The sequence below is a fragment of the Protomyctophum parallelum genome (genome assembly GCF_964188405.1).
Source record: "Protomyctophum parallelum genome assembly, chromosome: 1".
NCBI classification, from domain to species: Eukaryota; Metazoa; Chordata; class Actinopteri; order Myctophiformes; family Myctophidae; genus Protomyctophum; species Protomyctophum parallelum.
This window is the reverse complement of record NC_139697.1, coordinates 45,199,421-45,343,599: the sequence shown is the minus strand read 5'-3', so window position 1 is coordinate 45,343,599 and position 144,179 is coordinate 45,199,421. Positions and strand designations below refer to the sequence as shown.

Sequence of the window (144,179 nt, the reverse complement as noted above, 5' to 3'; positions counted from 1 at the left end):
GTTGGCTTCTAAACATGTGCACAATACACAATGACATTAATAACATTTTTCAAATCAACTTCAAAAGTAACATTTCATGTGGTATTTAACTTACCAGCAATAACGTTTGGTTTCAAATAAGGTTTCGTTGGTGAAGTCGCAGAGAAAAAAAGACGGTGTGTTCTTAGGTGGAGGTGAACAGAATTGCATTACCGCTTACCGGTACAAACTACAATTTGAATTAGTGGACCCAGCTGTGTTTCATACGGACAATCAAAGGAGCCGCGTTCCGTTCGGTTGTCTTCGGCTTTCTTCGGCTCGTGGGTCGCTACCATTTAAAAAAAGTAGGGGGGGTTGTAATACTAATTCATTCATAAATCAATTTAAAACGCATCGTTTACTTTATTTATGATAGCCTTATAACATATATGCATGTACATATTACGTTTTGTTGCCTGAATTCTGTGCAGTGGAACAAAAATTCAACTAAAATGGAACTGTACCCTACCTACACTACATAGTCTGGTCGGGACCGGAAATGCTCATTGTAAAGTGTAAACAACGGAACGCGCATATGGTCAAAATACATTACACGCTGGAAGTGAAGGGAAGCACAGACCGCGGCTTTACATCCACATTTAAGTTATTAGTATTACCCTTTTCTTCTGTACAGCACTTTGGTCAACCTTGGTTGTTTTAAAACGTGCTTTATAAATAAAGTTGGATTTGATCTGACCTTACAATATCGATTAGGTGATGTAATGATGATATAAAACAAACTGTCAAAACAAACTAAAACAAATTAAATTTTGTTAATTGAATTTAATGTTTGTGTTTAATAGGGACAAGATGATGTAAATTTTCCTTCATTGTCAATGGCGTTAAAAAAAACATTGAACAAGTCCTGTATTAAACAAATAAAATATTTATTTTCTCAACCCTTTATATAAAAAAAAGAATACAGCAGCAGATTATGTACAGTACACAAAGCAGTTGATCACATCTTCAGTATACAGTATTGACTGACTGGAGCACCCTTCCCTGGCTGGACAGGCCACTATATATCATTCACAACAAAATAAACAAAACACAAAAAATAAAATAATATTGCACTGTCTGGCATTTCAAAACGTATTTGCTCACAGTGTGTACTGAATTGAAAATTCCCAAACATGTCAAGTGTGTACAGCATTGAGATCATACCTGAACATAATGACCAATTCAATACACGTACAAAGTGCTTACTGTATATATAAACATTCAAGGGGCATTGCTTCAAAAGGGCAAGTTTACAAGGTAGGGTCGTGCGATTGCCTTGCCATGATGCAACTCCAAGGTGGACAAGAAATTGTATCTATTAGTAATTGACAATTCCATATATGCTCCTCGTTGGCTTACATTGTATGGTGCGACAGCTGTCAAAGTCTCTCCCTTAGCTTATGAATGCAATGATTCAGACAATATAGAACATAAAAACACCCAGTACCATTTTTTCCTCCAGTTCTGGTTCTCTGTGTACTACGTGGTCTGGGAAGGATATCTTCAAATCCTTTACTTGCTGTAAGAGTGACTTCAGAGATGTTTCACTGTAATATGTAAGTTAATGAGGCAATGGATTTCTTGCCCACCTTTATAGTTAGGCTACATCATGGCAAGGTCACTACACAACCCAAACCTCTACCAAAGTGATCTTGTCCTTACAACATTAACACAAACAGCTGACCAATATAAACAAATAGCTGACAAGGGGTTTCCTCATTATAAAGTGCAGTATAATAACATTCCAATTAAACAGTTTGGATAAAATGTACTGCTGGGCCAACAAGGCTAAATGAATACAGCTGCCTAGATTTAACCTCAGGTAGTTCTACTTCAGCTAACAACTCAGTACATTACTGAAGTCCACATGTGACAATTGGCTGACCTTTCCAATAAAGATGTATTAAAAAAAGTATATATACTTTTATAATATATATAAATAAAGTATATTTCTTGAAATTAGTTGATATAAAACTTTTACAAATAGTACACAGCTTAAAAATTAGTGATATTCCAAAATATGCTTGTTTTATCTAAAACATGACTCAATACCAGATTGTTTCAAGATTTTATGACATAGCAAGATATTCAAGTTAAACTGTATGAAAACAAGTCCCTATATCTCACAGAAATAGATGATGTATCTTATATTAAGATGATGAGGTATTTTGAATAGAAATAAGCCAAATATACTTAACAAGATTTAGTGTTTTTGCAGTGCAGCTATTTTAACTATTTTGAAATGTTTTAAAATAGTAAAAAAATGGCAAATAAGTTCAGGGATAAGGGGCAAGGGGTGGCGCAAGATATAGCAGCTATAGATGTTCTCCCCATGTCCCCCATGTAGGATAGGTATAACCTCACAGAATACATGCAGTATAGCCTACTATTGTTTTCTCTCTGAAAAACCTCAGTGTACAAAATGACCCCACTTTGAGAACCATTGCACTATTTAACGTGTTTTACTATTTCTTTTTTCTATTGCAGATCATCCATGTTGCGTCAGGTATGACTATGTGTACGCGACTCTCACTCTGTCTAACCCTGTCTGCTGATGGCTCACCAGCTTTGTGTCACCTGTCTGTCTGTCCACTAGCACCTCCTACAGGTTGTTCAGGGCATCTGTTCAGCTTTGAGTGGAGCTGCCTGGGATCTCAAGTCTGCATGCATATGACCACGTGGCATGAAGTGGTACATTCAACGATCTCCTCCTAAATCTTTGATATCCTTATCTTGAACTAGATCCATCCAGTCCCGGGGAACCAATCAGAACTCAGCAGCAGACCAGAGGACCAACCAGCTGAGAGCAGGTACAGACGATGGAGACACCCCGCATCAACCAATCACAATCAATCAATCAATCAATCAGCTACTTTATAACACATTGTTATTCAAATATATATATATATATATATATATATATTTACAGAATTATGATAATTGTGTGAATCAGACATTGACGCTTATGGATGTCTGTGGTAATGTCTTTCAGATGAACCTGCAGCAGAGTCCAGTGACGCCATATATTCAGATATTGACAAGGAAAGGAAGGGTGAGCGAATGCACAATGCTCACGTGTGTGTGTACAGTAATGTTGCTGCTGTGTCAGAGTGTACTTCATAATATTGTAAGTCTAATACCACACTGTTCATCACCTGAAGCCGACAGTAATTGGTGCATTTATATAGCACCTTTATCCAAGGCGTTTTACATAGATTGTGCATTACATTCACCCAGTCATACATTCACCGATGGCGGTGGAAACCATTTCGACACTAACACTGGGGGAGCCCGGGTTCAAACTGGCAACCTTGCGGTTGCCAACCAGCCACTCTACTCCTGAGCCAACGCCCTCAGTAGTCTTAGGGTACAATCATTCATTTCGTATAGCTAAACAAATGCTACATGAACTGAACAGGTCTACCAGAATAGAAGGCTGTGCCACTGCCTATATTATTATATTATATTATATTATATTATATTATTAGGCTATATAAAAGGCAGTTTCAATTACAGGCTTAACATGTGCAAGCATTTCAAAATCACACCCGTGTGAAGTGAAGTGACAAAACAAACATTAAATTATCTTTATTGTTAATGGGATTTAATGTTTGTGTTAGGGACAAGATGACTATATGATTATATAGGAGGCTAGCGCCTCTCAAAAAAAGATGCTTAATCAGTCACATATTTAAACCTGAGCTTTAACATTCCGCTGTAATATTACTGCATAATAACATATGATTATTTAAATGTGATTTTGAAAAGAGGGTGTTGACAGAATTATAGAGATGAATTCAAGTGGAAATTATTTGTGTCTGTAATTTATCTCTCTGAAAAAACTCTGAGAGTGTACAAAAACCCCACTTTGAGAACCACTGCACTATTTAACGTGTTTTACTATTTCTTTTTTTCATTGCAGATAATCCATGTTGCGTCAGGTATGACTATGTGTACACGACTCTCACTCTGTCTAACCCTGTCTGCTGATGGCTCACCAGCTTTGTGTCACCTGTCTGTCTGTCCACTAGCACCTCCTACAGGTTGTTCAGGGCATCTGTTCAGCATTGAGTGGAGCTGGGATCTCAAGTATGCATGCATTATGTGGTGAAACTCTTCACTGTCAGGTTAAACAAATTAAGTCTCTGGTGTTTCAGTGGAGACATGTGGTTGTCTAGTCTCTACACCACTGTCCTCTAGCCTGACTGACTTTGTCAAGTTATTGGAAAAAAAAATAACATCTATAGCAGTGGTTTTGTTACGGTGTCAAAATGTTCTGAACCCAAAATGCAGAGTCACAGGAAACAGTGTTGAATTCAAGGTATTTAATAAATGAAATAGGCAGAAGTCTTACACTGAAGTTGATACTCAGCAGGAATCCAGGCAATAATCTCACAACATGAGAAGAATGCAGGAACACAGGACAAAAACTCACACTTGAGTAGAAACGCAGTAAACAGGAATATATCTCACTCAGGAGTCAGGAACCAAACAGAAAATGACATGGTAGTCAAAACAGGAAACATGCACCGACGACATCAAACTATGAACTGACACCGAAAGTTTGTAAAGAGTCCAGTTATATAAGGGGCAGGCTGATTGTCAAAGTGTTCACAGGTGGGATGATGAGGGGGTTGGAGACAGGTGAGTGAACTGACTGTGTGAGTGGAAGGGAAAGTGGGAGTTGCCAGGTCTGACAAGGTCTATGGAGAGGTTGCCAGGTCTGGCAAAGTCTGTGGAGAGACAGATGGACCGGCCGGGAGCCAGACCATAACAGGTTTTCAACCCTTTTTATAGCAAGGCACATTATTTATTCAGCCTTTGAGTCACGGACCAGCACTTGATGACATTTAGCCTGATCAGACCCAAAACGTTGGATATTGTGTTGTCGTTGGATACGATTTTCCTCCACATTTCCTCCATGCTGTATTGACGTGGTACCATTAGGAGAGATAACAGGCCAACGTCAATAAAAATAGTAATTCTTCTAACTCTTTTTTAAGTGGTGCAACCACTTCTACATCCAGCGATGTCCGTATGTTATCCTGTATCATGTATCCGTCTTGAGCACGAGTGGTGTGCGCATGCGTGAAATTGGAAAGAGAGAAGTATGTGACATGGCTGCCACCTGCTGGACGCAAATCCAACTACTGACTGTCTAGGTTCATTGATATCTATAATAAAGCTAATCTGACGAGCAGAGAGAGAGAGAGAGAGAGAGAGAGAGAGAGGAGGGGGGGGGGAGAGAGGGGAGTTGCACCACTTGGTTCACACAGGTGTGATTTGTTTTTTATATATATAATCTTTATCCCACGATTTTGTAACCCATTTTTCACTCCTGTGTAATGTGATCCTGGGCTCTACACACCCTCCGCCAACCTATAGTCCCCATATATGGTGGACATGGGGAGAGCAATGGACTTGAACTCACTTGTGTGTGTGTGTGTGTGTGTGTGTGTGTGTGTGCGTACACGTCTCCTCCTAAATCTTTCATATCTTTATGTTGGACTATAGATCCATCGAGTCCCGGGGAACCAATCAGAACTCAGCAGCAGACCAGAGGACCAACCAGCTGAGAGAAGGTACAGATGATGGACACACCCCGCATCAGCATGGTCAGCCTTTCAATCAATCAATCAATCAATCAATCAATCAATCAATTAATCGGCTACTTTATAACACGAATGTGTATTTTCTTTTTTTTTAATTTACAGAATTATAGAGATGAATTATGATAATTGTGTGAATCAGACTGCAAAGGGAAGAATAAGTCTGCATACCGTTTTGAAAGCTCCCCAAAAACTTTATTCACCAAGACGGGGTAAAAAACACAACATTTGGGCCTCTGTGGTCTTCGTCAGGTGTGCAGACTTATTCTTTCTTTTGCAGTCTGTTTCTCTTTTGTTCGAGCACCCGTTGAATTAACCCGGGATGTGCGTGCACCTCCTGGCCAATTGTGTGAATCAGACATTGATGCTTATGGATCTCTATGCTGTAACTCATTTATTTCAGATGAACCTGCAGCAGAGTCCAGTGACGCCATATATTCAGAGATTGATCTCAAAGATCTGGACAAGGAAAGGATGGGTGAGCGAATGCACACACAGCTCACACTGGCGTGCGTGCGTGCGTGCGTGTGTGTGTGTGTACAGTAATGTTGTCATCAATACACAATGAGTGTCAGAGTGTACTTCATGATAATGTAAGTCTAATATCACACTGTTCTCACATGAAGCCTACAGTAGTCTTACTGTGTCTTAGGTACAATCATTCATTTCGTATAGCTAAACAGAAATGCGAAATGAACTATTTCTATTAGGCTATATGAAGGCAGTTTCAATTACAGGCTTAACAGGTGCAAAGCATTTAAAAATCACACCCGTGTGAAGTGAGGCGCTAATATATTAGGTCACATTCCCACCTAATTGGGATTCTTGCCTATTTAATTTGCTGCGGTTTGCCTTCACACTGTCATCCGCAGCAATTGGAAACGCAGCAGGGGGGACCTTTATCAATGTGTTCCATTCATAAACTAGCCTACACAGTGAAATCTATGGTGATAAAATTATACTCATAACGTGCATGTGTCGTGTCGACTGGGACTGGGAATGGACCCCCCCCCCCCCAGCTCTCTCGCTCTCTCACTATACGCATGCAGCCACGCACTGTTCTTTTGGGCATGGAGGCACAGCGCTGAGCGCACTGATATAACAGAGAGCAGCGCACATGTGTTTACAAGTTTATCGAGATGAAAGTCCCTACTCCCCAGTCCCCACACTGTGACAGCACACATGTTTACGGCACGCACAGACAGACAGACAGAATATTCTGTAGGCTATAATACACTGCAGTGTATTATGTGTTTTCTTAAGCAATTGATTAATGTACTCGTCCTCATTTCGATCAGGGCTTCAGTCTCCTCATTCGACCACGTCTATCTGTAATCATGAGTAACTATCAGCACTAATTAGTATTCAGTGTCATTTCTCATTTCACTTTGCAGTTGTTCTGTCCCCTGTACCATGTTGATCTGTATTGTATTGTATTGTGTATGGTCATGGTGTTGGGTGCCTGCACATACAGTATGCACACATGGCATCAACGCATGGTGTTGTGTGCAGGCACCCCACACTTTGTCTTTCTTTTATCTGTATTGTACTGTGTTTTTGTATGGACGTGGTGTTGGGTGCCTGCACATATGCACACATGGCATCAACGCATGGTGTTGAGTGCAGGCACCCCACACTTTGTCTTTCTTTTATCTGTATTGTACTGTGTTTTTGTATGGACGTGGTGTTGGGTGCCTGCACATATGCACACATGGCATCAACGCATGGTGTTGAGTGCAGGCACCCCACACTTTGTCTTTCTTTTATCTGTTGTACTGTGTTTTTGTATGGACGTGGTGATGGGTGCCTGCACATATGCACACATGGCATCAACGCATGGTGTTGTGTGCAGGCGCCCTACACTCTGTCTTTCTTTTATCATTTACTTTTTAAGAGCCTGCCCAGGGACTACAGATGAAATTTAGCTTTGGCTAACTCTGGCCCATTTACATTGATGTGAAAACTGACATGTTGATTAATGAGCGTTGTCCCTGTCAAATAAATAAATAAATCCACGGTAACGGGACATCTTCGCGCTGTGTAAAATATGCCTTCTCCGTCTCCAACTGTGTTCAGCTCCTCACCCGCCACATTATGTTTGCTTCATTTCCTTTATTTACTGCGGATTGCATTCACACCTGCACCGAATCGTAATCAAGTGTGATTGGAAGCGAAGCAAAACCCCCGTTTTTGCTCGGAGTAGAATTCTTCTTTGATACGCATTAGGATTCGAATGAGCCTTCACACCTGCCAAACGAAGTGCACTTTATGAAAATGCGCAGCAGGATTCGTTTTAATCGCAGCAAAGCTGCATGTGGATGTGACCTTAAAGTCTAACTCATGTTGATTAGGTGAAAACAAACGGTGTCAACACAAACATTACATTTTCCCTTCATTGTCAATGGCGTTTTAAAAACTAACATTGAACTAAAACCAAACATTAAACCTGTATATAAGATGCTCATTGCTTAATCAGTCACATATTTAAACCTGAGCTTTAACATTCTGCTGTAATATTATTGCATAATAACATATGATTATTTAAATGTGATTTTGAAAAGAGAGTGTTAGATTTGACAGAATTATAGAGATGAATTCAAGTGGAAATTATTTGTGTCTGCAATGTATGGACAATTACCACGTCTATGATCGTTCTTTTATTTTCTTCAGAGTCCAGTGACGCGACATATTCACAGATTGAACTCAAGTACATGGACAAGGAAAAGAATGGTGAACAGAAATGAACATGAGAAGTTTGCAGAATTACAGTACATTTCAAGCACAACTCAAAACAAAAACTGTTAACTGTGGACTTTTTCAGAGTCCAGTGACGCCGCTGACGCGACATATTCACAGATTGAACTCAAGTACATGGACAAGGAAAAGAATGGTGAGCGAACACAATACATGAAATGAACATGAAAAATGTGCAGAATTACAGTACATTTCAAGCACAACGCAATACAAAAACTGTTAACTGTGGACGACACCATAAAGCATTAGACTTGTTTACAATAGGGCCCACCATTTTCAATTCATCATCACATTTAGAGACGTACAAATATACACTTCTAAGACGGGAAATCATCATAAAAAGACGTAAAAAGGGAAACGAATCTCACGAACGTTGGGTGGAGAGGATGTTATGTCACATCTCAAGCTCGAAGAACTTAAATATACGATCAGGGGCTCCACTCAGAAATATACCAGAGTTTGGCAACCGTTTCTAACCTACTTTGCGGTAGTATTCTCTACATAATCATTGGCCACCCCCCCCCCTTTTTTCATTTCTATTTATTGTTTTCTATATATTTTATTTCAGTTATTGCTGATGTCATCAATGTACAATTTGGAGAGTTTTGTTTTACATTATTTCAGACTTTTATATTTTTTACATGAATGTTGAGTACTGGTGTTGTTGGTTTGTCCTGTATCTGTCTTGTACCTGTTGTCCGTCCTGTTCTGAAAAACCTCAATAAAAATACTTGAACTAAAAGGGAAACGAAACATATACAGTAAGGGGGAAAAGGGGTCGGTGGGGGATTCAGATTTTAAGGGGGCCAGTTTCGAATTGCAACCGTCCGTAGGTGCCTTTTGAGAGCGGGTTTGAAGAATGAAACTATTAAAAACAGACTATACCGCCTCACGTGAATTAACTTGATTGATTCACATTTAGATCTTAATGGAAAACAAACTGATCAATGTTGGCAGTGCTGCATCAGGGATATAGACTTATAGAGCACTGAGATTTAGACTCTTGTGGATGTATTGTTGAGGTTGGAGGACGGACAGCAGCTACATATAGAGCTCTGAACATGTGCAAATGCAAAATATAAGGTGCTCACCCTGATGTCCCAAATGTTAGAGGGGTCTGCGGTAGAGGCCTGCAAGCCCGTCGGGTACCGACGGGGCCCGGCCCGGCCCACCAAAACGGGCCGGGCCCGGGCCGACTTTGTCACTGCCCAACGGGCCCAGGGCCGGGCGGGCCGAGCCAGAGATTAATTATAACATTTTGCGCAATGAATTTCAACTGGTCTAAACCGCGCGCGCCTAAATGCTGTCGCCTCTCCTTCCTTCATTTGGCTGCTGCGCGCGCTGCTATCCTGCTGCTGCTACACAACACTGACTGTAGTAGTAGACGTAGTCAGTCACGTGACAACGACACAAACACACACCCGGCAGTCAGCACGCATGCTTTGCAGAAACAAAAACAACAGCGACAGCGAACGAGTGAGTAGTAGTGTACACGACAAAACAAAAGAAAGCCACACAACGATGAAATATGGACAAAAGTTACATCACAAAGGAGAGGTTGGCTCGTGGGGAGCTCCAGGCAGTGAACAATAAAGGAGGAAAATCAGAAGTATGGAGGAACTTTGATCTTGTAACTACATTAACAAATGAGCCAGCTGGTTTTGCTCAGTGCAAAAAATGTAAACATGTCCTTTCTTATGACAGCAAAGGAACGGGCACGTCTCATTTGGGGCGACATACCGACCGTGGCTGCACAGCAGCAGCGAGTCCGAGTAGTAGGCCTAGCAGCAGTGTCACAAGCCGACAATTGCCTTTGCTTGATTTTCTACCAAAGCTAGCGCCAACTAGTGCAAAAAAAAAAGTCACACAGAAGTGTGTCGAGTTCTGTTGCGAAGACATACGATCATTCGAAACGGTGGCTGGAGGAGGGTTTCTAAAATTGGCCCAGGAACTGATCAACACTGGTGCAACTTATGGGCGAGTGTCAGCAGCGGATTTACTACCTGATCCCACCACTGTCTCTCGTAATTGCACAGAGAAGGCAACAGGTAAAAGAGACGTGATTGTTAGTGAAATCAAAGACGTTCTGACCAAAATTCAAATCGGGATGACCACAGACATGTGGACTGACGACTACCGCAAGCTCAGTTATATGACGATCACATGTCACTATGTCACCTCAGATTTCACACTGAAGAATGTTGTACTCACCACACCCATGTTTCCTCGCGACGAGTCCAAGACAGGAGCCAATATCCGCAGGGAGTTACAGAAGCACCTTGTGACAGTTCTCAAATTTGATCCCTCTGTGATGACTAACGTGGTGTGGGTGACTGATCAGGGTTCTAATATTAAGAGTGCGTTGAGTCCCTACCAGCGCTTGGATTGCCAGGATCACGTTTACAACACAGTCCTCCGACATGCCCTCGACATTAACGAGCTGTGTGCAACCGAATCAGTCCGTGAGGTTGGTGCAACACTGCTGGCGGTCAAGAAAGTTGTCAGGTTTGCAAAACAAAGTGGACTGGCAAGCGATTTATCCCATACCGTTGTACAGATGGGAGACACACGCTTTAGCACTGTATATCTCACGTTGAAATCGATCAAGGCCGTCTATGCTGAACTACTGCAAAAGCTGGAGAGCCGTGGTGATGCCGAGAAAATGGCTGATGTGTCCCCAGAAATAGTTGACTTTTTAGTCAAATTTCTCCTTCCTTTCTATGAAGCTCAAAGGGAGATGGAAGGCGAAAAATATCCAACGTTGAACCTGGTTGTGTTGTGGCATGGGGTTCTGACACGTCATTGTCAACCGGTGAGCACAGACATGCCATACCAGACCGCCATCCGCCAGCGACACTTGGAATGGATTGGCAAAAAGATTGAGATCACGCCCCACCATAAACTGGCAATGTTCGTATGGCCAAAATTCAGCCACCTCCGTATGTTCACTGCCACTGAGAGAGATGCCATCATGCAAGATGCAAAGAGTTGGATAGCACTCTTTAAAAATGCTGCGACCGAAGAGGAGGCCGAGGCCGCCGAGCGGCAGGGCCAGCCCGATGATTCAACAGCACCAGCAGCGAAAAGAAGAGCCCTCAGTCACAGTGACTTGGAAGCAGAATGGCAGAATGTCAGTGACAACAACAACAACAACCCCGACAACGATGAGGTCAAAATCTACGTGGAATTTACCCTTACCCCCCGCATGGATGACGACGACCGAGATATTCTGGGTTGGTGGCGTAAACACCAGTGCACCTTTCCTTTCCTTTCACGACTCGCCCGACAGGTAAGAACGCACTCAAAGTTTGTCTGAATGAAATCATAATATAGACTATATTATTTGTATTTTATGCCCACGGTTATGACATATACAAAATTGCTTTGTATTATTGTTATTGTATATAGTTTTGAAATGAATAAATATGATCTTGTCGTGTTTTGTAAATTAATTATGTGCAGCAGCCTTTGTGTAAAATAATTGTCTAATTGTCTAATCTGTTCTGTATAATGTGATGTATTGTATAGTACTAACTTAAGTCTTGACTTCTGACTCTTAAAAACTCTCCAGGTGCTGAGCATACCTGCAAGCAGCAGCAGCAGCGAGCGTGTCTTCAGCTCAGCTGGGAGGACAGTGGAGGAGAGGAGAACTAATCTAAAACCTGAAACGGTGGATGCTATTCTTTTTCTTCACGGAAATCGTGGACTGTCTAAGGAGTAGTTGTTGTTTGTGACATTGTGTGCGGAGTGGACTATGGACTGTGGATTGGAATATTTTTGCAATATTGTTTGTTCTTCACTTTTGACCCAAAGAAAGGTAGGCCTATAATTTTTCTTCTTTTTTTTTGCTTCATGGCTGGCTAGCCGTTGCAGCGGCGATCACCATGCTTGGCACGCTGATTTATTGCCTATACGTAATTGATTTGATTAGGCCATAGGCCTATTAGGCTATATGCTTCTTTCTGTAAATCTGTATTAGAAATTAATATGTGTGAGCAACTGAGCTGCGCATTCATTTGTGTTCTTTTTGGCAGTTCAGCCAATGTATCTGCCATTCTGTCGGCATAATGTGCCTTATAGCAGTTAGCCTACTGCTGCTGGATCACTTGAGTTGATGTTTTATTTATTTCATATAGTTCAAAGCATCTCAGGACATTTTGACTCTTGTTTATCCTGCCTTGTCTCACTCACGCACTTTATTCGTTTCGTGGTCTCACGTAGCCTATGCCATGAACGCTTAATGTTTAATAAAAGTTCTACTAAAACTAAGTACTTTTTAGTGTGACGTGTGTGTTGTTCTGGACTTCTTGTTCTTAATGTGGGTTTATCAGAGTGTGAGATAGCGCAGCCGAGAGTGTGAGTGTGCGCCAATAAAGCGGCCGCGGCGCGCATGCTATAGAAATAGCGTAATTAAAAAAAAAAAAAAAGTCGGGCTTTTGGGCCGGGCCCGGGCCGACTTTGTCACTGCCCAACGGGCTTAGGGCCGGGCAGGCCCTTAACTCCACGGGCCCGGGCCGGGCACGGGCCCATATTTTAGGCCCGTGCAGGGCTCTAGTCTGCGGGGTGCTTGTGCAATGTCCCTAGTTTTCAATCAATAGGCCTATAAATAAGTGTTTTAATCTGGCCGTTTGTGGACGATTCTGTCTGAATCCCATGACTCCGCTCTCAAAGGGTACCTACGGACGGCTGCATGCAATTCGAAACTGGACCTCGTAAAATCTGATTCCCCCTTCCCCCCTCTTTTCCTTTGTACCTCCTTACATGATTTCCTGTTTTTTTTTATATATGTCTTTAAATGTTCTGATGAATTGAAAATGGTGCACCCTGTTGTAAACAAGTGTAATGCTTTATCAATGTGTCGTCCACAGTTAACAGTCTTTGAATTGAGTTGTGCTTTCATGTGAAATGTACCCATTCTGCAAACTGTTAATAAATACTTCAATCGATCAATTTCAATCAAGTTCCCATAATATGGCCAACTAAAATGTAAAATCTGTTATGGCTGTTACTGTATATGTCCACGGAAGAAACACAGAGGTGTTTTCTAATGGTCATGTCACATAATATTTGCTGCACCAAACCCTGTGGAATGCATTCCCCAAACTCTCAGAGACATGCCCCCACCATCCAAGCCTTCAATATTGCTTTCCCCAGCTATCTATTCCACCGTTTTAATTTATTGATTTTGATATTGACTTGATTTCTTAGATTTTTTCCCCTAATAAAGATTTCTCATGTCCCCCCTGTAAAGCAAATTTGGGTACTCAGAAAAGCTCTATATAAATTATTAAATTTGAGATATTATTACTACAAAAACAATGTTTTATTGCTTAAACTTATGTATTCACTATTCATTGATTCACTAGTACACCAAAATCCATTAAAAAAATACTGCAGGTTCAAATATTGATATGCGATTAATTGAGATTAATTAATTACAAAGCCTCTGATTAAATAAGATCTTTGTAATCGAGTCCCAGCCCTATTACAAATACATTCAAAACTCGGGTCAATGAATCATGGATAAATAGGATAGGCTACTGTCAATGGAGTAAGTATGCTGTCAACTGGAAATGATGATAAATGGAGGTGTTTGGATGTTGGAGAAACAAACATCGACTGACATCGGTGAGTACTGATAGTAGCTGATCTTCTTGAAGTTAAGAATGAACTGGCCGCCGCACTGAGCCGATGTTGTGTCATGCATGGTTGCTGTATGTGTGCAGAAGCTGGCTGTGGTGTTTGCATGACACCCTGCTTTTTCTAGTAGCAGTTTTTGTATTGACTTTGTGCTTTCGTTTGAAATGGACCCATTCTACTACATGACTGTGAATACAGTGTTCAGTCAATGTTCAACAAGTGAGCCACACAGCCAGATCGAGCCATTGTAGGCCTACTTGGCTATACTGCAAGCACTGCCTGTGTGTGTGTGTGTGTGTGTGTGTGTGTGTGCGTGTGTGTGTGCACCGTTTAGCTATGAATATGATTTCTGAAATTATTTAAATTAAAATCATCAATGCTGGTAAGACCCGCAACATGTGGGCATGTTAATTATTTTGAAAGTACTCAGTACCCGAATGCAATGCGCACAAACATTATGTAAAGACAAACAAAACGTAATATTTTGAGGGCAAAAATAAGAATAAAATCAAATAAAAGGCAAAAGAAGAAGAAAGTGCATGTGCATGCATGCGGCACACCTGTACTGCAGGGTGTACAGCATGTGTGGATTCATGTGTTTATAATGTACAAGTCATCCACATGAGGAAATAACACAATGCATTGTGTCTGAGACTGAGTAATCTGCACAGTGGAAGTCTAATATCACACTGTCACCATCACATAAAACCCACAGTAGATCATCTGTGTCCTCCTAACAGTGTGAAATCATTTTTTTGGATTGGTAGGCCTATAGCCAAGGTAACTATGGCTAAACATAAATAATACAACATGAACTGAATTGATCACGTGTATATCAGAAGGTGGCGCCAACATCCATGAATAACTCAATGGCTTTCAAGTGGCTGAAAATTACAGTAGCATAACACAACTATTTAAATCAAATGTGGGTTTTCAAAGAGGGAGCTGAATTATATAGAGATGGATTGGGTGGAAACGTTTTGAATCTGCAATTTATGGACGTCTGTGTTTTTCTTTCAGACGAGCCTGCAGCTGCAGGGTCCAGTGATGGGAGCTATTCACGGGTTGGAATAGACCAAAATCCATGAAATTAATATAAAATAGCTGAAGCTTATGGACAGTGTGGTAGAAGTCAAATAAGCCAGACTGCAATAGCATAATTATTATTGAATCACAGTCAATGCAACTGGGTTTGAGTGTTTAAAGTTGTGTTCCAGGATGGTAAATGAAGATATGACAACTTACGACAACATGGAAGAAGCAGAAACAATCTGGATCTTATAGGAACACTCATTTTCATACAACTGGTCCTCACTTATGGCACCATTTCTGTGGACAGTTCTGAGACCTGCCTAGCAGTTACATCATTGATATAGACATGAAAATTCCAAACAAGACAAACTTTTTTTGTTATAAATGCAATGGCTTCTATTTTAGCATACTAACTTTCCAGGAAGATGTCTATCTATTAGCTTGGCATCCCCATCAATGATGTGATTGGTAGCTAGGTTTCTGAACTGTCCACAGCTTCCATAGTTTCATTTATTGTCCACGTGTGGAAATTTGTCTTTGGTCTCAACAACAGTAAAAAACAAACAGCAACAACAACAGTAACAACACTTACACAATTATGTTCATGGCAAAAATGCAGGACAACAGTGGCAAATTCATTTAAAAAGATCCAGCGAGACATGGTATCATTTAGTTTAGTGCCTCATGGCATTTGGGATGAAGGCATTTTTAAAAATGTTACGGTTAGCTTTCGGTACTTTGTACCGTCTACCAGAGGGAAGTAGTTCAAACTCCCCGCATGGATGAGAGGGGTCATTTGCTACCTTGACAGCTTTTTTCCGAAGGAAGCATGTTGTGAGCTTGTAGATCAGCTATGTTTGTTCATTCATTTTTGCCAAAAGGTACATTGCCTATATTAATGTGGTTACTTATTTTTGTATACAGTACAGTAGATAAAGTATTATATTCATAATTTACTTTTGATAAACCCTTGATGATGTCTTGATGACATCATCAAGATGTACTTCACAATTTTTTCCATACCTCCAATTCTAGGAAACACAGAATAAGGGGGCCTTTTTATTATTATATTTCCACACAACAGCTCAATTGTGTATTCATGACATAGTAAAATGTCGATGTATTCCCTTTAATACAGGTAGAAAGAAGGGCATTTTACAGTAGGCTTGATTTCGTTGCTTAATTTCACCTTCACTTTTCCGTTACAATTTGAGTCAAACTGTCTTCTAGTATTTTACGTTAGACATTGAGTGAGCAGCTTAAACAGATAAGGGACAACTTGTTTTTTGTGAGCAGCAGATTTAGCTGTTCATCTATTTCCAACATTCATAAAACATAGTGATTGTTAATTAAAATGTCCAAATGATAACACAAGTCGGCTACTGACTTTCTTTTCTATACATTTTTTTGTTTAATTATATGTTTAAGCAGTGTTATACTGTTATGGTATTGATTAAGTTGTATCTGCTATTATTAATAAAAAAATAACAAATACGTTATTCCAAAATGCATTGTTTGTCGTTTTCTATTTTCTGTCTGCACCCCAATAAATAAATCTAATAAGAAAAAGAAAAACGTTAATGCCCATGCTTAATATACGTTAAGTTTCATATTGTGATTTATGAATGAGCTACTTTAAACCCCTTCTTGACTCAGACTCAAGTACCTAAGCCAAATGTAACATCTACACACCTTTGCATTTGTGGTTGGAAACGTATCTTATCTGTTCTAAACATGTTGACATGATTGTCTTTACTTCCCCTTTTCCACCAAAATAACTTCGGTTCTACAACTGGTCGCGTTCTAGATTCTCAGAACCTGCGGCCATTGTTTTGGTTCCAGTTCCGAAAAACATATTAGGTTTCATAACCCAATTCATTTACAGTGGAACTGGTTCAATATTAAGCAGGGGGAAAAAAAAGAACCGCACCAATTCAACCCAGGTGGAAAAGGTTGTGAACCACACAGTACATTCATCACATGACGTAAGAGGGTATTGCGTTAATTTCCAGTTCACTTGAATGTCTATTTATGTCCTTCTCTGCTTTACAGAGTTTAGTAACAGAAATGGCAATAGTGGGTAAGTAACTTTAGCCTACTGTAGTAATAACAGACACAGAAAACAACACAACAAATTGTGGAGTCAAACCTTTAAATTTGTTCTTATTAACAGTAACAATATATGCAACATGACTCAATGATTTGAAATCGATACAGTAACTATTTAAAATACATTGACATTATTTTACATATTTTTAACAGGTCTTTAACTCTGACAGTGTAATACATGTAACCAAATGGACCCTTACAGGTCTGGAGTTTAACACTTGTAACCAAATGGACCCTTACACTCTTACAGCTCTGTAACGATGAGAGTTTGACACTTGTAACCAAATTGACCCTTACAGCCAGGTCTGTAATGCTGAGTGTGACACTTGTAACCAAATGGACCCTTACAGCTCTGTAACTATCTATATAGTATATCTACATACTAGCTATGTAATATCAATCTATTATTATAACAGAAAAGGGAGTAGTATTAAAAAAGATCACACCTGTGTGAAGTGAGGGGCGCTGATAGTTGAATTTAGACCATCACGAGGAGAATGTTTATAGTTTTATATTTTATAATTAAGTATATTAATGTTTACCCAAGATCGAAGGACCAGGCTTTTCAAGCCAAATGTAGAAAATACCTTGAAAGTAATCAAACAAAAAAAAGTACTCACCATTGTAATTTACCCAAAATAGTTATAGAACCTTTTAGTTAATAAGTTTATTTTCATAATATGTATCAGTGAAACTGAAAGTAATGTCTATAATTCCAAGTAGTAGTGGTCTCCCAAGTTCAGATATGAGTATTTAGGTATAATTTGTTTTGATTTATTTTATGTAATCTGCATTCACAGACTTGCTGGCTGTAAACTCAGAAAGACAGACATTGAAGTTGTGTCTTCAGCTCTCAGCTCTAATCCTTCCCATTTGAGAGAATTGGACCTCAGTGAAAACGACCTGCAGGACTGCTCGGAGTAGAATTCTTCTTTGATACGCATTAGGATTCGAATGAGCCTTCACACCTGCCAAACGAAGTGCACTTTCTGAAAATGCGCAGCAGGATTCGTTTTAATCGCAGCAAAGCTCTCTGGTGTGAATGTGACCTTAAAGTCTAACTCATGTTGATTAGGTGATATAAAACAAACGGTGTCAACACAAACATTACATTTTCCCTTCACTGTCAATGGCGTTTTTAAAACTAACATTGAACTTAAACCAAACATTAAACCTGCATATAAGATGTTCATTGCTTAATCAGTCACATATTTAAACCTGAGCTTTAACATTCTGCTGTAATATTATTGCATAATAACATATGATTATTTAAATGTGATTTTGAAAAGAGAGTGTTAGATTTGACAGAATTATAGAGATGAATTCAAGTGGAAATGATTTGTGTCTGCAATGTATGGACAATTACCACGTCTATGATCGTTCTTTTATTTTCTTCAGAGTCCAGTGACGCGACATATTCACAGATTGAACTCAAGTACATGGACAAGGAAAAGAATGGTGAACAGAAATGAACATGAAAAGTGTGCAGAATTACAGTACATTTCAAGCACAACTCAAAACAAAAACTGTTAACTGTGGACTTTTTCAGAGTCCAGTGACGCCGCTGACGCGACATATTCACAGATTGAACTCAAGTACATGGACAAGGAAAAGAATGGTGAGCGAACACAATACATGAAATGAACATGAAAAATGTGCAGAATTACAGTACATTTCAAGCACAACGCAATACAAAAACTATTAACTGTGGACGACACCATAAAGCATTAGACTTGTTTACAATAGGGCCCACCATTTTCAATTCATCATCACATTTAGAGACGTACAAATATACACTTCTAAGACAGGGAAATCATCATAAAAAGACGTAAAAAGGGAAACGAATCTCACAAACGTTGGGTGGAGGATGTTATGTCACATCTCAAGCTCGAAGAACTTAAATATACGATCAGGGGCTCCACTCAGAAATATACCAGAGTTTGCCAACCGTTTCTAACCTACTTTGCGGTAGTATTCTCTACATAATCATTGGCCATCCCCCCCCCCCCCCCCCCCCCTTTTTTCATTTTTATTTATTGTTTTCTATATATTTTATTTCAGTTATTGCTGATGTCATCAAGCAATAGTCCTATATAAAGAAGTGTTTTAATCTGGCCGTTTGTGGACGATTCTGTCTGAATCCCATGACTCCGCTCTCAAAGGGTACCTACGGACGGCTGCATGCAATTCGAAACTGGACCTCGTAAAATCTGATTCCCCCTTCCCCCCTCTTTTCCTTTGTACCTCCTTACATGATTTCCTGTTTTTTTTTATATATGTCTCTAAATGTTCTGATGAATTGAAAATGGTGCACCCTGTTGTAAACAAGTGTAATGCTTTATCAGTGTGTCGTCCACAGTTTACAGTCTTTGAATTGAGTTGTGCTTTCATGTGAAATGTACCCATTCTGCAAACTGTTAATAAATACTTCAATCGATCAATTTCAATCAAGTTCCCATAATATGGCCAACTAAAATGTAAAATCTGTTATGGCTGTTACTGTATATGTCCACGGAAGAAACACAGAGGTGTTTTCTAATGGTCATGTCACATAATATTTGCTGCACCAAACCCTGTGGAATGCATTCCCCAAACTCTCAGAGACATGCCCCCACCATCCAAGCCTTCAATATTGCTTTCCCCAGCTATCTATTCCACTGTTTTAATGTATTTATTAACTTGATTTTGATATTGACTTGATTTCTTAGATTTTTCCCCCTAATAAAGATTTCTCATGTCCCCCTTGTAAAGCAAATTTGGGTACTCAGAAAAGCTCTATATAAATTATTAAATTTGAGATATTATTACTACAAAAACAATGTTTTATTGCTTAAACTTATGTATTCACTATTCATTGATTCACTAGTACACCAAAATCCATTAAAAAAATACTGCAGGTTCAAATATTGATATGCGATTAATTGAGATTAATTAATTACAAAGCCTCTGATTAAATAAGATCTTTGTAATCGAGTCCCAGCCCTATTACAAATACATTCAAAACTCGGGTCAATGAATCATGGATGAATAGGATAGGCTACTGTCAATGGAGTAAGTATTCTGTCAACTGGAAATGATAATAAATGGAGGTGTTTGGATGTTGGAGAAACAAACATCGACTGACATCGGTGAGTACTGATAGTAGCTAATCTTCTTGAAGTTAAGAATGAACTGGCCGCCGCACTGAGCCGATGTTGTGTCATGCATGGTTGCTGTATGTGTGCAGAACCTGGCTGTGGTGTTTGCATGACACCCTGCTTTTTCTAGTAGCAGTTTTTGTATTGACTTTGTGCTTTCGTTTGAAATGGACCCATTCTACTACATGACTGTGAATACAGTGTTCAGTCAATGTTCAACAAGTGAGCCACACAGCCAGATCGAGCCATTGTAGGCCTACTTGGCTATACTGCAAGCACTGCCTGTGTGTGTGTGTGTGTGTGTGTGTGTGTGCACCATTTAGCTATGAATATGATTTCTGAAATTATTTAAATTAAAATCATCAATGCTGGTAAGACCCGCAACATGTGGGCATGTTAATTATTTTGAAAGTACTCAGTACCCGAATGCAATGCGCACAAACATTATGTAAAGACAAACAAAACGTAATATTTTGAGGGCAAAAATAAGAATAAAATCAAATAAAAGGCAAAAGAAGAAGAAAGTGCATGTGCATGCATGCGGCACACCTGCACACGGCACACCTGTACTGCAGGGTGTACAGCATGTGTGGATTCATGTGTTTATAATGTACAAGTCATCCACATGATACCCGAAGGCGGGCTTGGCGAAAGGGCCTTTCTGTGTGGAGTTTGCATGTTCTCCCCATGTCCCCTAGGGTAGGTACCCTCACAAAAACATGCAGTAATCCTGGTCTCTAAACTGCCTCCCCTGGCCAGCCGGGGCGCCTGATGGAGGGGAAAGGAACTGGTTGGAATAACGTGCTCCTTCCACGCGCTACGTCCAACCAGGGAAACTCCCCCCTGTCAGGTGTAAAGGAGCAACTTGGACACTCAAGCATGAAGGAAGCATGAGTTAAGTCCGTTGCTCTCCCTAGGTTGGCGGAGGGTGTGTAGAGCCCAGGATCACATCACAGGATGATTGACACAGGGGTGAAAAATGGGTTACAAAATCGTGGGACAAAAAAAAACAATGCATTGTGTCTGAGACTGAGTAATCTGCACAGTGGCAGTCTAATGTCTGTCACCATCACATAAAACCCACAGTAGATCATCTGTGTCCTCCTAACAGTGTGAAATCATTTTTTTGGATTGGTAGGCCTATAGCCAAGGTAACTATGGCTAAACATAAATAATACAACATGAACTGAATTGATCACGTGTATATCAGAAGGTGGCGCCAACACCCATGAATAACTCAATGGCTTTCAAGTGGCTGAAAATTACAGTAGCATTGTAATGTATACTTCAATCATGATAACACAACTATTTAAATCAAATGTGGGTTTTCAAAGAGGGAGCTGAATTATATAGAGATGGATTGGGTGGAAACGTTTTGAATCTGCAATTTATGGACGTCTGTGTTTTTCTTTCAGACGAGCCTGCAGCTGCAGGGTCCAGTGATGGGACCTATTCACGGGTTGGAATAGACCAAAATCCATGAAATTAATATAAAATAGCTGAAGCTTATGGACAGTGTGGTAGAAGTCAAATAAGCCAGACTGCAATAGCATAATTATTATTGAATCACAGTCAATGCAACTGGGTTTGAGTTAGTTGTGTTCCAGGATGGTAAATGAAGATATGACAACTTACAACAACATGGAAGAAGCAGAAACAATCTGGATCTTATAGGAACACTCATTTTCATACAACTGGTCCTCACTTATGGCACCATTTCTGTGGACAGTTCTGAGACCTGCCTAGCAGTTACATCATTGATATAGACATGAAAATTCCAAACAAGACAAACTTTTTTTGTTATAAATGCAATGGCTTCTATTTCAGCATACTAACTTTCCAGGAAGATGTCTATCTATTAGCTTGGCATCCCCATCAATGATGTGATTGGTAGCTAGGTTTCTGAACTGTCCACAGCTTCCATAGTTTCATTTATTGTCCACGTGTGGAAATTTGTCTTCGGTCTCAACAACAGTAAAAAACAAACAGCAACAACAACAGTAACAACACTTACACAATTATGTTCATGGCAAAAATGCAGGACAACAGTGGCAAATTCATTTAAAAAGATCCAGCGAGACATGGTATCATTTAGTTTAGTGCCTCATGGCATTTGGGATGAAGGCATTTTTAAAAATGTTACGGTTAGCTTTCGGTACTTTGTACCGTCTACCAGAGGGAAGTAGTTCAAACTCCCCGCAGAGTGGATGAGAGGGGTCATTTGCTACCTTGACAGCTTTTTTCCGAAGGAAGCATGTTGTGAGCTATGTTTGTTCATTCATTTTTGCCAAAAGGTACATTGCCTATATTAATGTGGTTACTTATTTTTGTATACAGTTGTAGATAAAGTATTATATTCATAATTTACTTTTGATAAACCCTTGATGATGTCTTGATGACATCATCAAGATGTACTTCACAATGTCAATGAATTTTTTTCATACCTCCAATTCTAGGAAACACAGAATAGGGGGACTTTTTGTTATTATATTTCCACACAACAGCTCAAACGTATATTCATGACAGAGTAAAATGTCGAAAATGAGTGGTATTCCCTTTAATACAGGTAGAAAGAAGGGCATTTTACAGTAGGCTTGATTTCGTTGCTTAATTTCACCTTCACCTTTCCGTTACAATTTGAGTCAAACTGTCTTCTAGTATTTTACGTTAGACATTGAGTGAGCAGCTTAAACAGATAAGGGACAACTTGTTTTTTGTGAGCAGCAGATTTAGCTGTTCATCTATTTCCAACATTCATAAAACATAGTGATTGTTAATTAAAATGTCCAAATGATAACACAAGTCGGCTACTGACTTTCTTTTCTATACATTTTTTGTTTAATTATATGTTTAAGCAGTGTTATACTGTTATGGTATTGATTAAGTTGTATCTGCTATTTTTTTTTTAAGATATTTTTTTTTTGCGGCATACAGTACGCCTTTTATTGTTTTTTTTTGTTTTTTTTCAAGGGACAGACAGTAGGCTGACAGGAAACGGGAGAGAGATGGGGGAAGACATGCAGTAAAGGCTGTGTCGGGCTCGGGAGTCGAACCCGCGGCACACTGCGACTGGATTACCAGTCGGGTGCCCAGACGGTTACGCCACCGCCTGGGCGTATCTGCTATTATTAATAAAAAAATAACAAATACGTTATTCCAAAATGCATTGTTTGTCGTTTTCTATTTTCTGTCTGCACCCCAATAAATAAATCTAATAAGAAAGAAAAACGTTAATGCCCATGCTTAATATACGTTAAGTTTCATATTGTGATTTATGAATGAGCTACTTTAAACCCCTTCTTGACTCAGACTCAAGTACCTAAGCCAAATGTAACATCTACACACCTTTGCATTTGTGGTTGGAAACGTATCTTATCTGTTCTAAACATGTTGACATGATTGTCTTTACTTCCCCTTTTCCACCAAAATAACTTCGGTTCTACAACTGGTCCTGTTCTAGATTCTCAGAACCTGCGGCCATTGTTTTGGTTCCAGTTCCGAAAAACATATTAGGTTTCCTAACCCAATTCATTTACAGTGGAACTGGTTCAATATTAAGCAGGGGGAAAAAAAAGAACCGCACCAATTCAACCCAGGTGGAAAAGGTTGTGAAACACACAGTACATTCATCACATGACGTAAGAGGGTATTGCGTTAATTTCCAGTTCACTTGAATGTCTATTTATGTCCTTCTCTGCTTTACAGAGTTTAGTAACAGAAATGGCAATAGTGGGTAAGTAACTTTAGCCTACTGTAGTAATAACAGACACAGAAAACAACACAACAAATTGTGGAGTCAAACCTTTAAATTTGTTCTTATTAACAGTAACAATATATGCAACATATCAATTAGGGGTGTATAACTATACATTTTAACAGCGATAACAATACGTATTACGTTGCATGGTTGGCGATACGATACATGGACGATATTGGTTCATTATGGCGATCCGATACGATATGACTCAATGATTTGAAATCGATACAATAACTATTTAAAATACATTGACATTATTTTACATATTTTTAACAGGTCTTGAACTCTGACAGTGTAAAACATGTAACCAAATGGACCCTTACAGGTCTGGAGTTTAACACTTGTAACCAAATGGACCCTTACAGCTCTGTAACGATGAGAGTTTGACACTTTTAACCAAATTGACCCTTACAGCCAGGTCTGTAATGCTGAGTGTGACACTTGTAACCAAATGGACCCTTACAGCTCTGTAACTATCTATATAGTATATCTACATACTAGCTATGTAATATCAATCTATTATTATAACAGAAAAGGGAGTAGTATTAAAAAAGATCACACCTGTGTGAAGTGAGGGGCGCTGATAGTTGAATTTAGACCATCACAAGGAGAATGTTTATAGTTTTATATTTTATAATTAAGTATATTAATGTTTACCCAAGATCGAAGGACCAGGCTTTTCAAGCCAAATGTAGAAAATACCTTGAAAGTAATCAAACTAAAAAAAGTACTCACCATTGTAATTTACCCAAAATAGTTATAGAACCTTTTAGTTAATAAGTTTATTTTCATAATATGTATCAGTGAAACTGAAAGTAATGCCTATAATTCCAAGTAGTAGTGGTCTCCCAAGTTCAGATATGAGTATTTAGGTATAATTTGTTTTGATTTATCTTATGTAATCTGCATTCACAGACTTGCTGGCTGTAAACTCAGAAAGACAGACGTTGAAGTTGTGTCTTCAACTCTCAGCTCTAATCCTTCACATTTGAGAGAATTGGACCTCAGTGAAAACGACCTGCAGGACTCAGGACTAGTGGAGCTGCTCTGTGCTTCACTGAAGAGCCCACACTGTAGACTGGAAGTTCTAAAGTAAGATACATTTACCACATTTATTTTGATCACTTCTGTTTTTTTATTTACTGTATTATGTGAATAATATGAATGCTGTGGTGAGAATGTATTAATAAGCTTGATATTGAACGCGTAATATCCCTTTAAGGCAAATGTATAGGCTACTTCGACATTCTCATTCTCATTTGTGTGTGTTTTTATATCAAGTCCATACAAATAAAAATGTAATTACTTCCTTAAAACTAAAACATGCTGCATGATGACTGATGACGTGTAAAGATACACATCAATAAAAGGCCAATACAAATGAAGCTCACCCGTTTGAGTCCCATACCTGCGCGTCCGTCCAAACACAGCTGCTACTGATTACAGAAATCCTCCGTTTTTAATCTCATTCAAGATGACATCCAGACTCGTTTTAAACTTAATCATCACGCTAACATAATGTATATGGTCATGTGTACAGGTTAGAGATAACCCCCTAGCTTTGCTGCAGGTCTCTCTGTCACTTGTAAACAAACCACTGTGCATGTGCGTGCACGTGGTCATGCATGAGACGGACCTACGTCCCCATCAGAGGCGGAGGGTTCCTATAACGGCAGTGGGTGCTGTGAAGCTCTGGCCTCAGCTGTAAGCTCTAATCCCTCCCTAAGAGAGTTGGACCTGAGCCTCAACGTGGTGAATGATTCAGTCCTGAAGAACTGCAAGTGAGTAGACTTGGGCTGTGTCCATGTTGGACAGTGCAGTGTTTCCCTTTACAGTGTATTCACTCTGACACAACGCCATGCATGCAGAGAGAACAATGCAGTGCCTCAAAGAAACTATAGGATAGCAGGTCAACAATGAACATCTGTCACAATAGGCATTAAAGACTTGTTAATGTCAAGGACCCCCAAATTGACACTCATTAGCCCCACGGACCCCTATTTGAAAAGATATTCCAGGGACCTCCATAAGAGAAGATTTTTACGGCTCTAGCAGTGATTCTCAACCCGTTTAATTTCAAGGACCCCCAGTTTGACATACATTAGTCTAAGGACCCCCATTTAATGGGATTTTTATCTCTGAGACCCCAATTCATATTGCAAAACCAATGTTATTTTAACCATAAGACTGTACAAATCGAACCCATAATGGTCCAAATTTGGTTCCAAACTATCATTTAGCTGGGGACCCCCTGGAACCCCCTCAGGTACCCCTGGGGGTCCCCGGACACCACTTTGGGAACCACTGGACTACACAGTAAGCAAGAACAACACATGGTAATACATCAAATATATGGGAATAATAATCATAAGTAAGCTAAGAATCTAACAGTAGAATATCAACTATAGAGAGCTATGTCTACATAATATGCTATCTAAATTACATCATTTGGCCAATGAACATGTAAGGTCTACGGGCTAAGATAGTGGAGTGGTTTTCTCTGTGTCTGAGGAGGTGATGAGATCCAAACTGGGCAGCAGGGAGTATGTCTGGATGAGCTGCAGGGCCAAGATAATGATAGGAGAAACACTGTAGTGTCAACTAGTGGAGACGTTGTGTTAGACAGTCAGACATTGATGCATTGTTGTTCTACTTCCTACAGAGTGAAACACTGTAGCCTAGTGTCAGCTAGTGGAGACGTTGTGTTAGACAGTCAGACATTGATGCATTGTTGTTCTACTTCCTACAGAGTGAAACACTGTAGTGTCAGCTAGTGGAGATGTTGTGTTAGACAGTCAGACATTGATGCATTGTTGTTCTACTTCCCACAGAGTGAAACACTGTAGTGTCAGCTAGCGGAGACGTTGTGTTAGACAGTCAGACATTGATGCATTGTTGTTCTACTTCCTACAGAGTGAAACATGGAAGAGAAGATGGGTTTAATTCTACGCTCATTTCAAAACGTGAGTATCTGTCTGTCTGTGTCAACATCACACGTTAACATTTTATACACGGTTGTATACTTGGTTGATGTTGTCCTGAAAACTCTTGTGCTCTCTACTCTGTGCTCTTGGCCTGGTCCTTAACACCATCAAGATGAGGTCATGTGGTTTGACAGAATCAATGGGCCTCATTCACTAACCTGGTCGTAAATAACATGTATTTCGTCTATATTTGGCATAAGTTCAATTCTGACGTGCGATGCATGAAAGGTGGTGCAGAGCCGTGATGTGTGCGGATCACAGGTGTGTCTCGTTTTTGTTAGAAAGTCACAAGTGATCTCTGTGTTGATCATTTGCATTGTTCTACGCTCCAATTAACAACATACAAGACAACTGGAAATAAAAATCACACTTGTGTGAACTGAGCAGTGCAACTATACATTTATTGGTATAGTTACTGCTCTGTACTGTATTGTAGTGTACTGTGCTCTATACTGTACTTTGATTATTTTTGGAGAAATGACAGTTACACCGTGTTGGTTGTGGGGGGTCCCCAGATGGTTGTGGAGGTCCCTAGATGATTGTGGGTGGTCCTCAGGTGGTTGTGGGGGTCCCCAGATGATGTGTGTGTGTGTGTGTGTGTGTGTGTGTGTGTGTGTGTGTGTGTGTGTGTGTGTGTGTGTGTGTGTGTGTGTGTGTGTGTGTGTGTGTGTGTGTGTGTGCAACCGTGTAAGTGTGTGTGTGTGTGTGTGTGTGTGTGTGTGTGTGTGTGTGTGTGTGTGTGTGTGTGTGTGTGTGTGTGTGTGTGTGTGTGTGTGTGTGTGCGCAAGGGTGCGACCGTGCATGTGCATTTGTGCGTGTGTGTCAGTCAGTGAATGATGTATTTAATGTTTCCTGTGTTGTTTTCTCATCAGATTTCCAGCGTCTCACACTGGACACAAACACAGCACACAGAAACCTCTCTCTGTCTGAGGACAACAGGAAGGTCACATGGAGGTCAGGGGGTCAGGATCCTCCTGATCACCCCGACAGATTTGATTACTTTGATCAGGTTCTGAGTACACAGAGTGTGACTGGACGCTGTTCCTGGGAGGTAGAGTGCAGTGGATGGGTTCAAATAGGAGTAGCTGACGGATAATCAGCAGGAAAGGACGTGGTGCTGACTGTAGGCTTGGATGGAAAGACAAGTCCTGGAGTCTGATGTGTGATGGTGCTGATGGTACCAGTTACTCTGTCAGACACAACGGACAGCGGACTGTCCTCCCTGTCTTTGCCTCTAGAGGCTCCAACAGAGTGTCAGTGTATGTGGACCGTCCTGCTGGGACATTTTGGGTATTGGAATTTGGCTAAAGAGTCTCTCTGTCTGTCTCTGTCTAGGCTATAGTCTCTCTCTGCCCACTGTCAGTGTGTTACCTCCTTTATGATTATACAATAACAAAGAGTCTCTGTCTAGGCTAGTCTCTCTCTGCCCACTGTCAGTGTGTCACCTCCTTTATGATTATACAATAACAAAGAGTCTCTGTCTAGGCTAGTCTCTCTCTGCCCACTGTCAGCATGTGTCACTTCCTTTTTCTTCAGGCTCTCCTCTTCACCAACCACCTTCACCCATTGCTTTAACCCCCTCTAGCCTGACCTATCACTGCATACCTGAACTAGGCAACTCCTCCCCCCATGAACCCCCTGGGGGTCCCCAGATGGTTGTGGGGGGTCCCCAGATGGTTGTGGAGGTCCCCAGATCGTTGTGGGGGGTCCCCAGATGGTTGTGGGGGGTCCCCAGATGGTTGTGGAGGTCCCCAGATGGTTGTGGGGGGTCCCCAGATGGTTGTGTAGGTCCCGAGATGGTTGTGGGGGGTCCCCAGATGGTTGTGGAGGTCCCCAGATGGTTGTGTAGGTCCCGAGATGGTTGTGGGGGGTCCCCAGATGGTTGTGGAGGTCCCCAGATGATTGTGGGGGGTCCCCAGATGGTTGTGTAGGTCCCGAGATGGTTGTGGGGGGTCCCCAGATGGTTGTGTGGGGTCCCCAGATGGTTGTGTAGGTCCCCAGATGGTTGTGGGGGGTCCCCAGATGGTTGTGGGGGGTCCCCAGATGGTTGTGTAGGTCCCCAGATGGTTGTGGGGGGTCCCCAGATGGTTGTGGGGGTTCCCCAGATGGTTGTGTAGGTCCCCAGATGGTTGTGGGGGGTCCCCAGATGGTTGTGGGGGGTCCCCAGATGGTTGTGTAGGTCCCCAGATGGTTGTGGGGGGTCCCCAGATGGTTGTGTAGGTCCCGAGATGGTTGTGGGGGGTCCCCAGATGGTTGTGGGGGTTCCCCAGATGGTTGTGTAGGTCCCGAGATGGTTGTGGGGGGTCCCCAGATGGTTGTGGGGGTTCCCCAGATGGTTGTGGAGGTCCCCAGATGGTTGTGGGGGGTCCCCAGATGGTTGTGGAGGTCCCTAGATGATTGTGGGTGGTCCTCAGGTGGTTGTGGGGGTCCCCAGATGATGTGTGTGTGTGTGTGTGTGTGTGTGTGTGTGTGTGTGTGTGTGTGTGTGTGTGTGTGTGTGTGTGTGTGTGTGTGTGTGTGTGTGTGTGTGTGTGTGTGTGTGTGTGTGTGTGCAACCGTGTAAGTGTGTGTGTGTGTGTGTGTGTGTGTGTGTGTGTGTGTGTGTGTGTGCGCAAGGGTGCAACCGTGCATGTGCATTTGTGCGTGTGTGTCAGTCAGTGAATGATGTATTTAATGTTTCCTGTGTTGTTTTCTCATCAGATTTCCAGCGTCTCACACTGGACACAAACACAGCACACAGAAACCTCTCTCTGTCTGAGGACAACAGGAAGGTCACATGGAGGTCAGGGGGTCAGGATCCTCCTGATCACCCCGACAGATTTGATTACTTTGATCAGGTTCTGAGTACACAGAGTGTGACTGGACGCTGTTCCTGGGAGGTAGAGTGCAGTGGATGGGTTCAAATAGGAGTAGCTGACGGAACAATCAGCAGGAAAGGACGTGGTGCTGACTGTAGGCTTGGATGGAAAGACAAGTCCTGGAGTCTGAGGTGTGATGGTGCTGATGGTACCAGTTACTCTGTCAGACACAACGGACAGCAGACTGTCCTCCCTGTCTTTGCCTCTAGAGGCTCCAACAGAGTATCAGTGTATGTGGACCGTCCCGCTGGGACTCTGTCCTTCTACACAGTGTGCTCTGACTCACTGAGACACCTGTACACCTTCCAGACCACGCCCACTCAACGTCTCTATGCTGGGTTCTATCTTTACTCCTCCTCCTCAGTGCGTCTGTGTGAGCAGAGATAGAGGCTCTATGTGAGGGTGACATCATCAGGTCGCCATGGTTAATCAACATGTTTGAGTGAGTGCAGGTTGTCATGGTTACCACCGTCACCACGGGGTACTTTGACACTATAGCCGAGTCTGACATCATGGACTCCATATTTGGGCATGAACTCATGACATCACGGTGACATCATCGTGGTGATGTATATAAGCATCACAGTGACATCACACATTACAGCTCCTGGACATTTGTCATGTCAACACCCCCCATGTATTTGACCTTTGACCCAATGCATTGTAAGCTTGTAGATTTTCAAATACTGTAGCAAAGTAATATATGGTTAATATTTGATCATTTAGCTACTAGGATCCCCTGGAACCCCCTCAAGGACCCCCGGGGGACCCTGGACCACACTTTGAGAACCAGTTAGTGTTGATTTTGTCGACTAAAACTATACTAACACTAAAACATTTCAGATGACTAAAATATGACTAAAAATAAATGAAGCTAAACAGTGGTCTCAAAATCAGTAAAAAAATGTTAACCCTATATGTACACACTGGCTATTTGAAAACAGCAGATCTCACAATGTTTCGCGATGCATATTTAAAATAAGAAAGTATTTTTGTAAATATATATAGGCTATTTGAAAATTGTAACACAAATCTTGTGTTAGGGGGTCCCTGGTACAAATATGTTCAAATGGGGGTCCCTGGTACAAATCTTTTCAAATGGGGGTCCCTGGTACAAATATGTTCAAATGGGGGTCCCTGGTACAAATGTGTTCAAATGGGGGTCCGTGGTCAGATCCATATTAATTTCAAACTCTATGGTATAAATGAGTCATCACCACAGGGAGCTTTAGATCTTAGATTAGACTAGATGTCTGCATCTGTTGGTAGATGGGAGAGTCGTTGACCTTTGACCTGGTAGATGGGGAGAGTCATTGACCTTTGACCTGGTAGACAGGGAGAGTTTTTGACCTTTTGAAGCATCCTTTGAGTAACTGCTGGTGCTCAGTGTGGAGGCTGCAGCAGAGCTCAGTGTGGAGGCTGCAGCAGAGCTCAGTGTGGAGGCTGCAGCAGAGCTCAGTGTAGAGGCTGCAGCAGAGCTCAGTGTGGAGGCTGCAGCAGAGCTCAGTGTGGAGGCTGCAGCAGAGCAGGTTGTTTCTGGATTTCACCTTCACTGCCGTTCCCTTTTAGGTGTTCCTTGAAGGACAGGATTCTGTCGAGGGTCACACCGAGGTGGGTTGGATTAGAGGCAGCTTTATCTTGAGTCCACTCAGATGGATGTTCACTTCTCTGACAGCTTTATCTTGAGTCCACTCAGATGGATGTTCAGTTCTCTGACAGCTTTATCTTGAGTCCACTCAGATGGATGTTCAGTTCTCTGGCAGCTTTAGCATTGTGGAGATGGAATACACTGGAAGCTGGGCTTTTTTGCAGAACTGGTCCAGTTTGTAAAGGTCTTCAGTGAGCACCTGTTCCAGTGGGTCAAATTATGGTGGTTTGGAATGCCAAACAGATGTCGTCTGCACAGATGAATTTGCATGATTTGGTGGATGGTAGGTCGTTTAGCGTAGAGGTTGAACAGGGTTGGAGCCTGCGGGACTCAATTTCTCTGTGTTCTCTGTGGGCCTGTGTTCTGTCCGAGGTGAACTCTGAACCTCCGGTTGGTCAGCAGATTTGTGAGTTTCACTGTGAGGTCTTTGTGAGTTTCACTGTGAGGTGTTTGTGCCAGACGGTAACAAAGGCATCTGTGAGGTGGAGGAACACAGTCCCTGTCTTCAGTCATATACCATGCAACATCTACACCCCCCACTGCTCCACTTCCATCTAGACCAACCCTCCACCAGCTGACTTCACCGTCCAATCAGCTTGGACAAAGGAATGGGAGTCCAAGGAGGTCCCAAACAAACAGTAATCGTTTTCCTCTAATGACTGTAACTGATTTATGAACCGCAGTAATGTCCTCAGCCACTTTCATTAGTGTTCAATCTTTGTATAATATTTGTATATTTGATATTTCTATATATTGGGCAAATGTATTGACATTGTTAATAGATACTGATATCTTGTATCTATCCAGTCTGTAATCACACCTTGGGTGTGACTGTGAGGTGATGATTAGTGATGGTGTGCACCTGCACAACGTCACCACTCCTTCAAAAGAGACTTGACTCCCACAACTCCTCACACTGAAGAAGGCTGTTAGCCCAAACGTTTGTCCCGATGAAATAGGGAAATAAACCAGCTTGAATTTGTTTCTTGGTGTGTGCGACCTCTCTACTTTTTATGATGTCGATTTAAGCCGGTAACGCACCATAAGTCAAAGTGCGGTGTGCACAAGAAAGGTTTCTAAAACAAATGCTTGCAATGATTTCAATGTGTTTGTAAATTTGTCTAGTAACAAACTAACGTGTAAAACAAATTATTGCAATGATTTCAGAATCATGAGAAATGGTTGACTAGACTTAACGTCTGCTCTCCTACTGCTGTGAACATGTTGTTGACTAGACTTCATGTCAATCACTCTGGACTACTAAATACATCTACTAAATGTGTTGTTAATTAACTCAAATCAATCATTGTTTATATAGCAATTCATTATTAGATCATCATTTCCTCACTTGTTCCATTGTGTTTTCATTGAATATTAATTTGATATCATTCTCATTCTTCACATGTTATTGTATGTGCAGAAGTGTAGAAGTCATAACTGCAGATTATTTAATCGGTTTTAAATGAAAAATGTAAAAAAAACATCAATGAGTTCAATATAAATTAAAAGTGTCTAGTACCACTAGTCTAGAACAAAAGCCACATCAAATATGATGTAAAATCTTAAGTAAAAATAAACTTTACATTTTTCTACATTTAATTTGTGTACTCATCTCATTCAGTCATTCAGTTGTGAAAACAGACACTTGGAAAAGAGTATAGGCTATTTATTGATTGCTTTAATACTTTATTAACAGGCTTTGGACCAAGCACCTATAGGGCCTAGGCTTGTTTCCATTGTGGTGCTCTGTATGATATCTGAATCGGTCACAATCGGTATCGGCAGATATGACCCTGCAAATAACCAGATATTGGTCATAATTCCATAATCGTGCACCGCTATTTGTTGACAGTCTGTCGTTGTTCCTGTGTATTAATATTCATAGTGTGACAACATGTCCACAATAAGAACTACGTTGGATCCAATCGGAACACACGTTATTATTTCATGTATAAACAAACAATGTCATTTACAGCTAAACATTTCTCTCAAGAATGTTTCTGAAAACATTTGAAGCGAGAAACAGACACTGAACGCACTGACCGGATATTGATTATATTGCTCCAACACTTCCCGTTGATTTCTGAGGCGCGTTGCACTGAACTCACCTGGCATAAACTAATGGAATTCTTTCATTACTGTAAGCAATGAAATCCACCTTTGTTTTGTTTTTACCCTAACATCTAACATCAGTTATTATGGAGGTACTTGGAGAGCCAATTTTCTGAGGTGGTACTTCAGTATAAAAAGGTTGGGAACCAATGGCCTAATGGACTACTTTCAATACCGTAAGCAATGAAATCCTTTGTTTCATTTGTACTTTTGGGTCAATTTGGTAATTTATTGTATACGTAAATAGCCATATATTGGGTCGCCAACTGAATAAGGAATAAGGAACCGTCCCTTGTTTGGAAACAACAATAAGACAGACTTTGTTATCCGTAATCTTAAAGACATGTCCATTATCATACTTATATGGAGGTCTTAACAGAGCCCTTTTTTCGATTTGACACATTAATTATTAATGGGGGGGGGGGGGGGGGGGGGGAAATATCTCACAATGGGTAAGGGCTAGTTGAACAAATTGATGGAATCAATCAATGACACATCCTTCAAAATCAGTTCAAACAGCTTATACTGTATATATATAGAATAGAGGTTGTTAAAATACATTCATGTACATATAAACATATAGTAGAATACAGGTTGTTAAAATACATTCATATACAATAAACATAAATACAGGTTGTTAAAATACATTCATATACATATAAATATATAGTAGATAGAATACAGGTTGTTAAAATTAATTAATATACACACTATAATACAGCTTATTAGTTATTTAAACTCTTAAACCCTCTAGACTTACTAAACTGGACCTGAGTTGTCTCTGTGCTAGTTGTCTCTGTACTTGGACCGCTTCTTTTCTGTCTACACCAAATGTTGCCAAACATAGTCATCCGACCTACAGCTTGTAGATCTGCTATTTTTGTGCATATGACATCATCATCATACCCAGAAGTTATGCGGGAACGCCTGTAGGCTAATTATTTTCTTGCTTTAAAAAAAGAAAAAAAAACTTAATATAATATAACCTTACAGGTCTGTAACTCTGAGTGTAACACAATACACATGGAACCAAATGGACCCTTACACAAAACTGTAACTGAACTATGACCTTCAGGAATTAAACCATTACAAATAATCAATGGATTCTATTGGACCTTAAAGTCCTCAAAGTTATTTCAACAGCTTCACTGAGTGGCTGTAATCTGAATCCATGTGGAACTGTTTGAAGAGCGGATGACATTTAAATACACACAATTAATTAATTGCCAATCACACCGATAACAGTAATCACTGCCTTAAATAAAAATCTAATTATTCACCAGCAAAACACAGACTGTGCCACACAGAATGACCACAGTTAATATAAAATAATAGTACTGGTACCTCAAATTGCCATTGCTGTAATTTAATATAGGGTTTTTAAGGAATGTATTATATTGGGTAAAATTATATAACTAAAATCATATACCTGGGATTAGAGGTAGTGGCAAACTTTGTGTTTATGTTGTGGTGACAAATGTTGTGTCTCTCTCTCTCAACCGTGGATGTTTATTATTTTAATGTTATGTCCGATGTTTGTCCAGCAGAGGGCGACATACTCACACATTTGTTGTGACATTCCTCGATCCCATTCAGACAAGAAGCAATCTGAGAACCCATCGTCAAAAAATAAAGGAAAAACAGCTCCCTCTTTTCCTGTGAATGTGAAGTCAACAGTCTGTCTCGAGAGACTAGAAGTAGCAATTAGTTCATTCAAAGTGAGCAGAAGACTCAATGCAGTCAGAGGACATTCATTTATCTGGTTTTTACACTGACACACTGGCCCCACCTAGATAAATCATTAGAGCAGGGGTTTTCAACTGGTTTTGATCCAGGGACCACCATTCTGACTAGCAGCAGCCTGGGGACCACCACTGTGGTCGGGTGGGTTCATCGTAGATCTACGATGGACCCACCCGACACAATAGTGGTGGGGCATTCATGCACCATGGGTTAAGATTTCACTATCACAGGCTACATTCATGAGCTGGACAAAAAAAACTATGTTTCAAAGTATTTTATTATCAAAAGTTTTACTAAAGTGTCTTTTACTTGTACTAAGCAGGACTCAAAATAAGTCTCAAAATAATAATCCATTTCAGTTAATCACCCAAACACTGAAGACACATTTGACACTTGGTGCATTTGACAGTCACAGTAGGTTTGTGTGTGTGCGTGGGGGGGGGGGGGGGGGCCCACGCGCACACACACACACACACACACACACACACACACACACACACACACACACACACACACACACACACACACACACACACACACACACACACACACACACATCTTATTCTATTTTAATAATCTTCTCTTTATTTTAACCCAACCTACAACCTGCACTACATTTTACTAGGGCCTTATACAGTACCTTTCTAACATACAGAGGGAACTGTTCATTGTGTACCGTCACTTTAAAAGCGTAATGTATACATCATCGTACGACGGTGTCACGCACCAAAAATAGCCAATCTACAAGCTCACACTGGGGCTCCACCGGGCGCGTTGCGCCTCCGTCGTGTGCGTCAAAAAACGAACCGGTGAACCGGGGCAACTTTAATGCAGTCACGCAAGGCAACGTGGGCAGTGGAGCCACACTTCATTGATTAAAACGGGAACATTCCCTGACGGAGACGCGACGCTGATGGGCCCGGTGGAGCCCGCACCTGGTTGCATCGCGTTGTGAGCTTGTAGCTCTGCCTTTTCGGCAACGATAGACTGAGAAGTTGCACATTGAATAGTGAATACGTCACGTATTATGTGAGACTATTCAATCGATCCGCGGCAGATATTATAACTCTATGGCAGGGAGAATTGACTTTCCCAAACGAATTATTATGAATTGAATGAATAATGTATGGCAACGTCTTGCATGCATGCGTTGGGTGGAAGAGCAGGATGGTTGTTCACTTGTTCCGCTGGCAGCTGATGACTCCGTCAGCTTTTCTTTTGGTTTATTTGACACCTTGATCACTTGACTTTTTGAAATGTTAGATTCGACTTAAGTTATTATTATTATTTACAAACAAGTAAAAAGAGTGCATATAAGTTTTATATTATATATTAGAAAGGTAAAAAAAAAGTAAAGAAAAAAAAGGCAAAAATATAACTTTTCTGAATGCCTGGCTGCGGACCACCAGCAGTACCTCCGCGGACCACCAGGGGGCCGCGGACCACCGGTTGAAAACCCCTGCATTAGAGCATGCCCTGGGCTACATCTGTGCCAAATGTGGTGCTTCTAACGCCAGGGCTCCACTGGGCGCGTTGCGTCACGCGTGCGTCACGCGTGCGTCACGCGTGCGTGCGTCAAAAAACGAACCGGTTCAATTTTATGGTGACGGAGACGCGACGCAACGCGGGCAGTGGAGCCACCCTCCATTGATTAAAAGGGCACATTCCCGACACTGACGGAGACGCGACGCAGACGCGCCGCTGACGCGCCGCAGACGCGGCCAGTGGAGCCCTGGCGTAAGACTGATTACCGCAAAAATATGACTAAAGTCTCAGACTATATTATCTGAAATAGTGTCCATGTGATGATAGTCATTAAAGCTAATTATGCCGATTAGGAAAATTGCTCAACACAATATGCAAGTTAACATCCGGCAGTTTCTACATGCTGGGGCACATACTAAACATTTATAACATCAGTTTCTACATGCTGGGGCACATACTAAACATTTATAACATCAGTTTCTGTATACATGCTGGGGACCCATACTAAACATTTATAACATCAGTTTCTACATGCTGGGGCACATACTAAACATTTATAACATCAGTTTCTACATGCTGGGGCACATACTAAACATTTATAACATCAGTTTCTACATGCTGGGGACCCATACTCAACATTTATAACATCAGTTTCTATATGCTGGGGCACATACTAAACATTTATAACATCAGTTTCTACATGCTGGGGACCCATACTAAACATTTATAACATCAGTTTCTACATGCTGGGGACCCATACTCAACATTTATAACATCAGTTTCTATATGCTGGGGCACATACTAAACATTTATAACATCAGTTTCTACATGCTGGGGCACATACTAAACATTTATAACATCAGTTTCTACATGCTGGGGACCCATACTCAACATTTATAACATCAGTTTCTATATGCTGGGGCACATACTAAACATTTGTAACATAAAACGTTGGTGTACTCAACATGTCCGGGTTCACATTCTGGCTACTATAGATATGTATGGCTTTTGAAATGACGTCATAAGACAGTTTGTTTAGGGCACTAATGACGACGTGAAAAAGAAAAAAACATACCTGTGTTAACCCATTTTGGGCAGGAACCACATTTGGTGTTAGCATTATGTTATGCTTTAGCTATTGAAAAATAGCAGACCTACAAGCTCATACGAGCTTGTAGGTCTGCTATTTTAGAAAAATAGTGAAAATGTGGCACAAATCTTTGAATATATATTTCAGAGCGAACATTTTTTATTACAATATTGGCTTCTGGGGGGTCCCTGGAACTACATATTTTGAGATGGAGGTCCGTGGCCCAATAGAGATAATTCTGGGGGTCCTTGACATGAAAAAGGTTGAGCACCACTGACATAGAAACATGGGTTTTTCAGAAAAATGTTAGGATTTTTTTATCGAAAAGTCCAAATCCATATCCAAAATGTGAGGGACGCTCTTCTCATTGTACATCATCATGACGTAACCATTTGCTCAGACACATAATGACGTAAACTCTCCTTTGTCTCTGAGAATTGAATCTTTGTTTAGGACAAAATTTGCCAATTTGCTCAGACACATAATGACGTAAATTCTCCATTCATTGTCAGTTTGTGTAAGACGAAAATCTACACTATAGCTGAATATATAGGAGCTCCTCAAAAATACAAAAATATATATATTATTTATTTTTGAGGCGCGATAGCCCCTCCTATGGCCAGCTCTCCGGGTTTGTGTGAACACAAATATTGGCTTGTTGTGATTGGCTGATCACCCCACAGCGATGAATTGATTGGCTGAGTACATATAATATATTATATTGACATTTGAAGCTAAAAGTGAGGGCAGGAAAGCGGGGAGGGAAAATATGGATAACATGACCCATATATTTTCTTTTAAGTGAAATTATTTATTTAAATGTTTTAAAGGTATATTCAGTGATTTCATTCAAAAAACCTTAGGTTTCGTTTTTGGCTGTGGGACCCAGCCTTTCGTCCAATCAGGATAGAGAGTCAAAAACGAAACCTAAGGTTTTTTGACCCCCAGGGGTTAACTGGGGACAGGGAGGAACTCCTTATATGGCCAGCACACTCTATAGTAGGCAGGATTATCACAACAAAACAAAAAAATAAGTGATATTTGAATTAAGTGAAATCACTGAATATACCTTTAATCATTTTACTGTCTAGAAATTATTAATTTGAACATGCATATTTGTATTTTTTATTTTGTCCATTTATATTGCACCGTTTGCTTTGATTGTTTTCTAATGCCTGCTTATGTTTTCTATACTGTCTGTTTAATATTGCATTGCTGTTTGTTTTCTTTGAACCTGTACAGCACTTGACCAGCTGGCCCTGCAGGTTACACACTATAGAAATAAAATGGAGTTGAGTTGAGTATAGGCTAGGCTATGTGTGTGTCTTCTTGTAGGCTACAACAGTGGTTCTCAAAGTGGGGTCCGGGGACCCCCAGGGGTCCTTAAGGGAGTTCCAGGGGGTCCCCAGCTAAATGATACAAAATGGACCCTTATGGGGTATGTAACTGATTGGGGTCAATTTGGTTCCATTTCAAGTACACTCTCAAGAGTTAAATTAAATTGGATTTTACAATATAAATTGGGGGTCTGTAGATATAAATGCCATTAAATGGGGGTCTGTAGGTAGACTAATGCATGTCAAACTGGAATTAAACAGGTTGAGAATCACTGCTAGAGCCGTACAAATCTTCTCTAATGGGGGTCCACGCATCTTCAAATGGGGGTCCGCTTGACATGACTGACTGACTGACTGTTGTTAAACAGGCGCTAGGATTTTCATTAGGCTACACTTTACTATAACTAGCCTGGCTACAACCCTAAATCGCTAGCCACACTCATTTAAAAAATCACACCGGCCCCTTTTCCACCAAAAGAACTTCGGTTCAGACTTCTGCTTTGTCTCAACCATTACTCAATGGCTCTGGCCTCAGCCACCACGGTGGATATTTTGACATTCCGTTTTTCTTTTTTTTTATGTTGCCACTACTGTTGGAGCAGCCATAAACTACACAGGTTCATCTCGATGTTCTGGGCATCTTTCATCTTTGTAATGTTAGTGTTAGTAAAAAAGCAGGTAAAGGAGTAAAGTTTGAGGCAAACTAACATCAGTCACTCTGCCGTTCACTGTAGTGGAAGAGGTGCGCCTGGTGAGGGTTTTACCCCCGCAGCTACGTCGAGTCCGCCTACAGGAAATACGTAGGCTGCGACCATGAGACCCGCTACGGAATCGGTCTATACGTTTGGATCGTTTCATGTTTGTGTGGCAGGCTGGGCGTGAGCGTTCCCACGCTGTCACGGCCCGTCCTCCGCCCACTGATTAGGGCTTGATGAGTGTCCCAGCTGGCTTTATAAGGTGACGCACGCCGTGCGTCGCACGGCCGTGTTTGTCAGCTCAGCTGTCAGTCTCTCTCTGCCACACTGCTGGTGGGTGCCACTGCTACACGTTCCACGGCCAGGAGTTATTCCTCCCGCATTGAGGTGATCATCCTAAACAAAGCTGTCCCGTCGGGTGACAGCGTGTTTGGTCCACACAGTGCAGGTATGTTTCTATACGTTGCTGTTACGATCGCCTGCACTTAATAGTTGACTGTGAACTTGACTGTGAGCGCTTGTTGTGTTTTAGCCTTGGAGCTAGTCACTCTTTCCTGCGTCCTGTTTGGCGTGTTGTGAAACAACACCACGCCACCTAGGTTGGTGTTCCTCCCTCTCCGCAGTATTTATATTAATTTGGTGTCTGTGATGCCATGGGAGTATAAACATGGGCTCTTGTTGCTACCGCTGCAGTGGGTACAACAACTGTGCACGTTGGCCTCATTAAAGCGGGTGAGTTTGTGTGTCTTGCTGTTCCTGCCTCAGTGACTAGTATAAGAGTAGTATTTTAATACAGCCGTTGTGCTTTCAGGGCCAGCACTACACCTGCTGCTTTGCTGACCTTAACCATTCCACACACACACTCGTACCGCAGTGTTCGAGAGGGCTCATCACACGGCCACGAGTGGTCCTATCGTTGGTCGCCTGAATCGGGGCCCTGGTTGATTGTAGCCCATATCGGGCATCATTATCTATATTCCTCCTGTATTATAACGTATTCCACTTGATCTTGGTTGATATATGTATAGATACTTAGTGCTGTATTTATGTATTGTGTGTGTGTGTGTGTGTGTGTGTGTGTGTGTGTGTGTGTGTGTGTTTTTTTATATATATTATGGTTGCATAAATATGTTTTGTGTGGTGTTTTCCAGGTACTGTCATCGCTGCGTGAAGAATGCATTTGTCCCCGTACCTTCTACAACCACCAGCAGGCTTTCCTACAGCCAGCCATACTCTGGCATTGGAGGGTGGAGCAGCAGCAGGTCATTGCGAGGGCAAAGCAGTCCGGAAAGCCTATCACTTTAGGTGGTGACATGAGAGCTGATTCACCAGGTTTGTACAAGTGATTATGACCAGATTAACAATTGAAATAGTAGTTAAAATATGCCAATATGACAATCCCACATTCGGCTATGATGCAAATTCTGTAATTTTGGAGAAATGTCACACGATATACAGTGTACAGTATACTGTGTGTGTACTGAAGTGATTCAGCAAACATCTTGCATCTTTCAGGTCATAAATGCATTCATCTAACGAATGAATAACGAATATGTCAATGGACACCTATGAAACACTGTCTTTATTTTAACTGTAGGACATTGTGCCAAGTTTGGGTCTTACTCAATGCTCAACTTGGATGACAACAGGATTATAGATCTCCAGCTGGTCCAGGTAAACTGAAAATGGAAGCTTTTTTTTATCATTAACATACTTTTATACGAGTGTAAAAACTCAAAATCCGAATGGTATCTGTCAAGATATGATTTTAGGACCCAGAAGCGGACGGAAACAGGTTGAAGGTTAAACAGAGTTTTAATTGTAATTCAGTTCACAGGTAAGGAAGTCCAAAACAAGTCCATGAAACAGATCCACAAAAAACCCTGGCAAACAAATCCAATATCCGGCAGGCAAAAGGAAGGTCAGAATCCAGGCAGGTGGTCAAAGAACAAAATCTAAATGCAAGCAAAACTGGTGGGACTGGAGCAGAGAGCACAGTGACACAGGAGATATAATCTGGCAGAGAACAAAGAGACAAGCAGGGTTTAAGTAGACTGAGTGTGACAAACGAACAGAGTGCAGGTGTGAAGCTCCACTCTGATTGGCTGATTGAGAGTGAGCAGATGAGTGGGAGTGACGGCACAGGAATGACAAGAAATGACAATTAGTCAGGGCAGAAGCACATATGGCAACAACTAGACGTATAGTCACACCCACAGGCAAGCCTCAGACTGTATTCCTGACAGTATCCCTTTCTTTCTTTCTTTCTTTCTGTGTCTGTCTGTCTGTCTCTTTTTTCAGAGTAATGAGGTAGGTAGCAGTGGACGGATGGAACTACATGGCTTCATGAAGAGCCTGAAGTTCCTGAAGGAAGCTGGTATCGAGGTTGGCGCTATTGTCACAGATCGCCATCCTTCTGTACAGAAGTACATGAGGGAGCAGCAGGAGCACATAGTTCACTACTATGACACTTGGCATGTGGCTAAAGGTACTTTTCCTTTTTAACCACCTTTTTCCATGTGGTAACTAATGTAAAAAGCAATACTTCAAATTTACATAATACTTAATAGTTTTGAATGCATGTATGTACTTTTGCCTGACAAATGTGTGTGCTTACTTATGCTTATTGAATTAGGGCTGGCCAAGAAAATAGATGCTCTTGGGAAGCAGAAGAACTGTGGAGAGGTTCTGCTGTGGAAGAAGAGTTCAGTGAACCATGTTTATTGGTGTGCCTCTTCCTCCAAGTCTGGAGAAGAGGTAGTAGACAAGTGGAAGTCTATCACCAACCACGACCAGAATGTGCACCATCATGACAGTGAGCTCTTTCCGGATTGTGCCCATCTTGATGAACGAGCATGGTTGATGCCGAGTAAGCATCAGTTTCTATATCAGATCTTACAATATGAATGATTAGTACGTGTGTATGTTTTTATAACATTTTCCTTCATATTATTTGTCCTGTCTGTGCTTGTGTGGTTGATTTATTACACCAAAGCTTGTGAGATGTTCTGTGACCTGATGCTGAAGAAGAGACTTCTCAAAGACATTGCGAAGCTCAGTCCTCATCATCAGACCTCCTCAATTGAAGGCTTTCATAGTCTCATTTTGAGGTTTGCGCCGAAAAATGTTTCGTTCCCATTCATGGGAATGTTATGCAGGTCAGAGTTTAGTAAATTATTTGTTTTATTCCTTTGATAATGAAATGGAATGTATTCTGTCAAATGGTTAATTTAAAGTTCTGCTCATATTTATTGCAATAACAAACACCTTAACCCATTTAGACCTGAGGCTGATTCTAAAATAATTCTATGTCAGTGGTTCTCAAACAATTTCATGTGAAGGACTCTCAAAAATATACGTAATTGGCCGCCGACCCTCATCTGAAAACATGTTGTTCCAGGGACCCCCCAGAAGCAAAGATTTGAGTTAAAAACGTATATATTCAAGATTTGTGCCACATTTTCACGATTCTTCTAAAATAGCAGATCTACAAGGTCGTAACACGGCACTCGGTGCCGTGCTATGAGTTTGTAGATCTGCTATTTTTCAATAGCTAAAGTATAACTTGCCCATATGAATTGCATGTCATCATACATACTGGGGCTCTTTTTAAATGTTTGTCCATGTTTGGTTTTAGTTTTTAGCTTGTGTTTTTAAATAGGCTCTATGTTTTATGTTGCACTGCCAATAACTGAGGGGAAACGATATTTCATGTTCTTTTGTATGCAAGTACATAGGAAAATGACAAATAAAATGATTCTGATTCTGATAACATAATGCCTAAAACACCAAAAGGGGTTCCCGCCCAGAATGGGTTAAATAGCATCCTCTCTGCCTGTATTCTTTTATAAAGATTATACTATCGATTCTACCACTGACCTAATTCACTCCTTTATAACTATGCTTAGATTGCTCCTTGCCGCTCTCCACTACAACGAGAACGCAGACCGTGGTGTGCTGTGCAATGCAGAAGATGGAAAACCTGTGGTCAGGGTTAAATGACCAAAGTACAAGAAGGGTGAATACTCTCTGTGCTATGAGAAGACTGCTTCCACATACAGTAAGTTACAAAATAGTACCCGTGTATAAAACATGTCAGCCTCCTTTGGCAAAGAATGGAAAAACAGCTCCTCAAATCATGATAAACAGTTTTAGGTTTTGGTTTCTGCATTGACATTACCATGTCTTTTGCACCGTATAGACTATGTGGACACCCTGCAGAGGCTGGTTCTGGAGGAGGTGGTCTTCAGTCCTGGCCCATACCAGCAGCTGAGAGACCAAGTGGAAGTCCCTGAAAACCTGTGTGCTGCTTTTGAGAGGCCCAACATACAGGCAGCTATGGCCTCCAAATGGTCACACAGGAGCAGTAAGCAGCACCACCCAGGCATCAGAGGGGCTTGGGACACTGGTCTCAGTACCACCCTCTCTCTCTCCACCTGACCATCAGAGGGGCTTGGGACACTGTTCTCAGTACCACCCTCTCTCTCTCCACCTGACCATCAGAGGGGCTTGGGACACTGGCCTCAGTACCACCCTCTCTCACCACCTGACCATCAGAGGGGCTTGGGACACTGGTCTCAGTACCACCCTCTCTCTCTCTCTCTCTCTCTACCTGACCATCAGAGAGGGGTTCAGGAAACTGGCTTCAGTGGTGGTGAAGCATGGCCGTTCTTAGTTGGTGGAGTGATTTGTCTGGTGACTCAGATGAACAAAACTCTGGCTTGTAAGTGGCCTTTAGTCACATGAGAAGGAGCAATAACAGGTCTGTGACATTGTTAGATATCTGTGGCTGCACACCCATCCTGCTTGTATTGTGGATTGCAAATGGTCCCCGTGAATAGAAGAACATCATAATAGAAAGGACCTTGTAGGGAAATAATTTGCTGTAGTTATCAAGAATTAGAAGTATTGAATATTCCATAGACAATTCAAATACAGCAGTATGATAGAAGCCAAATGGATCAATACAAAAAAATACCAAACTAAGGTTTGATCCAATTGTGGATCAAATATTTGTAGGGTAAATTATGAATGCAAATGTCTATTGTAATAACTTGTATGAATGAACATGCATGTAAAATCACTACAAAACCTTTATCATTGTAGATGGTTTAAATGTACCCAGTCCTTTATGGTCTAGCAGTAATATGGAGCATAGCTGCACATCAAACTAGACCACAGTTTTTGCCACTGGGAGATCAGGTATCTCATTAAAATACTCATAGCAGTACATGTCTACATTTAGACCTAGACCTACATTCTCATAATCGGTTCTAGTGAGCAGAAATAATCAATAATAAGCAGACTTGGCAACCTGACTGTAGAAAGTAACAGTACAGTAAAGAACCTGGGGGTTATTATTGATTCTGAATTGAATTTTAATTCACACATTAATCATGTTACCAGGATTGCCTTTTTTCACCTTAGAAATATTGCACGAATCGGAGCCTATTTGTCCTTGGACGATGCAAAAACGCTAATCCACGCCTTTGTTTTTTCTCGGCTTGATTACTGCAATGCACTTTTTTCAGGACTGCCTAAGAAAACAACTGACACATTACAACTTGTCCAAAATGCAGAAGCCAGAGTTTTAACTAGAACTAAAATGAGAGAACATATTACTCCAGTTTTGGCATCACTGCACTGGCTTCCGGTTGTTTTTAGGATTGATTTTAAAATTATTTCTATAAATTCTATAAAGCTCTCAATGGTCTCGCACCTTCCTACCTACATGACTGCCTGCCTAAATGTCCCAAACCGCCCCCTAAGGTCTTCCACTCCTGGCCTGCTCGCTTTGCCTAAAAAAATGGCAACTAAAAAATACGGGGGAAGCAGCTTTTTGCTTCTACGGGCCGTCGGCATGGAACAAGCTCCCACTGTACCTTCGTCAGGCAGCCTCTGTAGACATTTTTAAAGCTCAGCTCAAGACCCACTTCTACAACATTGCTTTTTATTTTTTTGTTATTCATGTCCTCACTGTATTGCATTACTGCTTGTTTTTTTAATCTCGTTGACTTGCTTTTATTCTCCATTGTTCTGTAAAGCACTTTGATTTGCATTTCATGTCATGAAAGGTGCTATACAAATAAAGTTTTATTATTATTACATGTCTGTAAAATACAACCAACCATAACTACTGCACCAGCACTGACACATACCCAATAAGCAATTTCAACTTTGACCTTTTATACACAATTATTTTACAACTATATAGATACTGTAAAATGTGTAGGCCTACTGTATGTTATGGAGTGGAATTTTGTTTTTACAATTTTATCTCAATAGTGCCTACTGCTTATGACCCCACTGTAAGCCCCGTTTGTTTACACTATAATGCTGGAGTGAACATAAGATGATAGATGCAGTGGGATTTTGCTTGGGTATGGTTGACCTGTAAACACCATGGTTGTGCATCGTGTGGTGGCTGCTACAGGAAGTACAGGAATTTCAATGTGTAGCACATCTGTGCAATCATCTGCAGGTCTTAGTGGCAGACTGTGTTCTGTGTTCGACGCCCCACAGTAGGGTACAACAATGTCACTTACTTCCCTTGTAACTGGTATCTGATATGTGTTATATTGTAATCCATGATGCAAACAAACCGCAATGTCTAACTATCATGTACCAATTTGTTGGAGGGGTTGATTGCTGAAAAGGTGTCATAATCCCCTGAGGGATTGGCCACTAGGTGGCATGACCATAAGTAAATAACCCATTGAGACCTGAGGACCAGATTCTACAAATGTCTTCTAAATCCCAAGTTTTCTGAAAAACCAATTTGTCAAGGAGCCCCACATATATACATATATATATTTATTTTTCTCCCAAATGGGTCTGGGCAATAAAACCATCTTTCACCAACTATCTTGTATTGATAGTGACTATTGCACAATAGCTTTTTTCCATGGTGTTTTGTGGAATTAAAACTACATGACCAAACCCAACCAGGAACATGTGTTACATTGTGTTGAATTAAATAACTTAAAAAATTAAGCAAGATGTAATTTCTTTCTGTACAAAACATATAGTAACTGACAACGTGTGTGGGGAGGAATTTGTTGGAATAACAAAGTGGGGAGAAAATGAGTAAAAAAAATGTGTATAATAAATAAATTCATGGCATCTGCAGTGGAGCCAGCCTGAATCCTCTGTAGGTTTCAGATGGAGAAGGGTAGGCAGCTCTTATCCTGATAACAGCACAGGATGGGACCACTTTTCTATTGCCTCTTCCAAGATAACCCCAACACCACCTGACAAAGGAGCGGTAGGCTGTGTGTCGATAACGTCTATAAAGAATCAATGACATGAATGCAAAAATGAAATACTCATGCAGATAGTGAAAAAGAGCAATGCAAGACAACGGAGATCTTGAATTTGGACAAGACATTTCATTTTGATTACATCATAGAAGTTAAATGGTTTTACAAGCACTGATGACAAGAGGAAATTGACAGCAATGGCTACAGAAATATATTTATTTAAAGTATACTCACTCCTCAGTGAAATCCTCTTGGTTCTCTTGTTGACAAAACTGCTGATTATCGGCTGCAAATGTCATTTGTTGTACCCACTGATCGCACGGAGGCTCTGGTTCTGCACATTTTAACATAACCTGCATAACAGAGCAAAATAATATTCAGCATCAATACTGAATGATCAGCACATACATATCCCATTTTACATTGTTCTGGGTTGATTGTTTTGCCCATGCTATAGTATAATTGCCTATCTTCACCTGTATGCATTACTTTTCAAACATACAACATGTAGCAGTGATGTAAATATGTTTTAAATTAAATATAAATCATCTAAGCACATAATTTTATGTGCTTTTTTAATATTTTTGTGAACTGAAATCTAAACCTAAATCTAAATCTAAACAGTGAATTGTACCAACATAATGCATATGTATGTTGTTTACAGACTGACAGTAATCCTGCTGTATGTATTATACTAACCCTGTCATGGTCCTTGCAGCAGACTCTGTCTATGGGAGCATCCATGTTCACACAGTATAGCCACTGCATCTACACCTGAATGATAAGCAGATAAACAATTATGTGAGTTCAGTGATTTGTGTGAACGAAAACGGCTAAACACAATTGGAAGCTGATATTCCCGTATAGCTAAACATTCACTACGTTAAATTAATATAACTTTTGCCTCTTGGTTATAGTAAAAGACTAGAAAATTAGACTAGAGGACAAACCCCATGCATGAGCAGTGTTAGTGACATGTTCCTCTACGATCTACCCACGACAGCACGTTGCACAACCAATGTCCCATAGGGGACACGTGAAGTTTGATCATGTATGTCAGATATGTATTGTATACAATAGTGCCAGCAGTGCGTTCAACCAGGTAGAGCCTAATGCGTTAGCCAAGATAGCTAATCACCGAATGAATACAGTCCAATATGTAGACGAACTAGCGTTATCTAGTACTCAATGCAATACTGATATAATAGCTAATAATATTGATTATAAAAAGAACGTTACCATATAGACACATCTACATGCTGCCGCGGGTTGAGGTTCGGCTGCTGCTGCTGCTGCTCTCCCCTCGTCGTCACTGTCCTGTGCAGGAGGAAGAGGCTCAAACATATATGGCCTGACGCCACGGACGGGATGGTATTCATGTTCCCCGTCGTCTACCTCCACCTCCTGCTCGCTTGACTCTGTGCTAGCCGCGGGTGAAGCTGCACAGAGCGGTGAAGACGGTGGCGAGAAGTCCTCCACCGTGGAAATGAGGCCACTGCAGTCGCGCTCATCCACTTCCATGTTTGTTTATGTTGTCACTTGTCACACGTGTTTTGCTTCAATTGAATGAGCCGCCTTCTTTGCATATTTGTGCTTAGCCCGCCTACGTTTCGACGGTCAAATCACATTCTTCCCAGCGTTATGTCCCGCCTTACTGGCACGTTTCACTCGGAAATGCGTCACCATGCGGAAGTGGGACACACACTTACTTCCGTTTCACTACGCCTTTAAAGGTATATTCAGTGATTTCACTCAAAAAACCTTAGGTTTCGTTTTTGGCTGTGGGACCCAGCCTTTCGTCCAATCAGGATAGAGAGTCAAAAACGAAACCTAAGGTTTTTTGACCCCCAGGGGTTAACTGGGGACAGGGAGGAACTCCTTATATGGTCAGCACACTCTATAGTAGGGAGGATTATCACAACAAAACAAAAAAATAAGTGATATTTGAATTAAGTGAAATCACTGAATATACCTTTAATGATCTCATTCACGCTGCTAAATAAGGTCAAATTCTAAAGTGGATGCATACCTGTCCCAATGTGTTTTTCTTTTTTTTCTTCCGCACCCCGCCTCCCCCGCAGCAGCAGAAACCTGTCTTCCACTGTGCTGCAGGGTGAGGTCTTCTGGTTGGACCTGTCCGCTCTGCCCTCCCCCGGCACCGTCACCCAACCAATCCCCCGGCTGCAGCAGGACTCACCTGAAAGGATTTGCATGCGGGGCCCATGCTGGTCGCTGATTGGCCAGGTGCAGGCTCTGTGCCTCAGGGCTCCCCTACCAATGCCGTGACTCATAGGGAGAGGACAAGTTGTTTCAGTACACTTCTCCCTTTTCTGTTTCAAACAGCACAGCAGCCATTGCGTTCTCTTTTTTTTTCTCCTCATCCCCCCTACCTTGCTAGTTTGGTTTCATTGCTGTGACTGAGAGGTGTGGGGCTGTCCAGTGGTCCACACACACATCTCCCCCCTCTGCTCTCTCTGGAGACACACCTTGGACGCCCAAGTTCTGTGCCTTTGAGGTTAGTGCCAAGAAGATCTTTTCATTATGCTCTATATGGTTTAAGCTGCTGGATACAAGCGACTCCAACTGCTACTGGAAGTTGTCTTTAAATGAAGTTGTATATGATCCATGAGCCATGCAAACCGATAAAGCAGAAGTTACTTAGAGCAGTGTCTCTCAACCTTTTTTTTCATACCCTAAAAATCTCGGGGCACACCTAGATATATGGTGTGTGTATATACCATATATATATATATATATATATATATATATGAACCCAATATACTTTTAAAAACACACATGACAGCACTTGTCAAATAACTTTAAAGAGAAAGAAAAGGACATAGACAGTGCCTCAGTTTCACCAATTTATTTTTGAAAACTCATACAAAATGTAGCACACACATGTTCAATTTGTCAATGCAAAGTAATACTTCTAAATAAAAAAAGGAGTTGTAAAAACAAGAACAAAAATCTTTTGCCACAATACAATGGTCTTAAACTTGAGCACTTTTGTACAAAGAAAATCGTAAAAAACAATTGATAAAAAGAAAAGTAAATATTTTTGACAAATTCTGTCTTAGTGTGAACCTTGAGCTTGTTTTCCTGAACAAAGAGTTTTTATCCTGGCTGGATGCTGGACAAACAGACACGGAGCTCTTCATTTTCAAGTCAGGCTTGAAAAGCTAAGCTCACACAGGTAGGTTGTGGAAAAGGGGAGCAGCACTGCCATTGCGCTGGCTGTGATGGCTGAATATTCTTTCAAGTATCAAGAGACTTGCCTGATTCGTTGTGTCTTTCTCCTTTTTTTCTTTCAAGCTCACGAAAAAGTGTTTGTCCTTTGTAGCGAGTTCATCATGATTGGTATCAAGGTGGCGCTTCAGTTTACTCGGAACCATGCCGCTGTTTGCAAGCTTGAATCCACAAACTTAGCCCTGGAACATGACTCTCGTATTCATACGAGAGTCATGACGTAACTTCACCCTGGTTTTTGCGAACGCTACATTTACAAATAATTAAAATATATAAACATTCGCATTTCAAATATAAAGTACTCACAAAGTGTCCCACGTGTGTTAGTTAGTAGCAGCGCCAGCGATTAGAAATTCTGCATCCCGCGTTGTTTAATAAAAAGCATTTTTATCCGAGGTGTTATTTTGCCATTGGCTTTCAACTACGCGCCCCTATCGGTTGGGAGGAGGGTGGCACTCGGTGTGTTCGATATAGGTAGGCTGACCGCCCTGCCAATACAGACTAATAGGCGAGTGCGCTCCCGGTGTGCAACTGTGGATTTCCCAAACGAACCCCGTTTGAAAAAAGTAGCCGGGGAGCTCGGACAAAAATGCTTTTTATTAAACAACGTGGGACGCAGCAATTCTAATCGCTGGCGCTGCTACTAACTAACACCCGTGGGACACTTTGTGAGTACTTTATATTTGAAATCTGAATGTTTATATATACGGAAATCTTGTAAATGCAGCGAGCGCAAAAAACAGGGCAAAGTTACTGCATGACTGTCATGATAATCATCATGGCAGTCATGTTCCAGGGCTACCACAAACTATACACAGCGTAATCGGGTACGTTTTATCCCCAGTAAACGTGAATCCAAACTTCATGTAATCATCACGGTACAGTCTGGCAGGGGCTTTCTTTGTAGGCGTTGCGTTAGTAGCCGCCGTTGTTGCTGCTGTTGCTGTGCCGTCGTCAGGTGGAGGTGACTCGGCGGCGCTGTGTGTGCTGCTGTCGGGTTCTGGTGGTGTCTTTCTGGAGGGAGCGAAATGTAGCGTCTTCTGGATGCATCTCTTCTTTGCTGCTGGTTCCATCTTGTAGTAGTAGCTGTACAATGTGAATGCCATGTCTGTGCTGTGCCCCATTTATACAGTAAAGTTGCCAGGCGATTAACATTTCTATGGACGATGGTCGTTAAGAGTTCCGTCGTCATGTTGTTTTCGCACGTCTATTTAGACGTGTGACAGCAACAATAGGACGCCTATCTATCGCTTTCGGGGGAGGGCTAGTGTTACTTTCGGTCAAAATCTCGAGGCACACCTGGACAAATCAAAGGCACAGTAAAGTGCCGCGGTACATAGGTTGAGAAACACTGAGTTAGAGGACCTGCAAGTCATGGTATTCCATATCACCACAGTTGACTGCATGTTTTGTTTAGATGTTTTAGTACGATTCACTTAAGTGTGATCTTATGAAATGTTTGCTACATTGTAGTTACTGTGATATTTAGTGTATGCAAATTGAACTTGTAGTGCGTAGGTTTCATCTCCATCAATATCAGTCACCTTTAATGCAATCACCTCAAGGTTTTATCTCTTGACCTATAACTAAATTAACAGAATGCATGCAAGTGAATTTTAAGAGCAAGTATACCAAATTTCCATATCACTGAGCATGTGGTGTGAAATAAAATAACATATTTGATAGGTCTTGAGTGTTGCTTTTCTCTTGTGAGTCATTGCCTTATATGGCGTGTTATAACAAGGGAGGGAACAATGTTTTGCAAGCCCCCTGACCAAGCCACGCCACATGTGCATTTCAAATGGTGTAGTAATACTTAATTATGCCAATTTTGTCTTCACATCACATCAGCTTTAGTAAAGGACAGGAAGCTATTAGTTCCTCTCCTTGCATTGGAATCAGGCAATCATTGCCTGATCCATCAAAACATCTTCAGTCATCAGTGTAGAATGTTGTACATCTACATAGTAATCTAGATCAGCAGGTTTTCATTGTAATTCACTAGCAAGACTAAGCAATTGTGTTCTGCTGCCTCAATGTGCAATATGCTTGTATACTAGTTCACTTTCCCTCCAAGTTTGAATGTTCCATCAAAGAGTTAAAATAGTGTGGGCCCATGTTGTTGCGTTCCTGTTTCTAAAAGTTGCTCAGTGCAGCAGAGATAAAAAGCACGCTTCCTGTTTCACCATAAATCCACTCTGCACTGACAAACTTGTGGTCCACACAAGACATTGTGCACATATCACTGAACAAACATGGTGCGTTTGAGCCTTATTGAATGCATTATAGACAGTGCAAAGAGCGCCAACCAGGCCTACCATTTACATGCCAGGTATTTTTGATTGAACGTGTCTTGATACAGTATACCTTAATGTTTAAACTAATTGACGATGATATCTTATGCCCAGAAAGTCAAGTTGAGCTTGCTTTTTCAGAGAAACGTGAATTTGGCCATGCCTTAGGATACAATACTAGGCCACTTTTAGGTTTGAAACATTTACAAAGCTTAGCAGAAATGTGTTCCTTTTCTATTCATGTGTTTCACATCAGCCCCATGTCCCAGGTAAATCCTTGTTGGTGGTGAATACTAGCTCTGTTGTGTCTGACAGGTATTGCATTTGGCCTAACTTTCTAACCATACTGTGCGCCCACCTTGATTTGGATTGTAAATTAGGCCCTGGAGCCTCAGAGCTTTGAGCTTTGTCCATGACATCTACACCCTGGGAGCATAGGGATGCCCACTTTTAGCCTCATGCCATGCTCACGCCACCACTGTTTTTCTTTCCAGTTCCACCAGTTCCACCCTGGATGAGCTAACGTGGAGCAAAGAAACGTGGGTCAAATTGCCTCACAGCAGTGAAATTAGCTTTGATAAGCTAATTTCAAAGCTAAGTAAGCACACAGGCTAATGTAATGAAAACAGAGAGTAAAAGGCCAATATGGAATAAATTTAAATATGAAGGGAAACAAGAGACTTGAGACTATATGATAATTGTTCTGCACACTGTGGCTGTGCAGGCTGTTTTTTCTAGAGGGAGGATTCTCTCTGGTGACAAGTGGAGCTGCTTCATTGTGAACCTACCTCTGACCCATCAACTACATGGGAAGACATCACCATGTCCATCTACAGTTGAGCCGTTCAAGGGGACGGTAGGACAGTTAAGCCAAGAGACCACAACAAGGAGTACTTTATTTTTGTTTTTTGTTCTGAGATCTCAGTATAACATTTGTTGGGCCCAACACTAAATAAGAGACAATTTCAAAGGTTTGAGGGAACCTAAGGTTGATTGAACACTATTTTTGGCGCCTATAGTGTACATTCCAGTGTGCACTCTTGATTTCATTGTTTTATTTGTTGTTTTAATTGTTTTATTTGTTGATTGTGAAGACTTAATTAGTTGTCTAAAAAATAAATATATAAAAGGGAAGTGAATAAAAGAAAAGGAAACTGAACAAACCCCATAAATATAAATATTTGTTTTATTATACTTCCAACCACGGTGTGTGTGTGTGTGTGTGTGTGTGTGTGTGTGTGTGTGTGTTTTGTGTGCTGGAGGTCTTACTGCTCTATACAGAGTTGCTACTACCAATCTCCTTATTGAACCTAGAGAATTTGATGCGTAGAACCCCAGATATTGATGGTATAGATGACTCACAGGTGAACAAGGGTTACATAAACTTTTAACGGTTATTCATCTTCATATAGCTTCATATTTAGACCCGTTCAACCTATACATTGTTATACCTTTCAATCCAGGACAATTGTGTTATTTAGTTTTTACTCAAATTTGGAAGTTTTTCAGAAAACGTAGGCTAGGATTTGGAAAGTGTTTTTCAGGTCTAAATGGGTTAATGACTATATTGTATCTCTGCTCTAGTTCTTCCCCATTCACACCAACAACAGTCATTTCACTTCCCTTAAATTGACTAAATTAGGCTGCTGTGTCTGAACTCACATTACTGGGGGAACGATAGTAACACGTGCTTCACTATAACGTAATTGTAACGAAAACAAAACCACACATGATTAGAATACGATGTTTTCTAATGAGAAGAATAATGGATGAAAGTCAAGAAATCGCTGCTGATAAGCTGCCGATTTAATATGTGCAAGTCTGACATATCGTAGATTCGTGTAAACAATCGATCTTCAATGTCACAAGGCCCAATTGCGATGGATGTACCGTGTTGTGAGCTTGTAGATTGGCTAATTTGAAGACTCTTACAGAGTATAAACGAAACACATAGGCCTAGTCTGTTTTTGAGCTTATAACAGCAGTATTCAACTGGCAGAGGGCCACAGAGCCACAAGACATGGGACGCCAGGGTTAATGTGGTTTAATGGCCAGCTAGGGACAGTGTGGAAGAGGCATAGTCAGTGGTAGAGGAAGTACTCTGATTTATTATTGAAGTAAATGTAGCTATATACTAGCCAGGTTAACCACTCCCCCTTCAAATCACCGGGCGCCTGATGGAGGGGAAAGTGTGTGTGTGTGTGTGTGTGTCATGAAATGTGGAGGTGGAATGATTAGTGCACTTCCCCTAAGAGATGATATTGGGCTGAAAAGTTTGATGGTCACGGTCAAAATTACATTTTGTATGATTTGGATAATACAGCCATTTGTCGCATGATGAAGTATATCTATGTTAAGTGGTTAATCGTAGAATGATTTGATCAGCAGCGAGACTGGTGTTGTCTGGTGACTGGTCACATCATTATTTTTGTCACATTTGGCCTGAAAGCACCTTTTATAATAGTTAATTGTGCAACGGCTCGTTAAGCATAATGATTGGAAAGGTTGTGACTTCCATGAATGAGGCAGTTTTTCCCCACCTAGTTTGTCATCTCTGATGGCACGGCTTCTTCTCATTGAATTATGAAATAAGGCTATTGTCTATATCAGTGGTTCTCAAAGTGGGGTGCGAGGACCCCCAGGTGTACAAATTGACCTGTAATGTAAGGGTCCGTTTTTATTCCATTGGTACACTCTCTGAGTTAAATTAACATTGATTTTACAATCTAAATGGGGGGTCCCAGAGATAGAAATGCCATTAAATGGGAGTCCGTAGACGAATGCATGTCAAACTGGGGGTCCTTGAAATGAGTTCTGTCAAACAATTCACACATACTTGTCAGTTAAAGTATAAGTATTGTTGGCTGTTTGAGAAGCACTGATGGTCAGTTGGCTCATGTCCAGCACATTAATAAGATAAGAGCTTTAGCTCTTCTCAGCTCACATTGATGTGTGTGTGTGTGTGTGTGTGTGTGTGTGTGTGTGTGTGTGTGTGTGTGTGTGTGTGTGTGTGTGTGTGTGTGTGTGTGTGTGTGTGTGTGAGAGTGCGTTCTGACCGTGGCTCAGCCCTCTTCCTGTAAGACCAGTCCATGCTTAAAGGCTAGCATCTCTTACCTTCTTTCGGCGTGATCTCTCTCTCTCTCTCTGTTCCTGCATTTCTCTGGCTCTCTGACTATAAACTTATTAGACGTATCCAACATCATAGAAGAAAATCAATACCGTCTTCTGGAAATTTCTCCTCTTGGATAATTGAGAGTGTGTAATTGAGAGTGTGTGTGCGTTGTGCTAACCACACACACACACACGTTGTGTGTGTGTTGTGCTAACCATCTGTGCTAACCATCTGTTTGAGACCTTTGCGAGACATTTTCAGTATAGAAACCTTGTGGTATTGATAAATTAGCGTGACACACACACACCACACCGTGTTGATGAGGACACACACACACACACACACACACACACACACACACACACACACACACACACACACACAGTCACACACCCCCCGTTAGGTGGTGTGTGTGTGTGTGTGTGTGTGTGCGTGTGTGTGTGTGTGTGTGTGTCTGTGGATAAGGCAGAGTGAATTCATTCCAGTGTAAACAAAGGCTCATTTCCATCAGCGAGATGAGGCCACTCCGTTCCGTTCTGTGACATAGTTTTGTGAACAGTCTCCTTCTGTGTTTTCATTAGTTTCTCTCTAGGAAAAAGGGAAAAAATCAGAACATTCTTATCTCGCCCGGTATCATTGAGGATGCACTAGGACGTCCTCAGACGTCCTAGCGTCGATTGGGACCCCTATATGACGTGTGGCAACGTCCTATGTACGGAATCGGTTAATGTGAGACGTCCTCGTGATCGATGCCCGTGTGTTGGTTCCCACAGCACCAATTTGCTGGTTGGCAGCAATTTGCTTGTCTTTGTTGGCAGTGTCCTGCTGGTCTCATTCTCCTGCCTGCTACTTTCTGTTGGTATTTCCTTTATACAAGATGTTGTTGGTAACATGTACGCTGATGTTAAATACTGCATGCAGCATTCTGGTGTAACACCCGGGGGAGGTTGGAGTTCCATACACTGGTCATGTCGTTCATGGCCCAGGTCAAGTTCCATCCTAGTTGACACTCAATTGTTTATAAAACTATTATTTTTAAAGTAATGGATGCATGTAGAGTAGAATGAGAACTATACTGTACTTGTTTTTTCCTGTTAAAAACATGAACCCTAGCAACCCTATTGTCAATAATATGTTACATTTAATTTGGCCAAAAATAAGTCAACAGTCAACGAAGAATTCTACAATTTGCTATTTTCGACGAAGGGGAAAAAAAAGAAAGTAGGTACATATTTTTAAGTAAGTATTTTTAAGAAATAAGGTGCGTGCGTGCGTGCGTGCGTGTGCGTGCGTGTCCGTCCAGTCTCAGTACATCAAAGAGCTTCCATAAGCAGCAGTGTGTATTAATGGGATCACGATGATTGTTCTTCATTACTCCATTCAAACACTGTAATTAAAGTCTCACACACTTCCTGCATTCCCTTCCTGCAGCTACACAGGTCTGAATGCATGCGCGCGCACGGCACTGCATTTACTACACTGTGCACTACACACACACACACACACACACACACACACACACACACACACACACTGTACACTTGTTTGGCTATGTGTTTGATGGCGTAAGTGGCACATGATATTGTATTGTCTGTGTCGAGAGAAAGAAGCTGCAGCACTGTGGTTTGTCGCTCATGTAAAGTTTACTTTGGTCTTAATTGGATGTGAAAGGACATCCTTGTCTACAAGGCTTCCACTACAGGTGTGTGTGTGTGTGTGTGTGTGTGTGTGTGTGTGTGTGTGCTGAAACAATATAACGGTTTACTGAAAAGATTTAAATTCAATTTATTGTAACTTTGAGAGTTTCAGCCGAGGTCGTATTGGAGTTCCGTTGGAAATAATGTTGTTCGCATTTTAAAAACTCATCCAACTGGTGTTCCCTGTTGCCAATATGTGCTAGTGTTGTCAAAATTTGGAATGATGGAATTGTCAATATAGTTATCACACAGTAGGGGTGCGTGTGCGCGGACTGCCTGCCTGCCTGCCCTTGGCTTGCCAGCACCTTGGGGAAAATGCTTAGATAACGAGACACTGCAGCGCTTGGATGAGTAAAAAGCAGGATGACAAAGAGAGAGAGTTGTAGAAACGCTGACCAAAGCCAGAGGGCCAGAACGCTATAGAGTTTGACTGCTGCTATTGCATTAAAAGAAGCACTTCAACTCATTCCACCAGTGCGGAATGGGATGCATGTTCCCTTTTTTGGTTATGCTTGTTTAAGAATCTTCGCCCGTCATTAATCCACGCTGTGTGAGTTGAGCGAGCCGATCGTTTGGACCACTTTACCACTTAATCGCTGTATACTTCATTGAATGGGGGGTTCCCCAGGGCTTGGCGCTTGCTTTCTCTCCACTCTGCAACACATCTCGGTAACGCTGTGTATATTAAGGTTGGCTCTAATTCAATATAATCACATTTGTAATGCACTTATAAGGCATTATAAAATTATAACAAACGTTTATAATCCTGTATGACAACTGTCCGATTTAAGCTTTATACTTTGTTGTGCAATGGTGATGTGTAAGAATAGCAACAATAGCTGCTACTTTTACTTTATAGTCATACGTTAATCTTAATCGAACCAAAAGGTAGAAATAATCGTGATATTGCTACCGTAAAGTCATATCTCCTGGCCATAACCCCCAGTCAAACTTGACAAACACTAATTAGACTAAGTGAGAGAGCACAAAGTAAATCAGGGAGAGAGAGAAAACACACACAACTCACAAACATGTTTGTATGAGTTTTTTGTGAGGACATCAACATTTTAGGCAATGGTACACATGCTGTATATTGTCTAATAAAACCTGCGTGTCATTTTTAACCATAAACCTAGCCTGAGCTAACGTGTTAGGTTTCTGGTCTAGAGGGGCGGGTCGCGGCTCAGATTTGCGCACGCCCTGATTGGATCTCATCGATCTGTCCGTCACCCCCGGCCCCTCCTCTCCCCCTAGTGCAGCGCTACGTCACATCATTTGGAGTGACGCCCACCCGGAAGGGTTGACTCCCACTTTTAGACCAGAGCGGCCAATGCGTTCCTCCAGGCTTTCAATTTTTGCACCAAAAAAAATGAAAGCCTGGCACCGAGGCTACCATAAACCTAACGCTGAAAATAGCTCATCTACAAGCTCACAACACACCATGTGTGTAGATTAGCTATTTATTATGCGCAACTAAATATAAATGAGGCATACCCTAACCCATAAACCTAACCTCTAAATGTCTAACCCCAACCTGAATCTTTTACTAATTTGTAAGCCTCTGAAAATACAGTACATGCCATTTTTTCCCCCTATAAAACACTCTTGTTAGAGGCAAGAAATTGGTCCTCATTTCGCAAACTCTGCTACTGTAGGCTACACTTGTGGGGACATTTGGGCCCCACAAAGTATGGTACAGTAACACACACACGCACATGCACACCATGACACGCACAGAGAGAGAGAGAGAGTAGAGCTACATGCTATATGTTATTGTGTGAGTGACGCGGTTGCCAAAGTTGTGTAAGTTGATGATTAGTCTTAATAGAAAGGGATCTCTAATATGTTTAGCAGCCTAGCAGGTGTGCTCTAATGCCATGCCGGTCAACACACTTTGTTCCACAGTCAAGTCAGTAAAGAACCAAGCACATCAACAAAGTTCGTTGTGCCGAGTTCTGCCAATAAAGAACCGTAAGCCATTGGTTTCTTTCACAGCTTTAATCACGGCCCTACACAAAATGGCAGACGGACGTTTTCCATTTAGATGTTAAAATGCATTTCTTGCTGTAGAAAATAAGTAAACCTGTGCCAATGCACTTTGCCACTCATTTGTCTACAAGTTAGGGCTGTCATACTAGGGTTAAATAAAACTTTTTGTGTATGTATTTGAGTATAATACATTTGTCCTCAAATAGGAACTTTAATCAACTAAAACCTTTTTTTGATTGGATACGTTTTGCTATTTTTTGATAAGCTTGTGAGATGTGAGTTCATAATGCACTCTTTCTCTCTAACACTCAGTATTACCTAGTAACACCTCAGTATTCTGTTTTGTTTTTCTATTTTCTCTCGTCTCGTCTCTCTCTCTCTCTCTCTCTGAGTCTCTTTCTCTCGCATTGCGCTGGCTGTTGAGCGTTAATGTTGCCGTCAGCTAAATAAAATGACAACTCCGTTTCAGAGAAGACATTAATGTATTCTCTCTCTCTCTCTCTCTCCACCAGACATGGAGCGGTGGAAGGCGTGGCGATGGACCGTGTGGGTCGCCCTGGCGACCGTCGTTCCCCTAAGCCCCTCCCTCGCCGGCGACGGGGAGTTCACCTCGCCGCGGCTCATCAACAACGTGGTCCGGGACCCCCGCACGGGCCGCCTGTACGTGGGCGCCGTCAACGCCCTCTACCAGTTGGACGCGGCGCTGCGGCTGGAGGCGCGCACGGACACCGGGCCCCAGAAGGACAACCCCTGGTGCTCGCCGCCCATCACCGCCGACTGCGAGGAGGCCGAGTACACGGACAACCACAACAAGCTGCTGTTGGTGCACAGCCACAAGGTAGCCGCAGCCAGCCGCCCGGGTGCTATAGTCTTCTATGCCCATAGAGCCCCATTGTGAACGCAGACATGTCGAGTACACCAAGGTTTTATGTTAGAAATGTTGTGTATGGGTCCCCATGCACTCCCCAGCATGTAGAAACTGCCAGATGCCAACTTGCATATGTTGTACAATTTTCATAACATTATGGTCTAAATCTAACTCTAAATGTGCCACGTCTCTGGCTGTGTTCGGCCACCTTTGGGGCAGCGGTGGCTGAACGGTTTGCGGAGCGGTCTTGATATCGGAAGGTCGCTAGTTCGTATCCCCGGACGGGCACGTTAAAATTACCACCGCTGAAGTGCTCTTGAGCAAGGCATTGAACCCCTACCATGAAATGTTCTATGAGCAGGGCCTGGCTGTAAACAAGTTATTGAGCTTAGTCCAGTTACCCTGGGTAACTTTATTTCTTTCTTTCTGTGTGTGTGTGCGTAATGCATGTAACTCGAGAACCGTTTGCCCCACGAGTCACGACTTCAAATTCGACACACGCGCTCCACACCCCCGCAGGGAGTGCAGTGCCCGGGCCTCGGCCTCGAGTGTGTCAGACCAGCGGTTCTCCAGAAGCACCACAAAAGGCTCTGGTCAGGCTCTGCCAGTGGGCCTAATCAGCCTAAATCCCCTCACCTGTGCAATGTCCAGCCTCTGCCTAAGCCAATTGTTTGCCATGGCAACCCCACACCTGACAATTGATTAGCCTACTTAACCAGTCCACTTTTCACAGTTTGTCAGTTTGCCTTCTTCAGACACAGACAGAGATCGATCTCCATGTGGGACACAGACAGACAGTTAAAACGGGTGCTATGACAAGTTGACAACGGGTATTATTAGGTTCCCCAGTTGCATCGTTCTCAAGTAGGCCGGTAGCCGACGGGCACGTACAGGGCTAGTAAAAAATAAAAAATCTAAATTTCATCATGCTTTATGTAGTATGTGACATGTCAAACTAGGGGGTTCTGATGATGATGATTGATTGATGATCCATTCCAAGCATTAGTTTAGCAAAAAAACAACAACACACTCATTGGGCTAAAAACGGCCATAGCATTTGTGATGACGGTGACGGTTAATGGTATGATCACATATTATGCCATTTAAGAAAATTGCTCAACATAATTATGTAAGTTAGCATCTGGCAGTTTCTACATGCCTGGGGACCCATACTCAACATTTCTAACATACAACTTTGGTGTACTCAACATGCCTGGGTTCACGTTCTGGCAAGTGGACTGTACTTGGGTTGGGAGTAGTAATGGGAGATTAATTGGGTAAATTACAACGCACCTGGGGCTTTGAGGTCGGCCGACCAGCTAAAGCTGGATGTGATAGCGACCGATGGAAGAACAAAGGGTGATCGAGCCTTTCGTGGCGGCTGCCCCCAGGTTCTGGAATCATTTGCCCTTTCACATCAGAGCCGCCCAGTCCATCATTACTTTTAAATGAGCTCTAATCCGTGCGCCTCCGGTGGTGGTGTGCGGAAGCTTGTTATTTCTGTAGCTCTAATAATCCCTTGCTCCATGTTTTAAGGATGAGCTGGTGGTGTGCGGCAGCCTGTTCCGGGGCATCTGCTCTCTGCGGAACCTGAGCAACGTGGAGCAGCGGGTCTACTTCAGCGACACCCGTCGGGAGCGCACGTACGTGGCCAGCGCCGAGGAGGGCGTGACGGTGGTGGGCGTCATGTCCTACTACACCGGCAGGTCCTACTACGCCAAGGGCAGGGACAACGTCACCGTCTTCCTGGTGAGAGAGAGGAAGAAGTGCCGCCACATACTGAATATTTATTTGTTTTTTAGGGGTGCACGATTATGAAATTATTATGACCGATATCCGATCTCCGGTTATTTGCAGGGTCATATCTGCCGATTCCGATTCTGACCGATTCCGATATTATACAGAGGACCACAATGGAAACAAGCCTAGGCCCTCCTAGGGGCTTGGACCAAAGTCTGTTAAAAAAGTATTCAGTCAATAAATAAATAGCATATACTCTTTTCCAAGTGTCTGTTTTCATAACTGAATGACTACTGAATGAGATGACTACACAAATTAAATGTATAATATCTTTAAACATTTTTTTTTTTTTTGGTGAAAACCGATTATATAATCTGTATTATTTTGAGTCCGTTCCGATACCGATATGGCATTTTTATGGCCGATATGGCCGATTCCGATTATGCTGCCAATTAATCGTGCATCTCTATTGTTTTGTCATGAGGTCCTTTCAGCAGGCGCTGTCGCCTGGATCAACGACTGGTCTGCTCTATAGGTCTGCTCTTGAGGGGCGTGGGACGCTAAAATCCACGCCCTCGCCCACAATCCAGGTGTAGTTGCCCGCGGGCGTGTGCATACGCGCGATTTCACGGGACCGCCGCACCCGTGAAAATTCCCTTGCGTTATCGGCCCTCAACTTCTCTGCGCGTCCAAAATAAACGCACGCCTCTCATTGAAAATGTCAGTCGCTCCCCGTCTGAAAGGGCTATAGTCGTTTGAAGTAATAAAATGTAATTTAGTTTCATTCACGTTGGTCATCTGAAATGTTTTAGTGTTAGTCTAGTTTTAGTGGACTAAATATCATAAGATTTTAGTCGACTAAATCTACAGTTGAGTTAGTCGACTAAAATGTATTCTCGCAGGGTTTGATGACGTCTGGATTTTAGACTTGGTTGCATGCTGAAAATAGGCAATTTTCAGCTGAAAATAGGCTATTTTCAGGATGCAACTAAGCATAAAATGACTTTTAGTTCTGCTGGATCTCTTCTTCTCCTAACATTTTAGTGTAGTTTTTATTTGTCACCCCCCCCCCCCCCCTCCCCCCCCCAATGTTTTAATGTTTATTGTTTTAAAAAGCACTTTCTTCTTGGAAAAACAACAACTATGCACAAAAAAATTTATTTCACACACTTTTTTTTAACCGTGATGTGACAATAAAGTTGTCTCTGTCTCCCCCTCCAGGTGGGTAAGGGTTATGGCAGTCATGACAGCACGAAGCTCATCTCGACCCGCATCCTCCAGGACTTTGGCGAGTGGGGTGTATTCGACAGCATCATCGAAGCGTCGGCCGTGCAGGCCAGCCCCTTCGTGCTGAAATACCTGCACGACTTCCGCTTCGCCTTCAAGGACGGCGGCTTCGTCTACTTCCTGTTCTCGCGGACGCTGGGCGTGGACAACAAGAACTTCACCTTTATCTCCAGGTCGTTGTGGTTCAGTGGTTTTCATTTCAACTCTTTTCATATCAAGGTCCATTATGTGTTAATTGGCCCATTTGAGCCACAGGGCCATCATTTGTTGAGATGTAGCCTCTCGGATCAAAGACTTGGAATATTTTGTTGATAAGATTGTGTCTTGTATTGATTTGGTACCATAGGAGAGATAACAGGCAAAATATCAAATTCGTCTCCATTCTGCATTTGTGTAGACTTCTTTGTTAATTATGTAATGCAGATGTTTGTCATGACCGCGCTGCCGCAGTAAATGAAAGATTCAAAGACAATTCACTGTGAATGTTTATGGTCATAGTGGTCCATTCGTCTGCCCGTACTAATAATGGGTCAGCCTAAGATCTTGGTTTTGATATGAAACCTTGATATCTGCGGAAATATTTAGCTACAGTACTGTACGCTTCTTTTCAAATGACCCAAAAGTCAATCAAATAAAATAGCCGATCTACAACCGCACAACGCGTCATGCGACACATTGTAGCTCTGCTATTTCCACAATTTCCCCAAACAATTCAAATATATATAAAAAAAGAAAACTAAACTACCACATTCCGCTTTAACCCATTCTGAACGGGCACCCGTTTTGGTGTTGGCATCATGTCGTGCTTTACCTATTGAAAAATAGCAGATCTACAAGCTCATATCGCGCCACCGAGTGGCGCGATACGAGCTTGTAGGTCTGCTATTTTTTTTTAAATCGAAGAACGACTGACATTTTTAGAATCTGATCTCAGGTCAGAATGGGTTAATCAGACCAGTGTGTATCCAGTGGAAACCTCGTATGAATCTGATCTCAGGTCAGAATGGGTTAAAAACCAATCAAAACTAAATTGTAATTGAAAAACGAATGACTAATATAAAATATCTTGATGTGCAGGATATGTGAAGGGGATGGGTCCTACGACTCCTATACTGAGCTGCAGCTGAACTGTAGTGCTACCAACAAATACAACAAAGTGCAGGTGAGAGAGTTTTATTTGTTATTATCCTTGAAGATAAAATCAAGTTCTTATTATGTTTTGTTATCTCTCATGTTTATTTGAATATGGAATTATCTGCCTCTCTATGTCTATTCAATTTCTCTCCAGGCTGCATATGTAGCAGCACCAGGTGAAGCTCTCTCCAGGACCATGACATCATCAGGTCGCTACGGTGACGTTTCTCCGTCAGATAAAGTTCTGTTCATCGTCTTCAGTTCTGACGAGGACGCGTCCAGTTCCGCCATGTGTGCGTATCTCCTACTACTAATCGTTAAAATAATCCATGGGGCTTACTTAATCAGAATCATTTTAGTCACAAAAAATCACACCCGTGTCATGTCATCATCATGACTATTTGCTCAGACATAATATATAAAAAATATACAAATGGGTAAATAAAAATGTAAAAGCGGGGGGGGGGGGGGGGGGGGGATGGCCAATGACTATGCAGAAAATACTACCGCAAAGTAGGTTAGAAACGGTTGCCAAACTCTGGTATATTTCTGAGTGGGTCGTATATTTAAGTTCTTCGAGCTTGAGATGTGACATGACGTACAATTCTCCATTCATTGTCAATGGGAATTCAATGTTTGATTAAGACGAATGTTGTGGGGCGCTGGCCCCTCCTACATCCATCTTTTAGTTACCGTCCACAACCTTCGTCAGCCACTCAAAATATATTGGAATGTTCTCTGTGGATTTGTTAATTTAATTAAAAAAGCGCACTCGTGTGAAGTGAGGGGCGCTCTTCATCGTCATACATCTTCATACATCATCACATGTGTTTAGAAAAGCCGATTTGAGAGAGTTCCAGGGGGTCCCCAGCTAAATGATAGTTTAGAACCAAATGTACCCTTATGGGTCTGTAACTCTGAGAGTGTACAAATGGAACCAAATGGACCCTAACAGGTCCATTTGTACACTCTCAGAGTTAAATTAACATTAATTTTACAATATAAATCTGGGGTCCCAGAGATAGCCTAGAAATGCCATTAAATGGGGGTCCGTAAACTACTGCATGTCAAACTGGGGGTCCTTGAAATCACTATAGAGCCGTAAAAAAATCTTCTTTTATGGGGGTCCCTGGCATCATCATCGTAAAAATCTTGGGTGTCAATTTGGGGGTCCTTGACATGACAAAGTTTGGGAACCACTGCTTTTACGTAAGTAAAACACGTGAGTATATTGTGTTCCACCTCTGCAGGTATGTACCCCCTGCGTGCCGTCAACCAGAGGCTGGTGCAGATCATAGGAGCCTGCTACATTGACGACGGCAAGATCCATGGCAAGCCTGCCGTCTACTCTCCTTATTCCTCTACTCTATATCATCCCTATACCCGATATGATCTGTGTCGGCGTTGCAGGGACTGGAAGGTGTGTGTGTGTGCGTGTGTGCGTGTGTGCGTGCGTGTGTGTGTCTGAAACGACCTTAAGGCAGTGGTTCTCAACTTATCCTGCATCAGGGCCCACTTGAAAAAGCATTTGCGCGCACGCACGCACGCAAATGCTTTTTAAGTGGGCCCTGATGCAGGATAAGTTGAGAACCACTGCCTTAAGGTCGTTTCAGACACTCCCCCCTGTCAGGTGAAAAGAAGCGACTTGGACTCCTCATGCATTGAAGAAAGCATGAGGTCAGTGCGTTGCTCTCCCCAGGTTGGCAGAGGGAGAGCAGCGCCCAGGACTACAGCTTAGGCATTGGCACTGGGTGAAAAAATGGGTTACAAAGTTGTGGGATGAAAATGTAATAACAAAATTGCATGTTGTGTCCTCTGAGGCAAAAACAAGGACAAAATGTACACACACACACATACATGTGCTTAATGTATGTCGCTCTGGATTAAGAGAGTCTGCTAAATGCCTAAATTGTAAATTGTATGTGCGTGCGTGCGTGCGTGTGTATATATTTCAAAAAGATAAATAAACCTTCCAAGGAAGGGACTGCACACTCCAGGGAATAGAGACGGACAGATTACTGCATCATCAGCTTATTTATTAGCATGACGCCTTGAGCTTCGTCAGGTGCTATAGCACAGGTTTATTCCTCTTTTTGAAGTCTATGACTTGCACCTCCCACGGGGTTTTTTGGATGTGCAGGAGTCCCCTTTTTTGTCTTTTTATATTATTAAAGAAATTACCGAATGGATTGCCAGATTTAACGATACCAGATGCAGCGTGAATCCCATTTGTTGGGTGCTATTGAGAACTTCACAAGGGAAAAGGGCATCTGCAAAGGTGTTATGTAAATGCTATAGTCAGATTCTTTTTTTCTTTTTTTTTTACAATGAAAATAAGTGTCAAGACATGGCTGCGAAGTACAAGTGCGGTGCAGGCTTCCTGCCCTCGCCGCTGGCCAGCGAGGCGGAGTTCGCCCTGGCCACCGAGCCCACGCTGGTCCGAAAGAGTCACATGACTGCCGTGGCTGTCGCCGTGGAGACGGAGCACGCCGTGGCATTCCTGGGAACGACCACCGGAGAGGTGACGTCATCACGCCTGACTCTGGTCTTATGGCGCTCTCTCTCTCTCTGTGTGTGTGTGTGTCTGTCTCTCTCTCTGTGTGTGTCTGTCTTTCTTTGTCTGTCTGTCTTTCTGTGTGTCTCTCTTTTTGTGTCTGTCTCTTCTTTCTTTCTTTCTTTCCCAAACGTTCTCAGTTTTATTTAATATTTACTATATAGAGGTTCCTTTAATCTATATGCCATCAAGCCTTGATAGCGATTACTCTGCATTTAAGCATTTAGTATTGGTCACCACCATCCCTGTCACCCTACCATAAATCGTCATCATTATTGTGCATATTTGTGCTAAATAATTTACTGTACATTTCATTGTGTGGCTGGAACTCAAGGACGCCAGTAGCTCGTCTGACAGAACGCAGAGGAACCCATTGAATGCTAACTAAGCACATTCGTTTCCTGATTCGTTTTTTTGTACTTCAGGTGTTGAATGCACATCTGGTTTGTCTGCAGTGGTACACTGTGGTGGACAGTAACAAAGTACATTTACTTGAGTACTTTACTTGAGTTTTTGTATTTTGGGATACCCACTGTATGACTTTCACTTCAATACATTTAAAAGACTAGCCCTTACCCGTTGTGAGATATTGCCCCCCATTGTGGCCGTGGGGTGTACTGCGCCCTGGGTGCATTTTCGCATTTTTAATTCACTAATAAATTCATTATTAATCAATAATTTGTTAAATTGAAAAAAGGGCCTGTGTGAAAAGTGGGAGTGGTTGGTGCAGGCAGTGAGGAGCTACGGTGGTGTTTCTGACACACAGACACACATTCATATATAGTATGATAGTATGATATGATAGTAGTATGATGATAGTATGATAGTATGATGATGATGATAGTATGATGATATGATGATGATGATGATGATGATGATGATGATGATGATGAATGTTTGACTATTGTACATTATGAATGAACTACTTAAGGGTAAGCCATATTTCAAATTGACAACTACTACCATCTACTACTACTACTACTACTACTACTACTACTACTACTACTACTAATAATAATAATATATTTTTTTAATTTATTTACTTTTTTCCAGGTGTTGAAGGTGCATCTGTCCTCTAGTCCAGAGGTGTACAGCCGTTCGGGTCGTGTGACCGGGGACAAGGTCAACAAGAACCTGCTGTTTGATGCCAGCTTCCAACATCTATACATCACCACTGAGAAGAAGGTACAGTTAATAATATCTAATATAGAGCGTCGTAGTCCCGCCCCCTTTCATGACCCCTGCATTTTTCCCATAGACATTTCAAAAAGTACTTTAAATTTAAAGATATGTAAGCCGTGGACAAAGCCAAGTCGCATCGTGAGAAATCGTAAATAAATACTTTTTGAAATGTCTATGGGAAAAATGCATGGGGAATTATTTCCTGGGCCTGTCGTCGTCATGAAAGGGGGCGGGGCTGTGACGCTCTATATGTAACATATGTATATCCCTACTACAGTGATAACTAACATATGTATATTCCTACAGTTAACACTCTTAGATATCGCTGCCAAAGCAGCGATATCTCAGGTCTAAAGCTTTATATCAAAATCAACCGGCTAGTGCTAAAAACAACCCCGTAGCCCTGTCCAGGTTGCTAGGCAACGCCTACCGTACGTCTTTCCCAGCACAAGGCGGAATGCGCACGCATGCCATAGAGAGAGACCCATACAAAGGAGAATCTTTGTATCTTTTTCAATTATTTCAACACGGAGGTCAAAGACATACGCTTGTTCTGCTTTCCTGTTGTTCACTAGACTTTTATTTTCTTCTATAAATCGTCTCACCTGCATGTGTATGTCTCACCATGCATGTTTGTGAAAACCTTTATGTTGCCACGCATGTGGACAAGGTCGACTTGCAAGATCGCAGAAAAAGTAGCAACACCGTGATGTAGAAATATTCTGTCTGTCTTCCCGCCCGCCCGCCCGTCCGTCCGTCTGTCTGTCTGTCTGCCATGCAATCGATTCAGAAACGAGTGAATTACACCACCGCTCGTTCTGCAAAAGCTATTTACTCTGATCAAGTCTTGCGTCAATACTCTCTCTCTCACCCTCCGTCACATTTATATTTATTAGACTCTTGTCTTCGCTGTTTGTCATCGGAGAGGTGAATTTATTCCATTGGCCGGGTTGCAAAATTGTAAATCAAAAGGCAGATGACCCTCACTGCACAGCGAAACATGATTAGTTGTGATAAATAAAAAAAATGGCTGCCATTGACTGGGGCGCATAGAGCGAGTTTGATGGGCTTGATGCAAGGCTACAGCGCTGACGATGAGTCACCATGCAACACTGCCTCGCCATGTGCTCCACCGTTATCGCTCCACAGTTCATCCATGTCAGGGTTTTTCAAAGTGGGTGCCATCATGGCACCCTAGGGAATCCATGAATATCACCCTAGGGAATTCATGAATATCACCCTAGGGAATTCATGAATATCACCCTAGGGAATTCATGAATATCACCCTAGGGAATTCATGAATATCACCTCAGTTGTACTACTCAGACCCGCGGCTATCTAGCACATAGTGGAATGGAATTGAGTTGCAACTATGTACTGTAACTGCTGCGTTCCTCAGATCTCTTCAACAAAGATATTTACAGGGTTGCCTTATTGAGCCAATTTTTTTTGAGAACCACTGCTCTACATAAACCCTTCATCTAAAGACTTGAGGATAAATATACATTTTGTAAGTTGGGGACCTCAGGCCGGCAGTGGCTCAGCAGATAGAGAATCGGAAAGGCTCCTGGTTCGATCGCCAGCTCCTACTGTACACGCTTAGAACATGTATAAGACACTGAGACACCTGAGGTCCATGCTCACAACGCCTTTGTGGTTAATATATATATATATTTTTTTAACTTTTTGCTAATGACATGCACAGAATGTGGATACCTGGTTGAAAGTATAGGTTAATTACACTTTAATGTCAGCAGCTATAGAAGGACTGATTTCAATCATTTGGATTCCATGGAAGCGCACCAAAAACAGACTACACTACTGTACATGCAAGCATTCTATTATTTGTTATTTTAAGATGAATGCAGGTATTTCATAGAAGCAAAGGTTGAGGTAAAGCCTCACTCTGCAATTTCTTCAACTGGTTGGTTATATGGCTACCAAAACGTACAACGTTTCCTTTCACGCTGCTTCACAAATCGCAGATTAAGACTAACATCTCTCACAAGATTGTATTTTGCTTTGATCCATGTAATCTAATGAGAGAAAGTAAGAATGACTATTCAGATCATTTCTCTCTCCCCAGCTACAGCAAAGAAATCTTTTTGTATTTCATCTAATCTAACAACTAAAATATTCTCTTATGGGATCGGGGGATCCTTGTTGGCATCAAATATTTTCAAAAGGGGGTCCGCAGCTTATGTTTCAGGGTTGTGCCTTGACATTGAACTGTTTTTGAAGCGGTGTACCAATGCAGTGGTTCACAAAGTGGGGTCCGGCGACCCCCAGGGGTCCTTGAGGGAGTTCCAGGAGGGTCCCCAGCTAAATGATAGTTAGGAACCAAATGGACCCTTATGGGTCTGTAACTCTGAGAGTGTACAAATGAAACGGGTCCATTTGGTTCCATTTGTGCACTCTCAGAGTTAAATTAACATTTGATTTTACAATATAAATTGGGGGTCAGAGAGATAGAAATGCCATTAAATGGGGGTCCGTAGACTAATATGCAGGTCAAACTGAGGGTCCTTGAAATTAAACGGGTTGAGAATCAATGCTAGAGCCTTCTCTCATGGGGGTCCCTGGGGGTCTTCTCTTATGGGGGTCCCTGGGGGTCTTCTCTCATGGGGGGTCCCTGGCATATCTTTTCAAATGGGGGTCCGCGGGCTAATTAGTGTCAATTTGGGGGTCCTTGACATGCAAAAGGTTTGGGAACCACTGTACTAATGCAGCACTAATGATGTCCCCGTAGATCACCATGGTGCCTGTCCAGGAGTGTCACCTGAAGACCACCTGTGACTCATGCGTGTCCATGAAAGACCCCTACTGTGGCTGGTGTGTGCTGGAGGGCCGGTGAGTGTGTGTGTGTGTGTGTGTGTGTGTGTGTGTGTGTGTGTGTGTGTGTGTGTGTGTGTGTGTGTGTCAATGTAATTTGGAGCTTTAACCCTTAGACCCAGCCACCCTATTCTGGGCGGCACATTCGGCAGAATTAGCCGAACTACAAGCTCAGAACATGTCGAAATATTGATCAGTGTGCGCTTGTAGATCGGCTATTTTTCAGGGGAAAAGTAGCCTGTGGGCCCCTGCGGTGCTCTCCAGTCAATGAATGAAATATAATGGTGGGTTTGTTGCACAGGTGTACCAGGAAGCAGGAGTGTGATAGGTGGATGGAGGAGAACACCTGGCTGTGGTCGCCCAATCAGCAGTGCGTTCAGATCCAGGCCTACAGCCCGCCCAACATCAGCTGCAAGAAGACACGACAGGTAACTACACTCTGTGTGTGTGTGTGTGTGTGTGTGTGTGTGTGTGTGTGTGTGTGTGTGTGTGTGTGTGTGTGTGTGTGTGTGTGTGTGTGTGTGTGTGTGCGCGCGCGCAAGCAGATGTCTTTGTTACATTCATATACAGTCGCAATATAATTACAATACATTTATATTCAAAAGCAGAAAAGTTCATGTGTGGCGTCGGAGTTGGATGTCAGCATGTGTTCAGTAAAAGTGAGAGAGCCTAAGCATATTTTTTGTGTAACTTTCTCTTGGGTAGAATTCCCCCCCGAGCCAAGTTCATTCTTGCTGAGCTGGGCTTAATTTCGACAAGTTCACTCTCCCCGAACTTCTTTTCTCTTCGGATAGTGGCTTCTGTTAATAGTCTGTGTGCAGAGGGCCTCCCACCGGAGTCTGGACGCCAGGGTCACACAGGAAGAATGCGATGGCTTTATGGCTTTGACTCGGAGGCAGATGTGAATCTCACCGGATTCGCACGGAAATTAACTGCGAGTGCACTCTCTGACTGTATGAACACACGCACGCACGCACGCGCCGTACGCCCGCTGTGGCAACCCAGGGGAGAATAGGTACAGATTCACAATAAAATAAGAGGCTCAGAGTCAGATTCAACATAAACTTAAATTGTCTTTTATTTAAAGTGTTAGGGAAAGGGGAAAACGGGCAAAACATCAACATAGGGTTCCTCTTGTTAGGGGCTTGGGCTTCTATTCACTTGCCGTCCTGTGGGTAGAGCAGAGAGAGAGCTAGTGACTACTTTAGTTGGGGGAGAGTGCTGTAGGCTCTCCCTTGTGGAGTTCAGTCGGCCTAGGAGGGAGGGAGAGAGAACGAGACCAGGTGAGCCACAATACATGCACAGCACATCCAAGTGGGTCCAAAGGTTTGAGTTAAATCTTGTACTCACTTGAGAGATCTCCCTCATACCAGCCTCCTCATGAACAGAGAGATTCCTCCTTCCTCACACCTCCATTAGTTCAAACTGAGTGCCGCCTGTGATTGCTAATTGTTCCTGTTTGCAGATGACTCAGCGCTCCTGATATCGGGAGAAGATAAAACTCAGGTTGAGGAGATGCTCAGTTCGGAACTCAGCAAAATCAGAATTTGGCTTACGGATAACAAACTCTCATTACATCTGGGTAAAACAGAATCTATTCTCTTTGGGTCTAACCACTCCCTTAGTAGGGTAAATGATTTCAGTGTCAGAATTGACGATATTATAATTACTAGTAAAAAAGAGATTACATATCTGGGCTGTATCCTGGACAACAAGCTGACAGGTGAAGGCATGGCAACAAGGGCGATCAAAAAAGTAAACCAAAGGACAAGATTCTTGGGGAGAATCTCCTCCTTTGTAAACAAGAGGGCTCTCTGGACATTAGCTGGAGCTCTTATTCAGCCCATATTTGACTACGCCCATGGGCGGAGCTTGGGGGGGTTCAGGGGGTGCACTGCACCCCCTGAACTCTGACTGTAGTTTGTAATCATCTCTCTTATCATGATATGATGACTCGCTGTATGGCTGTAGTGCATGTGTGTATGTGTGTGAGCTGCTGTACTACCTAAATAACTCATTTTTAGGGGTTAGGGGTTATTGTAAAAACGCTAAAATAATAAAATAAAGGTTAAAAAAATCGCGCGCGCACGCTGCGCGTGCTAACTAATGTGAAATGTTGAAAAGGTGAAAGTTGTCGTTGGCCAAGCAGTCGCACCCCCCAGCGTCAACTTCAAGCTCCGCCTATGACTACGCCTGTACCTCCTGGTTCTCGAACATCTCAAGGTCACAAAAAATTAAGCTTCAAACCTCCCAAAACAAACTAATTCGACTCCTCATAGGCCTAGAGCCCAAGACCCACCTTTATGCAACACATTTTGATGGCATAGGATGGCTCCGGGTAGAAGACAGAGTCAAGCAGTTGAAAATGGGGCTGACTTTCAAAATAGTAAATTCAGCCCTGCCCTCTGTGCCCTCAGTCCCCATTTACTTAACTGATTACAGCAACTCTCACAGCCACAACACTAGAGGGAGTATAAATAATGATCTGGTGCCACCCACATATAGAACAAATATGGGTAAATTCACTTTCCACAGCGCTGCCACTCAGGTGTGGAATGCCCTGCCCCCTTCCCTCAAAACAAACAAATCACTGGCTTCCTTTAAAACCGGGCTGAAAAATCACCTAGCAATGTCAGCGGGTCAAAAGGAGAGAAGATGACTGCCCAATCTCCCTATACCCCCCAATCCCCCCCTCCGAGCGATTTATTTGGTATTTAGATTTTTTTAGATTTTTTTGGTACTTACACCTGTAAATAATTTTCATGTTGTTTGAGGTATCTTCAATTAATGTCATCATTGTATTGTGAATGAATGCATTGGGACCCAAATGGAAACAAGACCGCAAGGTCTTTTTTCGGTGCTATCCTTTTGGATAAATGTGCTTACTGCTTTTGACTGTACCATGTACTGTTTTTGCATTTGATATTGTCTAATAAAATAATCAATAAAAAAAAAACTGACTCACCAGACAGCTTTGGCGTCGGCTCTTTAAAAGCTTCTGGTGATTGCCTTACTGGCTGCAGGTGCGTCCATGTCCAGGCTCCCATTGGCTGCAATACCTGTACATGGTGATATACTCCCTCTATCACCTCCCCCAGCCTCATTCTGTGGGGAATAGGCCTGGCTGTTTCCCTTGGTTTGCCACAGTGCGCCGCACGCGCGCACACAGTGTGCGTCTTCGGATTCCAAGTGGCCGCTCAACCTCCGAGCCACTGTTGTCCAAACCGTAAACAACCATTTATTTATCTTGTGAAGGCGAGGAAAATGGTCCTCACAATGTCTATTTCCCAAGTTTCACTTTACTTTCATTTGACGTATAGTACAGTAATACAAGTACACACACACACACACACACACACACACTCGCACACGCACACGCACGCACACGCACACGCACACACACATTGCACGTTCATGTATATGATGAATTTCAGGCCGGCCTTCGTGGAATCTTTAATGGCGTTGCTATGGAAACCGCCGGTGCAACGCAGGTGTTTTTTCGCTCAAGTGCGTGAGCAGGAAATGCTGCTCATTTCATTTCCATGACGACGTACAACATGTGTGGAACATTTCAGTGGCTAGACGTGGATTTGGACTTTGACCACATCACACGACAAAGACCAGATCCCTTCTTAGATACGTTTTTCTTGCTTTAGATGGGTTAATGTCAGTGGTCGGCAAAGTACTCAACCCCAGTACCAGATTCGTACTTGAGTTAAAGTACTGCAGTAGCAGTTAGGGGTTAAGTGCCTTGCTCATGGACACATAAACCAGTGGGTCAACCGGTGACCTTCTGTTTACCAGAGAGCCTCTGACCCACTGACCAGTGGTGGAAAGTATACCTAAATGAATTTACTTAAGTACTGTACTTGAGTAAACTGTTGAGGTATTTGAAAATGGTCACATTGTGTCGCGATGCATTGTGAGCTTGTGGATTTGCTATTTTCAAAAGATGTTTATACATTTGAAAACTTGAAATGGCTGCACATTCTGCATGTGGAGTAGTACATTCAAGTACGTTTTGAAGGGGCATTATGGTCTGAGTAGCAACTAGATGAGCCACCCCCCAAATAAGGGTACACACAAAATAAAAAACACAATTTAACTAGAAAATTACATAATGTGTCATACCTTCCACGAAGTCAGATTAGTCTGTTCTGACCTGAGATCAGATTCTAAAAATGTCTTCTACATCCTGACAGTTTTCTGAAAAAGCTATGTTTCTGTCAGTGGTTCTTCGATTTAAAAAAAAATAGCAGACCTACAAGCTCATAGCGCGCCACTCGGTGGCGCGCTATGAGCTTGTAGATCTGCTATTTTATAGCTAAAGCATGACGTAATGCTAACACCAAAAGGGGTTCCCGCCCCCAAAATGGGTTAGTCTGTTCGCACTGCAAGGACGTTGTGAGCTTGTAGAGCGTTTATTTTCACCGTGCCTTAACGGCGCACGGCAACGCATAAATCCAGCCGCACCGGTGCAGAGTCCAAGGAGGCGCCGACATGATCAAAGGACTCGTTCTCAGAAAAGTCGATACGTTCCTTTAAGATGCACGTCACGCGGCTCAGGATGAGCCACTATCCAACCCCCGCCCTGTGTGTGTGTGTGTGTGTGTGTGTGTGTGTGTGTGTGTGTACTGTAGCACACAACAGATTGTTTTAGTTATCAGTCGTGACAGGCCGTGGACGTGAAGAGACACCTAGACAAAAGACAAGAGCCCTGCGGGGGGGGGGGGGGGGGGGGGGGTCATGCACTTGTGGACATGCACCCTGATGCCCTTATACACACTTTTGCATAGATTCATTGCACTTCACGCACGCACGCACCTGCAGGTTTCTTTGTGTCCTCTATACAGCGCGGAGGTGTGATGTGAGAAATAATGACCGTGTCGGTCCTTGCTCTCACTTTCCTCTCTCATCCCTCGTTCCTCTCCCCTGTATCTCTCTCTCTCTCTCTCTCTCTCTCTCTCTCTCTCTCTTTCTCTCTCTCTCTCTCTCGTAGTCCCCCTCCTGTTTTCCTTCTAAACAAATCGGCTGATGGAAAAACACACAATCATATTCTAAATAACTCCGTAAATCCCCGGTATAGCATTTAGTTATCTACGGACAGGTGGTTCACAGAGAAACATACAAGAAACGCAGAGAAACCTTGAAGAAACATAATTGCCTTCCTTGAATGTATTAATGATTACAGCTCACATTTCATATCACACACTAGTCCCCCCTAAAAAGAACAGAATCAGGTTACAGTGGAAGAATACTACCCTGCACAGTAGATTCATATGGAATGTTAGCCCCATATGTGCCCTCTCCCTACGCTCATTCTGTAGCTCCGAGATGAGGTCACACACTGGGCCTCTCCCACCACGTTTCAGAAACGATTTTGACACATGAGAGATGTTCTTTGTACCTGCCAAGCCAATGTCAACAGTACGACTGACAGCTGTGCGTGAGGCGCGACATACAGTATAATGGCTTGGAGAATGTGTTACCTGAGAGTGCACAAATACAACCAAATACAAACAGTCCATTTGTATTTCCATCAGAGTTTATTATTATTATTTGGTTCCATTTGTAGTAGGCTAAGGCTACACTGTCCGTTACAGAGTCACCTCGACAGATCCTGTTTCTCTCTCTCTCTCTCTCTCTCTCTCTCTCTCTCTCTGTAATCAGGTAGAGATCGTGGTGCCCGCTCTGCCCAGGGTAGGGGGGATGTCCCAGTACACCCTGCAGTGCATCTTCGGCTCCGTGAGCAGCAGTCCGGCCATGATGACGAACAGCCGGGTCACCTGCTCCCTGCCTGACCCCGAGGACATCCCGCCCACCCCTGACCTCCAGGGTAGGTTGTCACGCAGCACACTAGCATGGATGTTGATGCATAATATGTCAGGGCTTTCACTTCTAGTGATTTGTACTAGTTGACTAGTTGCCTAGTTTACTAGTCGACATATTATGTAAATAAAAAAAATATGTATATTTTTAAATGTACATTTAAAAACCTTGTAGATTGGTGACTATAATCTAGCATTGTAGCTGATCTTGAGGCCTACAAAAACGAAAAATAAATAAACGTTTTAAGTAGTACCAACGAGGTCAACTAGTGGTGGGACTAGTTGAATAGTTGAATAGTCGACTAGTTGCTTAAAGCCCTATGATGTTGTTCTATTGCGTTCATAATAACCAGGGCGATATGTCCGTTGGGAACGCACCCATACCCATTGTGTGCCTGTTGCCAGTCCATTGTCTCAGTGTTGATTTCGTCGACCAAAAACTATGGCGAGAAATGTTCGCCAACTACTGTTTTTCACGGACGAAAACTATTTTACTCGATAAAAACTAAGCTATGATGACCAAAACTAAGACTAAATATTCCAACTATTCCGTCGAAAAGTCAAACTTTAACGTGGAGAAGAGATCCAGTGGAACTAAAAGACAAGTCATTTTTGGTTGCACTCAGCTGAAAAAATCGGATGTACATGTAGGTGCTGCACGATATGGACAAATTCACATGTCTGTCTGTCTGTCTGTCTGTCTGTCTGTCTGTCTGTCTGTCTGTCTGTCTGTCTGTATGTCCGTCCTCCGTCCGTCCGTCCAGATTATGTATCTGTCACAGTGAAGGTGCTGGTGAACGACATCGAGGTGACCTCGGGTCAATACCACTTCTACAACTGTGCTGCTGTTACGGTCCGGAAGAGCCCCAACACCCCGTAAGAAACGCACGCATGCCTCACGCCTTACACATTACACAAAGAATTGCGATGAGCGATTTAAATGTGTTTTTGGTCATTGGAAATTGGAAATTGGAACATTGTGAATTGAAATTACAATTCCGTTTGACATTTAGGTTTCGTAATAAAAAGTGCACAGGGCAGATATGACAAATAACTGAAATACAGTATACCATGAAATTACTGGCCTTTTTAATACACGTTATACTTTAAGAAATGGCGGAAATAGCTGATCTACAAGCTTACAACGTGTCACGAAGATACACACATACAGTGTGCACACACACACACACACACACACACACACACACACACACACACACACACACACACACACACACACACACACACACACACGTATATTGTGGCCTCAGTGTGTTCATGTGTGTTTCCAGGTGCATATCCTGTGTGACCAGTGAGTGGGGGTGTCAGTGGAACGCCAGGAAGCACAGCTGTAGTGACGAGGACGAGTCCTCTGACACACACATCATCAAACCACAACAGGTAGTTGTGCGTGCGTGCGTGTGTGCGCGTGCGTGTGTGCATGTGCGTGTGCTAAACGCCTGAGCTGACATTTTTGGCTCTGCTGTCCACTGCAGGGTTAATGTCAGGCTGAGCCATGGTTTACACCTCAGGGTCAATCAAGGACTCTCTCTCTCTCTCTCTCTCTCTCTCTCTCTCTTACCGGAATAATTGCATTTTTAGCAGCACTCTGAAGCAATGGTTCCCAAACAGTGGGTCTGGACCCATATGTGACCAACTCCAGCGAAAAATGCCTCAACTCGATTTTTACAAATTACAGATTGTTACAGATTATTAAAGTACAGAATGTAAGCTTTCAGTGGGTCACGGAACAGATTATTGCGGGTCACGACTCGAGTATATTCTTTTCCTACATAAAAATCTGAATAAAATCTAAATCTAAATATATATTTTATTGTTTTTTAATAAAAACATGCAAAAGATACATTTTAAAACAAAACAATCCAGAGAAATTCCATAAATAAATCACAAGCTACAAGCTTGCAACGCGGCATGAAGCAATGCGTTCACTAGCTTGGGGGGTCCCGGACAAACGTCTAATCTCTCTTTTGGGTCTCGACCTGAACCGTTTGGGAACCACTGCTCTACACAGCACTCACTCTCACACTGTATTAAAAGCTGTCTAATGGTGTGGTTTGTCATTGTGTTGCTCTCACCAGTCTGCCAGTTGTCCTCAGTTTGGCTCTCCAGAACCGCTGCTCATCCCAGTGGGCTTCAGGATCCCGGTCAACTTCCAGGGGAAGAACCTGGACATGTACCAGGTGAGTGAATCTGACCCTGGTTCAGTTCTGTATGAATGGACATGGATGTACCAGGTGAGTGAATCTGACCCTGGTTCAGTTCTGTATGAATGGACATGGATGTACCAGGTGAGTGAATCTGACCCTGGTTCAGTTCTGTATGAATGGACATGGATGTACCAGGTGAGTGAATCTGACCCTGGTTCAGTTCTGTATGAATGGACATGGATGTACCAGGTGAGTGAATCTGACCCTGGTTCAGTTCTGTATGAATGGACATGGATGTACCAGGTGAGTCAATCTGACCCTGGTTCAGTTCTGTATGAATGGACATGGATGTACCAGGTGAGTGAATCTGACCCTGGTTCAGTTCTGTATGAATGGACATGGATGTACCAGGTGAGTGAATCTGACCCTGGTTCAGTTCTGTATGAATGGACATGGATGTACCAGGTGAGTGAATCTGACCCTGGTTCAGTTCTGTATGAATGGACATGGATGTACCAGGTGAGTGAATCTGACCCTGGTTCAGTTCTGTATGAATGGACATGGATGTACCAGGTGAGTGAATCTGACCCTGGTTCAGTTCTGTATGAATGGACATGGATGTACCAGGTGAGTGAATCTGACCCTGGTTCAGTTCTGTATGAATGGACATGGATGTACCAGGTGAGTGAATCTGACCCTGGTTCAGTTCTGTATGAATGGACATGGATGTACCAGGTGAGTGAATCTGACCCTGGTTCAGTTCTGTATGAATGGACATGGATGTACCAGGTGAGTGAATCTGACCCTGGTTCAGTTCTGTATGAATGGACATGGATGTACCAGGTGAGTGAATCTGACCCTGGTTCAGTTCTGTATGAATGGACATGGATGTACCAGGTGAGTGAATCTGACCCTGGTTCAGTTCTGTATGAATGGACATGGATGTACCAGGTGAGTGAATCTGACCCTGGTTCAGTTCTGTATGAATGGACATGGATGTACCAGGTGAGTGAATCTGACCCTGGTTCAGGTCTGTATGAATGGACATGGATGTACCAGGTGAGTGAATCTGACCCTGGTTCAGGTCTGTATGAATGGACATGGATGTACCAGGTGAGTGAATCTGACCCTGGTTCAGTTCTGCATGAATGGACATGGATGTACCAGGTGAGTGAATCTGACCCTGGTTCAGTTCTGCATGAATGGACATGGATGTACCAGGTGAGTGAATCTGACCCTGTTTCAGTTCTGCATGAATGGACATGGATGTACCAGGTGAGTGAATCTGACCCTGGTTCAGTTCTGTATGAATGGACATGGATGTACCAGGTGAGTGAATCTGACCCTGGTTCAGTTCTGTATGAATGGACATGGATGTACCAGGTGAGTGAATCTGACCCTGGTTCAGTTCTGTATGAATGGACATGGATGTACCAGGTGAGTGAATCTGACCCTGGTTCAGTTCTGTATGAATGGACATGGATGTACCAGGTGAGTGAATCTGACCCTGGTTCAGTTCTGCATGAATGGACATGGATGTACCATGTAGGGCTTTCACTTCTAGTGATTTTTACTAGTTTACTAGTTGCCTAGTTTACTTGTCGTCTAGTTGACTAGTTGTTTAACTAGGCCTACCTATTATTTTTTAATTATAATATTTGTACATTGGTGACTAAAACTATAATCTACCTGATCTTGAGGCCTACAAAATGTGAGGAGAAAAAAAAACGAGTCAACTAGTACCAACAAGGTCAACTAGTTGATTTACTAGTCGACTAGTTGAATAATCGACTAGAGCCCTAGTACCATGTGAGTTCATCTGAACCCGGTTCAGTTCTGAATGGAACTGGACATGCACCACGTGAGTGCATGTGACCCGGGGTCAGGGCGCTGCCATACTGTGTGGTCAAAACCACAATTCAAACAAAAGTTTAAATAATTTGTTTTACGGTAATTTTTTCTTCTAAACATCATCATTGGGTCCTATTCTTTGGCTTACAATGCCATTGGCCAGGATATTTGCATAGAAAATTAAATACATATTAATATATATAAATGTTCCCCAAAAGCATCGCTGGGTGTTGCGTTAACCCATTTTGGGCGGGAACCCCTTTTGGTGTTAGCATTATGCTATGCTTTAGCTATTGAAAAATAGCAGATCTACAAGCTCATAGCGCTACGAGCTTGTAGGTCTGCTATTTTTGAAAAATCAAAGAACGACTGACATAGAAAAATTGCTTTTTCAGAAAACTGTCAGGATGTAGAAGACATTTTTAGAATCTGATCTCAGGTCAGAAATTAAGCATTGTTTTCTCTCCTCCCGTGCAGGGTCGAAGGTTCACCATCGGCACAGAGCTGATGAGAACCGTGGAAGAGGAGGTCGCCCAGGGCCAGGGGTCAAAGTTCAACTTCAGAGGTTACGAGGTCAGTGTTCTGGAAATGCAGTGTTGCTTATTCGTTTTAACCATTGAAGTGTGACTGTCAAAACATTACAACGGTTGAGCGTCAATATGATTCTATTACTCGATGTGAATTGCTTTATAGAACCTTTCTGTAATATTTGTTTCCCCCTATAATCTGTAAAGAGGGCAATGACTGTAATTAGATAGATTGATAGATGTCATTGAACACATACATGCATAATTCCCCCACACGTTAGCTCAGGGGTATTCAACTGGTGGCACCCGGGGTGCTCCTTATTCAACTATTATAAATCTTTGTGTTTGAGCACAAAATGTATTTTGAGAACCCAGGAATGTTCTGCGGAATGTCACCTCGTGCCCTCAAGTCAAGCAGGAATAATTATATTCTCTCTACCTCCATTTTCTCCTACCCTGTGTGTCTGCGTATCCTTATGTTCCTGTACCGACTTGCCCCCATTGCTCACTCCCCCTTCTCTCTCTCTCTCTCTCTCTCTCTCTCTCTCTCTCTCTCATATCGTGTGTGTGTGGAGCAATGGCTCTAGTCTAGTCTTTCTCTCTTCATGTCACTCTGTTTATTGTCTGCATGGTATTGTCTACAAAGTAGAAACTAAATGTAGTGGAGTAAAAGCACAATATTTGGATCCGAGATGTAGTGGAGTACAGAAGTAAAAGGATTGGAAATTGAAAATACGCTAGTGAAGTAAAAGTACCTCAAAATGTTACTTAAGCACAGTACTTGAGTAAAAGTAGTATACTTTCCACCATTGGTGTCTAACCTCTCAATGGCATGCTAATGGGAGCACTGCACACTGCTGTGCCTAGTCTGCCTATACCTGATACCTGTGTGTGTGTGTGTGTGTGTGTGTGTGTGTGTGTGTGTGTGTGCACAGTTTGCCTATGACAAGCAGCAGGAGGTGAACGTTTCTTTCCACATCAAAGACAAAGACAGCGAGAAGAAGATTGACAGCACTCTGACAGGTAGGCGTCTAGCACACACACACACACACACACACACACACACACACACACACACACACACACACACACACACACACACACACACACACACACACACACACACACACAGCGTGTGATTGAGTCATGCTGTCACGATCAACAGCTGCATTATGTTCATCTAATATACTGTAATATACACTGCACTGTACCCCCTTCTGTTCTCTCTCTGTCTCTCTCTGTCTCTCTCTCTCTCTCTCTCTCTCTCTGTACTGTATATCAGGATACTGCACATTGTCGGAGGTACAAGCATAACTATCATTATTCCTATAATATTGATATTTCATCCCCCCCTCTCCACAGTGGTGCTGTATAACTGCTCTAAGGGCAGGGAGGACTGTAGTCTGTGTAAGCATGCAGAGGCTCAGTACCAGTGTGTGTGGTGCGCGTCCAGCCAGTCCTGTCTCTACAGAGAGCTGTGTCCCTCCCTGCAGCCTGCACAGTGTCCCGACCCCACCATCACCGATGTATGTACCACGCACGCACACACGCACGCACGCACACACACATGCGCACCAGTGTTGAGTTTGACAGCAAATTTTGGTGTATTTTTAGTCACAGCCTTTTGAATAAAATTCTGTTCTGGGAGCCAAAGACGAGATTCTGTGTTTTTTAAAACTTCGTCTGAATGACCCTTTGTTGCTGCAGGGCGATCGATAAAACAGGAAATTAACCAGAAGTGGTAAAAGTCCGCCTCCATCTGCCTCCGTGTGTTTAAATTGTTTCAAATGCATTCATCTTTAAGTTTTATTCTAGTTTTAGTCGGCTAAATCTACAGTTGATTTTGTCAACAAAAATGCTTTTTGGCGGGCCTTAATTGATGGCGTCATAATGGCAGATTTTTCCCTTGGTTGCATGCTGAAAATAGCTGATCTACAAGCTCACAGCGCGTAGCAGCGCAACGCGTTCGGAAACACGGAACACCCGAGCGCAACCAAACATAAAATGATCTCTTCTCCACTAGTCCCTATAGTTTTTATTTGTTGACGAAACTATCAGTATATTTAGTCCTGAGTCATCATGGATTAGTTTGTGCGTGCATGCGGCCTGTTCTCACTACATCCACCCTCTACTTCACAGTCTGAGCCGTGCTTTCAGAGTCTGGAGTCGTGTTCAGAATCCAATCCTTTCACTATATTCTCTCTCTCTCTTTCTCTCTCTCTTTCTCTCTCTCTCCCCTTCTTCCTCTCACCTGTATCATTATTATTCTTCACGCTACACTAAACCAGTATATAGCCTAGTGTGTTTTTTTCCCCCGTTCTTTTTTTTAGGATGAATTCTGTTGGCTCGTATTGCATTTCCACCGCCTGCCCTGGTGGCACAGACACCATCATCATCCTTAATAAATAATACAGTTTTTAAATACATGTAGTGTAGTAAAAGTGCAACATCTACCCGTGAGATGCAGTGGAGTAGGAGCAAAAGCATTGGGAAATGGAAATACTCATCTCTTCTATCCTTTCCCCTCCCTCAGATCATCCCTCGTTTCGGGCCTCTGAATGGCCGCATCTCGGTGACCATCAAAGGCTCCAACCTGGGCATCCAGCAGCAGGACATCTGGAAGATCACGGTGGCCGGAGTGGACTGTGTGCACCAGGAGGACAGATACTCTGTCTCCACCAGGTATAGAATTCCTAACGTCATGTTGGTTTTCTTTTGCTTGGATTTTCTTTTTTTCTTTTCTTTTTTGCATTGGCATTAAAAAATAGCTCATCATTTTTTGTTTGTCTTGTCTTGTTTAAAAACAAAAAAAAATCATGATTCTGTAATTCATTGTTTGTTTGCATTATCATTAAATAAATCTAAAAAAAATAATACAAGTAAGACGCCTGAGAGCGTGAAGCGACCTCGCCCCAAAGGGAGAGGTCGCGCGCACGTATCCGCCTCGTTGGTGGCAGACTGCTGGGCGAGCGCTGGCGCTTTGGCATGATGTCATGATGTTTGGCATATCAGATCAACATGGAATGAAGTTTGTTCTGGCCACATAAGGAGCATGTCTTGAGTGTACAGGGAATTGATGAGGTCAGATCAACATATGGAATGTCAGAACAGGTCAGCTCCATATATGGAGATCTAAGGGTGGTAACGGGGACATTCTCTTGTCATTCTCTTGTACAGGGTTTGATGAGGGCCCAGGTAGGTCCGGGCCTTAATTTTCTGGCCTGTTGAGAACTCTAGTTTTTGCCGGCTGCCGGGCTGCAGCAGGCCCGTCTAGAGTTTGAAATTTGAGTGGACCGGAATCAGTCAAAAGGGAGACATCGAAGAGGAAGGATCAACATAATGTATGCCAGAACAGGTTCTGACATATATCCATATATGGAGATCTAAGTGTTTGAGGTTTGAGGTCAGAGTTGGTGGCCAATATTGATGACATCAGGGATCTCCATAATGGAAAGTACAGTAAAGAGAGTGGCCTTGTGGGTAGGAGTGTACAGAGTGTACAGTAAAGAGAGTGGCCTTGTGGGTCGGAGTGTCCGGCCTGAGATTGGGAGGTCGGGGGTTGGATCCCCATGCAGGCCGGGTCATACCAAAAAGCTGAATTCCAATACCCAAAATCTCGGCCACTCGCAGTCGCACTCGGTCACTCCAGCATGGTGGTGTTACGGTGAAATTGGTGACCTGCTGAAATGCTGCTTGGTACTCGGCATCAAGGGTTGGACTGGGGAAAGCCCCTGCGACATACTAGCGTCGTGTCCAGGGGGTGTACTTGTACATCAAGCTGCCTCACACTACAGAAATAGGAGATGGGCTCCTGCCCTATGGGTCGGTGGCCATGGAACCTTAAGGGAAAGATCAGGGAAATGTGAAGAGTGCAGCTGTCTTATCTGTAACTCTCTCTCTCTCTCTCTCTCTCTCTCTCTCTCTCTCTCTCTCTCTCTCTCTCTCTCTCTCTCTCTCTCTCTCTCTCTCTCTCTCTCTCTGCAGTGTGGTGTGTGAGATCGGGCCGGTACGGCGTCCCCCAGTCGACCTGCCCGCTGATTGGAACAGAGGAGAGGTGGAGGTGGAGGTGTGGGGGAGGAAGGTGGGGAGGTCCGACGTCGTCTTCACCTATAGGGTACACACACACACACACACACACACACACACACGCACACACGCACACACAGAGTAGAATACTAAACAATAATTATGTGATCACTTGTGGTCGAGGTGGTTTCAATAGAGGAGATCAATACAAGATTATAGCTTACATCTGGACTCACCTGATCAATTTGGAAAGGACGCACGTACACACACACACACACACACACACACACACACACACACACACACACACACACACACACAGAGCTCTGTCCTCTCGGCTGTGGTGCAGGGAAATCGAACATCTAAACTAGAATCAATGGAGAACATTTCTCTCCAAGTCTTTGTCAACAGTCCCTAGAACACTAATTAAACACAACACAATGTTTACAGCATGAGCTATGCTCCCACCCCCCCCCCCCCCCTCCCCATCTCTCTCTTTCTCTGACTTTACTCTAGTCTAGTTGTTGCTGCCTTTAAGCTTCCAGCAAATATAACACGAACAGAGTGATCGATTGAATCACTTTTACATTTGTCTCGTTTCTTTGTTGGTTTTCCATGTACCCTCCAACGCCACTACATACTAAACTTGAAATTATTATTTGTTTCCTCTTTCTTTTCTTTTTTTTTTTAGATTTGATTTAGTCGTTTCTGCCTTTATTGATGGTATCAAGTGAAGAATGACAAGAAAGAGAGAGAAGGGGAGAGACATGCAGCAAAGGTCGTCATGAACGGAACTCGAAGGGCCAGAGCCTATATGCGGCATTCTGCGCCTGGACTACTTGGCCTGCGGGCGCCCATTTGTTTTATTTTTTGTAGATTTATATTCACTGCCCAGCTGCCAAAACAGACAAATATGAGACAGAAGTAGTAATTAAGAACAAAGAGATACCTTTATATTTAGCCTATATTTAACTCAAGATGCTTGTTGTGTTTGTTGTCGAGACTCTCCAAAACGAAGGGAAAAAATATACAGAAACAAACAGAACAAACTGTGTTCGTACTGTAAACTGTGTTTACCAAGAAGTTTGTATCAGTTATGTTTGTTTGCTAAATGACTTGGGATCAGATGGCTGGACTTTGATGAAAATCGCTAGGAAAGGTCAGTGGGAAGACCTGCAGCATTGCAGTGGTTTTCAACCTTTTTTAAACTCACTGTATCAAGGCCCATTATTCATTTGGCATTTAAGCCACGGACCACCATTTGATGAGATTTTGCCTCCGAGACCCAAAACGTAGAATATTTTGTTGTCGTTGGATAAGACTTTGTCCACAATTTCATGCTGTGTTGAATGTTGGTACCGTTAGGAGAGATGACAGGCAAACGTTGATCAAAATAACAATTGTTCTACATTCTCTAATTGTGTAGACTTCTTGTAAATTAAGTACCGTAATGCATTTGTTAACTATTATCATTCCCTCTTGCGAAATGCAGAGGGACGCCCGTAAATAGTATGTTTTCATTTGTATAGTGGTGGTGGTGGTCTGCACTCTGATGAGTGCAGTCTTTAGTATATAGTAAATAGTATGTTTTCATTTGTATAGTGGTGGTGGTGGTCTGCACTCTGATGAGTGCAGTCTTTAGAATATAGTAAATAGTATGTTTTCATTTGTATAGTGGTGGTGGTGGTCTGCACTCTGATGAGTGCAGTCTTTAGTATATAGTAAATAGTATGTTTTCATCTGTATAGTGGTGGTGGTGGTCTGCACTCTGATGAGTGCAGTCTTTCTGCTTATTTCTCTTGTTTATCTCCCTGCCGCAATATGCTTAAAGGTATATTCAGTGATTTCACTCAAAAAACCTTAGGTTTCGTTTTTGGCTGTGGGACCCAGACTTTCGTCCAATCAGCATAGAGTCAAAAACGAAACCTAAGGTTTTTTGACCCCCAGGGGTTAACTGGGGACAGGGAGGAACTCCTTATATGGTCAGCACACTCTATAGTAGGGAGGATTATCACAACAAAACAAAAAAATAAGTGATATTTGAATTAAGTGAAATCACTGAATATACCTTTAATATAAAACAAATGTGAGACTAACCACTGAAAGATCAACTGAGCTGCACCGCCTCATGCTGTTCGGCTTTTATTTATTTAACTATACGTCTCGTATTCATTTCCACGGAATTACTTGTTCTTGAACCGCCGGCGTCTCATCCCACCGCATCTCTCTCTGCGTGCAACATGCACGTCTCATTAACTGTCCCGCTATCAAAGTAGGCAAACGGAATATGAATGTAAAGATTGGCCAATCAGATGGAGTATCCCGCTGGCAGACGGTTGTGTACATGTCGTTATGTCTGGATTCTCATCAGAACTTGGGGGGGGGGGTGTTTGATTCGGAAAGTTCACAGAGGAAAAAAAGACGCCGTACTCGGAGGAATAGCAATGAATGTGCGTTTTTTACTCACATTTGTGTCACAGCTGGTCAAACCTTACTCAAACGAGGTGTTTGCGCTTGTCTCCTTTCGTCAATATTATTGGCTGCTTCAAGTTTACTCATTACTATCATCATTAGTATTATTTATTTCTTTGCTACCGTTCAACTTGCTGCCTTAACGGCATAGTATGAGCTATGGGGGCTTTGGAAACCGTCGCCATCAGGTGGAAACCTTGCATGTTCAAAACTGTTACTTATCAGTAAATGGCCAAAACAAGCTGTGCTCCAATGTATCATTGTAGTTATTATTTAGTCACAAGCTCTTGTTAATACTTTTCATTTGATCAAAACCCACAGACAGACTTAGTGAAATGACATTTTTGGTCATTTTATTTTGAAGTTACCGTCTGAAACGGAAGCCTGTACGTTTATGAACCAATCAGAGCGTTGCATAATAATTATGATAATAATGAATTTCATTTTTATAGCGCCTTTCCAAGTGCTCAAAGCGCTTTACAATGGTTCATTCATTCATACATTAATAATAATAATAATGGGGGAAATACATTTGTCGGATGTTCCGGCCCGACACTTCCGCCGATAGCGTCTCTGCCTTAGGTTGTGACCAGGCTTTTCTCTTAGCAGATGAGTAAGCCTGGGACCGAGGCTAGGACGTTAGTGGCTCTGCTACTCACTGCTTGTTTACCCATGTGTTGTTCTTGCTTACAGTACCTTGTATTAGCCTGAGCTAATGTGTTAGGTTTCTGGTAGAGGGGCGGGTCGCGGCAGAGAATTACGCACGCACTAATTTGATCTCACCGATCTGTCAGTCACCCCCAGCCCCTCCTCTCCCCCCTAGTGCAGCGCTACGTCACATCATTTGGAGCAATGCCCACCCGGAAGGGTTGACTCCCACTTTTAGACCAGAGCGGCCAATGCGTTCCTCCAGTCTTTCATTTTTTGCGCAGACTAATGACGAAAATGAAAGCCTGGTACCGAGGCTATACCTTGTGTTGTTCTCGTCCAGTCACTCTGGATTGACAGCGTCTGCTAAATGCCTAAATTGTCAATTGCGGCCGTCGCTCACTTTATCAAAGGCCGGGGCCTTGGACAAAAGGCCTGTGGGTGGGTGGGGGTGGGGGATGCTTTCTCCCTGTTTCTCTGTTTGCCTTCTTGCTACTCCCTCTCTCCATATCTCTCTGCTCCTCCTGCTCTTTTCCCTGTTTGCTTGTTGGATAACCGTGTTAGCTCAGCACACAGCTAAGTGACTGGCAGTGCGCTTGGACTGAGATGAGAGAGGGACGTGTGGGTGAGTTGCTGTGTCACTCGTCCGTCACCCTGTCAGGAGAAGGTCAAGTTGTTTATCTCCAGCCTCCCTGGAGGGGAGAGAGAGAGAGAGAGTTGTTGTTCAGGCTAGTTAGTGGAGTCCATGTTGTTTGCTAATTGAGTGTGTTGTCTCAGTCCTGCCTTCACCAGATCAATGTACACAGAAAAATCTGAGAGAATCTGGAATCTTACCAGTTACGACCCTCACAAGAGAGAGAGATTGAGTGAGTGAGTGAGTGAGTGAGTGAGTGAGTGAGTGAGTGAGTGTGTGTGCGCGCCAGCCAGCCAGCCAGCCAGCCAGTGCCATGTTGAAGTTTTACAGCAGTGTTGTCGGTCGTTTGGGAACAGACTAAAAAGTGAGGGAACCACTGCACTAATCCACTGGAAAACCAGCACCGGGATTAGGAACCGTGTACTTTTTGAACATTGATCTCTTGGGTGTGCAGGATCCGGCTCCGGAGCAGATCCACCCGGTCAGGGGTCCGGCAGCCGGTGGGACCGTCGTCACCATCGACGGAACACACCTGGACACGGCCACTAAAGATGATGTCACAGTCACCGTGGGATCCGTGCCCTGTCAAGTGTAGGCACCCCTGTCCATGCAAAAGTATTTGTCAGGTTAGCAAATCAGTGTGCCTGTTGGAAAATGTATTTGCAAATGGTTTTGAAACGTCTGTCTGTCTGTCTGTCTGTCTGTCTGTCTCAGGCTGCAGTTTGGCAGTGTGATCCAGTGTAAGACAGGCAGGTATCAGGGTCAGAAGGTCCCCTCGGAGCAGCTGATGGTGACGGTGAAGTACGGCAAGAACACCGCCAAGGAAGTCCCCGTCACCTTCCAGTACTATGACAACCCCAAGATACAAGACTACTACCCCAGAGACAGCTTCTTCTGGTCAGCTATCTATCTATCTATCTATCTATCTATCTATCTATCTATCTATCTATCTATCTATCTATCTATCTATCTATCTATCTATCTATCTATCTATCTATCTATCTATCTCTACTACCACAGAGACAGCTTTCTCCAGGTGGGTTGAAATACAAACATGACGTTCGACCTAGGTTGTGACTGAATCATTTTGCATCGCAACTATTGATTAATACGTCGTGGCTTATTAATTAATACGTCGTGGCTTAAATAATAATTCGCCGCAGCGTTAAGAATACATCATGGCGTGAGGACTCGTCGCGGCATAGAACGGGACTCGTCGGGGCTAACGGGACTCGTCGGGGCTATAACTACCCGTTTACGACGTAATAGGTTGCCTTTGGTATTTGCGGTGGTATTTAAAGGGTGCCTTTCCCCGTGGAGGGGTCCCAGCAGGCCTTTTTCCGCACGCATTGTGCCCGGGGATCGGCCCACGCGCCCGGGCCGCGTGCGCCTCGCCGGTCCGGTTCCGTGGAGCCCTCCGCCGTCCCCAGGCGGCCATGCGTTCCCGAGCTGTAACCTCTTTTGCGCACCGAAAAGAGCAGATCTACTAGCTCCCCGGCGGCCTTCCTACATACGGGATGGCCCAACCTGCGTCCGTGGACCCCTGGGGGGGTCCCCGTGGACCGCACGTGTGTGTGTGTGTGTGTGTGTGTGTGTGTGTGTGTGTGTGTGTGTGTGTGTGTCGCATGCGTGCGTGCGTGCGCACCTATATTATATAATATGTGTTATCGCATACAAATCGGCAATCAACATATAGCAGCACCCCCCACCAGCAGATGTATATAAACATGGAACTGCGCTATGATATTAAAATGGACTGAGCTGTGATTGCGCCGTACTGCGCAAAATGGAGTCGGCCGGTGGCCACTGGCCTATTATGCCTATATTATTTTGGGCTTGTTTTCATATACCGGGTTGCTTATTTCTCAGAACCTGGCAACCCCGCGATAGCTTTTTAGCTTACGTTTAGCATTATATTGATATCAATCCTGTAGCTAAAACAAGTACATATCACGCTATATTACATATCGATGTGATCTGCGTTATTATGACCTTAATTTTCATGGCAGGTACATTCCAAAGTAACTAATAATAACCACGTTATGGTGACATAATGTTACAATGTTTACATTGTGTTCTTCTTCTGCTATTGGAAACAGGAAGTATGTTCCATTGTTCTGATTCACCAGTGCCCCCATCTGGAACATTAGCTTTAGGCGGACCGAAAATAAACACACTTTTTAAGAAATACGATGGTTAATACTTCTTTCTCTGCTATTTCTGTTAGCCAGTTAGTAAAAGACTAGTATTATCTTCAAAAACGATTGTGTACAAAAAGCGGAATTTTAGCGGAATTTGCATACTTTAAGAGGAAAGCTCTATTTTCTGGTTAGCATTGGTTAATCCAATCGTTAAAACATTACACATAGTGACATGTTTAAGCAATTAGAACGACTTTCTGATGGAATAAAAACATTCTTTAACATTCCAACTGTGTTAATGTGGCTAAAAACGAAAACCACCAAAAAAAAAAATATATATTTTGTTCAATTGTGAAGTTAAAGTATTGGCGACTTGTGGTTGAAATCACTGGACTGGGACACATATAGAAGACATTTTTAGAATCTGATCTCAGGTCAGAATGGAAACTGTCAGGACGTAGAAGACCTTTTTAGAATCTGATCTCGGGTCAGAATGGGTTAATGTGACACAGCGGGGGAGCCCCACCGCCTGCAGCCCACCCTATGGGTTCAACAATGCCAACGTAATCTCCTGCGAGGCCAGTGCAATATCCACCGCCTCTGCTCTTGTGTGGGTTTCCACTTCGCACAGTCCCGCCTGCGGCAGTCGGAGGCCACTGTACATCCACTGTATAATATTGTGCTCATAATAAGTCAGTGCTCAGTGGACTGGCTGAATACTTCACCATGCTTCTCTGCCAGCCACTGGGCTAGTGTGTACGCACACACACACGCACACACACACACACACACACACGCGCACACACGGCTAATTGTCGCTCTGTGTTCCCATGATGGCACACAAATCAAAATCAAGCGACATACAGTAATATCAACACAGACAGATGAGACATGTGAGGCGAGTGGGTTGAATGCTGATTGCAGCATTATGTTCATGCTGATCGATTGGGCTTTCAAAAAATAATTTGTTTTGTGTGTGTGTGTGTGTGTGTGTGTGTGCGCGTGTGTGTGTGTGCGTGCATGCGTGCGCGCGTGCAGTGGAGGCAGGAAGATCGTGGTGAAGGGGAATGGATTCGACCTCATCCAGAAAGCAACCATGAAGGTGGTTCCATCCACTGATGACTTCTCCCAAGCACCCTCCTCCACAAAGGTACAGAACTCCAGCAATACTTTTCATTTTCTCGACTCCATTTCTTTACTTAACCCATTCTGACCTGAGATCAGATTCATACGAGGTTTCCACTGGACACACACTGGTCTGATTAAAGGGTAAGACCACTTTTTTGGAGGTTTGGGTTGTTTTCTTACCTTATTATGGTCAAACTAGTCCAGTCCAGGAGTTAATTCGCTCCATTGTGCAGTTTTATAGAAAATAACTTTATAAAAAATACCAGCCCAATGAGCCCATTGACTTACATTGTAGCGGGGAAACAGCTCTCAAAGTCACTCTTTTAGCACATGAACGAAAGCAACAAAAGCTGATTCTGACAGTTTATGACATCAGGAAAACTCATGCGGTTTTATTTTCGTGTTTTAACGTATATTTATAAAGGTACTATTTTGTTTGGAGAGACCATGAAGCTGCAATGCGGTCTTCCGTTTCCGGTTTCATTTGTAAACAAGGAAGCATGCCCAATCCATCTGCAGTCGAGCAGTACCCGACACAGACACCCACGGCAAGCAGTCATAAGTTTGTAGGTTTACGATACTTTTAGAACGGAGGATGAAGTGCGCTGTTCCAGGTTGTTGCAGTTAGAGTTGGATCAATCGGATCGTAGTACCGCGTCACGTGAAAACAGAAGTGATTCGGTTGGCGTAAGCATACCTACCAGATCTTCTTTCTACACAAATTAGTCAAAACAAGACAACGTTGAAATTTTTTATTAAAAATAAAACCGCATGAGTTTTCCTGATGTCATAAGCTGTCAGAATCAGCTTTTGTTGCTTTCGTTCATGTGCTAAAAGAGTGACTTTGAGAGCTGTTTCCCCACTACAATGAAAGTCAATGGGCTCATTGGGCTGGTATTTTTATAAAGTTATTTTCTATGAAACTGCACAATTGAGCGAATTAACTTCTGGACTGGACTAGTTTGATCATATTATGGTAAGAAAACAACAAAACCTCCAAAAAAGTGGTCTTACCCTTTAACCCATTCTGACCTGAGATCAGATTCTAAAAATGTTACAGTCGTTCTTCGATTTTTCAAAAATAGCAGACCTACAAGCTCGTAGCGCGCCACTCGGTGGCGCGCTATGAGCTTGTAGATCTGCTATTTTTCAATAGCTAAAGCATAGCATGATGCTAACACCAAAATGGGTTCCAGTTCAGAATGGGTTGAGTAAAAGTACCAATATTGCAATATATACTGTTGCAAGTAAAAGTCTGGAATTCAACATTTACTTGAGTACAAAAGTATTGGATTCAAAATGTACTTGAAGCTAAAGTAAATGTACTCATTGTGCTCACAAAGCTTGTAGATCAGCAATTTTCAAATGGCCGAAATCCATATTGGGCTGAAGTGGTTAGTGTATGTTTTGCAATAATTATCAAAATGTATAAAGTAACTAGCAACTAGTTTTGAAATACATAGCAGTAAAACACAACTCCAGCAAGACTTTAACCATAGATTATACCATAATATGGTATAGGGAAATAGCCAACAACGCACTTTAGCACAAAAACCCAACCCCCATTGAGGGCATAATTTTGGGGGTTGGGTTTTTGTGATAATTCTCTTATTTCCATCTAAATAAGTAGTAAAGTGTGCTGCTTGGGATACTATTTACATTATGAAGAGAGGATATATACAAAATATATATATGTTTGAGCGATGGAAATAAGCGAATATAGCCCCATTCAATTCAATGCAATTCATGGAGGGCTTATGGTAGGGGAAATAGCCAATAATGCGCTTTTGCACAAAATAACACCTGGATCTCTTTGATGGGGACGTAACAACTACAAATAAAGGTCAGAAAGCCTTCTAGTATGGAATTCTCCTTTAATTCTCCTGGGTACACATACAGAAAAACACAACACAACGCCACATTAAGAGTCTAGGGCGGTAGCGAGGGTAGAGGTTAGTAGGGTTAGAGTGGCTGTCGGTTTGACCCCCGGCTCCTACTGGTTTAGAGTCAACGTGCACTTACAGTGAAGTCAGCTTTATATGTACAGTACAGGCTGGAAAGTAAAGTCAAAATTGTAAAGTTATTCAAGTAAAGTCAAAGTACGATTGAAATGCATGTACAGTATGGGTACATGAATGTACTTGGTTTCTTTACACCGCTGATACTGAATAGCAATGAATGTCAGTCTTTGTTTATAACTACGCTCAGTAGAGACTCTGTGGCAACGGTTTTGCCGTGAGCTTATGAGTAACTACATTGGATCCCAATTGGAACACAGGTTTATTCCCTTCCATTTCCTAAAAAGTAATGGTTTTGGACATACAGTACAAGGTTTCCAACCTTGACAAAATACCCCCCTCTTTGTTTTGAGCGCACGGCCTCGGGTGTGTAACCGTAAGTTCAGGGTCCCAGGTGAGGTTATTTTATTTTTAAGTGCTATATACATCTAGCTGCTTTTATTCTAAGTGCTATAAATCAGCTCCACCAAACTATTGGAGGCTCCTGGGAGCTGCAGCCATAACCTCCTTTTGCACACAGCTCATTATGTGCATTGGCCTATTTGAACAGTTCATGCACTGTAGTTGGCTATGCCCTATGTTTTTATGTGGATATGCCTTTGTTTTTTATTTGTGTATCCTTCATTTTGTAGCTTCGCTGGCGGCAAGACCTTTAAGAATTCTCTCTTTCTCTCAGTTCATTCAGATGGCGTCGAGTCAGAACGATTCGTTCCTGGAGTTCTACGCTCCGGCGGTGTCCCGCGGCCACGACGGCCAGTCCTTCAGGACCACGCTGGTCCTGGACAACATGGAGGAGGAGCTGAAGGGGTTCGAGTACCACCCGGACCCCACCTTCGACAAGCTGTCCAAGAACGTCATCACGGAGACCAGCATCATCATCGTCACGGTAACCAAAGCAAAGCAAAGCAAAGTTACTATATTTACCCAGGGTAACTGGACTTAGCTCAAGAACTTGTTTACAGCCAGGCCCTGCTCATAGAACATTTCATGGTAGAGGTTCAATGCCTTGCTCAAGGGCACTTCAGCGGTGGTAATTTTAACGTGCCGGTCCGGGGATACGAACTAGCGACCTTCCGATACCAAGAACGCTCCGCAAACCGTTCGGCCACCGCTGCCACACGTATACACACACCGAGACCAGCATTTTAACACAAGTAAAATCACACACACCAAGAATCAATTTTCGACAGGTTTATTTCACTACATCAGGACAAAGGTTTCGGCTATAGGATGGATAGCCGAAACGTTTTTCCTGAGAAATAAACCTGTTGGACATTGATTCTTGGTGCGTGCGACCGCTACACCTATTTACGATGTTGATTTAACCCATTTAGGCTCCAGTTTTCTGAAATAAATATTTTCACGATTTTTCAAAAATAGCAGACCTACAAGCTCGTATCGCGCCATTGTAGATCTGCTATTTTTCAATAGCTAAATTATAACATGTTTAAAACACCGAAAGGGGTTCCCGCCCAAAATGGGTTAAAGCTGGTAATGCACCATAAGTCAGAGCGCTGTGTTCACAAGAAAGTTCACCGCAAGTAAAATAGAATGTAGGCTACTTGAGTAAAAGTACTACGTTTTGACTTAAAAATGTACTAAGGAAAAGTACTCATTATGCAGAATGTCCCATATTCAAGTTTTCAAATGTATATATTTTGAAAATTAGCTGATCTACAGGCTAACGAGGCTGAAATGTATACAGAGCTGAAGTGGGTAATGTATGTTTTGTAATAATAATCAAAATCTACTACTACTACTACTAAGTAACTAGTAGCTAAAGTTTTCAAATAAATGTAGTGGAGTAAAAGTACAATATTTGGATCCGAGATGTAGTAGAGTTAGTACAAGTAAAAGTACTTGACTGGAAATACTCCAATACTCCAGTCAAGTACAAATTGTACTTTACTGCAGTCAGATGTTTATGACACCACTGTCGTGGTGTCATTGCTTATTGATAAACGTCTGTCTGTCTGTCTGTCTGTCTGTCTGTCTGTGTGTCTGTGTCTGTGTCTGTGTCTGTGTCTGTGTCTGTGTCTGTCTGCAGGGTCGAGGGTTCTCCAAAGCGATGACGGCCCCAGAAGCCCAGGTGTTTGTTGGCGACACCTTGTGTCACGTTAACATACTGCAGGTACGCGTCATGGCTTTTACATTCACACTCTTCATCATCCTTCGAGTGCCCTCGAGATCTGTGACACAAGCTGCTTCCACTGGTGCTCATTGCCACACCAAGTTCATTCACAGTCAGTCCTGTGTCCCTACTCAAAACATCTGGAAAAGTGAGAGGTCGTGTTCCTCTTGTTGGGCAGGGTAGTCTCCACAGAAGAATATCCGAAATGACCTGGTCTTTTGCTCTGTGGCAGTGTCCAGCAAAGCGGAGTCTTCTTTCTGCCACCACAACTGAGATGGGGGGGGGGGGGGGGGGGGGGGGGGTTGCCTCCATAAATCTGAGCTTTTGTGGGATGGTCCTTCCATGAGAGGTTCTGGACATGCATGAGGAGTCTTGTGTATGTTCCGTCAAGACGATCCCGAAACTCCTTATTCATTGTCCATGTTTCGGCACCATAGAGAAGGATACTTTCCACACAGGCTTTGAACAGGTTGATCTTGGTAGCTCTTGAGATGTCTGACTGCCATATAAGATGTAGCTTATTACAAGCACTCCAGGCCTGTCCTTTCCTTGTCAGGAAGTCCTTTCTGCTACTGACTACGTATGATCCAAGATATTTGAAATCCTCAGTTTCTTTGATGTCACTGCCGTCCATGGAGCGGATGGTTGGGTGAACAGAGTCTTCATTCAGAAGCAGGCATTCTGTCTTTTTGGCATTGAGCAATAGGCCAACTTTGGCTGCTGACACTTCTAGTGATGTTAAAAGCTCTTGAGCAGAGTTTATGTGTTCACACTATTAAGAGCCATTATTATGTCATCGATATATCAATAATTAGAATCACGTGTTTGGAGAGAACGAGATGCTGTGCAAGATTGCCTAAAGGTGTAAAAACACACGTAATTTCATTAGGCCATAATTCGATCAAATCTTAAAATGTTTAAATAGTTCAAAGATGTGGGGATTCATTCAATATCCGGCTTTGATGTGACGTCTTCACTGTGATTGTACTATCAAATTATGAGACGCGAAAACAATACTTCGGGCGAACAGCGGGCCAAAAACCACTCCCTGAGCTTAAAGCACTAAACCCTCTCCATCGACCTATAAACTAGTTCCGAGCTGGTCGACCCATAAACACCTAGCTGCGACTAGGTCGCGACAATAACGACCTGGTCGCAACTGGTCAACCTGGTCGAGACCAGAAAACAACTGGTCGACATGGTCGAGACCGGAAAACAACTGGTCGCGACCATTTAACAACTAGCTGCGACGACTAAAATGGGTCGGAACCCGGTCGAGGAAAATAACGACCTGGTCGCGACCAATAAGAAACTAGTCGAGACCTGGTTGTTGGTCGCTACCAGATCTCGCCCTTCCTGGAAGTAGGTCTTCAGCTGTGCTTGAGCTGTGCTGATGGCAGGAGACTGCTAACCCAGTGGGAGGTTAGGGTGCTGATGAATATTAGACTACTGTGTTGTACCGTGTGACGTGTTGTAACGTGTAACCCTAACCCGCAGGAGGAGAAGTTGTTTGTCGATGCTCCTTCTCCAAAACCTAAAGGAACCACCAGGAAACGGCAACGTAGAGACACCACCAATGCTGACTTGCTGGAGCTAGTGGTAAGCACACACACGCACACACATGGGAAGAGACACAATGCGTTCTTGCTCGGAACACGCAGGGTCGCATTGTGCTCCTCGTGTGTGAATGTGTTTCAACGTGGCACACTGAGAAAGGTTCTGTCTGTCTGTCTGTCTGTCTGTCTAGTCACTCACTCACTCACTCACTCACTCACTCACCTTTATACCCCTTACACCTGTCACAGTGTTAGTTCAGTGGTGCCCAAACTTTTAAGCCCGTGACCCAAAAGAGACATTTTATATCTCCACAGGGACCCAAACTAGTGAAAAAAGCGTCACAGATTGGCACTGCTACTTAAACATTTGTTTTCTAATTTATGGAATTTCTTAGAATTTTCTTTGATTTATTAATTTTTGGTTTATAAATTACTGGTAAAAAAACATTACATTTGTTTTTAATTGTTTTTTTTAAATGTTATGAAATAATAATATTTAAAAGCGAAATGTAGGAAAGCAAAAGTAAAGAGACCCATACAGATGTGTCATCTGTGACCCATAAATGGCTCCTGACCCACTGTTTGTGAAACAGTGTGTTAGTTGATACCTGCGGTTGAAAAATCCATGATTGTTGTTGCACAACCAGCCGGTGTGATGAAGTCTATGCTATACGTGCACGCTGACAGGCACGCCTCCCGCGGTGCTGTCAATCACACACACACACACACCCACCAGGGTGCCGTCAATCATCTGTCTGTGATGTGGGGAAGAAAACATGTTCAGCTCCCACTGCTTCTTATTGGGGAACGCACGCACGTGCAGAAAATCATCCTGTCAATATAGAGCAACATGGTTCCAAAGCCAGTATCCAATTACATCTCTAAAACTAACCTTCAGTATTAACTTACTGAATAAAAAAGAGATACTCGGCTGGCACAGGGGAAATACATAGGATAACTTCTCATATAAAACATATTGCCCTATTTTATAGTTTGTTGCTTACATTTGAATCTGTAATAGTTTCGTTTGTTTTTTCTAGCATTAAAAGTCCTTAAATTGTCACTTTAGAAATACACTCTCTAGACACTATGCATACAGTGTGTTGGTTTGTTTACTGTTTTATACTGTTGAGTGAGAAAACAATGTTGCACATTAAGCAAGTCATCTGGGGACCCCCTTAAATCCCCATGTTGAGAATTACTTCCGGTTATTCTGCCCTCCTCGCATACTGTAGTTTAGTCACTAAACTATGTGAGGCCGGCAGAACCGGAAGCGGAGAGCGGTGAGACGAATCGAGGGAGATACCGTAGAACGACATGAATGAAGGATAATTACCGCTCACCATGCACTAATGCGCGTGAGCCTTCTTTTAGGTCAGTGGTTTTCAACCAGTGGTCCTTGAAGGGGTTCCAGGGGGTCCCCAACTAAATGATGGAGAGTTGGTTACCTGAAAGGACCCTTACAGATCTTTCTTTAACTCCTGAGAGCGTAAAATGAAACCAAATGGACCCAGCAGAGTTAAATTATTGTAAAAAATCTGCATTACTTAATTTACAAGAAGTCTAGACCTTTAGAGAGAATGTAGAAGAATTGTAATTTTGATCAATGTTTGCCTGTTATCTCTTCTAATGGTACCAACATCAATAGTCAATACAGCATGGAATTGTGGACAAAAACAACAAAATATTCTGTCTGTGAGGCTAAATGTGACTCTTCACATACTAGAGCATGAAATAAATATCAGAGCTGAAATTGACATACATTTATTTTCATAAATTGTCACGATATCAGTCTGTTGTACACTTTTATTATGTAGTGTTGCCCTAGTGTTTCCTGTTCTGCCTAGTTGTGTTTGCCTGTCTTGTCTCACCTTCCTGTGATTACTAGTTTTCTCCACCTGTGTCCTGTTAGTCTCCCAGCCAATCCCAGTGTTGATTGTTTGTTCTGTTCACCTGTGTTTTGTGATCCCTGTGTCTACTTAAACCCTCAGTCCCTTATGTTCCCTGCTTGATTATAGATGTTGTTACAGTGTTCAGTCCTAGTTATGTTCTTGTAGTGTTCTTTGTATTCTCCTGCGTTCTCTTGTGTTCCTGTGTTTTGGAGAATAAATCACCTACATTTGACCTGCTCTGCTCCTGCTCTGTTTCTGCAATTGGGTTCTACATATCCTGAGTCGCACCGTGACATAAATATGAAATAAATGTTTACACCTACAGTATGTACCTATAGTTGTAATGTTAGAGACCACAGAAGTGAACCTTTCAGTAGGGAGGGGGGATAATCATCAAGTTCAAAATTTAAACGCACCCATTTGGGAGTTGATTAACACTATAAATACAAGACTTTTGACAACAAAAGTAACTCTGTATCTTGAAAATAACCCCCCACCCCTTGAAAATCAAAAAAATAACCCAAAAAGGGCCATTCCGCCTGGTATGCATAAGTTATTCTTGCTGTTTTTCTATATGCTGTTGAATAAATACTTTCAAACTCATTTGGGAATTAATACACACTATACATAGAAGAACTGAAACAACTCAAAGTAACTCTGTATCTTGAAAATACCCCCCAATTCCTCATTAAAATGAAAAATAACACAAAAAAAACGAGTTTTCTGGCTATTCTGCCAGTTATGCATTCACTAATCTTACTGTCTGCTAATACTATTAAAGACTTTAAAGTCAGAATACTTTGTTGAAGATTAGATTTTAATGTCAAAGACAAAACAGGTAATTTTTAATATTTTTTTTTATATGTAATTCTGTCACTCCCGTTTCAAGACTTTCTTGGAATTTCTCATATTCCAGTGTGGTTCGGTCACTCCTCTTGCCCAGGTACGACATGAGGGCATCGCCAAACTCCTGTGCTGTATTCATCCTCCTCTTCCCACTGGGCAGTGTAATCTGGATTCGGAAGATAGGATCGACTTTAGGCAGAAGCGTGGTACTTTCTCTGGAAAACTGAACCTCCAACTTCATCCTCTGCTGCTTTGCATTGTTGTTCAGAGTTGTATCCACAAGGAACTTCTCAACTTCCCCACTGTCAGTGAAGGGGCCACCTCTAGACTTCAGTGTCCAGCATGTCTAGTCTCTTCCTCTCCTTTCTTTGAGCCATGTCTTGTTTCTGGTCTGCCCCACTCTCAAATGTTGTCTTCATGAGTTTACTCCAGTTGAGTTCGACCTCCCTTTTTGCTTGGGCGGCCTTGAAACCTCTGAAGGATGGAATCTGTCCAGTCCTAAGCTCCTGGCTCTTCTGCAAAATGATAGACCTGCTGACTGCGTTTAATGTGCGTAGCTTCTTCAGCCTGTAGTCCACCTTGCCACATTGTCTCTCCATTCCAATGTTGTGCACAGGGGTTTCATCTATCTTGGTTGCCTGTTCGCTGACAGGATAGTCCATTGGGAAGGTCTTCTCATCAATGCCATAGTCCCTCCTCTGTCTGGCCAGGACAGTCTGCAGGTGGGGAAGCATGAGATTGGTTAGCTTCTTCACTTCCTCCAAGTGTCCGGCAGTCATGTCTGACACTGAGTTCAGGATTCTCCTCTGTGTAGGTCTTCTTTACACCACTGAAAAGCTCGTCAGACACTCCAGGATACTCGGGTGTTGTGAACATTGTGTAGTTGTCACTGATTGGCTGGCCCAATCATGTATGCAGTCCCTTGTAGAACTCCCTGAGCTGAGTATGGGTAGCATCTTTCTCTATGGTTCTGGCATAGAAGGGTTCCACCAAGTGCACACCCAGGCAGGCAAACACCACAAGGACCACCTTGAGGTAGGGAAGCTCCATCACTTCTCTGACGAGGCAGGCCAGGCGGTTGTTTATATGAGGGTTCTGGCTCAGGAACTCTGTCAGATGGCCAAAGTGGTAGGTTAGGACTGCTGCTGCCCTGGAGAGACACCCAAACCTGCTGTCTTTGTAGGCAAACAGCACACTGGATACCTGCCTTTGCTCAAGGAAGAGGAGGAATTCCTTGTAGCGGTTCCAGGGTTTGTGGGCATAGTCAGGAGCCACCAACTTGAGGCACATGTCCAGTGCCTGTCCAGCTACACTGGCATTCTTGCTGTCTACATCCAGATCCACCATGAAACTCTTTAGCACTTGCTCCATCTTCATATCAGCCTCCAACAACCGCATTACCTTATTCATGGCACTGCTGAAGCCCAGTGTAGTGTGGGTGCCACAACATATCTGCCCTGCTGGTGTTTCCAAGTTGTACATCTCTGCCAGCAGCTTTGAAAACCCTTTGTTGTGCTCTGTACTGTCTACTAGTTTATACACATCCTCCACACTGACTCCTCTGACCGATGCCAGTATTTCGAACCCCATATCCACTTGCATTGCTATGTCCTCAGTGGTCTCTCCATGGATTGGTAGGATAGGCAGAGGAAATGGGTTGGCTTGACCCACATGCAGCCCTTGCACCATGAACTGGCCTACACCTTTCTTTGTGGTGCTGTCTGATGCGTGTGTAATCATCTTACCCTTATTCTTCTCCTCCTCAAGCTTTTCTACAACTAGACACAGACTTTGGGCCTCAATTTGATGCAGAGCTTCCCTTATGCTTCTATAGTACTTGGCACTGTATCCTTGTCAAAGACCTCATCACAGGTTTGCTTGCAGTCAACCAGGAGCCAAGATGCATTATGTAAATGTACCTTAATACAACAGAACTTTGGAATATCTGACAGGTGAACCAAAGTCCTCTCTAAGATTTTATTTTATTTTTTAATTAAAGAAAATGTGAAAAAGTGGTAAATTAACATGTCCGATTTAGTTTTTTGGGTGGGGTGGGGGGTTTATTTCATGCTAGGTACCAACTCCCAATACAAAATATCTCCCAAATGACCCAATGCACCATCCCTGAAATGGGCATAATCATTTTCCAATATTTTCATTTTTAGGCCATTTATCCCCCCTCCCTACTTTCAGGCCTGTTTTCTCACCTCGCTGTTTTCTGCAAGACATTACTCTATAAGCCATATCACCAAAACTGGTGGGTCAAATTGAACAACCAATATGTGAATATTTGAAGCTATGATCCCCTGCTTTCATATGACATGAAAAGACGAAAACGTAAAAAAAGTTCAATGACTTGTTGGCCTCGGTCAGAAACGGTCAGAAATGTCATCAAATGGTATGCATGAATAAATTATGGGCCTTGATCTGAACATTATTGAAAACTATACTGTTTTAGGTGAAGTTCGGTAACGGGGAGTGGCAGGTGGGGTCAGTGTACTACGCCCGGAAGGAAGAGGTGCCGCTGGCCATCATCATACCTGGAGTCATCCTGCCAATGCTGCTGTTCATCGCTGTGTCCGTGTACTGCTACAGGTCTGACACACACACACACACACACATATGATGCACACATATTCGTGATGCACACATATCCGTTACAACTTCTGCTTCTGCACACAGACAGACAACACAGTTTAATATTCATCAGCACCCTCACTGTATTAGCAGTAGCACACACCTGCAATAATGCTGTGTGTGTGTGTGTGTGTGTGTGTGTGTGTGTGTGTGTGTGTGTGTGTGTGTGTGTGTGTGTGTGTGTGTGTGTGTGTGTGTGTGTGTGTGTGTGTGTGTGTGTGTGTGTGTGTGTGTGTGTGTGTGTGTGTGCATGTTAGGAGGAAGAGTCAGGCAGAGAGAGAGTATGAGAAGGTGAAACATCAGCTGGAGAGTGTTAGAGACCGCTGCAAGAAGGAGTTTACTGGTACACACACACACACACACACACACACACACACACAAATATGCGTGTGTGTGTACACTGAGTTAATTAATTTGTGAAATGAATTACCGGTAGATTAAAAACTTTAACGCAATTAATCCATGCTTGGATGATCCGCCCCAGACATCCCATAATCCCATCCACTCTGCACTATCTAGCCCTATCTGGATGGTAATTACCAACATATTGATGGTTTTTGCCATAAAAGGCTGCACAAAATCACAAATTCAAAATCACATTGCACGACAACGGGGTGAGAGACACACTGGATGTGTTATAAAGAATAAAACATACGTATACGTATGTTAAATGTATATATCCGCATCTGACATTTATCTTACCATTCCCACAACAATATAAAGGTATATTTTGGACATACTTCAAATTGTGATTAATCATGATTAATACATGTTTAAGTTTGAGAGAGAGACTATGAAAATACAAGGTTTCTGCCCGACAGCAACAATATTTATGGTAAATTGTCTCCTCCCGGTCAGACCTGATGATCGAGATGAAGGACCACACCAGCGACCTGAGCGAGGCGCGCATCCCCTTCCTGGACTACAAGACCTACACCGACAGGAACTTCTTCCTGCCGTCCAAGGAGGGCGACAACGACCCCATGATCACCGGGAAACTCAACATCCCAGAAAGCCGCAGGGCCATCGTCAACCAGGCCCTCAACCAGTTCTCCAACCTGCTCAACAGCAAGACGTTCTTGATCAACGTGAGTTTGACCCGTCCGCTATTAATTTCAATTGAAGCTGCTCAGTGGCGTTTTTGAGCACCCGGAAAGAACCCTCTACCTCCGCATTTGACCACCAAATTTAACATGTTATAGGGATAAATGTGAGGGATGTCTCCCTTTTGTTAGCAAACGGCCAATGCATACCTCAGAAGGCTATAGTGACAGGTGCGCAGGGCAATAGAGCATACATTAAAAAGGCTATCTTTGAAAGACAAAGAAGACACTGTCAGACACTTGCCAAAATGTTGCTCTTTATTGGGTCGACGTTTTGGTCGCTTAGACCTTCCTCAGGACAGACGATGTCAGACAATGTCCTGATGAAGATTGTCTGTCCTGATGAAGGTCTACTCTTAAGCGACCGTTTTTCAAAGATACCCTTTTTAAGGGATGTCTCCCTAACATTTTAGTCTTAATTTTAGTCATCATAATCTATTTTGTTTTCGCCAGTGACACAAAGGTATAGCCGACGGCGACATCGCCGAGAACATCTTCCACCACTGCATGCTCATAGTTTATTTTTCTAACCCGTTCGTCGTGCTCTGTCCAGTTCATCCGTACGTTGGAGAGCCGGCCGGACTTCAACGCCCGGGCCCGGGTGTACTTCTCGTCTCTGCTGACCGTGGCGCTGCACGGCAAGCTGGAGTACTACACGGACATCATGAGGACGCTGCTGCTGGAGCTGATGGACGAGCACGTCCAGAGCAAGAACCCCAAACTCATGCTCCGCCGGTGAGAGAACCGACGCCATGCCGCACTCACACACTTCACCGTTTCTACGCCGTGATTTTAAACAATCGTTTTCAACATCTCCCTGCCGTGTTTTCACTAACCTTTGAAGAGCCACTTGCGCCGACCGCCGAGTTGCTCGTCATGAAAATCCACTTTAAAACGGTGTAGTCGCTTGTCGTCGTGTTCAAAGATATTCCAAAGTGGTGTATTATGTACAAGCATATCTCCTTTCAGTGGCATCACGCCATCTGCTGGGCCATTTGTGCCATATCTATGATTTGTCATGTCCAACTTCCTTGGTCTCAACTGTGCATGTTTCTTTCCTTCCATGAAGCACCATGTGAGCAACATGGCGGCGCCCGTACGGTCTTCGCGTCTTGTCCTCTTTAGACAGTCCTTGAGCATACCTGGTTTTCACCTTAGCACCGCCCACCTGAACTTGAGCCTCGCCCACACCTGTTGTTGTATGATAATGTGGGAGGGGTTAGGGTTATGATGTCACTAAAATGGTGTTATTTCGATTGGGCCTTTTGACTCAAAGGCTTTCAGCTTTCAGGAAGAAACCAAAAATACACAGGGAAGACATATTCAAGGTTCAAGGTTCACTTTATTTGTCATTTCACATGTTTGCACACAACGAAAATCATACTCAGGACCAGCAGTGTATATTTAAAACCTAACAATAAAAAGCATAAAATCCCAAAGTGCAGTGCATTAAAACTGAGCAGCATATTAAAACAATACAAAACAAGTGCATTTTATTTGACTTAAGAGTTCAGTAGCCTGAACAGTCCCCGGATAGAAGCTGCGTTTGAGCCTTTCAGTCCTGGCTTTGATGGAGCGCAGCCTCCTACCCGAGGGGAGTGGGGTAAACAGTTCATCTTTAATAAAAAACGTGGATTAAACAATGAAAACATAACACGGGTAACTCGCGAACGGGAGGGAAAGTGTTCTACAGTCAATTACCCGGTAACTCGTAATATTTCATTACTTTTAATCAAGAAATGTACTAATGAACTGATTGTGTGCGCATGTGTGTGCGTGTGTCCATGCAGGTCAGAGACGGTGGTGGAGAGGATGCTGTGTAACTGGATGTGCATCTGTCTCTACCAGTTCCTCAGGGTAACAAAGCAGGATGTTTTATGTCTGTGTGTCACTGCTACCTAGTCGCTTCCTCAGCATCTAAGTGTGTGTGTGTGTGTGTGTGTGTGTGCGTGTGCGCGTGCGTGCGTGTAGGACACAGCAGGGGAGCCTCTGTACAAGTTGTACAAGGCCTTGAAGCACCAGGTGGAGAAAGGACCGGTGGATGCCAAGCTGAAGAAAGCCAAGTACACTCTGAACGACACAGGGCTGCTGGGGGACGACGTAGAATACATCACACTTGTGAGTATACACGCAGTACCAGTGTTCACTTAAGTTGCTCGAGTCAGTATTTAGATATTTGATATTCATTTTAGCTGCCTCACCCCCTTCCTAGTTCCTATACAAACCCATTATAACTTCAAACTCCATTTTAACCATGATAGATTCATCGAAAACACCCGTCCTTTTTTTCTGTTGACATGTTGATATTTTGTCCTTCTAATACGTGAAGAAAATCATTGACCAGGTGTACAGGAACCTGCCTTATTCACAGAGACCCAAGGTGGAGAGTGTAGCCCTGGGTAAGTGTGTGTGTGTGTGTGTGTGTGTGTGTGTGTGTGTGTGTGTGTGTGTGTGCGGCTCCATCCATGGGAACTCTCTCATTGACATGACTTATTAGTCCGAATTAACTGTGTTGTCGAGCAGGCATGCTTTAGCCAATCATGTTTCACTTACTGTCCACAGAGTTGCAACCAGGCTCCACGGGTCAGATTCTGTCTGACCTTGACCTGACCTCACAGAAGGAGGGTCGCTGGAAGAGACTCAACACGCTGGCTCATTATAATGTGAGTTGGGCCTCGGGGTGGGTGCGTGCGCGTGCGTGTGTGTGTGTGTGTGTGTGTGTGTGTGTGTGTGTGTGTGTGTGCGCGCACACACGTGTGCATGTGAACCACATGTCTGTGAATTGCAAGTGTTCTTGTCACAGCATCCACTAGAAAATTCTCAGTCCGTTTTGGTAAAAGTTTTAATGAATTCTTACAATTTTACTATGTAGATACTGTGTCACCTGACGTGTGTGTGTGTGTGTGTGTGTGTGTGTGTGTGTGTGTGTGTGTTTAGGTTCGGGACAACGCCACATTGGTTCTGTCCAGAGTTCTACACACACAGCAGTCCTTCCACCAGCACCAAGACAACCATGAAGAGAGTATGTACACTTTGTATAGTAACACACACACAGGATAGGCATTAATAAGCTATAAGCTTCTGCCTATGATTTTGTAATGTCTAACTGAAAAGATCGAAATAAACCATTCATTTGCACGCACGCGCACGCACACACACACACACACACACACACACACACACACACGTTTGCCAAGTCTAACCACATATTTTGCAAATCAATATGGTTCAGAAATCAATCTTCAAATGTAAAAGTCACTTCTCTCACTCTCTCTCTCTTACTCTCTCACTCTGTCTGTCTCTGTCTCTGTCTCTGACTCTCTCTCTCTCTCTCTCTCTCTCTCTCTCTCTCTCTCTCTCTCTGTAGAGAACGCCCTATTGGAGGATGACCACACGTTCCACTTGGTACGACCAGCGGATGAGATGGATGAAGGGAAGTCTAAGCGAGCCAGTATGATGGACAAGGCCATGACCAAAGCTACCACAGAGATCTACCTGACCAGACTGCTGTCTGTCAAGGTAAGACATCACATCAGCAATGCCATCAACTGAACTCTATAGAATTGCCACTTAAACCTATGAACTAACATATAAGCCATATATAAGCCAACCTACAATCTCACCTCACAATGCATCACGTTGCAACATGTCGTGAGCTTGTACATCTGCTATTTGCGCAGAATGTGTCTATTATCACGTGGCCAGAAAAAGAAACCTAGCTTTTTCTACACTGCTTTAGCAGTGGACATTGAACTGTGTGAGCTGACCATTCAGCTCAACAGAACAGAACACTATTAAAGTTGTGGCGTGTCTTTGACCTGACTTTGGGTCACGCCGGGCAGTACAAACACAGTGAAACACTTCAAAGGTAAAAATACCATGAGGGACGTTCAGACATACTGTAGCTTTTTCCCATTCAGTCCCCCTGGGACACCGCCCCGCCCCCTTGTAAACTGCTGAACTAAATAATTATGAGGAGAGTTCATTTATTATTATTATTATTTTTCCTAATGAAATGGACCACTTTTGTCGGAGGCAGTCAGTCACAGAGGAGAGGAGGTTCCCTTCGTTCTTATGTTTATGTTTATGTTTATTTATTTGATATGGACATAACAATCACATTGCTCATTGCACAATTGTACAACTTGTAGATGCATCGTTTACAGTGTGTTAGCACGAGTGCTAGTTTTCACCACTTGTCCATAGGAGACTTTTCTGAAAATACAAAGTTAAAAGAACACCCAATCTAAAAATAAGAAGTACATTCAATAAAAAGTACATTCAAGTGAAATTTACAGCAAGGTTACAGTACATTACATAACCTCCAGTACAAAAGTAAACATAATCATTCTCGTAACCAGTCAGGAGCTATACATGTGAGCACAGTTGATCTGATTTCAACCATAGTTTGAGACCTCTATAGAACACATTACCATCCGTCTCTAGATTTAAGACCGTAGGCAAGGAGTTCCATAAGTTAGCTCCCTTTACTGAAAAGGCAGACTGTCCGAATGTGTTGTTACACCTGGGAACAACACAGTTACCACTTGTTGAGGCGCGAGTGGTTGCTCTACCAGAGCTCGGAAGTCTAACTATCAGTCCAGAGAACAAAGGTGAGACATGACTCTGTAAACACTTAAAAACCAATTTGATAGTAGAAAAAAATACAAAATTTTCAAATGTAAAAAGGTTGTGTTTTTTTAGAACACCACAAATGTTAACCTGACGCTGCCAGATGAGGGCGGTATTGGGTAACCATGTTCCCCAACACAGCACTCGATCTGGGATCTCTCAGGCCGTTGAGCTGACAAAAATCCGTTCCGTACCGGACCAATCAGCGTGAGCTAAGGGCGGGACATGGGCGAAACCGGATGTGAAGCTATATAGACACGTCAATATGATTGGTTGTGTTTGCACGCCCACACGGTGATAGACAGACGGTCCCATCCAATCATCTACCAAGTATCTTGAAAAAAAGGAACAGCCCTGTCATCGAATTGGCTCCCGAGATCCCAGATCCAAAAATGCTGTGAAACAAATTTGTGTAGCAAGCTTTTTGGATCTGGCAGCGTCAGGTTACACAAATGTGCCATCTCATTGGTTTTTGATCCATGATTTTTATAGCCTGTTTGTATATTGATGTTATTGGTTTTAAGACAGTTTGAGAGGATTGTGACCATGTTGTGATGCTGTATGATAGGTGTGAGAAAATCATAGCATGCATATACAGCTGTGCAGTTTTGGCTGATAGGTCCCTTCTAATATGACGAAAACAATTTAGATTTGGTTTGACCTTCTTGCATATATGCTTTACCTGTTTTTCAAATTTTAAGTTTTTATCCAAGATTATTCCTAAATATTTTACTTCACCCATTTCCATAAGAGTTTCATACCCTTCATACCCTCAAAGGTATCAGCAGCAGGCCTGCTGCGGATGGAGATACACATTGAAACTGTTTTTTGAACATTTAAAGTTAATTGTGATGACTTTAGCCAGTTGGAGATGTTCTCTAGTTCCTGTGTCAGCTGCGCAGCTGCCATGCTGGCTGTTTTAGCAGATGTATAGATGACAGTGTCATCAGCATACATTTGGCAGCTAACGCCTGGGCAGGTATTAGGAAGATCGTTAATGTACATATTAAATAGCAGTGGTCCAAGTACCGACCCTTGGGGCACTCCCATGTTATTGGGGAGCAGCAATGATTTCTCCCCATTGACCCTGACACACTGCTGTCTCCCTCCCAGATATGACTTAAACCACTGTGAAGCTTCTGCTGACACTTTGAAATGTTTTAACTTGGACAACAAGACTCCATGATGGACAGTGTCAAAGGCCTTTTTTAGGTCCAAGAACACTGTCCCCACAACTTGTCCCCTCACCAGTAGACCTTTGAACCTGTCAAGTAAGTAACAGTTAGCTGTCTCAGTAGAATGTTTGGGTCTAAATCCAAACTGCTGTGGGTGCAGTAGTTGCTTAGACTCCAAATATTCAGTTAGTTGCATGGCAACGATCTTTTCTAATATTTTTGAGACAACAGGAAGAAGAGCAATGGGTCTATAATTGCTAGCCAAGTCCTTGTCCCCTGACTTGTGGATCGGGGCAATTATTGCCGTTTTCCAGCTCTCTGGGAATCTTTTTGTTTTTATAGATAAGTTAACTAAGTAAGTGATAGGCTCTAGTAAGCAGGTCAGATTTTTTTTTATTAGTACAGAATATAAGCCATGGATGTCATTTGACATTGAGCTACTCATGTTTGCGATGCATTTTTTTACTGCATCACTAGACACCTCTTTAATTTGGAAATCATCTGGATGAGCATTGTCAGTCTCCTCATAGGGTGACTCAGTGGATCTGAAATTACTGGACAATTCCTCTACAGACTTAATAAAGAAATTGTTGAAAGCATTTGCCATGGCCACATTGTTATCCACAATGCCATTGTTTACTTTCAGACAATTTATTTTAGCGTGTTTATGCCTACTAGAGTCTGCTACTCTGTTGATGTGCTGCCAGAGCTGTTGCCATTGGCCTCTTCAATAAGTTTGTGGAAGTAGTTACTCCTGGCCTTCCTTAGCTCAGACAGCACTTTGTTCCTCAAACCTGTGAAGAGTAGGTAATCAGTAGTGTTTTTTATCTTTAGAGACTTTTTAAGAGCAAGATCTCGCTTTTTAGCGAGCTGGAAGATGTCATCATTAAACCAGGGAAGAGAATATTTCTTTGCCCTACTTGTCCATGTTTTGGTGTATTTATTTATTAAATTGCCCAAAATTCAGGCGAAAGTATTCACACTATTATTTAAGTCCTGCTCTCTAGTTACACATTCCCAGTTTATTTCCATTAAATCGTGTTCAAAGTTAACTATGTTCGCCCTAGGAATTCCTGTCGTTGAGGTTCGACCTTCCGTTTTACTATGGTGAACCAGACGTTTTCCTGTTAGTTTTCTTACAATCAACGTCATATTATGATCTGAAAGTCCAGTGATAAGATTATATGTTTTTATTGCTCTCTCGGGTCTATTTGTGAAAATCAGATCTATAAGAGTTTCACTCGTCCTAGTGATGCGAGTGGGTTTATCAATCAACTGCTTATATTTATGTTTATCCATTACAGATTTCAGTTTTAATTTGCCCTTTTTATCAGCCCAATTTACATTGTAGTCCCCCAAAGATATAGTCTCATTACATTTATCACAAGCAGAGAGAAGACTTTTCAATTCATTATAAAAATCAGCATTATGAGATGGAGGATTATAAATTACAACTATGTTAAAATTCATGTTGGGAGAAAGTATTACATTGATTCCCAGACACTCCACGTTTACAGCCAATTCAAGCTCCACACATTTAAAACATTCCCTAATATAGATTAGAACACCCCCCCCCCCTGCTTTACCTGTTCTATCTTTCCTAAAACATGTGTATCCAGATATGTTAACTCGGTCAGTGGAGACATTGCTGTTCAGCCAGCTCTCAGTTACACACAGGAAATCCAAGTTGGAGTCAATTAGTACTTTCCTGATCTGATCTGTTGGAGTCAATTAGTACTTTCCTGATCTGATCTATTTTAGGTAACAGACTTCTGACATTGAATTGACCTCCCAATAATCCTTTGGGTTTTGAGTGTGGGTTCCATATGACCTGTGCGTGGTTTACAGTTTGAAAGAACTTGAACCGTCTCTGTTTTGATGCTGCGTGATGGAACGGTTTCCCTTAGAACCAGTGACAGCGAAGATGGGAGAAATCTGACCATTCAGATTGTCTCTATCAGCATCGCTTTGTCTACATAAACAACCACTACTTTGAACTAACCAGGGTCCCTCTGGGATCTATATTAGGTCCACTCCTTTTCCCCCCTCCTCTACACCAAATCTCTTTGTCGGACAACGCATCAACCGTTCGCCTATTATGACTTGAACACAACTTGTGTTGTTATTATGACTTGAACACAACTTGTGTTGTTATTATGACTTGAACACAACTTGTGTTGTTATTATGACTTGAACACAACTTGTGTTGTTATTAAGTTGAATACCTTTGGTCTTATGCTATACTGTATTCTGACCATCTGAGTCAAGATGACATGACACAGGCTGGTACTGTAGTTGTTGTTAACTTTAGGGTACAGTTTGGACCTGTGACACAAGAACGTTCCACCTCTTATCTATGTACGCTGTGCTTTCTCCCTGCTTTCCTTGGCGAACTACTGTACATCCAACCTCAATGGTTATGCTTCTCACATGAGCTCATGTATTACACTTCTACGGTATCTTAGAGCGTGAAGTGTGTGTCTCCGACTCCGTCTGTCGCAACAATTACGGATTCCGTAATTGTTGTTACGTTTGCGGCAGCACTAAGTATGGGGATTGTTAATTTGTATTGATTTTGATTCCCTTATCCGATTAACGATAAGCAGCTATGATTTCCGCAGTCAATCTAAGGTAGTTGGCTTCAACTGATGCTACATTGAAGCAACATGTGCATGCAAGCCATCTTCTACAGAAGTCACAAGCTTCATTAGAACACCGTCATGTTTGTGCCATTGAGTTGATTTCAATGACACAAACTCTTCTCGAGACATGACGTCGCATCAGGTCCCGTTAGAATAATAATAATCGATAACCTCGATAAGTAAAATGTAAAGCCCAAAACGTTGATTTACGATTCTCAATAATGTTGCAATTGAACGAATCGATTCACGATCACCATCTCTAATCGATACAATACAATACAATACTGACACTGTGTGTGTGTGTGTGTGTGTTACAGGGCACTCTGCAGCAGTTTGTGGACGATTTCTTCCGCAGCGTGTTGTGCTCCAGCACTGGCGTCCCGCCCGCCGTCAAATACTTCTTTGACTTCCTGGACGAGCAGGCGCTCAGACACGACAACGTGGAGGAGGAGACCATACACATCTGGAAGACCAACAGGTACACGCACACGCTCACACACACCTGATATCCTGTGTGTAAAGTTAAATGAAACCACGGGTCTGTAATTAGGTCCTTGTTGTAGTATAGATATAGCCTGCAGGCAGATAGAGGCTTCATTTAACTGTCAGGCTGTTATGACACAGGGAGAGGATGGCTTTGTACATTTTAAAGTACTGTACACTTTTGAGGATTTTTTGCTGGATTATTTCCAGTTTTCACTATTTTTACTTCTACTAGTTACATTCAAGATTTTGATTATTATTACAAAACATGCATTAACCACTTATTAACCAGCCCTATAAACCTTTTGGCCATTTGAAAATAGCCGATCAGCGAGTTCACAAAATGTGTTGCGATGCAACTCAGCTTGTAGATCTGTAGATCAACACAGCTTGTAGATCTGTAGATCAACACAGCTTGTAGATCTGTAGAGCAACACACAGCTTGTAGATCTGCTATTTTCAAAAGTATTTTTGAAAACATTTGTGAAACAGGACATTCTGCATAATGAGTGCTTTAAGTTGATTTACGATACTGATACTTTTGTACTTTTGCTCAAGTCATTTTTTAATTCCAGACTTTTACTTGTAACAAAGTATTGCTACATTGCAGTTGCAGTATTGATACTTTTACTTAAGTAAAACAGTTTGAGTATTCTTCCACCACTGGTGAATCGGGCTGGGTTATGACAGAAGAGGGAGGAAGAAGGAAAGAAGACAGCAGTGGGACAAACAAGAAGACAATTAGTCGGAACAGAAGAAACCTCTCTCTATCCTAAGCGCCGTTTCACGAAAATGGCCTCGAGTAACTGCTGTCAATCAATACAGAGTTGCTCAAATATTCATCTTGTCTGTGAATTATTGACCGAGGCCCGGCCCAGCCTGAGGTTGATGTCTCTGAAGGAACAGCTGGGCATTGAATGAGTGAATCATAGATAACGAGGAACAGCTGGGCATTGAATGAGTGAATCATAGATAACGAGGAACAGCTGGGCATTGAATGAGTGAATCATAGATAACGTCCACACTCCAAAATAAATTCTACAGGTTCTGAACAAAAGATATGTAGGCTACAATGAAAAAGGAGGGCAGTCCGCACACTGTTCTAAAGATATGTACAATGAAAAAGGAGGGCAGTCCGCACACTGTTCTAAAGATATGTACAATGAAAAAGGAGGGCAGTCCGCACACTGTTCTAAAGATAATGTACAATGAAAAAGGAGGGCAGTCCGCACACTGTTCCTGAGCTCCCAGGATACTTTAGTAAGAGAAACAACGTTTCGACCCTTGCGGGTCTTCGTCTCTCGGCTGTGAGAAAGAAATGACTTCCAAAAGACTTCCAAAAGAGAGAGAGAGAGAGAGAGAGAGAGAGAGTGTGTCATCATCGACATCGATGGACTGCCATAAGCAAGTGTGTGTGTGTGTGTGTGTGTTCTGTGTGCTCTGCTCCCTACCTGTTGATCTGTCTGACCTCCTGTCTCACCTCTCTCTCCCCCTCCCCTCCCCCCCTCCCCTCCCCAGCTTGCCCCTGCGGTTCTGGGTGAACATTCTGAGAAACCCCCACTTCATCTTTGACGTGCACGTGACGGAGGCGGTGGACGCGTCGCTGCACGTCATCTCCCAGACCTTCATGGACGCCTGCACCAAGACGGAGCACAAACTGAGCCAGGTATAACGCTAAGAACGCCACACTGGCTTTGTCGCTGGGTACATTGAAAATAGCTGATCTAACATGCTAGCCTTTTCACAGACCTCTGTGAGGCAGGACCAGTCACGACGCGCGTTTGTTTCATGCACAGAGAACGTGTAATTTCGATAGCATGTTGCGGATGCCAGGACATTATTGATCTGGCATGCTATAGTGTTTATAGTTTCAATGTACAGATATTTTACTGTTGGACGGATGATAGGTTCTTAGTTTACTTTAGTTTAGTTTTTGCTTATTGTAAGTCATTAAGAGCATCTGCTAAATGCTGAAATTGTAACATAACGGGATGTGTAAAGACTCTACATATCTTCCTTACTTCTGCCAAATGCTCGTGTTTAGACACTCAACGGGTTGGGTCTGTTAAGTGGTCAGAAATGGGTGGGCCGTGGACGCTTTTGAGATGTTTGAGTGGGCCCTCATCCATAAGAGGTTGAGAACCACTGCAGGTAATTGTTTTAGCTGCTGGCTGTTTGTAGAAACCGTGTTTAGTAAAATAGTGTTACAATAGCCTACATCCAGACTTTATTAAGACACCAGATTATACGATACTAACGTTCGTCTGGGTGCCGTAACTCAGCAGTTTGTTAGGCATTTTAAAGATGGAGTGCCGTGATCTTCTGTTTTGTATGTGTCTATGGAGTTAACATTACTGTTTTAGACCCCCAGCCGTGGTTAGAATATTCAAATATACAGTCTTGTGTATTTTTGGTTTCTTCCTGAAAGGCCCAATCGAAAATACACAATTTGTGTCATCATAACCCTAATCCCTCCCCTAACTCCTCCCTAACTCTTCCCTCATTATCGTACATTATCGTACTTCCTCCTATCTTAGTACTTGATTTTTTTTATTTTTTTATTTACATCTTTAAATAAAAGAATTCTGGGGTTAGTGAGGTAATAAGCTGATGCTCGTTATAGCTAACGAGCACCACAGCTCAACCAGTGTTGACCTTTGAAAACGTTAACAGCGTAAAACGTTTACACCAGCTGTTGATAATGACTTTTCATGCCGTGTGAAACATTAATACAGGCTGTTAATAATGACTACTGCTACACGGCTCGGAGCACTGAGGCACGTCCACTTATTAGCAGAGGAGAATGTTGTGCTTAAGGACCTTCTGGTCTTAATGTTTAATGTGAGCCACAAGGTCCTTGACTCCTTGGAGTAGTCAAGGTTAACTGACACTCTGAATACTAATGTTTTCATATAACTGCAATAGGGACTGTCAAGAACATACACTAATGCCCACCAATGTGGAGATTATCATGTGCAGTGGTTCCATTTGTACACTCTAAAATGACCCAAACCTCACCAAAGGGTCGAAACGGTTTTAGCGATAACTCCTTGCAACCGTTTGGACCCAAGGCGTTGCATGGTGACCCTTTGGCGTGGTTGGGGCTTAAGATTTACAGACCTGTCATGTTCCATTTGGTTTCATTTTTACACTCTCAGAGTTACAGAGCAGTACAGGTTCAATTGGTTTAATTTTTACACTCTCAGAGTTACAGAGCAGTACAGGTCCAATTGGTTTAATTTTTACACTCTCAGAGTTACAGAGCAGTACAGGTCCAATTGGTTTCATTTTTACACTCTCAGAGTTACAGAGCAGTACAGGTCCAATTGGTTTAATTTTTACACTCTCAGAGTTATAGAGCAGTACAGGTCCAATTGGTTTCATTTTTACACTCTCAGAGTTACAGAGCAGTACAGGTCCAATTGGTTTCATTTTTACACTCTCAGAGTTACAGAGCAGTACAGGTCCAATTGGTTTAATTTTTACACTCTCAGAGTTACAGAGCAGTACAGGTTCAATTGGTTTAATTTTTACACTCTCAGAGTTACAGAGCAGTACAGGTCCAATTGGTTTAATTTTTACACTCTCAGAGTTACAGAGCAGTACAGGTCCATTTGGTTACTATCGGTAATTTATCTGGGGACCCTGAAGGATCCACTGGGGGTCCCAAAACCCCACGTTCTGAATCGGTGGACTATAGGGTTCAAATCTTCCATGGTAGTTTTCCAGATCATTCAAATGAACATAATTGGAGGGAAGCTGGACCGGGACGGTGTAATATGACCAGGGGGGCAGTCAGCCAGATATTTTGTGAAGCCACTTTTGAAATCGGGACTTCCTGAAAGTTCATATAATGGCCTGTTGAGGCGCTGTACTGGGCCCAAAAAACCCCATAGCTCCATAGAGGCCCATGTATTTGGGCCCAACTTCACCTAGACTGTATTACCTTAATAAACATGGTCATGAATACTTTCTGCTTCCAATCACTAGTTTAAAGTCTCATTTCTCATGTCATAATATTCTTTTTGGAAAATTATGGTCCTAGTTATTAAAGACATTAAAGTTAATTAATGTTCTGAGGGGCGTGGCTACCTTGGGATGATTTTGATTGACATGCAAGCTTCACTGGAGGTAGGCGTGTCGACTCGGAATGTCACTGTGTCACTCGTAACCAGATTTCAGGGCAGGTAGACTGTACACTGGCATGCTGTGACTATACTGTTACCAAGTTCACGCCTGGACAGACACACATAGGATCAAATAGATCGTTTCCTACAGCAGTTGTCAGCGCATCATAGTGTAATGGGTTGCGCACAGCTTCCAAGGTTATTTTGGTTCACTCCAAAGACTGTTCGAATCCCACATCCCACAGATATTTTCATTTATTTTTTATTTTCATCATTCTAACTGTGTTTTATAAGTGCATGTTGTCACTGTTTCATACAAGTGAGATTCCACAAACAATCGGATGGATATTTAATGAGAAGATAGAAGATAGCTCCGCTCCGAGAAGATAGAAGATAGCTCCGCCCCCTTCATGAGACAGCTGTGAAAGACGTACGGCTCATGCACGCGCAAAGCCAGCCCAGGGAACCAGACAAACCAGACACTAGTCAAACTGTAACAACGGCTCTTGTTGTTATACAGTATGTAACAACAAGAGCCGTTCTAGGGCTAGGTTGAGACTATCTGAAGTGACGATAAAGAGAAGCAGCTTAAGAGGCAAATAAAATGCATTACGTGAAAACAGTGAAGAGATTCAAAGTTAACGTTACACTACTAGGATTTGAAGAAGAAAGCAAAAGCAAGCACTGCCGGGGGGAACAAAATAAAACAATAATCCAACGTGAGTGCTGGTATTCATTTTTACACACTACTAGGATTAACATGTAGGCCAAGTCTAAATATACAATTTACCTTGTATGAAGACAGCAAAAATATCGTCTTGACGGAGCTGAAGTTATTTCTTTGTAATTGTAGTGTGTTTGTTTGTTTACGCTGCAGAGTGCATGCTAGCTTGTGGGCTTGGGGGCGTGATTTTGGTACTGAGTGACTGCCCCCCTGGTTCCACCCCCGATCCACCCCCTGCTCGAGTCAAAATAAAAACCAAAACCGTTGTCTGGGCCAGCCAATGGCCAACTGGGCCCAAACGGATCTAGAAAGATGGCGACTTCCATTGCAAGGAATTTTAGGCTTCATTTTACGTTCATGTTAGACCCGAGGAACGCTTTGTCCATATTTTTTACAGTCTATGGCTTGTTATGACGCTGCATTAGCGACACCTACAGGTTGCTCAGGGTACTGTACCTGTCAGCAGAGGTTAAACTGTGAAGAAAAAAAAGAGGAAATAGGAAAATGAACAGAAAACCTTCTGGGACTACAGTTATTAACAGCAAAAAATTTCAAGTAGGCCTACCCCCAAAAGATAGTGTGCCAGGGACCCCCATATAAGATTTGTGTCTTACATTTTAAATGTTTAATGTTTAAATATATTCAATTCAAACGTGTTTGGAAAATAGCAGATCTACAAGAGCTTGTACATTTTTTCAAATAGCCAATGTATATAGGCTAGGGTTTAATTGGTGTTGATGCTATATTAACTCGGGGACCTCCTCGAACCCCCTCTATAGGACCCCCCAGGCCCTGGGGGGTCCCCCAGAAGATGCATGTGAGTTCTATTCTATACCATCCCTAGCAGTGGTTCTCAAACCTTTTCATGTCAAGGACCCCCAAATTGACACTCATTAGCCCGCAGACCCCCGCATTTGAAAATATATGCCAAGGACCCCCATAAGAGAAGAGTTTTACGACTCTATGAGTGATTCTCAACCATTTTCATTTTAAGGATCCCAGGTTTGACCTGAATTAGACTACGGAGGCCCCATTTAATGGCATTTTGCATATTGTAAAATCAATGTTCATTTAACTCTGAGAGTGTACTAATTTGAACACTCTCTGAGTTACAGACCCATGAGGGTCCATTTGGTTCCTAATTAACAGCTGGGGACCCCCTGGAACTCTCTCAAGGACCCCTATGGGTCCCTGGACCCCACTTTGGGAACCACTGCCCTATAGGATCAACCAGTTCCAAAACCAACCAGTAGGGGTCAGCAGTGACAAGCGTACCAGACGTGTGTGTGCGTGGGGAAATCAGGGAATTGGTATAATCACTAAAATAGAGAGAAAATGAGATACAAAATTAATGTCATGTAACAATTTAGGTCTGTGTCCCTCCATCATCTACGTCACAATATTGTCAAACACAACTGTACTGTACCGATCTACAAGCTCACAATGCGTCGGGATGTGACTCATTGTGGGCTTGTAGATCGGCTAAAACTTGAAATGGGACATTCTGGCCAATACGTGCTTTCTACTTGTGATACTTTAAGTACATTTGGATGCCAATACTTTTGTACTTTTACTCAGGTACATCTTTAATTCCTGACTTTTACTTGTAACAAAGTAGTCCTACGCTGCAGTATTAATAATACTTTTACTTAAGTGTAAAATGTGAGTACTTTTTCCACCACTGCTGTATGTAATAGTACAATAATAAGTATTCCCATCATGCCTCCACTTCAGGAGTCTCCCAGCAACAAGCTGCTCTACGCAAAGGAGATCTCCACGTACAAGAAGATGGTGGACGAGTGAGTACTTCTTCATTTATAACATTTTCGTCCACTACCATTTTAAATAAAAACTAAGCTATGGTGACTAAAACTAAAGACTATACTGACAATTTACAAGGTTGTAGTTGTAGGACTAATGACTGATCTAACCAATGACTAGTCTAAAGCAAGTACTGTCTAAACTAAGTACTGCACCCCCTGGAACTCTCTCAAGGACCCCTATGGGTCCCTGGACCCTGCCCTATAGGATCAACCAGTTCCAAAACCAACCAGTAGGGGTCAGCAGTAACAAGCTTACCACACGTGTGTGTGCACGGGGGCATCAGGGAATTGTTATAATCACTAAAATAGAGAGAAAATTAGATACAAATGTCATGTAACAATTTAGGTCTGTGTCTCTCCATCATCTACGTCACATATTGTCAAACAACTGTACTGTAGTTATAATTCAGTCCGAGAATGAAAAAAACCATGTTTATCTCTACTGGGTGCATGTACATACTATAGTCATCAGCATGCATCGCTGAACGGTCTATTCATGTTGACCGTGAAAACAAGTCGGTGTGTTGTGACAAACGGCTTCTAATGTGGGTGCTGTGTATCAGTGGTGGAAAGAAACTAAGTGCATTTACTTAACCTATTTAGACCTGAGTTAAAAACATTCACTTTGAAAGAATATATATTAAAAGATTTGCGCCACATTTTTACAAATTTTCAAAAATAGCAGACCTACAAGCTCATAGTGCGCCACTCGGTGGCGTGCTACGAGCTTGTAGGTCTGCTATTTTTGAAAGCTTGTAGATCAAGAGTTTGATTTTGGCACGGCAATGCTGTCTACGGTGTTAAGACTGAGTTGTGTTCTGAACCCAAATGCAACCACTCAGGAGACAGGAAGACAATTAAGCACTTTATTGTCCAAATTGAGCAGGATACTGATAATGTATAGTTATATATATAAATCCATATAAATACATAAATACTCTTATCATATAAATAGGTAGATATGTATCTATGAGGATATATATAATATAAAGCTATACTTAGGGGAAATCCAAGAGAGTAGTCGGGGGCGAGCTTGTAGATCGGCAGCCAAACAAACAGTCCATGAACAAGGTGGTGACGAGATCCAGGCGTGGCACGGCAGAATAGCCAGGTCTGGAGGATGAGAGGAACAAAATTAGCAAACAGCTAATACTGCAGCTAAACACACAAAAAGCTCTACTGGGTACGAGCAGCAACAGAGTAGAGAGAAAACTGTACTTGCCAGGCGTTTCTATGGGAAGATCTGGCGAGGAGTGGAGGGAAGGCAGGGTTCTTGAAGACTCTGGTGATCAAGGTAGAATGGAAACAGGTGTGCAGTGCCACACCCAGGCAGCTCGTCAGAGGGGGAGGGGAACACAGAGGTGGACCTGACTAGGTGGAAGAGTGGTGATGGCGCAGTGGGTTGTGCCCAGGAACACCAGAAGTGGAAGGTTGGGGTGGAGGGTTCGAACCCGGGTTCGAAACCGTAACAGGACCCCCCCCTCTACGGGAGCCTCCTGGCGACCTGCCAGGCGCATCAGGATTGTCTCGGTAGAACTGGTGCAGGAGCTCGGGATCCATGATGAGTTTCCGGGAAACCCAACAGCGCTCCTCCAGCCCATACCCCTCCCAGTCGACGAGGTATTGGAATCCACGACCCCGGCGGCGCACCTTGAGGAGCCGCCGCACCGTCCACTGCGGATGCCCGTCGACCATCTGTGGGGGTGGGGGGGTAGGGGGTGGAGGTGTCAAGGGGCATGAGGAGACAGGCTTTATCTTGGAGACGTGGAAGACTGGATGGATCCGCTGCATGGAGGAGGGGAGTCGGAGGCGCACTGCAACCGGATTCACAATGTGCTCAATAGGGAATGGTCCTAGAAACCGGGGCGCCAGCTTCCGGGACTCCACCTGCAGCGGCAGGTCAGAGGATGAGAGGTACACCTGCTGACCCACTCTGTACTGCGGGGCCTTGGTGCGCCGACGGTTGGCTCCCCGGCAAGCACGGGTGTTGGACCTCAGTAGAGCTGCATGGACAGTCTTCCACACTCTGCGATTACGTCGAAGATGGGCTTGAACTGAAGGGACTGCAACCTCAGCCTCCTGGGCCGGAAACAGGGGGGGCTGGTACCCTAGGTAGCATTCAAAGGGTGACATACCGGTGGCAGCGCTGACGTGGGTGTTCAATGAGTATTCAACCCAGGGCAGGTCCTTACTCCAGGAGGACGGATGGAGAGCAGAGGCGCATCGGAGGGCCCCTTCCAGACTTTGATTGGCCCGCTCTGCTTGTCCGTTTGACTGGGGGTGATATCCAGAGGAGAGGCTGATGGTGGCACCGATACCCTTACAGAAAGCCCTCCAGGCCTGGGAGGTGAACTGGGGGCCACGGTCACTGACGATGTCCGCTGGGAGTCCATGAAGGCGGTAAACGTGTTCCATCAGCAACTCCGCCGTCTCCTTGGAAGAAGGGAGCTTAGGGAGAGCTATCAGGTGCACAGCCTTGGAGAAACGGTCTACCACCGTGAGGATAACGGTGTTGCCCATGGAGGGGGGAAGACCGGTGACGAAATCCAAAGCGATATGCGACCAAGGACGACCAGGGACAGGAAGGGGATGCAAGAGACCAGCAGGGGACTGATGGGATGACTTGCCTCGAGCGCACACCGTGCAGGCGGTGACAAAACTCCGGACATCTGCCGCCAAAGTAGACCACCAGAACCGCCGGCGTACGAAGGAGAGGGTGCGGTTGACTCCTGGATGACAAGCCACCCGGCTGGCATGGCACCACTGGAGGACCTGGGATCGGGCGGCATCAGGAACGTACAGTCGGTTTGGGGGTCCAGTTCCTGGGTCAGGTTGCGTGCGCTGAGCTCTCCTGACTGCTGCCTCCAGACTAGTGGTGATCACTCCAATCACTTGGGAAGCGGGGAGAATGGTGTCCGGGGTAATGGGAACTCTCTCCGCTGAGTGAATCCGAGACAGTGCGTCAGCCTTTGCGTTCTTGGAACCTGGCCGGTACGTCAGAGTGAAGTTGAACCGGCCGAGGAATAGGGCCCAGCGTGCCTGACGAGAGTTCAGCCGCCTGGCCGACCGGATGTAAGTGAGATTCTTGTGGTCGGACCAGACAATGCTGGGATGCTCTGCACCCTCCAACCAGTGGCGCCACTCCTCGAAGGCCTCCACAACAGCCAGGAGCTCCCTGTTGCCGATGTCGTAATTCTCCTCAGCCGGGGTGAACCGGCGAGACAAGAAAGCACAGGGATGCAATCTCTCATCTGAGTTAGACTGTTGTGAGAGAACTGCCCCAATGCCAGTGTCAGAGGCATCCACCTCCACTACAAAGGGCTTGGAGGGATCAGGGTGGAGCAGGATGGGTGCAGATGTGAATCGTCTCTTAAGGGCGTCGAAGGCGGCGCTGGCTGCAGGTGTCCAGGCAAAAGGACGCAGAGGCGACGTAAGAGCAGTGAGGGGGGCTGCCACCTTGCTGTAGCCTCGAATAAAGCAACGATAAAAGTTTGAAAAGCCCAAAAAACTCTGTAGCTGCTTCCTGTTGGCCGGTTGGGGCCACTCAACAACAGTCTGGACCTTCCGTGGGTCCGGCCGAGTCTGCCCACCCTCTATGATGAATCCCAGAAACTCCACTGAGGGAGCATGGAAGGTGCACTTCTCTGCCTTGATAAAGAGGCGGTTCTCCAAGAGGCGCTGGATGACTTGACGGACGTGTTGGACGTGTTCCTCAGCACTCCTGGAGAAAATCAGGATGTCGTCGAGGTAGAGAACTACAAAGATATCCAGCATGTCCCTCAGTACGTCGTTCATCAATGCTTGAAAAACTGCGGGGGCGTTGGTAAGGCCGAAAGGCATGACGAGATATTCATAATGCCCCCGCGGAGTCTTGAACGCAGTCTTGAACTCATCCCCCTCGCGTATCCGAACGAGATGGTAGGCATTCCGGAGGTCCAACTTCGTGAAGATGGTAGCACCCTGCAGAGGTTCGAAGTTGGAACTGATGAGGGGGAGAGGGTACTTGTTCTTGACCGTGATCTTGTTAAGTTCTCTGTAGTCGATACACGGCCTGAGGTCTCCGCCCTTCTTCTTGACAAAGAAGAAGCCAGCTGCCATCGGGGACCGAGAAGGACGGATAAGACCCTCAGCCAAACATTCAGAGATGTATTTGTCCATGGCTCCCTTCTCAGGGAGTGACAAATTGTACAGCCGACTGGCGGGATAGGCTGCGTCCGGAAGGAGATCAATGCCGCAGTCGTAAGGGCGATGGGGAGGCAGAGAACGGGCTCGGTCTTTACTGAACGCCTCACCAAGGTCATGGTAAGCGGATGGAACAGTAGACAAGTCAGGAGGAGAGGGAGTTTCAGAAGGAGACCCTGTGGCGGAGGAAGTTGCAGCACGGAGGCACCGGGCATAGCAGTTGGTGCTCCAACTGAGGATGCGGCCTCTACCATAGTCCACATGGGGGACATGCAACTCCAACCAGGGTCGGCCTAAGATGAGAGGAGTGCCAGGGGACGGTAACACATGGAAACGGATCTCCTCGACATGGTTACCGGACAAGGTCATCTTGAGGAGTTGAGTCTGATGTGTAATAAGGCCAATCTTGTGTCCATCCAGAGCGAAAGCAGGAATGGGTTCAATCAGGGCGATGAGGGGAATGTTAGCCTCACAGGCCAGTTGATGGTCAATGAAACTCTCATCGGCGCCAGAGTCAATGAGGGTGCCGACTGAGAGTGTCCCTCCATGCCAGGAGAGATGGACCTCAAACTTGTCAGGGCTAACGGATGAGGGGGAGCGAGAGATTCGGCTCACCTGGAGTCCCCTGGTCTCCGATGAGCCTAATCTTTTGGCAGCCTAGGACAGCTGTCCCTTGAGTGGCCCCTCTGCCCACAATACATGCAGAGGCCGCGGGTCCTGCGGTGTTCCTTCTCCGCAGCAGACAGACGCATTCTGCCCACCTCCATTGGCTCTGCACCTGTGGCGGGGTCTGAAAAAAATGTCTCAGAGGAACAAGAGGAACTGCTGTTCTGAGTGGGGGTCAAGCGGGAGGAGCCTTGATGTGCCTTGGTCTTCTTGCGTTCACGGAGACGTTCGTCGACATCAATGGCAAGACTGATGAGCTTATTGAGGTCGGTGGGCTTGTCTCTAACCAGCTCGTCTTTCAGTGCCTCCGTGAGACCCTCTCTGAAGCGTAGAATCGGCCCACCCTGTGCTGGCCGCAAGCGTACGGAACTCGATAGCATAAGCGGCAACAGTGCGGGAGCCCTGCTTGATATGTAGCAGCTGGGATCCTGCATCTGGACCAGCGATGGGGTGGTCAAACACTCTCTCGAACTCCTCCTCAAAGTTGGCATAGTTGTGCCTTGACCCCGGGTTGGAGCTCAAGAAAGACTGGACCCAACGAAGTGCCTCACCGATGGTGTGGGTGGCAATGTAGGCTACCCTGGCTTCGTCAGTAGAGAACATGCTGGGCTGCAGGTCAAAGACAAAGTTGCACTGCAACATGAATCCCCGGTAGCCTGTGAATGACCCATCAAAAGGCTGGGGGCTAGCCAGGTTAGGCTCCCGGCCAGGCTGGGCAACAGGCCCAAGAGTGGGAGGTGAGATAGCATTGGAAGCTACTTGAGCTGGTGGGGCTGCGGCACACAGAGCAGCTAACTGGTCGCACATGTTCTTCATCTGGACTAGTAGTGTCTGCTGTTCGCTGGCTACTTGTAGCAGCTGTTGTGACTGGGTCTGCTGCTCACCAGCCATGCTCTGCATCATAGTAGAGGCCTCTTGAAGCAACCGGGCGTGGTTAGCAAGCACCCTGTCTTGGCGCTGAATAGCAGCCAAAGGGTTAAGTGGAGAGGCCTGCTCTGGAGCCTGACCTCCTGAGGGTGCTGGGTTCATGTTGGCCAGATCTTCTGTTAAGACTGAGTTGTGTTCTGAACCCAAATGCAACCACTCAGGAGACAGGAAGACAATTAAGCACTTTATTGTCCAAATTGAGCAGGATACTGATAATGTATAGTTATATATATAAATCCATATAAATACTCTTATCATATAAATAGGTAGATATGTATCTATGAGGATATATATAATATAAAGCTATACTTAGGGGAAATCCAAGAGAGTAGTCGGGGGCGAGCTTGTAGATCGGCAGCCAAACAAACAGTCCATGAACAAGGTGGTGACGAGATCCAGGCGTGGCACGGCAGAATAGCCAGGTCTGGAGGATGAGAGGAACAAAATTAGCAAACAGCTAATACTGCAGCTAAACACACAAAAAGCTCTACTGGGTACGAGCAGCAACAGAGTAGAGAGAAAACTGTACTTGCCAGGCGTTTCTATGGGAAGATCTGGCGAGGAGTGGAGGGAAGGCAGGGTTCTTGAAGACTCTGGTGATCAAGGTAGAATGGAAACAGGTGTGCAGTGCCACACCCAGGCAGCTCGTCAGAGGGGGAGGGGAACACAGAGGTGGACCTGACTAGGTGGAAGAGTGGTGATGGCGCAGTGGGTTGTGCCCAGGAACACCAGAAGTGGAAGGTTGGGGTGGAGGGTTCGAACCCGGGTTCGAAACCGTAACATACGGTTACCGGCGTTTTCTTTCGGCCTGACTAAAATGATATCCGGTTTGTCATCTGCCACTTGCCTGAATCCACGTGAATGCACTATGCAGCATATAATAGTCTCCTGGTTTCCACACTCGAACCAGAAGTTTGGACTGAGCATGGAGTCAATGAAACACTAAAAGGGATATTTCACAGGCTCAGGCTTTTGTGAACACCCCGGACAGTTTTTAAGCTGCTCGATTCACTATTTAGATATTTTATATTCAGTTTAGTTGCCCTGTCCGGAATACAAACCTATTGCAACTCTCCTTTTTGCCAACTATACTATATATATATATATATATATATACACGGTATATAATATCAAACAATATCAGTCTTATCACCAATATCACCAGTGTTTTCGATTAATCTATCATGATTAAAGTGGAGTTTGAAGTTACAATGGGTTTGTATAGCAAAAATGAATATCAAATATCTAAATACTGAATCAAACAACTTAAAAACTGATTTTAAATATCTCTTTAGCATCTCTTTATTCCCATTATGACACCTGGTTGATAGATGCTGCTCTAGTCTGGGTGCAGTCGTGTAATGTCATCGTGTAGCAGCATTTTAACCAAGGGGAGATTCTCGTCTGATCCTAGTCAGGTTTTCTCCCCTCGTTAGGCTTGTTAAATGCACCGCAATCTGTTTTAACATAATCAAATGATTTGTGTGTGTGTGTGTGTGTGTGTGTGTGTGTGTGTGTGTGTGTGTGTGTGTGTGTGTGTGTGTGTGTGTGTGTGTGTGTGTGTGTGTGTGTGTGTGTGTGTACACGTGTGTGTGCGTGTGTGTGTGCGCGCGTGTCAGTTACTACAAAGGCATCAGGCAGATGGTTTCAGTGAGTGATCAGGACATGAACACACACCTGGCTGAGGTGTCCAGGGTAGGTGGTTCATCCTTTCTTCTTATGTTCTCTGTTGCACTCGTTTTGTCTCTTACTGTATGTTGTCTGTCTGTCTGTGCTGCACTCGTTTTGTCTCTTACTGTATGTTGTCTGTCTGTCTGTGCTGCACTCGTTTTGTCTCCGATGTTTTCTGTGTGTCAGTCTGTGCTGCACTCGTTTTGTAAACTAAAGCTAACTAAAGCCCTGGCGTGCCGCCTATGTCAAACTCTTCAATTAAACACATCTAGAATGTAGGTATTGTTGAAACAAAGTGCAACTGATGTACATGGTGATGAAATGGGTATGTGTAGTAGGCCTACTGCTGCTTGCCCAACAGAAGGGCAACCTTAATACTTTGACTGCTATTGACATAAATACGATGGATGGATCTGAAAAGGCACCAATAAAAAACAACCTTTTGCCCTGAGCCGGTTGCTAGCCAACGCCTTGCTTTCCAACGCATGCACGGAGCATGCTCACACATGCATAGACTACTGTTATAATTAGGATCTTCTCTGGCTCTTATCTCGAAAACTACATTGCTGGTCGTTCAGACATCCGAGGTTCAGACATCTAAAATATAAACGTTTCTCGAGAAAGATAGCTATCGTGAGTGATGTTAACATAAGCCTTTTCTACAATCAAAATTAAAAAATCAAATAAAATGAAAGCAGTCAGTGTTGGAATTATGTGGTTTGATATACGATGTGATTTGTATGTCCGAAATAAAAGATACTGTTGTGTATGCACTTAAAAGAATGTTGAAAAATATAGTAGTCAATAGTGATTTCGTATGTGATTTCGGACCCAGTCCTGGTGATTCCTGTGTTTTGAATGAACTGTGCACCCAATAAAGAAATTCAATTAATAAATGGACTATGTTAATGTCCAAGAAACTATTAATGTCTCTTTGCCGCTTTCCCTCAGCAACACACAGACAAGCTGAACACGCAGGTGGCCTTACATCAACTGTACCAATACGCCAGCAAATACTACGATGGGGTATGTACTGTACAGTCAAACTCATGAAATAATGTGGAGGCCTGTCAGAGAGAGGAGGGGGGGGGGGGGTGTGTTTGTACTTTGTAGACACACAGACTCGCCTAGTATCCCTTAAACAAATTATACCGGTGTCTAAAATGTTGAATGATGCTCTGAAACAGCGTTGATTGTGAGAGGTCAGATTAGCCATACTATTTGTGCACTTGATGTTGTGTGTGTCCCCTCTGTATGTATGTTCTATTATGTTGTTGTCACTGATGCTTTTTGTGAGGCTGTGGCAGGGGTGAAAGCCCAAGCCAAATTTCCCCTGTGGACAATAAAGTTGACCTTGACCTTGTGCGTGTGTGTGTGTGTGTGTGTGTGTGTGTGTGTGTGTGTGTGTTTGTGTGTGTGTTCAGATCATTCAGTCCCTGGAAGATGACCCGGCCGCCCAGACCAAACAGCTGACCCTGCAGCTCCAGCAGATCGCCGCCGCCTTGGAGAACAAGGTCACCGACCTTTAACCCCTCGCCAACGAGACAGCCGGGAGGGGAGGGGGGAGGGGCGGTGGGGGGTAGGGAGGGGCTGCGCAACGGCTGCCGTCGACCACATTGAGAACGGAATGACCGAAGGGACGGGAAGACGCCGGAGCAGAGTTTGAAGTTACTCGAGTTTGAAGTTTCCAAAGTTTCTTCCAGAAATGTACCCTTTCAAATCTGTATAACTCTGAGTGTGCGCAAACTGGAACCTTTGGTTTCCGTTTGCACGTGTCAGAATGTGGACATTTCGGGCCTGGAAGACTGGGTGCGGGAATGCTGGGAAAATAACAAAAATATATATATATATATATATATTATCTGGGAGCTGTGAAATCAAAGCGTTTATCAATAAAAACAAAAAAGAAACATAATACCAGAGTAACACCCTGGATAAATGAGCTTTCACGCTCACTGAAGCAAGAATGTCGAAGAGCTGAGCGAGCTTGGAGAAAAAACAAACTCACCATCCACCTAGAGATCCTTAAAAAGTCAACAGTCGCCTATAACAAAGCCTTGCGTCTAGCAAGGCAGGCATATTTCTCTGGCATTATTAACGAGAACAAGAAAAATGCTAGAGTCCTATTCTCTACCATTGATCGACTTTTAAACCCCCCCCAGTCCTACAAGCAGTCATTCCCGGCCTCTAAAGCTAAGTGTAATGAGTTTGCATGCTTTTTTGACAACAAAATTTCAAACATTAGAGCTGATATTATGAATGGTGCTGCTGCTAGCGCAAACCGTCAAACAGCAGCAAATGGTCCCAGGGTAGATCTCTCCAGGGGGAGCCTATCATCGTTCTGCGAAATTGAGGAAGACGAACTCCGCAAAACTATATCACAGATGACATCATCCTCCTGTTCATTAGATACAATTCCCACCAACTTTCTCAAAGAAGTCTTTGACAGTGTGATTGGAGATATCCTAAAAATTGTAAACAGCTCTCTACAATCAGGCGTCTTCCCAGACTCACTGAAGACTGCTGTAGTTAAGCCCCTTCTCAAGAAACACAATCTTGATCCCTCTGTTTTGGGTAACTATCAACCCATTTCAAATCTACCCTTTCTGGGCAAGGTTTTAGAAAAATGTATCTTTCATCAATTGGATGTGTTTCTACAGAACAATAATGTGCACAACAAATTCCAATCTGGCTTTAGGAAAGGCCACAGCACAGAAACAGCACTTGTAAAAGTAATGAATGATCTGAGGGTGTCTGCTGACAAGAAACATGTATCCGTTCTCTTACTTCTAGATTTAACGGCTGCATTTGACACGATTGATCACTCAATTTTAATACAGCGTCTGGAGCACTGGATAGGCCTGTCTGGTACGGCCCTGTCCTGGTTTTCCTCCTACCTATCAAACAGAAGTTACTTTGTCAATCTAGCCGAGTTTGACTCAGACAAACACGACATCAGTTCTGGTATTCGTATTCCACAGGGCTCGATTCTTGGCCCTCTGCTTTTCTCCTTGTACATACTGCCACTGGGCGAACTCATTGCCAATCACGGAGTCAATTTTCATTTCTATGCTGATGATACCCAATTATATCTATCTGTGGCTCCAGATGATCCCTGTGCTTTAGACCCGCTGCTTACCTGTCTGTCTAGCATCAAATGTTGGATGAGTGAGAACTTTCTCAAGCTAAATGAGGACAAGACAGAAGTTCTCATAATCGGCTCTAGTGAGCAGAAAGAATCAATATTAAGCAGACTTGGCAACCTGACTGTAGACAGTAACAGTACAGTAAAGAACCTGGGGGTTATTATTGATTCCGAATTGAATTTTAATTCACACATTAATCATGTTACCAAGATTGCCTTTTTTCACCTTAGAAATATTGCACGAATCAGAGCCTATGTGTCCTTGGACGATGCAAAAATGCTAATCCACGCCTTTGTTTTCTCTCGGCTTGATTACTGCAATGCACTTTTTTCAGGACTGCCTAAGAAAACAACTGACAGATTACAACTTGTCCAAAATGCAGCAGCCAGAGTTTTAACTAGAACTAAGATGAGAGAACATATTACTCCAGTTTTGGCATCACTGCACTGGCTTCCGGTTGTTTTTAGGATTGATTTTAAAATTATTTTACTTGTCTATAAAGCCCTCAATGGTCTCGCACCTTCCTACCTACATGACTGCTTGCCTAAATATGTCCCAAACCGCCCGCTAAGGTCTTCCACTGCTGGCCTGCTCGCTTTGCCTAAAAAAATGGCAACTAAAAAATACGGGGAAGCAGCTTTTTGCTTCTACGGGCCATCGGCATGGAACAAGCTCCCTCTGTACCTTCGTCAGGCAGCCTCTGTAGACATTTTTAAAGCTCAGCTCAAGACCCACTTCTACAACATTGCCTTTAAGTGATCTTATATTTTTTGTTATTCATGTCCTCACTGTATTGCATTACTGCTTGTTTTTTAATGTCGTTGCCTTGCTTTTCTTTTATGCTTTGCTTTTCTTTTATTCTCCATTGTTCTGTATAGCACTTTGAGCTGCATTTGATGTCATGAAAGGTGCTATACAAATAAAGTTTTATTATTATTATTATTATTATTATTAATAGTAGTCGAGCTGACAGGACGACTGTAACATCGACACGGGTGTAAGATCGGGTTGGACTCTAATAACGTTTTGGTCCAAGTGAGGACAGAATGTGACACGCCTTGTAAGAACTCCACAGGACGTTCGTCTGCGTAACAGACAGAGAAATAAGGAAGTAAATTGTCGGACATGTTGAAGTCCCAATTCAGTCTACAACATCTTAACCTTTACAGCTCGTTGCTATTCCTAGACCTGATGGACGTTTGGATGTAAAAGACTCGAGGTGTCTTGGACCACGTAAAGATTCCAGGCTAACCACCATAGACACTAGAACCTGCAGCACTGACCTCCAATCAGCAATTAAGGGCCAAAGTCAGTCCTCGCCTAAGGTGGACTTTGTTTAGTCGTCGTAGGAAAGGGGGGAAATACTTGGAGAAAATAATAATAATAATCCTGCACGCACACGCTTCAGCCCCCACCTAGTCTAAAGTATACTTGCCACTGCCCTGCATGGGCATTTTGTTCAAAACGGACCACAAACAGTTTGGATGCCAATCTTAACCAATCAGGATATTATGAAAAATAATTGACAGATCCTTGTTGATTGCATGACTACAGAGATAATGTGTACCGATTTGCAAAAATCTGAAGGAGAAAATGTGTTTTGCAAAAAACTAACCAATTTGAGGTTTTTTCTTAGCCTATAGGAGTATGTGTTTGCAAAGTTTCACGCCGATCGGTCCAGTTATAGGTAAAACGTGAATTGGCATGTTATAGTGCCACCATGAGGTTTCATGGAAATCGCACGCTGTGTTCATAATTTGAGGCATTTTGTTCCAAACGAGCCACTTTGGAAGCCAATTTTATAGCCAATCAGGATGGAATATGACAAATCGGACAGATCTGTGTTGATCACACGACTATATATAGAGATGCTGTGTATCGATTTGTGTGATATTTGGACAAAGTATGTATAGAAGAAATATCCAAAAATCGAGGTTTGCAAAAATGGGCCTCCTGGTGGCGCTACAGCAGCACAATGTGAAAAATGCAATGCCACGGTTCTGCTCTGGCCTCCTTCGGCCTGGTGGAGCCAGTGATAGCTGACATGTCATAAGCAAGTCCAACAATATCTAGAGTGTTTCTAGCTAAATGTATGAAGGACTTTGATAGGTGGCAAAACACAGCAAGAAAGAATAAATAAACACTTTGTTACATCATCACAGATTTAGGAGTTTAAAGTGGCAGATTTTTTTCCAGCAAGCTGCAGCTGCTTACTTTCACTTTCACTTGTGTCGGGGAGACTCTTTTCTTGGAAATGGCCTGATCTACTCTAAAGCACACACGCTTGCGCGAGCGTGTGTGTGTGTGTGTGTGTGTGTGTGTGGTTAATAAGTGCATAGGGATCAGGGAGTCGGGTCATGTTACAGCTGTACTGGGCCAGTTATAAAGCCCACTCGTTTCCCTGCCTCTGTCTTTATTCTTCAGTTCCACCAGTCTGGGTGGCAACTATGGAACCTAGAGAACCCATTTGGTAAAATACAAAAAACAAACAAAAAAAACAGCAAAAGAAAAAAAAGATAAAAAAAAATAAAGAAATACAAACAGATCTGTCTTGCCAGATTACAGTTCCACTGGATGCAGATCAAGGAGAAGTCAACTATAGGTGAGTTACAGTCGGTGGTGTAAAGTACTATTAAACTACATCAAGTAGTCTACTGTATTTATTGATATTTACTCTACTATTATTTAACAGCTGTAATGGCTATTATTTCATAAAGTATCGAGTTATTGATCACATTTGTGTTGCCCATATATGAAATGGGACATTCTGTATAATGAGTTTAATGTTGATATACCTTTGTATTTTTTATTTATTTTTTGCTTATATATGCTGTTTACATTCATGTGGATGGAACGTCACCCCTGCAGGGATTATGGGGGTTGAGACGCCGGCACTCTGGCAGAAACGTGATTCACTCGTCCCATGTGATACCATTACCAATGGCAGCCTGCTGGGAGCACCATTCAGATAAACCTTTTGGTTAGACAGGTCACATGATGAGAAAACAGAGTGGACTGTAGCAGAGGTTTTCAACCAGTGGTCCGGGGACCACCAGTGTGGTCCTTGAGAGGATTCCAGGTGGTCCCCAGCTGACCATGTGATGATACACAGGAATGAAGCTTCTTTCTTTCTTTCTTTCTTTCTATCGTTTTTAGATATGAAGATGCTGTGGCCACACGTGGTCTACAGTCAGAGACATTCTTCAGGTCACCTTCTAATTCCAGTTCTGTGTCTGCTGTGCTACACTGGAGGTGAATTACACTGCAAAACTAACCCATTTAGACCTGAGATCAGATTCTAAAAATATCTTCTAAATCCTGACAGTTTTCTGAAAAACCCCATGTTTCTGTGTCAGTTTCACCCCGAAAATATATGTACGTAATTAGGCCAGCGACCCTCATCTGAAAATATGTTGTTCCAGGGACCCCCACCCCCCCCCCCCCCCCCACCCCCAGAAGCAAAGACTTGAGTTAAAAACGTTCACTCTGAAATAATATATATTTAAAGATTTGTGTCACATTTTCACGATTTTTCAAAAATAGCAGACCTACAAGCTCGTAGCATGAGCTTGTAGATCTGCTATTTTTCAATAGCTAAATTATAACATGTTTAAAACACCAAAAGGGGTTCCCGCCCAAAATAGGTTTTAACATGCACTGAATGACATTGAAAATCGGTGTGTTGCCCTTACATGGCTTGTTATAAAACCATGACAACAAGACCACCATAGACATTAAATAAACAGTTTTAATAACAATGCCACTGCAAAATACATTCTACAAGAGAGTATTTCCTGACTGCCTTTATACAAACAAGACATTTCCTGTGATTGTAAGAGCGGAGAAATCGCCCTCCAGCTTCAGTAGTCATACATTAATTATGAGATATGATTATTGTAAGTCAGGGGTGTCGAACTCAACTTGGGGCGAGGGCCGCATTGGTCAAAAGGTCACTTGATGGGGGCCACAACCAGTTGCACAAGCATGCTCGATGTCTCAGTCAGTCATTGCTATAATATCTATCTATCTATCTATCTATGTATGCTCAGACCCAGCCAGCCAGCAAGCCACACACACACACACACACACACACACACACACACAGTGCTCAGACCCAGCCAGCCACACACATAGCTCCGTAAGGGCACCACTCAAAAAATCTTCAAAAAACTGGAGATTGGATAACCTGATTTGGATCTGATGCAGGACAATGTCACTATGACAGAAAGAGAAGATGGGTCTGGCCACATTCATTCACCCCATAATCTCAGTGGAAATTGGGGAATATGTTGACAATAGTCGACAGCTCTGCCGATTAATAATTGATTCATTGAACCCACCCCCCATATTAATCAATACAGATACAACTTATAAGATTTCATATTATGCACATGCCATGGTCACATAACCATTATTGAGTGCATGCTTTTCTTTTTTTTTCTTTTTATGTTCTGTTTATTATTATTTTGTTTTTTTTACAAATATAGAAGTAAATTGAGAAATAAAAATATGTTGAGTGCATGCTTTGATGGTTACAGTTTTATAATCAGTTTTGATGAGTAAACCTTTGTGGAGATCTTCTCAGTTCTCATTGTATGCTAGTTACTGCCATTCAGGATGGAAAATGAAATCCATTTGGATTTGGGGAGAAGTAGTTTCATAAGGGGCTGGTATGAAGTACTTGATATAAAGAGAACATGTTCAGTTCACTAGTCTACACTCTACTCTACACCTGCCTTCATTTCATCTGATTGTCTGTCTGGCAGGCACTTAACAAGCGATTGTTAACTGTGTGTGTTAGAGAGAGGGGCAGAGAAGAGTGGCTTTGCTCAACTTCATTTATACTTATATTCTCCACTCTGATGAAGGTACATGTTCGATATATCATGCAGCCTTACTTATTAGCCTATGTTTTAGATATTATTTTGTGTAAAAAAAAATATATAACAAAATATATAACACCCCATAGCCCCATTCAATTCCCATTCAATGCAATGCAATTCATTGAGGGCTTATGGTAGGGAAAATAGCCAATAAGGAGTTTTTGCACAAAAAAACCTGGACCTCTTTGGTGGGGACGTAACAACTACAAAGAAAGGTAAGAAAGATAAGAAAGCATTCTAGCATGGAATTCTCCTTTAAGTTATTATAGAGAGCATGCATTTGCAATAGAAAGGTGTTTATCAGTCATGGTTTAAATTTCTTGTTAATTCGGGTGAACTGACAAATATGTCGGGAAACATAAGAAGGTAAGTAACCATGCCATAATTTGGTTCAAGTTAGGTACTGTAGGTTTGACAGGCAGATAGGAATATATATATATTTTTATACTGTAAGGAACAGTTGTCTCAAGAATGCAGAAAAATTGTATTTTTTTGTTTGTTGTGTTTAAATCAGTCCTGGTTTAATTCTGGTATATTTCTTGTTAATTCAGGTGAGCTGGCACTTCTGTTGGACAGTGGTTCTGACAGTGGTTCTGAAGAAGGTAGGTAACCGTGTTGTGTGTGCGTGTGTGTGCGTGCGTGCGTGCGCACGTGCCTGTCCGTCTGTCTACAGCTAATCTCGGCAGCGTTGAACCGATGGGCGTGCACGCACACTCCCTGGGCACCAGAGCAGAGCCTCTGTCCAATATTTTTCACATCGGCCTGTTATTGCACCCGTTATAATAATAAATGGCATATGATGTCTGTCTGTCTGTCTGAGCGTGCGTGCGTGAATGCGTGCGTGTGTCAGCAACTGTATGAGTATCATTCATGGAGTTTTTGATGATTCAGTTACAAACAATAGTCGATCATGGGGCCGTAAGGAGGATGGATGACTGAACCTCTGTTCTTCATCTTTCATTTCTCTCTTCCCTCCTCTTCATCTGTCGTTCTGTCTCTCTCTAGAGCTTTCCACAGCTGGACAGTTTCCCTGGTGGGTTTGGCTCGGGATCTTCATCAGCACCATCAGCGTCATCCTCATCGGTGTGGCCTTGCTTTTATGTAAAGGTACAGTATATGTGTTGAATTCATGGCAATTAACTCACCTCACGTGTCATTATCAATCAATCAATCAATCAATCAATCAGTAAACATTTCACCACATTATGTCAACTCATTTTCTGCTAAGGAGGACATTGGACGAGTTTTATTAAACGTCACAGATCGCCTACAACGACATTGGATGAGTTATTAGTTGTCTCCACCAGGCCGAAGGCATGGGGAGAGAGTATGTTTTGCACTCCGTCCGTCCGTCCGTCCTTCCGTCTGTGAACAGCTAATCTCCGGCACCGTTAACCCAGTCGATGCCAAAAAAGATTACACACACTCCCTGGATGCCAACGATGAACCTCTGCCCCAACATTTCCAGAACGGCCTGTTATAGCGCCACCAGGAGGAAATGCCACATGAACATTTTCTACTCAGCCTCATGGTGGCGCTATAACTGGCCGAAAAGTGTTTTTACCTCTAACTGCACGGATCTGTGGATAACTTTGTATGTCAACTCCCTAGAGGCCAAGGAAAAACCTTTGCTTGGACTTTTTCACATCTGCTCTTTATAGCGCCACCAGGAGGCCGACATATGTAAAACACATTTTCTAATAATATTATATAGAAAATATTAGAAAGTAATATTATTACTCCTTCAGATTTTATCCAAATTTCACGCAAATCGGTACACATGCTCTCCATAGTCATGTGATCAAGACGGGTTTGTTTGATTTCTCATAATCCACCCTCATTGGCTACAATAGGCCCTGCGGTAAGCCCCGCCCGCTCGCTCAGCTGCCTCGATACCGTTGTTAAGCAGGACAAACATCAGCGAACCTCCATTGAGGACCGTGTTATGTCGGCGTTTTTCCGAAGAGGAATAGAAGCATTCATATCAACAACATTCATACTATAATAACGCCATGGTGAAACGTTGCTGTTGGGCGTCCTGCAACAGTGCTTAATAAGTACCCAGAATGTTTGGGGCATTTCTTTTTATTCCTTTCCCCGTGGGTGCGCACATCATGCACATGTCAATGTTTACATTCTGGAGGTGGAGGACGCGGCGGTCACTCATTCACCCTCCCTGCTACTAAATCATACTATTAACGTCAACTTTTACTAAACAATGTTTAAATCAATCGTCTAATAAACAACTAACAACTTACCTTGGAGCAAATGGTGTGCTTTGTAACTTTCTAATCTCCACGCTCAGTTGCTTGTGTTGGTCTCCAGCCTCCAGTCACGTTCCCTCCCACTGCGGTTCAGAAAAAGAACGCTGCTTACCATTTTCTGCACATTGTATCCAAAAAGTGAAGGTCCGCTAATGGTCTAAACTATTTTGAATTTAGGAACGGCAAATAAAATAGTTTAGACCATTAGCGGACCTTCACTTTTTGCATGCAGAAGGGGGTAAGCAGTTCTTTTTTTTCTGAACCGCAGTGGGACTGGAGCCTGTGGTTGAAGACAGTTATGTGGCTGCCGTCCAACACAAGCAACTAGAAAGTTACAAAGCACACCATTTGCTCCAAGGTAAGTTGTTTGTTGTTTATTAGACGATTGATTTAACCATTGTTTAGTAAAGGTTGACGTTAATACTAGTATGATAGTAGCAGGGAGGGTGAACGAGTGACGCCACCGCCGCTTCCTCCTCTAGAATGTAAACATTGTGCGCACCCACGGGAAAGGAATAAAAAGAAATGCCCCAAACGTTCTGGGTGCCTATGAAGCACTGTTGCAGGACGCCCAACAGCAACGTTTCACCATGGCGTTATTATAGTATGAATGTTGTTGATATGAATGCTTCTATTCCTCTTCGGAAAAACGCCGACATAACACGGTCCTCAATGGAGGTTCGCTGATGTTTGTCCTGCTTAACAACGGTATCGAGGCAGCTGAGCGAGCGGGCGGGGCTTACCGCAGGGCCTATTGGCTTCTAAACTTTTCAGGAGTAGCCTGCTTTGTACAATTCACCACAACTCCTCAACACAGCGTCCGATTGTGGTGAAACTGTGCATGCATATTCCCACTAGGCTTTGGAAGAAATGCCACTTGACAGTTTTCAAATCAGCCTTATGGTGGTGCTACAACAGGCCAAGCCGCATCTCACACACACACACACACACACACACACACACACACACACACACACGGCTCCTAAACATTTTGCCAAACATCACACACACACTCCTATCCTCCTGGTGGAGACCTGTGCCCAGAAGGGCACTTTTTCTAGTTTATAATGCATCGAGCATCGCTAGCATTATTTCTACCGGTTCTTGGCGTCTCTGTCAACTGGTAGCGCTTTGCTTCCACGGTGTGACTTCATTGAATAGTTTCCCAACTTTCCCTCCATCCACAGTATCTTTAGTGACGATCTTTATCTGCATTTTTCTTGGAATTGAAGCTCAGATTGAGGTGATCATACAGAACATAGATGGTTTTAAACCTTATCTAAGTGAAAGTATATCTAGCGTCTGCTGCCGGAAATTATTGATTGTTACTTTTGGTTCACCAAATCAGCTGGTGGCTCTTCAAAATAAGGGCTTACTGCTGACCTCAAAAGGTTGAATTATTCTACTCTAAGTAAAAAATGATCTCTTCGTTCTCCTCTCTCTGCTCCTACCCTCTCTATCCCCCCTTCTCTGTCTAGCGCTGCTCAGTCCTAATAAGCAGAGCTACTCTGTGGTCAAACCATGTCTGAAGTACTTCTGTTGTGAACCATCGGAGCACTCATATAGCCCTGCAGTTCCCGGTTCCAACCAATGATGTCCCCTGCATTAGCTGGGAGCGTGTCCATGAGCAGAGCACTGAACCGTTACCTGCTCCTGTTGAGTAGGTTGTACCCACTCTTCCCTCTCAAGCCCATGAGCAACAGGCTATCATATCATGCATGTAATGAAGTGTTCACAACTGGCCTGTTGGTTAATACATGAATAAATAGCTGTATGAAGATGTGTTTTTACTTCATTTAAGCATCAACTTTAAACAAATGGCTGCTGGAGTATGAAACCTGCAACCAAGTAATAGATTTGCACATCAACTAAACTTTTTTTACTTTTCTTTTTTTTTTTAAGCACTTAACCAATCCTATGTATTTAAAAAAAAAATCTGTCTGATGAAGAGCTGCGAGGCTCTTAACGTCATATGTCCACTATGGTGTAAGTGGAAATATATGTATATTTTTAAAGCTTTGGAGCATTACTCAGTGAGCGGACCTTACTTTTTGTTCTATTGTCACCATACCTCGGCCCGGCATCTGGCTTTAAGTTAGTGGATGTGCATGCTTTATTGTACTTTTTTATTTCTGTTTCTGTTTCATGTTTCTGGTAGATTCCAAATGGTTGAAAGAGTTCTCTTTCAGTATGCTCTCACAGGTATAACGTGTTTATATTTTTACTGTACATTAACTGATTAACTGACCTGATGTCCTGCTAATGTCCGTTGTTTTTGTACAAAGATACTTGCCGGGAGAGTACTTAGAAGTTTGTTCCTCTCTGTAAAGAATGATGAGCTACAAAATGTCCACAGATGGTTAAGTCATAACAAGTCAACTGTCAAATTTAAGGACTTTTATAAGACCTTTATAATAACAACAACAAAAAAAGTATTTCTGCATCAAAGGAAATGTGAGAATAGCAAATCTATGAGCTTGTATGAGCGCCTCGTGTTACGAGCTTGTAACACCCCTCCTTTCTCTGTAAATAGATCTGCTATTTTCAAAAGAAATTATGTGGAAACGAGTCAAACTAAATGTAATGCCACAACTCCAACAATTCCAAGTACTTGGCAGTTCACATACGATTATTTTGGGGGTGGGGTTGGTTGAGAACAACTGCTCTATTGCACATATCGTTGCTGTCCGGAAGAACCCACCTAACTCCATTTGAGAGGATTTGGATTTTTAGAATATGTTTCCTCCCATAAAACAATGCGACTGAACAACACGTGTTGGTTAAAAATAAATATATCTTTTTTGAAAAAACACTTTTACAAAAACCTCCACTTGAGCTAGATATTGTTTGACATCACTCACTTAAGGTGATCTCAATACACCAGTGCAAAGAAAAAAGAAATCATAATAATCCATATTAATAATCATGACAGTATACATTAGGTAACATTATTAAATAATAGGGTATACAAAGATCATGATGATAAATCAAACATTTTGCAGGGTGAAGCTTCATGAAAAACGTAAAAGAAAAAGGGAACAGTTTACAAAAGGTAAGAACAGGTACAAAAAGAAAGGAACCAAAATTACAATAAGTTAAAAACGCTATGGAGCCAATCTGAAGTATAAACAAAGATCACAGCATGACATAATAGCAATTCGTCATTAAGACCGCTAGGTGCCAATGTTTGTAGTGTGAAGATCCAGAACGCCTCACGTATTTTTTAACAGCAAATCATGATCACCATCTCTATGTGGCGGATCAACGTTTTCCATGCCGCAGAAACGTAATAATGGATTTTATTTATAACGCACTTTACATTCGTAAGAATCTCAAAGTGCTACAGAGTGAATAAAAGCAAAAGAAACAACATACCATTAAAAACATCTAAAATAACAGTAACATTAAAACTTAAGGGCAAGGCTAAAAAAATGCTTTGGTAAAAAGGAAAGTTTTGAGTCCTCTCTTAAAAGTGTCTACCGACTGTGGGGCTCTCAGGTGGGCGGGGAGAGCGTTCCACAGTTCGGGGGCGACCGAGCAGAAAGCCTGGTCACCCATGGTGCGTAGGTTGGTCTTTGTGGGTTTGAGGAGGTTGGTGTTTGAGGAGCGGAGGGAGCGGGTTGAGGATTGAAGGGTGACAAGTTCCTTGAGGTAGGGGGGGGCGTTGCCGTGAATGCACTGGTGGGTTAGCAGGGAAATCTTGTATTCAGTCCGGAATGAGATGGGGAGCCAGTGGAGTGAGCGGAGGATGGGTGTGATGTGCTCGTGTTTACGCACTCTCATCAGGACCCTAGCAGCGCTGTTCTGAATGTATTGGAGCCTTTGAAGGCTCTTGCTAGGGATCCTGATGAGAAGTGCGTTGCAGTAGTCCAACCTGGAGGAGACAAAGGCGTGGACCAACTTTTCAGCATCGGGTAGAGTGAGGGTGGGACGGAGTTTGGCGATGTTTTTGAGATGAAAAAATGATGTTTTGCAGAGGTGTTTGATGTAGGCCTCGTAGTTGAGGTGGGGTTCCATTTTACGTAGTGAAGAAATGTCATGTTGATTATCTTATTGATCATTAAAATGTACCGCCACTGGGTAGTCTCTATCATTTCTCCGTATAGAGCTTTTATGCTTGTGGATTCTTTGTTTTAATTTAAAGTGGTTTTCCCCACATAGGCTAAACCACAAGGACAGTGTTGTTGCATTGAGTGCAACTGCCACAGCGGTAGTTGCCATTGGGTAGCGGGGCTAGCAGTGTCTGGCTGGCCTGTAGAGGCGCATGCCTTTGGTCTGCATGGACAAGCATATCTTTAATATTACGCCCTCACTCATTTACAAAAAGGGGCTCGTGTGTAAAGATAGGCGCTAGAGCCGGGTCGGACGTAAGAACATGGCAGTGTTTTACGGCTTTATGACACCTGAGTGGGGAGAGAAGGTATAGTAATACAAGTGACAGAAAACCTTTTCTCTTGTCTCTTGCTCTTTTTGAGGAGGTCTGCCCGAGGTTTCGTCAGTGCCGTGTCATACGCTTTTTGATCCACTCAGCCGGGTAACCTCGTTGTAGGAACCTAGCTGTCATGTCATCTGCTTTCTGTATATACTCCTCAGTAGAGGAGCACACTCTTCTGAGACGGTAAAATAGGCTTTTACATGTCAAGAAAGTGAAACTTTTGCGAGCTGTATTCACAAGTAAATTGTACGTTGCTATTTAAGCTGTTCAAAAGTAGGTGAAACGCTTGTAGTTCATCAATGGTTCCTTGATAAAGACAACAAAATGTCATCAATAAATCTATACCATTTTAAAATGTTGTGCAAATGTGCATTTCGTTCTGGGTTAAAAACATGACTTTCTTCAAAGAACCCAACGTATAAATTAGCATAGTTAGGCACACAAATGGATCCTGTGCTAGTACCAGACACCTGTTAATAAAAATCGCCATTGTACTTAAAGATGGAGTGCCGTGATTTTTTTCCACACTTAAACATGATCATCAGGTGTATTTAGGTGTATATGAGGTATAATTTTTTCAAAAAAGTGTACAGTATTTGTTAAAATGATGCTTTTATGTGGACACACCCACCAGTTCATTAGGTATGCGTGAGTTTAACCATAGCACCACCCACCTAATCCAGTCCCTCCGCCTCCTCCTTTAAGACCACCCACTTGTCCTAGTCCCTCCCCCTCCTTATAAAAGGACAGCCCATGGCTCTGCCCTTTTGTTTACTTAATGGCAAATTGGTGTCTGTAAAAACTCATGTTTTTGTGAATGTTAGAAGTGAACACTTCCCAAATTTCTGAGATATCGTATAGGCACCAATGTGCACTTATACTGCCACCATCCATGTATAGACAGAATAATACCACGCATCCATACCATATCAGATCTGATTTTTCTGATTTTTTATAATCATTTATTTTTTTCCTCCAATTATATTGACCCTATTGTCGCAATCAGCTCAGCTCATCATCCAATTCGATCATAGTTTAACAGCAGAAACAATTAGTTTGATAGATAATTTAGCCTACAATATATTGTAGGCTATTGATTTCCTCCAGCTAAGCACCCTGGCATTAAAACTGTCCTTTATCTGACTGCATTGAGTTTCAGCAAAAGTCGCCAGATTTAAAGAAACAAGCGGCCAGGTCCACAAAAATAGGTCACAGAAATTGCTGTGAATATTTATGAAAACGTTTCAAAAACACCAATCCTTTTAACAACATATTAATCTGAGGGTCCTTCACATGAACCATTGGTCAAGTCAACCACATCTCCCCTGAAAGTTACTTATATGAAAACAAGCCCAAGTCGCTTGTAATAGCCAGACATGGCAACCTGACTTCCAGCGCGACACAACATACTTCTAATTCTTGACTTTACAGCCTCGTATAAGTATTAGGACCTACATACATATTGACTACAACAGCCAACAAGAATGCACACTGTGACACTACACTCTGTATCAAAGCCCGACCACTGTGATTATAAAAGAAACAACCTACTCCTTGAGAAGAGCATGAGCAACTATACAGCAGAGCA

General features: G+C 42.9%; 2 protein-coding genes and 1 long non-coding RNA gene across 3 annotated transcripts in view; all 3 read left to right on the top strand.

The window, feature by feature from the left end:
* LOC310872607 (uncharacterized protein) overlaps positions 1-6,801 on the top strand; it is a gene marked incomplete at its 3' end in the record, with an annotated part of 236,003 nt that extends 229,202 nt beyond the window's left edge. The window contains exons 4-7 of the mRNA XM_083784622.1: positions 2,506-2,524; positions 5,533-5,600; positions 6,031-6,105; positions 6,788-6,801. Of these exons, the coding sequence (XP_083640748.1) occupies positions 2,506-2,524; positions 5,533-5,600; positions 6,031-6,105; positions 6,788-6,801 (176 nt within the window). The remainder of the gene's footprint in view (positions 1-2,505; positions 2,525-5,532; positions 5,601-6,030; positions 6,106-6,787) is intronic.
* A 1,495-nt stretch (positions 6,802-8,296) lies between these two features.
* LOC310874844 lies at positions 8,297-21,787 on the top strand. Its single transcript, XR_014570586.1, has 3 exons — positions 8,297-8,357; positions 18,561-18,620; positions 21,715-21,787. It is a non-coding gene; the product is annotated as an uncharacterized lncRNA (long non-coding RNA).
* Positions 21,788-60,122: 38,335 nt separating this feature from the next.
* On the top strand, positions 60,123-129,401 carry LOC310872537 (plexin-B2-like; the record flags this gene model as incomplete). The annotated part of the gene is made up of 41 exons (XM_083784496.1): positions 60,123-60,446; positions 62,013-62,225; positions 63,438-63,676; positions 64,581-64,665; positions 64,792-64,930; positions 65,888-66,057; positions 66,976-67,158; positions 68,245-68,376; positions 71,123-71,223; positions 71,507-71,633; positions 76,876-77,041; positions 77,798-77,909; positions 78,326-78,434; positions 79,133-79,234; positions 81,530-81,625; positions 82,515-82,602; positions 82,942-83,105; positions 84,113-84,261; positions 85,564-85,693; positions 89,814-89,950; positions 90,074-90,256; positions 92,539-92,650; positions 95,323-95,532; positions 96,694-96,777; positions 98,275-98,376; positions 103,530-103,666; positions 103,966-104,051; positions 104,567-104,796; positions 105,365-105,546; positions 106,602-106,668; positions 106,783-106,929; positions 107,141-107,210; positions 107,374-107,474; positions 107,749-107,833; positions 108,179-108,330; positions 113,578-113,738; positions 115,262-115,409; positions 120,329-120,393; positions 127,812-127,887; positions 128,815-128,889; positions 129,288-129,401. The coding sequence occupies 41 exons, from the start codon at positions 60,123-60,125 to the stop codon at positions 129,390-129,392; spliced, it is 5,544 nt and encodes a 1,847-aa protein (XP_083640622.1). The 3' UTR covers positions 129,393-129,401.
* Between the last annotated feature and the right edge of the window lie 14,778 nt (positions 129,402-144,179).